Source organism: Arvicola amphibius, chromosome 9 (genome assembly GCF_903992535.2).
Source record: "Arvicola amphibius chromosome 9, mArvAmp1.2, whole genome shotgun sequence".
In the NCBI taxonomy this organism is placed as follows: domain Eukaryota; kingdom Metazoa; phylum Chordata; class Mammalia; order Rodentia; family Cricetidae; genus Arvicola; species Arvicola amphibius.
The window spans coordinates 39,874,862-40,007,013 of record NC_052055.2 but is presented as its reverse complement, the minus strand read 5'-3'; the positions used below and the strand labels follow the sequence as shown (position 1 = coordinate 40,007,013).

Below are 132,152 nucleotides of genomic sequence, written 5' to 3'. Positions count from 1 at the left end.
CATTCCCTGAGAGCAGGGTCCATATGATCTCTAGGTGAGTCTTCCCAGCATCAGCAGGATCAACTCACCCTTGTGTCTTCTAGAAAGTGACCCCTGGACAGTTATAGTGGTGAAGATGATGATGGGGATGAAGATGATGTTGAGGATGGTGGTGGTGACAGCAGAAAAGATGGAGTTCTTGAGAAGTAGTCAGCCTTCCAGGGGGACAGGGTCACCAGAGAGACCAATGACATCAAAGTGAATGTCTGTGCTGTGATGTGTCATTGTTGGGTCCTTGGATATAGAGAGTCAAGGCAGATTTACATAAGATGTCAAACGAAGTTTTGTTTGGGGTCAACATGTTTGTGACAGGAGACTCAGTCTGTGACCCTCAGCTTCCTCTCATACTGTGGGGAGGTGTGATGGCCAAGATAGTGTCTAGATAACCTGGATTTTGTCCTCTTGTCTTCTATAATTTGTGTTCAATAAATATTAACTGTGGTCTAGAAAATGGAATATATACCAGTCAATTATAACAGAAGAAGGTGGCATGGGACCAAAAACAAACGCGGTCATGCTAAATCAGACTGATCTGAGGTAGAAAGATATGGGCAAACACCAGGCTGAGGAAGGTAGGAAGGCTGGTGGGCTGCCACAGCTCTCAGAGGGAGGAGTGCTGAGCAGGATAATGCTGACATTCATCACAGTCAGAATGTGTCTGCTCTAGTCTCAGCTAACACCACAGATGTCAGGCTTGGTTCCTGCACTGAGAGCACTTGAGACCCCTAACAAAGAACTACAGTCCACGGCAACGGCAGGGGCCCATGCAGGGAGAGCAGGTTGGGGTTTCTTGTGGCAGCTCTTGATGGTTGGACTCAAAAAGCTGAAGTCAGGCCAAGCTGGACCCCTGCACTGACACATTGAGCCTGTGTAATGTTGGCTCACTGGCTCCTCTAGACACGGGTCTCCTCACTTCCCTTCACCACAGGACAACAATGTCTTGGTGTTTGAAGTGTCATGACTCATCTCAGGGTCTCAAGGATGAGAATCACATTTTCAAAACCCTTGAGAGCTCAAGGATTTCACTTCTTCTGGGGAAACAGATGGGTTCAGAATGGGCTGTCGGTGTGGCATGAAATTGCCTTCTCTGTGCTCGTGGTCCCGGGAGGTTTGTCTGTTTTAGTTCCTCATATGATTATACCAGTCATGATGTCCCTGTTCATATGGAAGATTCCTGTCTCCTTTAAGATCTCTACAGAAAGGGAGGCCACTTGAAAGGTCGATGCTCTCTGATACAGGTAACCACATGCCTGGTCCAGCTGGTCTGAGCCAACCCCTTCTCTAGAGTTCTGAATAAGGTAGGGTAACCTTGGTGGCCTGGCTCCTTTGTGCTGACCCCCCCCCCCCGTGTACATGGTAAGGTTAATATTTATACAGCATTTAATATTTAATATTTAATACTTATACAGATATTTAATATTTATACAGATCACATTTCCATTGGCTGATGTTTCCTCTAGACAACTCTGAGCTGGCAAATATTTGCAAGACTGTCTTGTGATCTCACTGTTCATGTGAACAGTTCCCTGGAAGATCTTCAGGATCTCCAGGTGGGATGAGATCTGCTTGTGTTGTTGGTGTTAGAGGTGGCAGGATAGGGTTGTCTTGACCCCTGACTTTAGAGTCAGTAGCCCCATCCTGACTGTTAAAAGTCTATGAATGTTCCAACTCATTCCCCACCATGTTTGGCCTGTGGCTCAGGGGATATTTACATGGTCCTGACTTTCACTGTGGTTTCCTCTACTAAGCTAAAGTCACGCTGATGAAAAAGGAAGAATCAAGAGTAAGAAGAGCCTTATCTGGAGAGCTCAGCACAGCTGGGGAAAGAGGTTCCCTGCCTCAACTTCCAGGAGCAGGACAGGGCAGACACCACCAGAGATCTCTGAAAGCATCTACCCAGGGGACAGTCATTCAAGAAGGCAAGAAGGACTAGGTCCAAGGCAGGTTCAGAACTGACCAAGAGAGCCTTCCTCCATCTCAGCACCAAGGATACAGGGTGTTGTGCATGCTTGGGAAGTGGGCATGTCCACAGCCCTGTAGGATCCTGGAAGACCGAGACCCACTGTGCAGATGCTGTTAGGCAAGTGTGGAGTCACCCAAGACTCCATCTCATTATACCATCTGCCCGTTCTCCCAGATCTGTTTGGCACATGGTCCTCATGTCTAAGGGTCTGAAGGGGGCCATGGGAGCATACACCAGGTGACAATTAGTGTTCAGTAGGTCAGCTTACCAGATGAATGACTCTGATGGGGAGTCCCACCTGGGAAGGCCATGAGTCACTGAATGTAAGTGACCAGTTGCTTCTGTCTGTAATTTCTCTCTTGTGCCACTTCATTTCTTCCCTAAGAACTGCATTCCTTCCCTGAGAACTGGATGGGTGTTTTCCCACTGCTTGTGTGTTTCTCTCAAGGATATATTCCATATATTGGGCACATGTACAGCTGTGGATGGTCAGGATGATGATTTCTGCTTAACCTAAGATGATTTTTGATAAATAAAAATAATGCTAAGATATTTTACATTGTTCAGACTGACATAGGATAGTAACTGTATTTTCAATCACAAGAACAGCTAATTTTAGACTTCAGAACAAATTCAAAGCAACTGGTTGCCCCTGGCGATGAATACACAAAAAGGAATTCCCAGCTGTTTATTACTGATCCAAGGTCAGACTTAAAGCAGATTTGGTAGACAATAGTAATTGACCTTATGGACATACCCCTACCACTCAAGGTTCAGCTAACTGCTTATTGTTTAAGTACTGAATTTCAATGACATTTACTTTCTGGAAACCTTCACCAACATAGAGCCATGTACATAGCCATGTGTTCCACACTGGAGAGTTAATGTTACATCCTAGCCAAAGAGAAACTCTGTGACTTATCTTGTGTTATGAGAATGAGTCAGGCCCTGGAAAGGTAACATAATTTTCCAGAGTTTGGATGTAGAAGAGGCTGTGTGGAGCTACATAGAGAGCTGTGGAAAACGATGTAGAAGAGCAAGAGAGATTTTCAGAGAGGATTTTTTTCAAGAGAAGTAAAAGAGAAAGATACCATCAGAAAGCATGTTTCTCCTTATTATCCCCCCTCAGATAGATAAGAATTTTTCCTAAGACATCACTAAATTCATGTCTGTTTTTGCATACTCTGGTTCTGACTGGAGGCCGGCTCCCCCAGGTAGCAATAGGGGTCCTACAGTCTGTGAGGCAGGAAGAAAGAGGAAGGGACAGCCGGCCATCCTGACTCACCTATGTCTTTAACAAGAGCAGCCAGAATTCCTTTAGCAGGCTTCCCTTCATTTCTGCCCATGTCACACAGTCACTGTAAGTTTTAACACGCCCCACAACTAGAGCCATGGATGTCCAGTGTCCAACAGGAGAGGCAGGCAAGGGGAGGAGAGCAGAGGAGTGGCTTCTGGACAGGTGGATGCGCATCAGGGTCCTCGGGAGCCACTGGGCTGCTGCGAGGAGGTCAGTGAGCAGCCAGTGAGGAAAGGAACCTTTGGGAGCCATGGTTTCCTTTGACAGGCTTCACTGGGATTAAAAGGATGTCTCACCACCACCCAGCGCCTGATTTTTTTGTGAGTGTGGTACTATTATATCACTAGGGTTCACCTGTGACTTTACACCTAGCAGCTCTGTTTTGGGGACTTGTTCCGCCTGTCTGGGTGTTCACACATCTAGAATGGTGATCCCTTCTTGAACGATTTCTCCGATAATCAGTGCCCATCTCTATCCTTTCGCAGTTGTTACTGTCTGAAGTTTTTCCTGAGAGACACTAGAACAGCTGCTAGCTAATTCCATTTGCCTGGATGTCTGTCTTCCCTCTTTTGACTCTCACGGGGCATCTGGCTTTGACCACCATCACCCCTGTGTTCTCCAAGGCAACAAGCAGCGTTCTGTGTAGGTCTGTTTTTAAACCAACCTGCTTGTCTGTGTCTTTTGATTGGGTAATTGAGACTGTTTGTATTCAGGGATATTAATTACTGAAAGTATGAATTCTTATCATTTTGCTGAGTTAGTAATGTTGATATTTTCCTAGTCCTCATCTACTTAATAATTGCTCTAGTGTGATTTATTCTCTCTGGTAGACTCTTGGATATATTGACCTTCCTCCTCACTCTGAAAGATTCCTTCCAAGATCCACGACAAACCTGGCTGTAATCATGAATTCTCTTAGCCTGCCCTAATCATGATATGTTTCCATTTTTCTTTCCATCACGGCGGTAATTTGTCTGGGTATAGTAGAGTGGGTGAACAGCAATGGTCTCTCAGCGCTTGAAATCCATTGTTCCAAGTCCTTCTGGCTTTTCAACTTTTTCTGTTGAGAAATCATTGCCAGTCTGATGGACCTATCTTTATACATGACTCACTGTTTCTCTCTTGCAGCCTCTCATACACTCTCTGCCTTATATGTTTAGTGTTTTAACTCTAAGGATGTGGGGAATTTCAATTCTAGCCCTGTTGGATGGTCCATATGTCTCTAGTACCCATCTAGATGGGCACCTCTCTCCTCAGAGAGAGGGCAGAGCACTCACGTTGTGAACACGCATCACCCTTGTCCAGTGCATAGCACCACAAAAGAAATGAAAGGAAAAGAGAAAGGAAAGGCCAGCTGTCCTTCATGCTTCCCTTGAGCCCTCCCACACAATCAGCTACACAAAGAACCCCTTAGCATTGGCATCCTGTGGATGTGAGTCAGAAGGGAGTGTGGGTGGCCCCAGCCCTTCCCTCCTGATGGCCAGCTGAAGCCCAGGCTGGGAGCCTCCCTTCCCTAGCTGTGCACAAGCTCTTTAGAGGAAGAAAGAGAGGCTCTCAGCAAGTCTTGATTCCCAGTGTCTGTGGGAAATCTTCCTAGGGAAAGGAGACAGAGGCTCAGGACAGCATAAACCTAAGAATTTTTATCAGCTGTCAGGGTCACACTCAAGCCCATGTACACTGGACAGGGGGTCTCCTGCCTACCTCAGCCCCTCCCTTCACTCTATTCTCTCCATTAGACCCCCACCTCCAAGCAGTCTCCAGAACCCCAGGCCTGTGCTGAGTCTCTCCTTCACCGGAAATGTCACCCAGTCTCACGTGGTGCCAGGACCAACCAGGACTGCCTCATTCCATGTGCCCAGACTGCTGTTCTCTGGACTCTGGAGACATTCACTGGACACAGAGCCACTAGCTTCCGAGGAATCAACCCATTCCAGGAAAAAGTGTGAATTAAAACATGCCCTCCATGCCCCACATGGTGCCCTGTCCACACAAACACAGGACAGCCTGTCTTCCTTCTCCACCCCTCACAGGCTGTGCAGAGGCTGGGGAGGCCCAGGGGAGGCAGGCCTGTCTCCCACCTGCTCAGCCTGCTTCACAGACTCCTAAACAAGACTCAGATTCCCACAGAGCCTTGCACAGATGCACGCTAAGAGACACAGTGAGAGGCACAGCTCCTGGGCACCTTGCATCTCACCAGTTAATATTCATCCCATCTGGTATTGGCAGCAATAACCACTCTGGGAAAACCTCAGGGTGTCAAGGACTCATGAACTGCAGTCTGTACAGTGGGGACCCTCAAGAGCCACCTTCCCCTGGGAGACTGCTGGCCAGGTCTTAGGCAGACTGGCCCTTCAGCAGAGCCCTGGGGCCATGGTAATCTCATCTGAGGGTTTTTAAATTTTGTTATGCTTATGATGGAGGGAGAGAGGGACAACCAGAGCCCAGCACGGCTGCATGTCTACCTGGTGTCCTGGACTAATGTCTGACTTTGGTCATCTTTCTCTTCAAGATCTGCTGTGAGGATGATCAGGTAGGGGAGCTTAAGAGATCCCCAACTTGCTACAAAATCTTCCCATAGTTGAGCCGGAAGGGAACACAGCTGTCCTTCCCGTGTGCATCAGCTCTCTAGCTGCATATCAGGACCCCAACAAGCAGCTGCCTGCTGGTTCAACACAGCAATCGAAAGTGAAAGTCCCACCTTCCCCAGCAAGGTCAGGCCCACACAATAGAATGGCCTCTTGTGGGGAAGCACCCACAATCCCAACGTCCCTGTTTACCCAGGGAAAGGAACAACCTACTGCACATCCCAAGTCCCTCTCAGACCATGACACTTTGCTAGGGAGTTCTCTGTGGACTTCAGGAAGACCTGCCATCAGAGACCTTAATGCAGTGGGAAGTAGTTCCGCTATGGCTTTGGGAGGCAGAGAGTGAACACCAGCACCACCTAGTGGAGCCCAAAGGGGTCAGCAGCCAAGGCACAGGGACTTTGTGGTCACCACTGCACATACCACAGCCTGGAGAGGACAAATGAATGAGACAAGGTGGAGACTGCACTGGCTGCCTCAGAACAGAGGCCACCTCCCTTTCTCCAGGTTCCATGAAGGGAACAGGTATTGTCCAACTGAGCATGTGACACGGGACTTCTGGAATCACACAAAGGCATCGACACAGACAAACCTGCCAGGACTGCAAAGCACAGGGAAGGAAACTGGACCCCATGCTGACGTCCCTGGGTGACTCTGTGGGACTGGAAGGGTCCTGACACTCAGCCTGTCTTCCACACTCATCCTCACGACAACACTAACTGTCTTTGCTCACATAGAGCATCTGGCTTGAATAATGTGGGAACTTAATGACAAATTAGAGCCAAGTATAAGACGATAGAATTGAACCCACGACCATAGTATTTCCTGATGGAGCACAGATAACTCTGCCCTCTGTGTGATGCACACAGTGCTCACAATAGTCAGGAGCTTCAGACACATTTGCTGAGTGGACCCAGTAGCTTGTGATCCCGGTTAAACAGAGTTAGAAACTGACTCAGAGGCTGGCATTCTCCGATAAGACTCTCCTGAGTACTGAGGGAGCTGCCAGTGAGTGGTAGAGAGAGGATGAATCCTCAAGTTCAGAAGATTCCCACACAGATGGAGAAGAGGGGTGGGGGTCAGGGACCGGGATGGGGATCCACCACAGCAGGCAGCTCCTCATCATGGGCCACCACACTACTCAGTCACCAAGGAGGGTCACTGTCGTTGCCACAGCATGGCCTTGAAATCTGTCACACTTAACTTTGGTAACCAGGGGGAAGGCTTGCCCTGCTTCCTGCTTCTTGCAGCCTGGCGTTTGCCCGTCACCTCCTAATAACGTGGTGGTCAAGGCCACCCTCTCTCTGCATATTTTTTGGTCCCACACCACCTTCTCCAGCAGCAAGTGTTTTATTTCATTTTCCCAGTCAGTGGCTGTGTATTGAACCTGAGTCTATGGAACAGAAGACAGAGCCAGTTGACCTGAGACATCATCTTGGCCAGTTCTGCTGCAGAGAACCATTTCTTTAATATAACTGCGCAGGGTCTTTTTAACGCATTATATTACACTTGTTTACATGTGGGTATGTATAACACATTATATTACGTGTGTGTGTGTGTGTGTGTGTGTGTGTGTGTGTGTGTGTAGGAAGGAACACACGTGGAGATGCTGAGACAACTCTAGTCAGGTCCTCCTGCCACCATGAGATTTCCAGAAATCTAACTCAGGTTCTTAAGCCCAGCAGTGATGGAGGAGGGTCTTCTGTTTTGTGTTGATTTCATTGGTTAAATAAAGAGACTGCCTTGGCCTTTGATAGGACAGCAGCTTAGATAGGCGGAGTAGACAGAACAGGATGTTGGGAGAAAGAAGCAGAGTCAGGCAGATGCCATGGAGCCAGCCGGCAGGTCAGACATGCTAAATCTTTCCTGGTAAGCCACGACCTCGTGGTGATATACAGATTATTAGAAATGGGTTAGTCAAGATGTGAGAGTTAGCCAAGAAGAGGCTAGATATAATGGGCCAGGCAGAGTTGAAATGAATACAGTTTCCGTGTAATTATTTCAGGTGTAAACTAGCCAGGGAGCCGGGATCCCGGCAGGAACATAGCCCTCTGCTCCTTTTGCAACAGAGTGGTGATTATGATGTATATATATGAATAATTTGCATTGGTATGGATTTTAAGGTCAATTTTGTTATATGTATATGTATTTCTGCTCTTGATTAAGGTATTGTGATTGTGTAGTTTATTTTAAAATATAATGTTTAATTAGGAAATATAGGTTGTTAATGGATAATCATTGATAATAGTCGTTTGTAGTCATGTTAGACTTTCTAGATGTGCATAGATATATTTCTAATAGGCATTCTTCATATCTTTCAAAGATTACAGAATATGGCATTTAATGTTTTAATAATTTAGGGCTTTTCGTGACAATGAGACATGTCTGCTCCTGGCAGCACCAATCCCATTAAACCTGGATACTTTTTAATTCGGCTCATTGTCATTTGGCTTGATTGGGATTTTTGCGTCGGTAGAGAGCTCATGTTAGGAAAATTCCTAACAATCACTACCAAAATATTTGTCCACTGGTGACTCTGAGAATGAGCACAGGAGTGTGGGATCAGAGCAAATACTCCGAACTCAGAGTGTTAGTGAGTTGTGGAATATTAGTTTAAGATGTGTTACATTTGTTTATGCTGGGGAACATTTAATGTTTAATGTTGCAAAGATGTGTTTCATTCTTTTATGTTGCATTTGTTTAACTCTGTGAAGCTGTGTTACTTTGCATGTCTAAAACACCTGATTGGTTTAATAAAGAGCTGAACAGCCAATAGCAAGGAAGGAGAAAGGATAGGCGGGGCTGGAAAGCAGAGAGAATAAATAGGAGGAGAAAGATATACAGAAAATAAAGAAAGGTAAATCCTAAAGGCAAAAGGTAGGTAGGATAATTTAGGTTAAGAAAAGCTGGCAAGAAACAAGGAAAGCCAAGGACGGACATTCATAAGAAAGGATAAACCTCCATGTGATTTATTTGGGAACTGATAGCAGGCCCCCCAAAAGAGTAAGAGAAAAAACTGCATTAGTGGGTTGTGAGGGATTCACCTTTCCTGAGAACCTCCCTTCTCCCTCGTCTACTGGGAAGTCATCTGCAGTCCATGAAGTATCCAGTCTGCCTGCAGGAATGCCTGTGCTTGCCTGGGGTGCTCAGCCATGAGACCACATGGGTTGAACATCCAGCATTTAAAAATCCTAAATCTGGAAGACTATCAAATGTGAAGGTATCTCAGCATTGATTTGATACTGCAGAGGTTAAGTTTCAAGCTGCCCTCACAGCAGGGGTTATAGGTCATGTACCATCTAAACCAGTTGTATAGAACTGTGCCATCTGCCTGTATAAGGGCTCAATACACCTTAGTGAGTTCCTAGGCTACACTTTGATCTCATTTGAAATTATGTCATTATATGTCTGCAAAAAAGAGGTAGAAACTTGGGTCATTTTTGACCCCCAGAGGCCCTGGAGAGGAAAGACATTGACCTTCTGGAGGGAGGAAGACCACAAGGTCTCCTTGTAAAGATGCCTGTGAGGACTGTGTCACTAGAATTGATCTGTTTTTGTCCCTGCTAGTGATGTGCTAGCCTTAATGCCAGGTCTCCCCAAGTGACCAGTTCTCTGTATGTATGCAATGTCAGTCCTTCTCTGTCACCTAGGGCAGCAGTCCTAAGACAGCGTGAGTCTGCTGCAGGATGGGTATTTTCCTACAGGGTGGGCTTTCTGCTCTGTTGCAGTCCCGGGATTTGCCACATTAAATGCAGGACCACACTGCAGCCAGAGAGGACAGCAAGAAACTTCCAGCTTGGGCCCTCCCAGGTTGTGCTCTGTGGATCTATTCATTGGTTGCTTTCAGTTTGTGCCCTTGCTCTGTAGTCAACTAGAACTATGTGGCAACCATCTTCCATGAGTGGGTCCTTCTGGAAAAACCTTAGCCCTGTGATTGGTTTAGAGAAGTCCATAGTTTGCACTTGGCACGTGTGCTCAATCGTTTTATGTCCACTTGATACAAGCTGGAAGTTTCTGAGAAGAAGAAACCACAACTGAGAAAAGACCTCTTAAGCTCAGGCCATCAGCAAGTGTGTAGTGTGTTTCCTTTCTATGTGGTTGATGCTGGAGGTCCAGGGCTGCCATAAGAAAGCTGGCAGAACAAGGCAAGGAGAACAAACCAGAAAGCAACAGTCCTTCATGGCTTCTGGGTCAGCTCCTGCCTCCAGGTTCTGCCCTGTTGAGTTCCTGCCCTGACTTCCTTCGAAGATGGACCATGATATAGAAGTGTAAGCGCAATAAACCCTCCCCTCACCAAACTGCTTTCGATCAGTGTTCATTGCAGCAATAGAAACCCTACTTAATGATGTCCGGGCCAGAGTTGCAACTGAGGGCCATGTTGGGGTCCATGGCCCTACTGAAGCCAGGGTCTGTGCTGATGTCCGATGCTCCTGTTACCATCGAGGGCCATGCAGACACCCAAGATCGAGGGCCATGTGGGTGTCTAGGGCCATGTTGCCACTGGGGCAGTGGTGATATCCAGATCCAGCTGCTGCTGAGGACCGTGTTAGGGTCTGTGGTCCTACCACCGCTGGGGTCTATGCTGAGGCCTTAGCTCTGCATTGCCACCAAAGGTCACAAAGAAGCCCATCCCTAGACTACTGTTCTGCCCTCCTGAACCTCCCCATCATCAGAAAGTACCGAGAGATGCATGAGAAATGTACCCATGACTGTGGAGAGTACCCAGTTTATCCCTTCTCCACAATTCAATGAAAAGCAATATTCCTCCTTTTGAGAGCAAGCAATCTGGTACCACAACAGTCAGAGCTGTGTCCCCTTTACTTGTGATTTCAAGCCCGACTGAAGCCTCGTCTCTATGTCCTTCTTTCTTGGTTCTATTTCTATCTCACCCACCCAGGCCAGCATTGCTGTTGGCACTATCAGCACCTGCCCAGGAGTCATCAGCAGGGTGGTACCTGGAAGGCATCGTGCCTGATGGGTAGTTTTATCTTGAGGGGCCACAAGCCAGAAAATGCTCTTACAATTTCAGGCACTGGGACTATGAGGCCCAGACCTTGTGTCTGACTGTGTCTCTCAGCTGTGCAGCTGGTGACTGAATGCACACAGTTAAGGACAGCTGGGACCCATCCAAACCTGGCCACAGGAAGATCGCTAGGTGAGTTGGAGATCATCTCCTTCACGTTTATCCTCTCAAGGGCTCTGGAGGAGGAGGGTTATGGCCCCATTTTATGGAAGAGCTCAGCAAGGTTAGACACAGACAATGGTGCAGGTCCAGACTCAGTAGCATGCATGACTGGACTTACAGTCAGAATGGAGTCTGTCTGTTTCTGCCTCCACCACCGCCCTCAGCCCAGGAGAGGGTATGGGATCCCTCAGATGAGATCACCACACTGGCTTGACCCTGACCCTGCTTGCAGGTCTGCCTGAGACATGATCAGGGGCCCTAGAAAGAAGGCAGCTATTGTCTGTGCTCAGTCATTTTTGGAGAGCTGCAAAACAGAAAATGGATGGAAGTTGGGATTGGGCCCAACCTAATATGTGGCATGGACACCCAAAACTGTTCTTGGGGTACTGCTTCTGCACCAATGGGAATAAGGATTTATTAAGGGATAGAGGATGACTAAGGGGTTCTGGCTCATGTGGTCTTTGTTGACTATGCTATGTCAGGCCCTGTGAAGAAACTGAGGCGTAGCAGATAGTGACCTGTCTAGGGTACATTAATGGAGGCTGAACAGGTGGGTGAGAGGCTACACTCCTTGTCGTCAGCTGCCCTTTGCCTAGCCTGTGGGGACAGAGGAGGAAGCCAAGGCTCTCCTGAGTGTGCAGGTGTGGACAGGATCCAGGAAAGGGACTGAGAGTGGGCTCAGTGCAGAATCCCCAGGACCATCCCACCCTGATAGACGGAGCTAGGATTGGCTGCCCTGCTGAACCCCATCAGGCTGCTCTCCACCTGTGGGTGCTGGGAGGCTGTGCAGTGGCACGGGAGACACTGGTTCCTCAGATGGCAAAAGTGTGGAGAGAAGGTGGAGGACCAGTGTGGTGAGAAGTCAGGGAAGGTTCTCCAGAGGGAGGTGCAGACTGGCCCCGCCATGTAGGCGAGGTGAAGACGGTCACAAATGGCACAGACTTTATAAGTCATTGAAAGAATACAGTGTGTTATCCTTCAGGAAGCCTTAGAGTAGCCAGGGTTCAGAATGTATGAGCCCCCGCCACCTCCAGCTGTCACTGCACATGCCCTCACTCTCCCTGCAGCTGTCACTGCACGTGCCCTCACTCTCCCTGCAGCTGTCACTGCATGCACCCTCACACTCCCTGCAGCTGTCACTGCATGCACCCTCACTCTCCCTGCAGCTGTCACCGCACGTGCCTTCACTCTCCCTGCAGCTGGGAGCTGATCACTGCTCCTCTGCTGCCTGACATGCAATCTGAGCACACTCCCTCACTTTCCCCATCTCTGAAGGGAATATGAGCACAAGAGAACGTGAAGTTGTGCACATGAACTGTTAGCTCGTCCACTTGTGACATTAGGGGTTGCACTCAGGGCCTCATTCACATTGAGGGGCTTTCCACCACAGAGCTGCAGCCCCAGACTCGGGACCGTTTGTTCTTTGAGCTATGGTCTCTATAAGAAGCCTCAGCTGGCCTCAAACTGTCAGCATCCACCCTCCCTCAGCCTCTCCAGTGCTGAGGTTACCTCATGCAGTCAGATCTGCTGTTTCAGGCTACTGTACACTAGTAGTCTAAGGAGAATGCCCACCCTCCCGTGTGGATGTGGGTTATCACACATTATTTATCAAACAATGAGCCTTAAGTTATTAAAAAGTTAAATGTTGACCCTGTGATCCAATTATTTTGTTTCTAGAAGTATTTAACAGGAAATAACCCCCAGTGCAGAAGATTTTTCAAGAGAATATTCATTTGCTGCTGTTCACAAGACGATTAAGAAACTAGGGCTGAACATTTGGGGAGGGAGCAGAGGGCTGGATGTGCCAGAGCAGGGACAGAGACAGGGTCTAACAGGACTCTAGCCCTGGTGGGATACAGATTCCTGCAGCACAAGGAAGGTGTGAACTTTAGGAGAACACTGTGGCACCCATGAATTTAACCCCTGTCACAGGGCACAGGCCCTGATGTGGGTGAGAAGCCCCTCACAGTCACACAGGGACAGGAGGAGGTGCTGCTGTGTGCCTTAGAGAGTGGAGAGTCATATCTAAAAGATAGGGTGCCATCAGGACATCTTGGAGTCAAGTTTCTGCCCTAGCATTACTGCGAAATTTGGGAGTTCAAAGTTACAACGTTCAAACTTACAACGGGACTCACAGGCGTCCTCATCTCATGGAGGATTTGGTTCCCTGATGAAGTGTGTATGAGGAGCCCTCTGCATCACAATATATATATATATATATATATATATATATATATATATATATATTTCATATTGTTTTCCTTCAAAGCTATGTCCCTAGCTGGCAACAATCTCCATGGACAATATAGGGCATGAGAGCTCTGATATGGCGAGGGTGAGGGGAGAGGGTAGATCAGATGACTGACATCTCTGTAAGCAGCAGTGCAGGGCCCACCAGAGGAGACACTCTGGCTGCCAGTTGTTTGGTCCTTTACCCCCACTCTGGTGGAAGCACTGGGCCTCTGTCCCCTCGACCTGACTTCCCTCAGCTGTCCCAATGGCACCTTACAGTTGTTTGTCTCCTCCCTCCAGCCTGGACACGTGAAGAGCTGTGAGGAGAACCTATCTGAAGTCCCATGGCTGGTGCTGAGGACCCAGACGCCCTCACAGCTCTGTCAGGTAGCTAAGTTCCACTCTCTGACTGCCTTCAGATCCCAAAGGTTCCAAAATAGGAGGAAATGCCACATCTTTTACTTGTCCAAATCAGGTGCTTATGGTCTTAGTGGTCCACCTATGTGTGGTGATTGTGTATATGAGTGTGCTGCCTGTTCTTACTAAAAGATATCCCCGGAGGCTCATGGATTTGAACACTTGGTCTCCAGCTGGCGTTGCCATTTGGGGAGGTTATGGAACTCACAGGCCATAGAGCTTTTCTGGAGAACATTCATCCCTGTGTGTGGATCTTTAGAGTTTATAGCTCAGCTGACTGCGGTATGCAAGCTTTAATCCCAGTACTAGGGAGTCCAAGGTAGGTGGGTCTCTGTGAGTTGATGCCAGATTGCTCTACACAGTGAGTCCCAGGCTGGCCAGTGCTACATAGTGAGACCCTGTCTCGAAAATAAAATAAAATATAGCTAAATAAAATAGAGTTCATAACCTTGCCCCTTCCAGTACATTCTATGATTCTTAGTGCAGTAGAGACGTGATCTCCCCATTTCCAGCACCTGCTTCTGTCCCTTCACCGCCACTCTGGACATCTAACCCTGTGGAGCTGGAGGCCAAATGGATCTTCATTAATGTGCTCCTGTGGTGGTGTTTATGATGACTGCAGAGAAGCCATTATCCAGCTGGTCTCACCGGAGAGTGGGTTCTTATGTGAAGAACCTGACTCTGTGTGTGTGTGTGTGTGTGTGTGTGTGTGTGGTAGAGAGAGTGTGTATGTGTGTGGAGTATATATAGTAAATATTGGCTGCGTATGCATAAAAAGAGAGTGGGAGACAGGAATATACATGCAAGGAATGAGAGAGACTTCTAACTATGGACTAGAAATGAACTGAATACTGTAAGCAGAGCCCCAGGGGTCCGTGTGGCAGGACCCTGGAAGGCAGTCCTGCTGAGAACAGTGCAGAAGGGTACAGACTGGCTCATGCAGTTTCAGAGAGACGCAAGGACTTTTTTGGCAACTGGGCTAGAGGTCGTGTTTTCTGTCCATATTCTGAGAACTTACAAAAGACTAAATTAAAAAGTAATGGACTAATTATTTGGTTGGGGAAAAGCTCAATAGAGCATAACACGGAGTCTCTAGAACGACTATTAATAGTGACTCTGTGCAGGTCTACAGTAAAATGGGGCAGTAGGAAATGACAATGTCTGACGCTTTGCACTGGAGACCAAAGGACACTAGGAATCTCAATGCCACAGAATGGCTGTGAGGGGTTGGGGACATAAACAGGAGGCTCCTGCTCTGCAGTGGACCAGTGGGAGGGGGCAGTGGTGACAGGACCCCAACCGGCTGAACTCCAGCTTGTAGCTTTCTTGCTCCTGGAAAGACATTGTTTTGATGAAAAAAAGCTGCAGTCTGGTGTGGTTTATTGTGACAAGGGTCCATCCCAAGGTGACAGTCAAACCTGGTGTGCTGTGTATGGACACTGTGTGTGGAGCCATGAGATGTGCAGGAGTTAAGTGCTCACGGATGCTTTCTCCATGGTGTCAGAGCGCCCCAAGTCAGGAAACAACCTGAGCCCTTCCCATATTCAGTAGACACTGATGTTGATTCCATATTGTTTACAATACTACTATTGACACAACGTGCAAATGGAGAACCCACGAGTGGCTTGAAAGTCGCATTTGAAGGCGCTGGTGCCACAGTGTTTGACCTGTCAGAGGCTCGTGGTAGATGTAACAAGGGACTTCAACAAAAGGTCTGTGAGTCCCCTCAGCCATAGAAGCCCATGTCCATGATGAACATATGGCAATTTGGTCCAAATAAGCACCCTCATCCTGGTGTGCAGAGGGAGCAGGGTCACTACATTTGCACATGGTGTCTGATCCGTATGTGTAGAGAAGGGTCCAAGTTAAGAAATAGATGGAGGGGGAGGTGGACACAGAGAGACACATGTGTACATATGATAGATAATAAAATGATGGGCAGATGATAGAGAGTGGACCTCTGGTATCTCACTGTCATAAGGACACCAGTCCCACTGTCTCCATATTCATGGCATAATTTTGTCATCATTACTTTACTTCCTTAAATGTTCAGTCTCCAAAAACAGTTGCTGGGCCAAGGGCTTTTACATATGGCTTTGAGAGACATAATTGAACCACCAACCCTGGAGACCCCATTAGGACCCATGGGCAAATGCTCAGGAACATGGCGTCTGGCCACCTCCTGCTTCTTGCCGTTTAACCTCTTCCATGCTGTCTTCTAACCTCATTCTTTTTCTTGGTAAATAGAGGCAGGACGCATTGTGAAAGAAGTCACTGATTTTCTCACAAAAGCACTCAGCAGAGAGGATCTGGAGCACCTGATAACTGAAGATGGAGCCTGGAAGGCGTTTGTGGAGGCAGCAGCGTTGTCAAGGTTACCTGCGTGGTGCACCCAGCACTGCCCACCACATCATGAGGATGAGGCTTTCCTGGGCAGGCATACCCACTCTAGGCAGTCCCAGGGGTGGGGATGTGGACATTTCTTCTCAGCAATCCAGGAGGAATGTTTCCACTATTTTATCCTTGGTGGACATCACCTCAGGTTGACTGAAGATGTTGCTCAAGGTGCCGGGACCGTTTCTGCCATCTACTAGTTCTGTGACCTTGGCAAGTTAGTTAGAACTTCCTGAGTGTCATCACCATGAGACTGCAGTGTGAGAAAATAAGATCATGTGTGTGCAGCTCTCCGCATGTGACCAGTACACAGTGGGTGCCCCTGAAAGTTATCACTGAGGGCTACTTTAGAAATGAGAAGAGACCAGGGCCAGGAGTCTCCTGTAGGACTGAGGAATCACGAACTTATTGTGAGACAAGTGAGAAAAATCTAGACATGATCAGCCATGTCCCCAGGTTCTGTCTCGGTCACTTTCCTCCCACCTGAGGAGCTGTGACAACAGCAGGGTCCTCTGTGAACTGAGGAGGCCGAGAGCCCACACAGAGCTGCACAGAGCTGGGTTGACCCTGACTGTCCCTACTGAGATCTGGAGCCCAGCTGTGTTCACTAGAAAGGGGAATTCAGGCTGATAGGACGTGGTGGTGACAGCCTGGGATGAGCAGCAGGTCAGGGACGGGAAATCAAGTGCTAGCACCTTCCCAAAGCCCAGAGAGACCATGACCAGGGTCTCAGCCAGGGTTCAGGAGAGACTGTGAGTGACCCTAGAATGGAGGTGTAGGTAGAAGATGAGGACGGCAGGGCTGGAAGGATGGAGGAATTGGAGGCACAGAGAAGAGGATGGTCAAGGTAAGAGAAGGGACATTTGTCCCCTCCTCTGGCTTCATCTTCATGGATGTGCAGACCTGTACCCAGGTGCGCCCTCCACACACTGTCTTTGCTTAAGAGTTCCCAGGTGTTCTTTGCGACTTGTTTCTGTTCTACATGGTGCTCCCTGAAAATGAGGAAGGACATGTGGCTAGAGATAGCTTCAAAATTCAGTGTGGTTGGAGGATGATTCATGTAAATCTTAGAATCTATGGGGACCCCTATGTCACCATAGTAGAGAAAAGTGCTTCTTTTATTTCCTTGTCCAAATTCAAGGGCTATCTGGCCTACTGCTTACTGCTCTCTAGGCTCCTTGCATCTTTGCACACGGTGTTGCTGTGTTCAAATGTGATGCTGATACCAGCTGTGGTGTCTGTTAGTCTGGTGACCTCTGTCTGCAGGACCCTGAACTAGACCTGCCAGGTGGTGAGTCAGGACTGAGTGAGGGGTGGGAGTCAGGGTGGAATCAGGGTTAGTGGCAACAGATCTGTCTCAGTCACCTGGAGCTTGCACTGATCTTGTGAGCTCCAACAAATGGAGGGAAAGGGCTTTGGGCATCTGAGGGTTTGTTTGAAGTTTAATTTTAAATTCTCAGAAATAGTTAAATGACAAAGTCTGAGAAAAGAGTACCAGTAAGTCTTCTATTTTGTTTTTGTTTTGTTTTGTTTTTCAAGACAGGGTTTCTCTGTAGCTTTGGAGCCTATCCTGGAGCTAGCTCTTGTAGATTAGGCTGGCCTCGAACTAAGAGATCCACCTCCCTCTGCCTCCCAAGTGCTGGGATTAAAGGTGTGTTTCACCACAGTCCGGTGAACCTTCTTTTTATATTTGACACCAGCTGTTGATGAAGGACTACTTTAAAGCAACCAGGATTGAGAATTTTTAAGAACAATCATAGAACTCACATATAAGACAGTTGCCACATAGTAACAGTAGACCAAGAAGCACAAAGGGTTAAAAATGAGCCAATGGAAACATCCACCAGATTGAAATGAGAGAGATTCAGGCTCCAAGTTTCTTCTCCTTAGGACATATTGTTGTCCTGCATTGAGTGAGTGACAAATTACATGACTACTGCACACCAGGAAATCACATGACTACTGCACACCAGGAAATCACATGACTACTGCACACCAGGAAATCGCATGACCTCTGCACAACAGGAAATCGCATGACCACTGCACACCAGGAAATCACATGACCACTGCACAACAGGAAATCACATGACCACTGCACACCAGGAAGCTCACCCTAGGAAAGAATCTTCATCCTGAAGCAGGTTCAAGAATCCAGGAGGACACTGCTCAGGACTGTTGTCCTAGGGGAACAGAGGTGGAGCCACTCTGTACACACAGGGAGCTGGGGACTTACAGACACCTGTCAGGAGGGCAGGACCACAGATCCCTCACAGGAACACTAACAACAGATCAATTCAGTGACACAGGCCTCATGGGAATCTTCCTAAAGTCAGTACTTTGGCCTCCAGGTCCACTGCAGGTCAGAAATGGCACCAAGGTTCCCACCACACCTCCTATCTTTCAGGTTGAGCATTTTTATGGGAAAATCTTGGGAACAGATCCTGCATTTCCCCACTTTGAGTTATTTGCAGATATTAGGTGAAGTTTCTTACACATAGGACCCGAACCTCCTCAAATGCTGACACTGTGTACAGGAGATGGGGGGGGTTATGCAAAGCTTCTAAAGCATTTGTGCTGTCACTGCGTACTGTCCCATGAGGACAGATGTGGAGCTTTGGACTGCTCAGGTTTGGAATCCTTTCAGATTGATGAATCCACTCTTGGCATGCACGGTTTATGTATGGTCCATTGCAGAGCTCCCCAGGCAAGCACAGGCATTCCTGCAGGCTGAGTTCTGCACGGGCTGAAGATGACTTCCCAGCTGCTGGTAGCGGAAAGGAGCCTCCTGGGAAATGTGAATCCTTCGCAGCACAGACAGTTCTCTGAGCTCTAATCCCACGTCCCTGTGCTCGTCTACAGGGCTCCCACAGATAGTGATGACATTAACGTTGAGTGGAGACAGTTCATCAAGCATCTTTTACTAAGGTGACTTCCCAACAGCTGAGGACAGAGAAGAGACTCTTGGGAAACACACAGTTGTCTGAGTTAAAGAGTATTTGCTCTAACCCCATGTCCCTGTGGTCATCTACGGGGTTCCCACAGGTAGTGATGACATTGGCCCTGAGTGGAGGGAGGCATCTTTTTTTTTTTTTTTTTTTTTTTTTGGTTTTTCGAGACAGGGTTTCTCTGTAGCTTTGAAGCCTATCCTGGAACTAGCTCTTGTAGACCAGGCTGGTCTCGAACTCACAGAGATCCACCTGCCTCTGCCTCCCGAGTGCTGGGATTAAAGGCGTGCGCCACCACCACCCAGCTGGAGGGAGGCATCTTATCAAGCGTCTCTCACTACGGTGTCTTGACTCTACACACAGACGCCTATGGTCGTGTATGAGGTACCAAATGTTCATGGCAGACCACAAAATTGGGTATCTGTAAAATTATTGCCCATTGGGTTTGTAGTATAGAAGTGAGGTTTGTACAAGCTTTTAGCTTCAAAAAATAACTGTTTTCTTCATGCACTTGACCTCTTTTCCGTCACAGCGAGCAGGAAGCTGCCCTGCGTAATGTTCTGGAGAAGCATTTAGCCCAGAAGCCCGCGGATGAAAATGATGAACCTCAAAAGAGGCAGCAGAAAGAGAATTTTCTGAAAGAATTTCCTGGGTTGAAAAAGAAACTTGAAGAACACATCAGGAAGCTCCGAGACCTGGCTGACCATCTTGACCAGGTGCACAGGGGATGCACCATCTCCAATGTGGTGTCCGGCTCCACGGGCATCGCCTCTGCACTCCTTTGTTTAGGCGTGGGATCCATTACAGGAGGGGCTAGTCTGCTGCTCTCAGCAGCTTCCTTGGGGCTGGCAGCCACTATAACCAGTCTCGCCACCACCGTTGTGGAAGAGTCAAGCCGCTTGTCAGATGAAAGTGAAGCCAGTCGCCTGGTTGGAGCCAGCATGAACATACTGAACAAGATTATGAAGATCCTGCCTATGATCACAGTCAAACTTGGTAATACAAGCTTGACTTTAGTCAGGACCTGGAAAACCTTCAAGGAGCAGATTGATGCCATCTGGACAGCCAAAGCCAGCTCTCACTTAGGAGTGAGGACCACAGGACGCATCCCTGACCAAGGCTCAAGGCACGTGGGGAAGACATTGCCCAGCCCTGCTCTCCCAGTGACCAGAGGAGCCAGGATTAGAACAGTAGGCTTTACCAGTATCATCCTTGCTTTGGATGTGTATCGCCTGGTGACTGACTCGATGGATTTGTACAATGGAACGCCAACACAGTCGGCTACAGCACTGCGGGACCTGGCTAACAAGCTGGAGGAGAAGCTGCAGAACTTTGAGCAGATCCACAAGGCTCTTCAGTCAGACCCGCCTCAGTGAACCCTCACACCGCAGTTAGCTTGAGGCATGCCGTTACAAGGGAAATAGCATGAGATCGAGTCTATGGAACTCAGTACTGAGACGTTTGTGTTTCTGTGGCCCAGCACAGCAAGGGCAATGCTGCTGGCTAGCGATTCATGGAGAAGAGAGGAACTGGAGTCTAAAAGAAGGGTGAGAGTGGCCTAAAGAGTGGGGAATGATACTGAGACACGGTGGGTGCGAACAGAGAAAGCTATGTAGGAACAAGCAATGAGAAAGCAGGAAACCTGAGGAGGGAGAAAGTCAGCGTGAGAGTTCTGGATATGGAGAAGCCACAACAGGTGACCACATTCCCTCTCCCGGAGAAGTATCCCTAAGACCTCTGGGCATCAGCAGGATCAACTCACCCTTGTGTCCTCCAGGCAGTGACCTCTGGATAGAGATAGTGATGGTGATGATGATGGGGATGAAGATGATGTTGAGGATGGTGGTGGTGACAGCAGAAAAGATGGAGTTCTTGAGAAGTAGTCAGCCCTCCAAGAGGACAGGGTCACCAGAGAGACCAACGACATCAAAGAGAATGTCTGTGTGTGTGATGTATCAGTGGTCGGTTCTGAGGGTAGATAGTCAAGGCAGATTTACATAAGAGGTCAAATAACTTATGATTTGGAGACAACACGTCTATGACAGGAGACTCAGCCTGTGACCCTCAGCTTCCTCTCTTACTGGAGGGAGGTGTGATGGCCAAGACAGTATCTCAGATGTTTATAGACTTGTGTTCAATAAATATTAACCTCCCAGTCTAGATAAATTGAGTATAGAGCAGTCAATTGCAACAGAAGAATGTGGCATGGGAGCAAAGAAAAGGGCAGGGTCAAGATAGCATACTGTTATTGTTGGTGGAGAGCTATGCTCACTGCCAAGCAGAGAGAAGATGGAAGCCTGGTGGGCTGCCACAGGGCTCAGAGGGAGGAGTTACGAATGGTAAGCAGGATACTGGTGACATTCATCAGAGTCAGAATGTGACTGCTCTGGCCTCAGCCAACAGCAATGATGCTAGGTATGTCTCTAACACTGACACCCTGCAGTCCTCGTGCAAAGCCCACATGCCACTGCAATGACAGGCCATGTAGGGGAGCAGGTTAGAGTTTCTCATGACCACTCTTGATGCTTAGATTCACATGGCTGTAGTCAGGCCAAGCTATTAACACATTGAGCCTGTCTAATGTTGGCCCATCAGTTTCTCTAGGCATTGGTCTCCTGATTTCCATTTGCCTTTGGGCAACAATCCCACGGCTCTGAAGTGTTGTGACTCAACTTAGGGACACTAGAATAAGAAACATATTCTCAGAACCTTTACAGGCTGAGGATTTCTCTTCTACTGATGATCTGGACTGGTTCAGAATGACTGTCAGCACGGCATGCAACTTCCTTTCCTATGCTTTGCAGTTCTTGGAGGTTTGTCTCTTGTGGTCCCTCAGATGTCCAGCTGATCTGAGCCATGCCCCTTCTCTAGGGTGTTGGCTATGATGGAGTGACCATGGTGGCCTGGCCCCCTTGTGCTGACACCTCCACCCTCCATATGGTAAAGCTAATAGTAACATGAAGCAGAATTAGAAGAGCGCCCATTGGATTGGGATCACAATCCCATCGGTTGACATTTCCTCTGGACCAGAGGCATTGGCAGAGTCTCCAACTCTGAAGAGGCAAATATTAGCATGACCTTCTTGGGGTATCACTGCTCAGGCTGAGCAATTCCCAAGAACTCTAGATGGCATGGGCTTTGTTTATGTCCCTGGAGTTAAAGATAGAGAGATGTGGGGGGTGTAGGATATCCCAAACCCTGCTGTAGAGTCTGTATCCCCATCCTGACTGATCAAGAGTTTATGAATGTTCCATCCCATTCCTCAGACTGATCAAGGGATCCCCATCATGGTTGGCCTGTGGCTCAGGGGACATTTACAAGGTCCTACATCTCATTGTGTTTTTCTGTCTCAAGCTAAAGCCATGCTGATGAAAGAGGAAGAATCAAGAGTAAGATTTTTTTTAATGGCAATAAACAGCTTTCTACCAAGGAGCATGCTCACACGAGTCTACTGTCAAAGGCTGCATCCGGGCTTCTCTCTTGGCTCAGGCTCTGAGTTGTGGCATGAAAGCTGACGGCTGATTCCTCACCCCAGTCTCCACATCTGCAAAATCATAGCACAGCCACATAGCACATGTGGTAATTACACACTAATCTGAAAACTGGGATAAGATTTGTATCAAAACTCCAAATGGTGAAATAAATGTGTTACAAACTGTAGTGTATGGGTCCTGAGTAGTCACCTGCTCTCCCTCCCTCAAGCTGTGAGGACATGGCCATCCAGCCACAGTGACATTTGTCTGCAATCAAATAGCCCCCAAAAGAACTGGCCCCTGGTGGCCAGTTCCTCTCAATCCCTTCTCCTGTGGCAAAGCAGAGATATCTCACAGCCTTCCAGCTGCAGGTCTCTGATAGAGCAGAAACCTTGCAGACTTCGATCCGCCCATCAAAGATGCCATGAGAGTAAGACCTGGTATAGTGGACCCTGCTATAGGGGATACTGGGAACTTCTGGGAGGAAGCAATACAGGAGGCTCTATGTAAATTACATATTCCAAGTGCCATGCTCACCAGCATCAGCAGACCACTGTCAGCACCATCCACTCCAGAACCCAGGACTGCATGAGGGATGAGGAGAGGCTGGAGAGCTAGGGGAGAGATGGGGCTGGTCAGAACCCAGGAGTTGTAGAGAGTGATCTCTAGAAGGTCCCTGATCCCAAAGTGGTAGATTGTATATCTTAAAAACCATGGAGTACATACAAACAACATGGGTGTATATAGAAGAATCTAGGAAGTCAGCCTGAGGTTGGTCCTGTGAGAGGGTGGACAAGGTGGGGCTCAGACCTGAGTCTGGGGTTTCACATGGATCTGAGCTGCTCAGATTAACTGTAAGACTGTTTGGCCAATGATTCAGACATATTTCTAGCTAGCTCTTGTATCTTAAATTAACCCATTTTTTATTCATCTGTGTATCACCATGAAGCTGTGGCTTACTGGTAAGGTTCTGGCATGGCATCTCTCTGTCTCCACCTACTCTCTCTATATATCTCTGTTCAGGTTTTCTGCCTGGCTATATTCTGCCCTGCCATAAGCCAAAGCAGCTTCTTATTAACCAATGATAATAAACCATATTCATAGCATACAGAGTGGAATCCCACATCATTTCCCCTTTTCTTTATAAATAACAAGGAAGGTCTTAACTTTAACAAAGTAAAATTACATATAATAAAACAATTATCAAGCAAGAATTACAATATTTCTTTGTGAGTCTAAAGGTTCATATCTAATTTATCTTTTATCATAACTAAGGAAAATTATAATGATCTAGTCTTCAACTCAGTCAAAGACCCCAGAAGGATATAATATTAAGTAAAAAGGAAGTGCATTGTAAGCAACTTTTAAAACTCTAGAATTCACAGAGACATCTCACTGCCTGAACAGACACCCAAAGTTCTTCTGTAACATTGGAGCACTCATCTTCAGCCTATAGGCCCATAGTATCTGGCAGATTTTCCATGAAGCAGGAAATTTGAAAGACTGTTTCACCTACATTGGCAGTCTGTCAGTCACTTTCTTTTGTGTACTGCAGAATATCTGGCAGACTTTTTCATGAAGAAGGAACCCTGAAGGACTGTCTCACCTTCTTTAGGCAAGTTCAGCAGTCATTTTTCTGTGAGTTCTGCATGGCCAGTTTATACAGCATACCACCAAGCAATCCAGACAAGAGCAGTTTCTTGCCCAAATGGCTAACCTGGTCACACTGAAGGCAAATTCCATAACAAGTTTCCTCAATACCCATAAACCTCTCTGAAGTAATTGATGCTGCCAGAAGCAGACATGTCTCACTGTTGAGAAAAGTCTAAGTTCTTAAAACATTTTAAATGCCATGTTCTGTAGGTCTTTGAAAAGTTTGAAGAATACCTATCCATCTGAAATATATCTCTGTACATCTAGAAAGCCTAACTAGCATGACTATAGTTTGACTCTTATAGATGACTATTAATCTGTATTTCTTAATTATACATTATACTTTTAAATGACTGCACAAACACAATACCTTAAACAAGAGCAGAAATATATATATACACAGTGTAACAAAATCAACCTTACATTTGTATCAATAGACAAAGATCCATACCAATACAAAGTATTCATTTCTGTATCATATCCCCCTTTAAATGAAAACAAACATTTATAAACAATAATTTTGGGAATTTTGGGTGTTGTTTTCTCCAAATTGCTTCCTGCTGTTTGTTGGATAAAGTATTTTTAGGGTTCAGAGAGACCTTTCAGAGGGTCTTGCTCCATCAAGTCACATTAGCCTAGAAGGAATCTGTAGGATCTCATCCTCTGTAGAAACTTAAGCAGAACTTCTTTTCCAAAGTAACATATCCTTATAATCAAATTTTGAAATCAAAATACCTTTAAAATATTTGTTAGTTTAGTTTAGCAGCCTGTACAATGAAATGTCTCCCTGTAGTTAGCTCATTCAAAGCCAGACATGGAAGAAGGAAGATGTGACCTGCCCCACTGAAAAAGGTACCAAGCCATGTGGCTAACATATACTAGAATAATGGGTTAATATAAGTTATAAGAGTTAATAAGGCCGGGCGGTGGTGGCACACGCCTTTAATCCCAGCACTCGGGAGGCAGAGGCAGGCGGATCTCTGTGAGTTCGAGACCAGCCTGGTCTACAAGAGCTAGTTCCAGGACAGGCTCCAAAGCCACAGAGAAACCCTGTCTCGAAAAACCAAAAAAAAAAAAAAAAGAGTTAATAAGAAGCCTTATTTAATGGGCCAATCAGTTTATGATTAATGTAGACCTCTGTGTGATTTCTTTGGGACTTAATGACTGCAGGAACCGGGCAGGACAGAAACCTCAGTCAACAATAAACCTTCATTGCTTGCTGCCCACTACAGAGAGAAGCTTCTCTGGCCAAGGGTGAGGCAATCACTGATCTATTAGTATAGATAGAAATATTCAGAAGACTGCTTGACAACATGTCCAATTCCAGCAAAGTCAACTGTAGTAGGTCCCCCCTTGTGTCTATGACATCCCAAGGCAAACACTTCCTTGCCGCTGTCTCGGTGGAGACCTCCAATTGCCGAGTCCCCCCCCCCCCCCCCGTGTCAGTGCTCTGTGCGCTATTACCCAATTACCGAGCTTCGGGCAAGGGACTGGAGGTTAGAAAACACAGACACACACAGACAGAGAGACAGCGACATGGGTCATCCTTGAATTCCCCAAGAATGCCCCCTTTATTGTGTTCAGGGGCAGATTATATAGATAGCCACGCCCCAGCCAAACCCACCAGAAACCACTCTCCTGCCATCAGGAACTCCTGAAGGTTTCGTGCTCAGAGCAGCTGTAGGCACTCAGATCAGGGGATTACAAGAAATTCAGGATCTGGGGTCTCACTGCTCCCAACACTCCCTGGCTCTTTAGCAGACTTATAGTTCTTGGCATGAGTTTCCACCTATGAAACAGGCCTTCCTCAAATCCATTGCTGGTTTCTCCCTTTAGCCACCGCTGCACCAATGTGTACACCCTCCCCTCCTCTGACTGCCACACTTCAGGTTCTTGACGCTGTTGCCTGGGAAGCTGCAGACGGTCCACCAGACCTGTGATTGGAGGGTGGGGGCTGTCAGTGTTCTGCTGCTATGAAGAGACACCTTGACCATGGCAACTCTTATAAAGAAAAGCATTTAATTGAGGCTTGTTTACAGTTTCAGAGGTTCGGTATGTTACTATCATGGTAGGGAGCATGACAGGGAGTAGGCAGACAGTGCTGGAGAAGGAGCTGAGACTTCTACATCTGGAATCGAATGTAGCAGGAAGAGAGAGCCACTGAGCCTCGAAGCCCACCCCAGTGACACACTACTTTCAACAAGACCACAATCCCAATGACACACCTCCTAATCCTTCTGAAGTAGTACAACTCCCTGATGACTATTCAAATGGCCTCTGCGGGCCATTCTTATTCAAACTACCACAGGGGCTATTCCAGTGAGACTGTCCAGTGGAGGCCACTGGCTCTTTATGTCTCTAAGATAATTTCTAAAACAAAATCAACAGCATCTATAAAGGCTCAGTGTCCTCAATGAGGCTCAAAGGGAAGGAACAAGGACGTTCATAACACAAGGAGTCACATCTGTGGCCTGGCCAGTGCCCAACAGTCATGTGTCTTGGGAAATAAAGGCAAGAACTCATTAACACCCTGAGTCTGAAGCAATATTCAAGTTGTCATTACAAAGCTGATCCTGTTAATTAGCAAAAATAATATAGACTTCGGCTCTTGGTATGTAACCATCAGCTCTCTTGGTACAAGCCAAGTGACCACCTCAGTATTGCATGAAGAAAACAGCAAGAAATGTGTTGGGGTGGCACCTAAGGTACCCTAAAGCAGCAGGAAGCTGGTGAAAAAACTTGGGAAATAAGGAGAAACCAAAACATGGAATCTAAGGCAGAGCACAGACACCCCATTACCACCTCCACCCCCTTTGGAGAAGGTCAGCTGCTGTCCCTGAGAATGTGTCCCAACACCACTGGGCATTTCCTCACTTGTTCTAGATTTGGGAGCCCATGTTGGAGCAGCCACTTACCCACTACAAATGGTTTAGGAGCCATGGGTACCAAAGTAGGGATGGGGAGGAAACATTTCATCTCTTTTTCTTCATGTCAGAAACATGGGCCCATCCTTCCCTCAGTGGCATTACGTGTTAGGGAAGTCACAGAGTGGGGATGGGGAGAGCAGAGCAGGGGTGAAGCAGCTCTGTCCTGTAAAGCAGACCCATCACACAGGGGCCCCAAGCAGCGGTGACAGGCAACTGTCAATCTTCAGTTTGCAAAACCTTGAGTTGAATGACTGAGCAGTGAGCACCTAGCTAAGACCATGAAGGCTGAGTTCAGATTTAAACACCTGGCTGTTGGTGTTTTCAGCCTTGCTCAGACGTGCTGGAGTTTTTACCCACACACAGGCTTTAGCAATCACTGGGAGAGCTGGGGAATGCCTGAAGGGGAGGACCCTGGAAAGTAGAGAGCATCTCCCACCCTCTCTACCTAAAGGGTTAGCTGCATTGTGTCCTGGATATCAGCGAAGAGTCTGGCTGGAGTCCAGCACTGCAGTGGGAGAAAGTCGGGGGGTTAGCAGCAAAGATATTAGGAGAAAGGAGGAGGCCAAAATGAGGTTAGAGTTAGAAAAGCCTTTTGTCCAATGTGAATGCTCTCTTGAATATCTCTACCACATAAAAGACCCTTTTTTGAGGTGGAGGGGGTGTGAGACAGGGTCTCGCTATGTAGCATTTTCTGTCTTGAAACTCATTATATGGACTACCGAAACAGATATCCATCCACCTGCCTCTGCCTCCAAAGTCCTTGGACTACAGACATGGGCTACTATGCCCGGCCCTAAGAAACTATACTCAAAGGAAGAGCATGCCTTTGTGACCACCAGGCCTCCGTCCTTCCCTGTTGTTACACACTGTGTGAAGATGCATTGCTATGACTGATGAAGTAAGAAACTAAATGGCCAGTAGCTAGAGAGGGCTCCGGGAAGAAGAGTCAGCAGTCAGACATAGCGGATGCAGGACAGACAGTACAAAGATGGGGCAACTGTAGCGTGGCGGTCGGGCGGCAGTGGGAAATAATCAAAACTAGCCTTGTCCCAAATAATCAGCTTTAATAAAGGAAGGAAGTGGGGTAAACTTACAGAGCCAGGGTTCCAGGGAAGAGCAGCGAACCAAGAGGAAGAAGAAGGGGCGGGCCTACCCCCAAACCCGGTTCTTTTAAAGGTATGTTTTGCCCCTGGGGCGGCCACGCCCCTCAGACAAGGGATTGGTCAGCCGCCCCAACAGGCAACGAACCACAAAGAAGAACATAGATTTAAAAATATGAGTTAATTTAAGAGCTCCACGTCATAATTTGTGAGCTGGCACCCCAAAGAAAAATATGACTATACCCCCCCCCCAAGCAACCTAGTGCTTCCAAAGAGGTTTCAGAACCAGGGAGAGAAGCTGTGCTTATCCACATAATAAGGCCCATGTCCCGCCAAGGATGGCTTGCCACCTAATGAACCTCAACCCCGGAAGTGACCGGGTGGGACACTACGGAAATGGCCAGAAGGTGATTCGGCACAGGTCAGCTGGGAGAAGCCAGCTTGGGTGCAGGGGAGTGACAGATTGGGATAAAAACACGACAAAGTTTTTGAGCCGGGCGGTGGTGGCGCACGCCTTTAATCCCAGCACTCGGGAGGCAGAGGCAGGTGGATCTCTGTGAGTTCGAGACCAGCCTGGTCTACAAGAGCTAGTTCCAGGACAGGCTCCAAAGCCACAGAGAAACCCTGTCTCGAAAAACAAAAAACAAAAAACAAAAAAAAACAAAAAAAAAACACGACAAAGTTTTTGAAAAGAAGAGATGCCTAAGTCCTGAACGCCATGTTAGAAGGGCTTGATTTCCTCTAACAAAACGCCTGTCTCTGCCCCCGAACACCTCCCCAGACTTCTGCACTACTTTGGGAGAGGGAGCCTGTTACTGAGTTGAGCCTGACTGCAAACTCTCATGGATCTTGATGAGCACCCCCAATTTCTCCTCCAGCTCCTGAGCCTGCTGCCTCAACTCCTTAGCCGACTGCGCCTTTGCCCCGTTGTGCAAACGCTTGGATTCTTTCACAAGGCCGATCACATCCCCAACGAGGGACACACCCGTGGCGGCTGCATTCATGACCCAGGCTCTTCTGCTCATGGCCAGGGCAGTGCCCCTAAAGGCGTTCTTCACCTGCTTTCCACTTTGGGCAGAGATGCTCCCCATGGTCAAGAGGCGCTTGGCACTGCTTGCTAAGGCAGGGTTGGCTTTGGTGAGCTTGATGGCGTAGATGCTCTGTTGAAGGCATCGCAGGACTCGGTAGCAGTTCTCGGATAACTCATAGACTCGGGGCCCTGAATGAACCACGGCCTCTGCAACCATCTTCACTTTGTCCATGCTGCTTGACACCAGGTGGCTGGCTCTCGTTTTGGCCGATGACTCACTTGTATAGTCCACAATACCAGTAGAGACACTAGTCACAGCCGCCGCTGCTCCCAGGCCCATCCCCGTTGCCAAGAGCATCAGACTGACCCCAGCTGTCACAGGTACCAGAGCGAGGCCAAGAAGGGTCAGAACTCCGGAGACAGTGCTGGTGGAGCCGGCCACCACCTTGGAGATGGTGCAGTCCCTGTGAACCTTGTCAACCTTATCTGCAAGGGCCTGGAGCTTCCTGATGTGTTCCTCGATTTCCAGTTTCACCTGAGGAAACGTTTCCACAAACTTCTCCGTGTCCTGCAGCTCACGCTGGAGCCTGTCTTGGTCTTCCTCGGCCATATTTGCTGTGAGGTCACTGAGAGCATCACGCAGTGCGTCTGCATCAGCTCTGTAACAGGCATCAAGAGAGAGTTTAGCTGTGGATTTAGGTCAAGGCTGGACTGCCGGTCTAATATGCATGGGGCCTGGGTTCCATGCCCAGTACTACAAATAAATAAATAAAACAAGCCAGGTGGTGCATGCCTTTAATCCCAGTTCTTGGGAGGCAGAGGCAAGTGGATCTCTGTGTCAAGGCCAGCCTGGTCTACAGAGCAAGTTCCAGGACAGACTCCAAAGCTGAAGAGAAACCTTGTCTCAAAAAAAAAAAATCATGTGGAATCCCTGATTCTGTGCCCTGGAATTCCATCTGGACTGTGTTTTCAGGTGTCCTGCTCCTGTACTAAGGCCATCCACCCAAAGGGGTCAGACTCTGGCCTCCAGGCAGGTCTGAGGATTCCTGCAAGGGAGTGCGGACTCCTTCAGATTGTGCTGCCAGGTTAGCTGTGTGATATTCCATCCCGCCCTGCCCCCACCTTGGCCCTTTTGTCTGGGCGGCATCCCTGGGCTGCCTGGAATCCCTGATCCTGTGCCCTGGAATTCCATCTGGACTGAACCTAAACCTGGCGATAGATGAAGAAAATGACTGAGCCCCACATTGGAGCACTGGACTGAGCTCCCAAGGTCCTGATGAGGAGCAGAAGGAGAGAGAACATGAGAAAGAAAGTCAGGAACGTGAGGGGTGTGTTCACTCATGGAGACAGTGGGACAGAACTAATGGGAGATCACCAACTCCAGTTGGAATGGGACTGATGGATCATGAGACCAAACCCGTCTCTCTGAATGTGGCCAACAGTGGGGGCTGACTGAGAAGCAAAGGACAATGGCGCTGGGCTCTGGTTCTTCTGCATGGACGGGCTCTGTGGGAGCCTTCTCAGCTTGGTCGATCACCTTCCTGGACCTGGGGGGAGTTGGGAGGACCTTGGTCTTAACATAGAGTAGGGAACCCTGATGGCTCCTTGGCCTGGAGAGGGAGGGAGGGGAGGTATGGGTGGAGGGGAGGGGAGGGAAGGGGAAGAAGGACGGGAGGGAAGGGGGAGGAGGAGGGGAGGGAAGGGGGAGGAGGAGGGGAGGATATGGAAATTTTTAAATATAAAAAAATAAACCATGAAAAAAATAATAAAATAAAATCATAAATAGACAGACAGACAACAGACAGACAGATAGTTTGTTATAGGCTCCATAACACATGACATGTGCAAATGACAGCATGCTTTCTGTGGCTCAGGAGGGATTTTACGGACATGCAGAATCTTTCTTTTGCTGGTGAACACTTGGTAATCGAAAATGGTCTTCATCAGTAGAGGATAATGAGCAAAGGCCATGTTAAGATGCTCTTCATGAGGTGCTGGAGAATCGGCTCTGCAGTTAAGACTGCTTGTTGAACTTGTATGGGGCTGGGATTTAGATCTCAACACTCACATTGAAAGGCCCTCAATAATCTGTAACTCCAAATCCAAGGCTCTGCTGACCTCTTGTGGCCTCCAGGGGAATGTGCATGTACACACGCATCTAAATAAAGAGTAAATAAATTGCCAGACATGGTGGCACATGACCTTAATCCCAACACTCAGGAGGTAGAGACGAGCAGATCTCTGAGTCTGAGGCCAGACTGGTCTACTGAATGAGTTCCAGGACAGCCAGAACTATATAAAGAGACCCTGTCTCAAAAATAAATAGATAATATAATATAAATTTTGTTGGTTTGTTTAAGATGCTCTTGTGGCTAAAGAGATGATATATAAATAGATAATATAATATAAATTTTGTTGGTTTGTTTAAGATGCTCTTGTGGCTAAAGAGATGACTGAGCAGCTAAGAGCACTGTCTGCTCTTCCAGGGTACCCAGGTTTGACTCCCAGCATCCACATGGGAGAGCACAACTGCCTGTTCTAAGGGTTCCAAGGCCCTCTTCTGGCCTCAGGGGGCACCAGGCACACACATATACATTCAGGCAAAGGGGTCTAGCACTGTATAAAACCAGGCATGATGTTACAAGTCAGTAGTATCAGTACTTGGGAGGTAGAGGCAAGATCAGAAGTTCAAGATCATCTTTGGTTATGTCTGAGTTCAAGGCCAATGTGAGCTAGACCTTTTCAAAGGAATGCTCTTGGTGTCATGTGTTTGATGAAGATGCTTCTTACTCAAGAGTAACACTGTGGTCATCAACACATGTCAGGGGTTGGGGAGAACTCTGCTGATGGACACAGGGAGGCAAGATTGGAACATAAGTCACCCTTAATTCATGGAGTCTTTGCTAGGGTGTTGTGAATTGCCTCCCTTCAACCCTCAGCCGCTGAGGCATAGCAGTAAGCTGGGTCATCTGGGTTATGTTCTGCCTGCCAGGACCGTCTGCATCTGGCTGGGACTTTAGCAGAAAGCTCATTCGAACTGAGTAACCCTGACTGACTATTCTAAGTGTGAATGGCTTCAAAATGATGCCACAGTGGAAAACCCCATAGTTGATCTCAGGGGACAGGTCACACTCAAACACAAGGGTGCTAACAAGAGCATAGGAAGTTAAGATGTTTGCTCGGTGTAAAAAATATAGAAGTGTGCTTCATGTTGAGACTTGGATCTCATTCCTACGATGGATCATAGCTGAAAATATTTTAAAATCAGGAAAATTCAAGATCCAAACCACTTCTGTTCCCAGGAACGCCCTGTATAGGGTGCTCAGTCTTAACCAGACAGTATGTGGTGGGGGCTTTAGTATCATTTCTGACCTCCAGGGAACTGGAGACTAAAGGCATTGACCTCCAGGAGAATGAAAGATCCCAGGTCAGCCTTGAAGATGGTGTACTGTCCAGCCTTTTGGTGGCTCTCAAGTTCCCTGAGGGACAATGGGACACCCACAGAGCCCAGTTCTGGGTACATCCATGAAGGTGTTCTGGAGACAATTAGCATGTGAACGAAGACACTGGGTGGTGAATGAGGCCACACCACCCAAAGGCAGGGAGAGAAACCAGAAAATGGGGGGAAGTGCCCAACCGCAGGTGACCTGGACAACTCAGCCTCAGCCACGAAGGCCTCCCAGGCTCCATCTTGAGTCAGCAGCAGCCGTAGATCTCCCCTCCCTGATGAGTGCTGAAGGTACTCAGTGGTTTCCTCGATGAAGTTTTTGCTCCCTAGTTGGAAAGGAAAGTGAGGTTGGAGGACAGAATGGAAGCGCCTGAGCGACGGTATCCACAGAGTCAGCTTCCCAGACTGTCCTGGTCCCACCCGAGGAGGCAGGACAGGGAGGAGGTGAGTCCTGCCTATACGCCCCAGGAAGGGATCTGGTGTTGGAAGACTTCCTGTAGTTCCCCCTTGGGTCTCCCCTTCTCTGTTCTCAACTTCTCTGCACTCAGGAATGGCGGTCTAGGCCACAGAAGAGGCCAGAGGAACACAAATACCTGGGGAGCCCTCGCAGGGTGGCGGGTCCATGGCGTCAACTGCAGGGTCTCAGATCCGAGCTGCGAGGAGAAAGCACAACCATGAGATGGAAGGGGAACAACTGCTGAGAAGGCAGGGAACTCGGGACTGGGTCCCTCAGGTCCCTCCATGGTGTCTGGCAAGGATCAGCCTTTACCCAAAGTGTTTCTCTTCCATGGACTCTGCAAGAAACCAGCCAGTCATATGGCTCTAACTGCCCACCCCTGCACCAGACAAGGCAAAAGCCTCCTGCTGAGGTAGGATCAGAGGATGAGGAACCTGGGGGAGGGAACTGCATTTGGACACAGAAGGCAAGAGGAGGGGGGATGCTCTGGCAGCTATCCAGGAGGAGGAGCGCATGTGTGAACTAATGGTTGAGACTGACGTTTACTGTCTGGAACACACGGGGATCCTTAGACATCTACTGCACACGTCCCATGAGATGAGGGGCACTGTGGCCCCATCGCAATGGAGAAGGAAGGCCACAAGGGTAGCTAACATCTCCAGTCTTCAAAACAGCGTTAGAGATAGCTCATGAACCCACACCGTTCTGAGCCATGCCCTACCCTCTGGCGACTAAGCTTGGGTCCCTTAACTATTCAGCAGAGTTCTCCTACCCATGTGCGGTATATTACAAACAGCTCCCCACTCACAGCGATGCCTGTGCCCTGCAGGGGGGGCAGATTCACCAGAGCCCCTGGGATCTCCCAAGGCCCATGCATTCCTCACTCCTCAGGATCCTGCATCCAGGCTGGCCCTAGACTCCTGCCACATTCTGTCTGTTTCTGTACCTGCTCTGGGCTGCCCAAACCCATCTGCCATCCTCCCTAATCATTGGACCTCATCATATCCAACCCTCTACGTGAACAATAGTACCAAGAACGTGCTCCTCGCATAGTGCTTTGCCACCATTTCAGAACATTTCCCTAAGATCTATCGAGGGGGCTGGCAAGATGGCACCGCAGACAAGGGCACTTGCAGCTAAGGCTGGTGAAGAGAGTTCAATCCCAGGTCCCACATACTGAAAAGAGGGAGCTGGCTCCCACAAGTTGTCCTCTGGCTTCCACACACATGTAAGTGTGTGTGTGTGTGTGTGTGTGTGTGTGTGTGTGTGTGTGTGTGTGTGTGTATGAACTTGAAAAATAAATCTAGGTTGGTGTGGTGGTGCACACCTTTAATCCCAGAGCAAATGCCAGGTCAGCAGGGCTACACAGTGAGACCCTAATTCTAAAAACAAAACCAAAAAAAACCCCACAAAAACTAAAAAACAAAAACAAAAAAAACTTAAAAAAAAAGTAAAAAGAAACTGACTTACTTCCTACGCAGAAACTAAACATTAAAAGTAGTTCCATTCCTCTGGGATGGCGTACTCAGTAAGACTCATTTCTTACGGTATTTTCCAGGCACACAGAGGCCTGGCAGAAACAGTGACAGGCCTGCAGATGTCCCCTGAGTAACCAGATGAGATGAAACGGCACCTTCCTTCACAGTATGACTGTCTCTTTGCTACCTTCATCCTCGGATTTGAACCTGCTCGGCTCGGCACACACATGGGGTGCACGGAGGCCCATTTGGCCCAGCACTCCATTACAAGGGTAACTTGCACAGGGTTCATTTAACCAAGACTTGCCTAGCTCCCCAACCTCTTCAGAGCTCAGTCAAGGGCAACTAGCAGACACCCCAGTTCGTGCAAGAAGCAACCAAATGAGGAGGCCCCAGAGTTCCCTGGAGTCTCTCAACCTGTTCTCTGGGGGTGGATTAATATTCTTTCCCTTCGTGACTAGATAAAGTTCTCTCTGCTCTGTTACTCTTTCTTGTGACTATTCGCTCCCCAACCAAGGCAGAGAAGCTGATACGCAACGAAAGCCCCCATTCTCCATCCTCTGGCCCCTTGGTAAAGCCCTGCACTGACCTGGTCGTGGACTGCAGCTGGGTGTTGACGTGGGCACAGTGGATCTCTTGAAGGGGCCTGTGGCTCAGTTCGGATGGCTGTTCAGGAAGGGCAGAGGCCACACTGGGGGAGTGGAGCCGGTGTCAGCCCTGCCCTGCTCCTGGCCAGCTGTGCGGCCCTGATAGGAGCCTTCTTTTCCCCCAGCTGCGGACTGAGCAGAGTTCAGCAACTCCTCCCCTGGCCAGGGAGCTTGGGGCATCCTCTCTGGGCATTGGGGCATCCTCCCTAGGCAGGGAAGGAAGGAGTGAAGACAGTTTGTTCCCTCTAAGGGGTCCTCAGTGACCTCAGGGCCAAGTTGAAGCCCTTTCCGTCAGCACACCAGTCCTCCAACCCGCTGCACCTCTCCCTCCTTCCTTCCCCACCATTCCCTGCTTCCACCATAGACCTTCAAGGCCATCCTGCCTCAGTGACCAGGACACTTCCACACCTCTGCTATGACTGACCCTCCCTGCAGCGCCCTTTCTCCTCCATAGTGAGACGCTTCCGTTCTGTTCTTCCTGCTCCCTCACTCTTCCACAGTCTCCATGGCACCTGACTCCCAACGCCTGCTGTCTCCTGCTCCCACTGTAGAGACTCCAAACCCATCCCGCTGATGGGCAGTGGCCTCCAGGGGTCAGCAGCACAGGTGCTCTGTCCATCAGCTGAAAACACAAGCTCTTGATGGGTAGAGTGGAGGCCATCACTGACCCTTTCACTCTGAGACTGAAGCACCAAGCATGACCATTAAAAGCCGCAATAGTGGCATAAACCTAGAATTCCAGCACTCGGGAAGCTAAGACAAAAAGACGATGAATTCAAAGCCAGACTAATGAGGCGCCCCAGGCCTGTCTAGGATTCCTGGGGAGATGCCGTCTCAAAAAAACAAGAAAGCAATCCAAGTTCTGAGTTAGCATGTGCCTCTTTACATTCGGTCTCTCTCTCCACACCCAGCAATGTTACGTTGACAGAGCCAAGATGGCTCTGTGGATAATGGTTGGCAATGTGCCCCTTCTCGGTCCCCACACCTGGTCTCCTTGCCTATCCAGATACCCCGGACAGCGCCAGCTTTCTGCCTCCATCACCCACAGATGCAGGGCTGTGTCCAGCTAACCAGTCTGGACCCCGTGGCAAATTACCTGGTGCTTCAGTTTCCCCCACAGGACCTGAACCAGAAGAGATGCTCAAAGGAGGACTGGATAAGAGCCCTCTGGGCCTCTTGTATCTCAGGATCCAGACTTTGTCCCCATCAGAGGAGCAGGGGCAGAGTCAAGATGCCAGCTGATATAGACAGGTATTCTAACATTGTAGCTCTTGAGAGCTCCCTTTCTGCTTGTGGTTATTTTGGGTCATTTCTTTTTTTCTGAATTTCCCTTCCATCAAGTCTTTACCAGGATTGACATTAATTCAGCAGCCAGATGAAACTACTGCAAGGTGCGGAACCAGGTAAATGTCTATATGAGCAGCAAGTCTGCATGATGGGGACCCTCTGACCGGAGTGTGGAATAGACCAGAACAGGTCTCTCAAGCAGTCTTAGGTGGAGTAGCCTGGACTGGGCGGCAGACTTACTTGGCGGGATAGGGCATAGATGCCGTGAACCCCAGAAACTCGCGGACACCTGAAGATCTACTACACAACAGCTCTACTGCTGCCATCCAAAGCAATCTCCCAGGATGTCTGCCCACAGCACAGGGCTTGGTATCTCAGCCCAAATCTTCGGCAATTACTGCCACCAGGATCCTAATGCAAATGAAACAACCCTAAAACTATGGCACAAGAACCGGGTGGTGATGGTGCACACCTTTAATCCCAGGACTCGGGAAGCCGTGGCAGGCAGATCTCTGTGAGTTCGAGACCAGCCTGGTCTACAAGAGCTAGTTCCAGGACCCCCAGAGCTACACAGTGAGACCCTATCTCAAAAAACAAAAGGAAGGAAGGAAGGAAGGAAGGAAGGAAGGAAGGAAGGAAGGAAGGAAGGAAGGAAGGAAGGAAGGAAGGAAGAAAGGAAGAAAGAAGAAAGGGAAAGGAAAAAGAAAGAAGAGAAAGAAAGGAAGGAAGGAGGGAGGGAGGGAGGGAGAGAGAGAGACAGACAGAGAGACAGAGAGAGAGAGAGAGAGAGAGAGAGAGAGAGAGAGAGAGAGAGAGAGAGAGAGAGAGAGAGAGAGAGAGAGAGAGAGAACCTGCAGAGCAAGTCAGGCAGAAAGCCAGCTCCACCTAGTGGACGGTACGGGAATCAGCAGTCAAATGAACCTGGCCACCATGGTTACCTTGATCCCAGCAAACACTGGCAAGGACAAGCTCATCACTACACTGGATACCCCAGAACAGGCAACCCTGGATGATGGCCTTGGAAAGGAAAGGGCAGTCATTGCTCCCAGCCACTGCAGCCTGACCACCAGTGTCGTTCAGAGAATTGTCCTGTCTTTGCTCGGAAGGGACATCCTATCTCCAAATGTGTAAGCTTCAAGGTTGAGAACTAACTATAAAGATGACAGGATCTAAACCATGCATGGTGGTTTGAAGAAAATGCCCCCAAAGGGAGTATCACTATTCGGAGGTGTGGCCTTTTTGGAGGAGGTATGGCTTTGTTGAAAGAAGTTTGTCACTTTGGAGGTGAGCATTGAGGTCTCCTATGCTTAAGCTACACCCACTGTTACAGTTGACTTCCTGTTGCCTGTGAATCAAGATGGAGAACTCTCAGCTTCTTCACCAGCACCATGTCTGCCGGCGTACCACCTTGTTTCCTGCCATGATGATAATGGACTAGACCTCTGAACTGTAAGCCAGCCCCAAGGGAATGCATTACTTTGTAAGAATTATCATGGTCATGTTCTCTTCGCAGCAGCAGAAACCCTGATGAAGACACCTGATTCCTATGGAATGCTGCCCTCTGCCCTCGGTTTGATGCATGTGTAACCATCAGGAGCAGCAGGCACATTTGCTGCATCAACACAGCAGCTCTGGGATTCTGATTTCAAACAGGATGAGTAATGAACCCAAGGGGCCAGAGTCCGCCTCGAGACTCTGCTGCAAGATATGCTGAAGATAGTGCTTTAACCAGAGAGGATGCAGCTTCAAGTTCAGCAGATTCCTGAATGGGGGGCAGGGGGGGTTGGGGAGAGGGAGCACTCCACTAGGTAGCTCTGCAGTATGTCCAGGGCTCCACCACGCTCCTCAGTCACCAAGGAACATTGGCTGATGTCACTGTCGTGCCTTGAAATATACAGCACCTGAACGGAGGCTGCAGTGGGATTCGGCAGCGCCTGTAAACTGCAAATTTAGGATTACTTGTGTGGGCCTTAGATCTAATGTCGAGTGTCCTTTTAAGAGACACAGAGGGGCTGGAGAGATAGTTCAGCAGTTAAGAGCATTGGCTGCTCTTCCAGAGGGCTGGAGTTCTATTCCCAGCAACCACATGGTGGCTCACAACCATTTACAGTGAGATCTGATGCCCTCTTCTGGCATGAAGTTGTACGTGCAGACAGAGCACACATACATAAAACAAAACTCATAGTGTTTTTAAAAAGAAAGAGCACAAGCTGGCAAGATGGCTCAGTGAGTAAAGGCACTTGCTGCCGATGAAGGCCTGAGTTTGATCCCTTGGACTCTACACCCTCTGAGTGTGCACGTGCGACACACACACAGTTTATTTTTTAAATTTTCAGGGGCTGGCGAGATGGCTCCACGGCTTACAGTACATGTCTTGCAGAGGCCCTGGCATTCAATTCCTAGTACCAACATGGTGGCTCACAACCACAGGACTCCAGTGTGTGAGTGTGTGGGGGGGTGAGATCTGATGCCCTCTTCTGACCACCACAGCACCAGGCATACAAGGGAAGCACAAGCATACAAGCAGACAATGATAAATACATATTAAAAATGTTCCAATCTTTAAAAAAAAAAAACTTTAAAGACAGAGGGAGGAGGCTGTGTTTAAACAAAACAGACAACGGAGGCCGCGACAAGCCATGGAGCACACAGACCCACCAGATTCTCCCTGGAGCTGACCGACCCCTGTGGTGACGAGTTGCAGGCAGGGCTGCTTTTCATCCCGCCCGGCTCCTGGCCACCAGCTAGCTTAGCCCCAGAAATAACAACACACAAATTGTATTCTTTTAAACACTGCCTGGCCCATAAGTTTCTGCCTCTTACTCACATCTTGACTAACCCATATCGAATAATCTGTGTAACACCACAAGTGGTGTCTTACCGGGAAAGATTCAGCAAGTCTGACCTGGTGGCTGGCTTCATCGCATCTCACTGAGGAGAGGCACGGCAGTCTGCCTAACTTAGGAGAGGCGTGGCATCTGACTGAGCCATCTACCTCACTTCCTTCTTCCTGTTCTGTCTACTCCACCCACCTAAGGGCTGGCCAAGGCAGTTTCTTTATTAAAACAGAAGACTCTCCCACATCAGACCCCTCAGCTTTGAACTTGACAGCAGCTCTCTGCTGTAAGCCATCTGGCATGTGGTGATGCTAGTTACCCTAGGAAAGAAAGAACCAGCATGGGCTGGCGTGTAGGTAGGGCTTTCTTCTCCTCTCATTTTACTTGGAAGTGGAAATGAAGCATCCACAGGGTTTGAGCAAGGATTCCCATCTCCATCGTCCAGACTGGAAAGATACCCCTGCAGGTCCACACCAGGCTGTCCAAGCTTGGCATGTACTTGAATCCCCTGGCGAGTTGGTAGCACCCTGAGTCCAGACTGAGGCAGCAGGTCTGCAGTGATAGTAAGAAAGTACACCATGACAGGGCTGCAGAGATGGCTCAGAGGTTAGGAGCACTGGCTGCTCTTTCAGAGGACCTGGGTTCAATTATCAGCACACATATGGTGCTCACGGCTGCCTTTAATTCCAGTTCCAGGAAATCTGGTACCCCTTTCTGACCTCCACGGGGACCAGGTACACACATGGAGGACACACATGCAGACAAAATAGTCATACTATAAAGACTTTTGAAAAAAGACCACCAACTCTGGCAGCTGGTATATTGGCCAAACTTGGGTTTCACACAGATGCTGGCTGTGGCCAGCTCTTGCCCAAAAGATTCCTTCACAAAACCTGACAAGAAAAATCAACACTCAACTCGAGTGGAGGTCAGACCTTGCTAACAACACAAGGACGTAGACTCCAAATCCCATGCTGCAAATCAACACAAATAACAAGGAAATGAGCTGTGAAGAGCCACACTTAGGAACGAGCAGGCAACTGCTAAAAACAGCAAAGGTGAACAGGGAACCCCCGTGTAAATCCGGCAGGATCCAGGCTGCTCTGGGGGCGTGGCCTCCTCTCCTCTTCCCCTTAGAAACTCGTCTGATGTCTTTCAAATCCACTCTCTATGTAGATTCCAGGTAGCATAGTCAAAGGATAATCATTTCCAGACTGCATGTAATAAATACTGAATGGTTGAAATCTACTCATGATAAACTGAATCAAATAAAGTCTCATTTTTCCTTGATTATTTAGCAGGTGATAAAAATTTTTCCTATAAAAAGTCATTAAAACTTTAACATAGCACATTGAGAAATACACTGTTTAGCTCTGTAGGTTCTTAGAGTGATATTATTTCTGAACTAACGTCAATTTGCAATATTTCCAGAATACACTCATAAATGACTTGCATTAAATTCAGTATTTTTATACCCAGTTATCCTTTCTATAATTTTAATTGAAATGTTCTTTTCTATAGTAAAATAATATAGGACCCAACAACCATATTATAAGCAAGTCATACACTTATCAAGATGGGAATTTTGTCCATCAAAACAAATATAGATAATACTAAAAAAAAAAAAAAGAAAGAAAGAAATTCGTCTGATGGAGTCTTGTCTCCCAAGCCTTCTGGTTTCTCTGTAGCACCATGTTGGTCTAGGACACATTCTGGACCCTTTCTTCCCTAACAGCTTTCTTTCCCGGAGCATGGGCTTCGGCCTGCACTGTCGATGTGGGGTGTTTGCCCTGCATACAGAGCCCCCTCCTTAGAGACTGTTGCCTCTAGACCTGCAACACCTCACTCCCAATGTGATAGCTCCCTCCTAGGAGAGAAAAGAGACCCAGCCAGCATGTGGAAGGAGAGTCAAACCTGAATGAGCCCTGGGCCCATGGCAGCTCAGCCTCTTCACCTGCATGGAGGGTGGCGCCTCTTAATTTCTCAGCTGTGAGCCCCTGGGGCTGCCTGAGATTTCTCAGAGCCCTCTCAGCCAAACCACAAAACCAAGTGCAGTCTCTCGGGACAGCCCTGCCGGGCCACCTTCTGCTTTGGACAGACACCCAGACACGGCAGAGTAGGACACGGTACTCTTTATTGTGACGCTCAGTGGGAACACCTGTAAACCAGCGTACTGTAGTGGCAGCTGCGACACATGCTAAGGCACTTTTATTATATAAAAAGGGGGTGCGAGTCCCACTCACTCCTTTGTGACAGCAACTGGGACCTGAACTCAGAGCTTTTCCGGCATATATAGCTTCATGATTTGACTTTCTTTAGTTTGGGGTTTTTTTTTCCCTTTAAAAAAAAAAAAAGCCTTCTTGCCATGAGGGAGTCTGAACGCAGCATTTACAAAACAGTGAGGCGCACAGGAAAACTCAGCAACCAGTGTAGACCGTTGTAGGACAGGCTACTACTCTCTTCTAAACACGGTTCCAGAGGAAAGGCAGTGAAAACACCCAGAACTACAGCACTTACTCCAAGAAAGGAAAAAAGAAAAACCTTTTTTTTTTTCTTCAAAAACATCCATGTAGAAGGCAGATCTGAAGCTACAGCATCGGCGGTGCAGCTCAGCCACCCTGGCCCCGTCCTAGGAGAGGCACAAGAGCGCACAGCGGGCCCCAGCTCTTGGATGTTCTGGCTGCCAGGCCTGCAAGTCCCTTAACCATTAAATATATTTGGTCCCCTAGAGTGCAGGAGAAGCCACCCGAAGGCTGCTGGCCCTTTCAGTGTGGCCCTGATGCCCTGTCTGGCTGCCCCGGTGCCAGGACAGTCTGCCCTCGGCAAGGGAGGGGAGGGGCATTGCACTTGAGACATTTTACAATCGGAAGGAGCAGAGAGGCCCCCCGTGCTACCGAGGAGGGAGTGGGGGAAATTCTCCGAGTGCCCCCTGTTCTGCACCCAGCACAGAGGTGGAAGCCCTGGACTGCTCCTTCTGGACCAGGAAGGGCCCAGGGAAGGGGGCCATCGGGCAGGTGTGAGGTCACCATGTGTGATTGCCAACAGCAGAGGGAGGAGTGGGGGGAGCTGGCAGCAAAGGTGGGGGAGGTGACAACACTTCTACAGGGCCTGAGCAGTAAAACCTTTATCTGAAGAAAAAATAGATTCATAGAAAACTCTTGTGCCCACTCCCATGGCTGCCCTCCTTGCCCACCACCTGTGCTTTCAGGCAAGTGGGACAAAACCTTGCTGGTCACCCAGCCTGGGCCAGCCTGGACTCTTTGGTATCAGATTCTTGAAGGGTAAGGAGGGCTGAAAGGGCGGCAGCAGAGGAAACCAATGCCCTCAGTAAGGCCTGGGAGGAGGGGGTCATGATCACAGCAGTCTCAAGGCAGGGGTGTGGAGGGCTGGGGAGGGGAGGCAGAGCCGTCTGTCTGTCATCTCAGGCAGCAGGAGATCCTATTCAGCTGGCTTGGCCTCAGCTCCGTCTGCTTTGCCATCAACCTCCTCGTCTGAGCAGTCGCCAGTGCCTTTCCGGACAAGTCGACGGGTCACAACAAACGGCAGGTCCCCACGCCTGTAGGAGGGGCAGAGGCAGTGTCAGCAGGGCCCAGCTAAGGAGGGATGGGCAGCACAGCAGGTAGATTTCAATGTGATCTTTAGAGGGGTGGTCAGGGACCACTCCTGCCAGGAGAAGTGAGTCAGTACTGGGCAGGCAGCACTCTCAGGGGAGCGGGTTACGGGAACAATCGCCAGCCTTTACCTGCCACAGAACAGTAGCAGAAGGCAGCTGTGCTCACACCTCAGGACAGGCAGGGTGAGTGGCAGAACACACACCTAAGACATGTGGGACCCCAGTTCCATCCCGGCACCACAAAACAAAAAGTGAACCGGGAAGCTCGGGAAAAAGTTGTTCACACCAGAGTCGGGGGCATCCTCTGATCACATTAGAAAATACAGGTGAAGTTCTTATTTTCAAGCTTAAAAAAAAAAATGCTCTCTGACTGGAAGAAGAACGGGGACTCTCAAGAGCTGCTGCAGTCAGCAAAGCTCTCACACTGACAGAAGCCTCGCTTTCCTCCATGCTGCATCGAGACGCCAGCAATCCCTCTTGGGCATCTCCTAGGAGTGCAGACTCCGGCCAGAGGCCTCCAGCAGCCAATTCAAAAAACCCCAGCATGGGAACACCCCCATTAGGCTTCAAGCTGAAGAAGATGGACTGTTCAAACAGGCTGGAAAAAGCCGGGTGGGGGTGGTGCACAGATTTAATCCCAACAGAGGCAGAGGCAGGTGGGTCTCTGAGTTTTAGGTCAGCCTGGTCTACAGAGAGAGTTCCAGGACAGCCAGAGCTGTTACAATATGAAACTTTATTTTTTTTTTTCTTTTTTTTTTTTTCTTTTTTTTTTTTTTTCGAGACAGGGTTTCTCTGTGGCTTTGGAGCCTGTCCTGGAACTAGCTCTTGTAGACCAGGCTGGTCTTAACTCACAGAGATCCGCCTGCCTCTGCCTCCCGAGTGCTGGGATTAAAGGCGTGCGCCACCACCGCCCGGCTGAAACTTTATTTTAAAAATAAAAAAAAAAAAGGTTGGGAATAAACTGCCAAGAATCTGCAGTTCATCCAAGAGCCTGGCTAAGCCCCAGAGGCAAGGAGCCCCCCTCCCGCCCCCCGACGGTCACACTAGGGTGGGTACCCTCTTCATCTGTCAGCATGCACCGCCATCTTGCACACTGGCTCTGGAAGATGGTGTGAAATGCTCTCAGAACCAACTCCCTTGAGAAGAGGAGTAAGATAGGAGACTGGCTCACCTCAATTTGTTCTTCAGGGAGCTGACTTCTCGGTTCATGGCATCAGCTGTCTCTGTGGCATCCTCCAGCTCACGCTGCAGCTTCCGGCGTGAGGCGTTGGCCCGCTGGGCCTCCTCTTCGGCTTCCTCGAGCTGCCGCTTAAGCTGCTTCAAGCGGGTGGACGCCTTGTCGGCCTGCAGAGACACGTGGTATGGTAAGGGGCACAGACAGGGCAGCCCACCCAGAACACGGCTCTGCCTGAGCACAAACCTGGTCCTTGAACTGCTCCGCATTCCTCCGCTCGTCCTCCACCTGCAGCAGCACATCCTTCAGCCTCTTCTCGGTCCGGCGCACCTGCTTGGAGGCTGCCTGGCGCTCCCTGGGTAGGACAGACATGGTGACTGAAGGGGGATCCTCTCTACCAGGTGACACAGCAACTGGAAACACTATTTCCTGGAGCCACATGGAGGTCTGGAGACCGAGGCCCTAGTCTTTTCTGGGCACCGAGTAGCTGCCATCTCAGGATGGGACCTGGGCTGACACAAGACGACCGAAGAAGCTAGTCTATGGAGAAGCTAAAGCCTGGGACCCAGAAGGATCCTCATTACCTCCAAGTCTCAGTTCTGAGCCCCAACACAGCTAGGCTGGGTCTCTCACTAGAAAAGCCCACAAAGTCCCCAGTTCTAGGTGTGGGATATGGGTTCCCATCCAAACTCCACATACTTCTCAGAACAAAGGAAGATGGCTTGTGGGGCCTGGAAGACAGAGCTCGTTCCTGACCTAACCTGCACTGACAGTAAGAACACCACTGTGCCCTCAGTCTGGGTGGGGCACCTACTTGGTCTCGTTGTCCAGCTGTTCCTCCAGCTGTGCAATCTTGGCCTCCAAGGCAGCAATGGAGGCCTTGTATTTGGACTTGACAGCACTCTCCATCTCCTGCAGCTTGGCCTTGAGCTCCTTGTTCTGGCGTTCCAGCTGCTGCCGTGCATTCTCGTTTTTCTGAGCATGGCTGCGCTCCAGGTTCAGGTCGGTGTTTATTTGGTCGATCTGCAAGAAGGGAATAAAGTGACCTCAAGGCTGGGTCCCACCTGCACGGACCCAGCAGGACCCGCTCCTCAGACACCAGGACCAACAAACATCCCAGCTCTCTCAGACAGGAATCTTCTGACAAACAGGACTCAGAAACTTCCTGAAACCTGGTCTTACAGCCACAGCCTGCACAGTCAGAGGCAGTGTGAGAACAGTGGGCACTCATCCTATTTCTGCCCACCACAGGGAGCTCAAATGAGGAGTCTGGACCCATAGTGCAGGGTCAGCTGCTATCCGAGCGCTCACCTGCAGGTTGGCCTTCTTCAGCCGGTCGTTGATCAGCTCCGTGTTGCCCTGTTCCTCCTCCAGCTCCTCCTCCAGCTGGGCAATTCGGGCCTCTAGTCGCCGCTTCTCCTCCAACGCCAGAGCCCTGGGGACCCAGAGAAGTGAGGACCTGCACAAGTGGGGAGGTCCTCCGGGCACCCCTCTGCTTCCTCCCTCTGCTCACCCTTTGCCACTGCTGTTGGCGATCTCGTCGGCCAGCTCATCCCGTTCCTGTTGGGCCTGGCGCTTAGCACGCTCAGCAGCTGCCAGTTCCTGCCACAAGGACCCAGAATGTGACCCACTGGGACCAACACAACCTCCAGTGCCAGCAGCCCACACAAGTCCTCTCTGTTCCTCCACAACACCCTTCCCCAGGAACTCTTCTAGCTCACAGGGTCAGTTCCACCCTGGGGCACCTTTAGGCGTGTGTTTATAAAGCCCCTGTGTCTAAGTACTTGGAGTCAAGCCAAGAGCCAGGCTATAAACAGGAACCACCAAGGCCTAACAGGGACAACTGTGTGAACAGATCAGCAGTGCTGGTCCCTCTGCGCATGGTCAGACCAGCTACTGAGAAGGTTTGTGGAGTAGGCTGAGTGAGTCCAGGACTCTGGGCCCACCAAGGGCAGCAGGTGGGCTATGGAAGCCTCCAGAGAACCAAGCACGACGGTGACAACAGAGGGAGTCATCCCACACCCATAAAAGAAGAGCCGTGCAGAGCAGAGCAACGGCACTTCGTGGGAGTCAACCAGATCTGGAAACACCACCCTCCACCACGGGCTTCATGTGTAACCAAACCGGCAGCCCAGGGGGCACTCAGGACCCTCCTTGTCAGGTGCAACTGCTGTAAGCTCATGATCAACACACTGGCTCATGAAATGGACTGGGGACTAAATGGTCACATTTTCATTAAGAGGAGGGGTCCACTACCCAGCTCTTGAGTGTTAAATCTCATCCTTTTCCCCTTTACAAATGTGCATGTACATGATGAACACACACATCACACCATGCCAAGGTGTGTGGTAAGGGGTAAGGCCTGGTGGGGACCCTTCTATTAACTCCCTCCAGGAGGCTCTTGGTTTCTTTCTGCCCTTCCCCTGGTGGCTGAGGCCTACTGACAGGAAAAGGCCCCAGGCTGACACTCGCTGAGCCCCCACCGCTGGCCCACCTCTTGCAGCTGGATCATCTCAGCCTCCATGCTCTTGAGCTTCTTCTCATTCTCCTTGGCCTGCGCCAGGATCTCCTCTCGGGAGGCACGCGTGTCGTCCAGCTCCCGCATGCAGTCCTTCATCTGGGCCTGTGCAGGAGAGGTTGTCATGTTCACCTACTTCTCACCTGCTCTGCCCTCTACAGGGGAGCCTTTAGGGACCACGTCCCCAAAAGGGAATTTCTCTGAGCCTGGCACCATGTTGACCAAGCTTTTTATAAACGGGCAGAAAAGTAAGCAAAGAAAAGTAGCTCTGCACCTGCCTCCTCCTCTAAGGACTTAGAAAGCTACTTACTTCTTATAACTTCCTGTTGACGCTGATGCCAGAGGCACCACCCAATGGCGGCCATGACACACAGTCAGTGGCTAGCTGAGCTCAGGGACAAGACAGTAAGCATGCTTCCTGCCAGACTATACAACTACAAGGCAGAAAACCCAGTCCCTTGTCACCCTCCTGCCGCCTGTTCCCAATCTGAAGATCCTCTGTAATAGCCCCTTTTCCTTCCGCAGATAAATCTCACAACAGCATTCTCAGAGGCAGAGTGTGACTCCTGTTAATACAAGCCGACGTTCTATGCCTCACAGACTTGCCATGTGATATTTAATCTTTCCTGCTGCTGACACACTAGGCATGAGGGGCACGCAGTAGCTGTTTTATTAACGTTAGTCTTTAATCACTGGTGAGTGAAAATTCCATGTATCTGCCCCAGGCTCTAAGCCACCTCTCAGAACCTGAACCGTCGGTACCTGGTTTCTTCTGGAAGCCTTCTTTTAAGTGGCCACCATCCCTGACTCTTCAGCATGTCCAACTTTTCTCCTTGGTTTAATGTACTCGGCCCCTCTTATTATTACCGTTTCCATTCTGAACCTGAGCCTCACCTGTGAGACAACCTAGGAGCTCCCACATACAGGCTCACAGTGGGACAGGCCCTGACTCCCTGCCTCTATAGGCCCCCGTGTGTGCTAACCCAGGCCTGCCTCACCTGGAGCTTCCGCAGCTGTTTGATGGCCTCCTCCCGGTTCTTATTGGCTGTGTCAATGTGCGCCTCCAGGTCCTTCAGATCCATCTCCAGCTTCTTGCGGGCCGCCATGGCCATAGAGCGCTGTTTCCTCTCGTCCTCCAGCTCTGCCTCCATCTCCCGTACCTGAGGAACGAACATCAGTGGCTCAGGAGGCAGGCCTCGTGCTTGAAGCTCACTGCAAGCACTGAGCTCAAATGAGCTCAGGCCAGCCTTCAAAGACCCCAGGGGGCCATGGGGGCCATCAAAGAACAAAGTAAGTCATTGAGTCCTGGGACAGAGGACTGGGAAATGAGGAAATAGGAGGGTAGCCCAGGAGCCCCTCCCAGGCCCAGAAGAAGAGAGCGCAGGAGGCAGTCAGTCCCTTGTGTCTTTTCCAGAGGTAGGGAGGTGACACACATACACACACACCTGTCTGACCAGCTGTTTCTTCTTCTCCTCATTCTGTTCATCCCGGCCTTGCAGATCCCGCTCAAACTGGGCCTTCATGGCCTGCAGGTTCACCTCCAGACGGAGCTTGGCATCTTCAGTGGCTTGAAGCTCATCCTCCAGCTCCTCTAGCTGGGTCTTCATCTCCTCTACCTGCTGCTCTAAGGCCCTCTTGGACTTCTCCAGCTCGTGGACCTAGCAGAGAGCCTGAGTTACTGAGAGGCACAGAAAGCAGCGAACCCTAACCTCAGACCACACCCATCAGGCTCTCCTGGGCCCAGGACCCAGGCCCAGCACTCACACTCTTGCCCACGTCGTCCTTGGAGCTCATGAGGTCCTCCATCTCGGTGCGGAACTGCTTGTTGAGCCGTTCCAGCTCTGCCTTCTGCTCCATGGCCTCCTCGAGGGCCCGGGCCAACGACAGTGCCTTTGTCTCCTTCTCACGGGCCTCGGCCTCAGCTTGGTCGCGTTCCTCTGCATACTTGGCAGAAATGGTCTTCTCCTCGGCTAGGAGCTGGGGGAAGAGGTCGTGCTATGAGGCTGAGGCTGCAGACTGTTGGGATCCCACAGCCAGACACACAACAAGCAGGCCCAAGGCTGCTGCCCAGGACTGTCCGGCTCCAGCAGTGTCCCGGCAGAATGAGAGCAAGGATTCCTCTAGCACACCAGATCTCTGCTTAGGTTTGTTGTTGTTGTGTCGGGTTTTTTTTTTATTTTTTAAAAAAGATGTATTACAAAAAAAAAAAAAAAAAAAAAAGATGTATTACTATATATACAGTATTCTGTCTGTACGTGTGCCTGCAGGTCAGAAGAGGCCAGATCTCATTATAGATGGTGGTGAGCCACCATGTATGTGGTTGCTGGGAATTGAACTCAAGACCTCTGGAAGAGCAGCCAGAGCCATCTCTCCAACCCTCTGCTTAGGTTTTTAAAGACTTATTTTTTCATCTGTCTGTGTGCACACATACAAGTACATGTACAGGTACCAGCAGAAGCCAGAAGAGTGTGCTGGACTCCGTAGAGCTATAGTTAAAGATGATTGTGAATTGGCTGGCATGGGTGCTAGGAATCAAACTTAGATCCTCTAGAAGAGCAGTAACTGCTCTTAACTGCTGACCATCTCTGCAAACCCTCTGCTTAAGTGTGATTTATGTTACCAGGTGCCCCTTGGAAGAGAGCCCAGAAACAAAATCACTACCCACCCTGAATGTGGCCAATCTTGGGTCTCAAAAAGAGCAGGATAACCGAATTCTTGAAAAGATGAGAGCCTGGCTTCTTAAAGTTTACATCCCATATGGGGCCCTTGTCCAAAGATGAGTGCAACCTCTGCCCCTGTTCTATGCTGACTCAACCTTGCTATCCCTCATCTTCCTGCCCTTTTGGCTCATTCTTCACCTGCTCCATGGGTTGGGGGAACTTTTCATACAGGGCCAGAGAGGTGGTAGGCCACACAGCCTCTTGTGGCAGCTCTGCCACTGTACACAGCTCTTATAGTAGCAGAGCTAGCAGCAGCATATAAATAGCTGTGGCTATGAATAGTGAAACTTTATCTAACATGAGGCTGGAAAGATGGCTCAGCAGGTAATGTCAAGCCTGATGACAGAAGACAGGCTTCCGCAGTTGTCCTCTACCTTGACACCTGCACTGTGGTACATGCACACACACAGCCACACCAAATAACTAAATGTATTTAAGAACAAAAGCAGAAAAAATAAAGGTTTTAAACATGATGGAGACAGGCTTTGTCTGTCCCTTGTTGACCCTGTGTTTTATTCCGTTATTTCATCTGGCCACAGTGTCTGCATCTCCATGGTGGAACAGACTGGCTAAAATCTAAATCCTAACTCCTCTTCTGGTTTCTGGTTACTCCCTGGGCTCCTCAGCAAGCTGCAGACTAGGCACCTGGACATGCCCACCCCACCGCCCTGCCCAGAGAGGACACAGAAGGTGGTGTGGAGACCACACCTGGTCAAACTTCTTCTGCTTCTTCTCCAGGTTGGAGACGCTCTGCCGCTGGTGGTCCAGGTCTACAAGCAGGTCGTCCAGCTCCTGCTGCAGCCGCGTCTTGGTCTTCTCCAGCTTATCGTAGGCAGCCACCTTCTCCTCATGCCGCTGGCTCATGCTTTCCAGGTCCTTCTGGAGCCTCCTCTTTGCCTCCTCTGCTGTCTCCAGGCACCCTACCCCGTCCTCCATCTTCTTTTTCATGTCGCTCATCTGCGGGACGAGAGGTTAAGCAAACACCCACATTGGCGCCTGGTCTGTACTCATCTTTTTCCAGGACTACTGGGGACAAGCCTGCTGCACCATGGGGGTCCCAGGGGTCCAACACAGTTTTTGACCCGCCTCAATCACTTCCCTCATCCCAGGTGGTAGAAGGTACCGCACCTGGGCATGGAGGTTGGCAATCTGCTTCTCCAGGTTGCGTTTAGCCTCCTCTTCCTCCTCCAGCTGCTCTCTGAAGGAGTTCTTCTCATCCTCCACCTGCTTGAGCTTGGTGCTCAGGCTCAGCTTCTGCCGGTTCTCCTCCTGCAGCAGCTCCTACTCAGAGGACAAAGGGGACGCTGAGGAGGTGCAGTGCCACGGCCTTGAGGACCCACAACCCAGATATAGGATGAGGAGTGCTCAGAGTGTCTGCAGACAAGACGCACGGGTGCGGCAGCTAGGGCTCTTGAGACTTTCAGGTCCCGACATTGTACTCACCTGTGTGTCCTGAAGCTGGGACTCCAGCGCAGAGAAGTCCTTCGTGAGCTTGCTAGACTTGCTGTCAGACTGGTTAAGGAGACCGGTCACGCTGTCCAGTTCCACCTGGGTAGGAAAGAGAAAGGCAAGGGTTGAGCGCCTGGGACTGTTCTGACAAAGCCGGTCTCCTCTTGAGTTGAACGAACCACGGGGACCTGGCTGAGCAGGTGGTATGAGGAAGCATGTTTCTGGGGCAGCAGGTGAGAAGGGCCCGGGCTCAGGGTACACAGAAGCCTCACCTGCAGCTTGGAGACTTTGTCAGCCAGCTCGGTGCGCACACGCTCTCCCTCGCTGAACTTGACCTGCAGCTCCTGCAGCTGGGCCTCCACCTTCTTGCGCTTGTGTTCTGAGTCGCCCTTGCCTTGCAGCAAGACCTTCACCTCATTGGCCAGCTCTCCTCGCTCATTCTCCAGGGTCTGTTTTGCCTTCTCAAGGGTGGCTTTTACCTGGTGGAGTAGACAAGGATGTAATGGGCATCCAGGGTCTGGTACGGGCCTGGTCTCTCTGACGTGGATAGAGCCAAGGACCGCTGCCTCTGTCTCAGGAGCCCTGGAGAAGGAAAGCCTCCTTTGCACCTGTTCTCAAATCCCTAAGGGTAGGTAAAAACACTGCCCAGCTCTCCTCTCCGAATGGAGGAACCATTCTACTATATGAAGTTTCGTGGGTCATCTGTAGAGATTTTAGCAACATTCGTAAAACAAAGAAAATTCTTCCTAAACTTGAAATCTAATGTTCAAAGCACTGATGTGATAGTATTTTAAGAACTATGAAGGTGTTAGGTGTGGGGTGCACACTTTCAATCCCAGTACTCAAGAAGCAGAGGCCGGTAGATCTCTATGAGTTCAAAGCCAGCCAGGTCCAGTCTTGAGTTCTAAGCTAGTCAAAGTTACATAAACAAAACCTGTCTCAAAAATACAAAACTAAAAATGTGCAGCTCATAAAACAGTTGCAAAACAACTCCATTCCACACAGCAGAGAGGGCTTGACATGGCCAAGGGTAACAGGACCCTGAGTCCAAAGCCATGCTGGGTAAAAACAGATCTCACAGTGACAGTGGAGGTGCAGCAAGGTATGTTTCTACATGTTTTATATTGTCACAAGGAAGAGACCTGGACTGCTGAAGCTGGAAGCCAAAAAGGCGGAACCTGTCCAGAAGGAGCCGTCAGCTATCAACTGCCTGGACGGACATCACCAGCGTTTCCTGTTGCTAGTATAAGAAGTGAGTATGAGTCCCCCTCAGGTTCAGGGTCAAGATCATGAGTGTTCCTTGAGCTTCTTGGTCTGGTAGGGTGTTACAGGTGAAAGCATGTCATCATCACAGAATCAACACTGAGCTTTATAGCATGGCCAGCCTCAGATAACAAGACAGACAGACAGACCGACCGACCGACAGACAGATCGACAGACAGACCGACCGACTGACCAGCCACCATCCTCCTTTACTGGCATGAAAACTAAGGCATGGAGGAACTTACTTGTCCAGGCCATTCTGATAAAGTCGGGACCCAGGCACAGGTCTGGGGCAGCCGACACCACACCTGCAAAACCCGTCAGGGCCCTCCCCAGACAGCGCCTGCCTTTCCCAGAGTTCCCATACCCTCTTAGTCTGTTCCAGCTGCTCGGCCAGCTCCTCCACAGCCTGGGAGTGCTTCTGCCTCATCTCCTGGATCTGGGCCTCATGGGTCTTGGCCTCATCCTCCAAGGTCTTCTTCAGGATGCTCACTTCCTGCTCGCGTTTTGACCTGGAAAGAAAACACACTTAGAGTGGGGGCCAAGCATCACAGGACACTGTTGTCCCTTGGCTCATCTCGACTGCAGAGGCCTAAAAGAGGCAGAGGCACTTCACAGAGCTTCTCTTCCTCTCTCCTAGTTTAAGACAGATTTTTATGCCATCCATGCTTAAACTTTCTGTGAAGCCAAGAATGACCCTGAACTCCTTACCCTTCTGGCTTCATCTCCCAAGTGCTGGATTACAAGTGAGCTGCACCACACCCAGACTCCCAGATTCTCTACCACTGGCCTCTGTTCTCAACCATTCATCCATCCTCAGGCCCAATCTAGCATGCACACTGCAGACACTCATGCCTTTTCAGCCCTAGTAGGGTCCACCCTGTCTCATCAGGTTCTTCAGCAGGGACTCTACTCAGTGAAGAAGCTGCTGAGGAACTGTCAATGTGCATGCTGCCCAGTCAGTTCATGCAAAGTCAGGCCACCATGTGTGTGCAGGACTGTGCCGTGTGTGCAATGTGTGTGCAGGGGACAGCACTTTGCCAGGTCTCCCTGCATCTCCCTGTCCAACCCGCCAAGTGGCACACCTCAGCTCCTGCTGAGCGGCCGTGGAATCCAGAGTGTCCTCCAGCTCTGTCTTCAGGGCCTCCAGCTCCTCTCCAAGATCCCGCTTCTGCTTCTCAGCTTTATTCCTGGAGGCTCGCTCAGACTCCAGGTCTTCCTGGAGCTCAGAAATCTGAGCTTCTAGTTCTCGAATCTTCTTCAGGGCCATATTCTTCTGGGCAGCTTCTTCTTCCACTCTGCCAAAGAGATCAGTGACATCAGCATGAGGCCACCTTAGGAAGGTGCAGCCAAAGCACCTTCTGGCAGTCACAATCACGGACCTCATGAGGGTCAACCTCAGCAAAGCTCAACCATCCAGGATGTTTAGGAACAATACCACATGGAGCCAGAAAGGTGGCTCAAGGACTGAGAAGAGCACTGGCTGTTCTTTCAGAGAACCTGAGTTCAACTTCCAGCACCCACATGGTAGCTCACGACTGCCTACAACTCCAGGTCCAGGAGCTGATGCCTTCTGCTGGGCCCCAAGTAGACACCACACACCCACACACACCCACACACACACACCCACACACACACACACACACACACACTTAAAATATATATATATGGAAAAATACCATTTAAGAACTGGACAGCAGAATTATTTCATTTTCTAAATTAAGATGACCTTAAATATATAACATTCAAATATTTACTGAAAAGATAAAAAGAAATAAAACATTATAGTTCACATTGACTATAAGTAAAAATTGTGGATGTGCTTTGAATTTACATGATTAAGAAGCATTAAGGTCACCAGCTGTGACTACTGTACAAGACAGTAGGGGAGAGAGGGAGGGAGGGAGGGAGGGAGGGAGGGAGGGAGGGAGGGAGGGAGGGAGGGATTGTACATGCGAGGGCAAGGCATTTATGAGAAATCTCAACCTTCTGCTCAATCTAGCCGTGAATCTAAAGCTGCTCTTAAAAAATAATAAATTTTAGGGGCTGGAGAGATGGCTCAGAGGTTAAGAGCATTGCCTGCTCTTCCAAAGGTCCTGAGTTCAATTCCCAGCAACCACATGGTGGCTCACAACAATCTGTAAAGGGGTCTGGTGCCCTCTTCTGGCCTCCAGGCATACATGCAGACAGAATATTGTATACATACTAAATAAATAAATATTTTTTTTAAAAGTACAAAAATTATTTTTAGTATATGCCTATAACCACAAAGTAAACAAGGAAAGAGGGGGCAAGAGACCAGAGAGGGGAAGGAAAGGGAGAGGAAACAGATGTGGGAGGAAGGGGCGGGGGGGGGGGGGGGACTACAGAGTGGGTTGTAGCTGACTTATTTGAGGATTAAACACCCTAGACCACACTGTAGATCAGAAGTATCTCACCATGGGCTCTTCTGCAGCAAGAGCAGAGAGCATGCTCATGATGCATTGCAGCACCAAGAACAGGGAAGGAAGCCACTGTACATGCAACACTGGCCAGTAGCTGGGCCTCACCTGGCCAAGGCAGCCTGCAATTCCTCTTCCTTCTTGGCCAGCTGCATCTTGAGCTCGGCGATCTGCGCCTGCAGCTCTGCGATCTGGTCGCTGAGGTCCGTGGAGTCTCCCTCCAGCTTGCGGCGGGTCTTCTCCAGTTCCTGCCGCTGCTTCTCCTCCCTGCGGAGGCGCTCTGACAGGGAGGGTAGGAGGAGAGACTGAGCCCTCAGGGGCCACAGGCTTCTTGCCTGCTCTGAATTACTTGTATAAAACCAAACACTGTGCACTTGTAAGACACACGGAAGGTTTAAAGGGACACCATGCACCTAACTCTGAGATGAGGAAATAGTTCCACAAGCTAATGAGGCCTTTGTGTCTCCAGAGCAACCCAGCACCTGGGATTCCTCTCCTTCTTTCTTCCCCTCAGAGCTGTCAAAGTCTGACAGCTTCTGAGACAGCCGAGCCCAACACATGCTCTATCAAGCTTCATGCTTATCACTCCTCACACAGACAGCCATCCAGCCATGCAGCGATGAGTCTGCAGCACAGACTCCCAAAAAAAAGCAGATACTGTCCCTAAAGCCTGAAGGCCTTGTCTTGAGGGAGTGGCCTAGCACTGAGCTGGGCCCAGCTTGTGTATGAGCTGTGCACAGCTAGGCAATCTGGGTGCACAGAACGCTCAAGCCCAGCGTGTCTCACCTTCCAGGTCAGTGATCATCGCCTCGTGCTTGTTCTTGAGCTTGGCCAGGCTCTTGGACTTCTCCTCCTCTTCCATGAGGTTGGTAGTGAATTCGGCTACTCTGTCTTCCAGCAGCTTTTTCTCCTGGAAATGGAAGAGGAGTACCAGAGCTCAGTGCCGGCTGAGGACACAAGCCTCAGCTCTTTCAAAGGAGGGCTAGACCAGGAATCTGTGAGTCAAGGGTAAACACTTGAACCTTAAAGACTTGGCCAAGTTCATAAGGATTTACTGGGTCTAAGAGGTAGCTGGCAGGTCACCTGAGACATCTGAGTAAATTCACATTCTTAGATACTAAAAACAGGCATCCAAGACTTTCCTGGGGTCAGGTTAAGAAAGGCTTCTGGGTATCAACTGATTTAGGTGAGGGACAAGTGGCCCCATCCATCCCTGCCACTATAAGAGGCTACCTGCCACCTGGTATTTCCTCAATCCCGAAAGTTTTGGGAATAAGAGCTTTACAAAGGAAAAATGGTCTGCCTCTCCCCCAGGCTCCTCACTCATGGAAAAAAAAAAAAAAAAAACCCTCTACACATGGAGCTGGCACTCAGAGACCTTGGGCACCCTGGGAGAAGCAACTAACTGCTGAGCAGAGCCACGGCGCTGCATTGAACAGGCAGGCAGGCACGGCCCTGCACTGCCCCGCTTTCCCCATGACTGCATGGAAGAACAGGCCCCACCTTCGCCAGTTTGCAGTTTTGGTCCTCCATGATGATCTGGTCCTCCTCCAGTTTCTTCAGCTTGGCCTCGGTGGTCACCTTCTCCAGCTGCAGCTTCTGCCGGGCACTTTCCTCCTCCTCCAGCTGCTCCTCGAGTTCCTACGGGAAGAGGACACATGAGACGGGCATGCAACGGACACACTTGGCCGGCACTCGCTCAGAGAACCTGCATGTGAACTGGGGCACAAGACTGACACAGCTTCACACTGCTCCCAGGGCTACCTGAGCCAGCATGTGAAAGAGGGCCATGCACTAAAGCTACCTACTTGAGGCTGGTGGAGCAGGGACCAAAGAGGAAAACTCAATGGAAAACTCAACATTCAACTGGGTAGAGCTCATAGAAATTTGAGAGCTGCATGTTATGAGCAGCCATCCCAAACAGCAAGCCTCTACAGAGATGCCCAAGTGGACAAAGAAGGCTGATGCGACAACTGAATCCACGTGTCTGTCGTGTGCCCCGCCCTGCGAAGCAGGTGCAGGTAGTACCTGGATGTTCTGCTGCATTTTCTTCTTCTCCGCCTGCAGATGCTGGCAGCGCTCTTCCTCCTCCTCTACCCTGGCCTCCAGGTCATGGCAGATCTCCTCCAGTTCTTGCTTCTTCGATGTCAGGCGGGCCCGGAGCTCCTCAGCCTCGGCACACAGCTCTGTTTCTGCCTGCAGCTGCTCCTGAAGCTGCAGCTTCTCTGCCATTAGCTGCAAAAAAACACAGGCAAAGGTTAAGTTCCCTGTGACCTCCTTGTGGTCCAAAAATGGGACATGTCTGCCAAGGCAGGCACTAAAGGCTTGGTTGCCCATTGAGGGCACTGTTAGGAGCCGCTGGGAACTTTAGGAGCTGGGATCTGAAGCAAAAAGATCACTGGAACACACCTTTGGAGGGAATATTAAGGCCTCAGCCCCTTTTTGTCCTCTGCTACCTTGGCACAGAGGACTGAGTAGCTCTGCTCTGCCACACTCCCTCTACCAGGACATTCTGCCTCAACAGGGGCCCAGAAACAACAGTCGGTAACCACAGGCTAAATCTCTCAATCCCCCTTTGAGGTTCGCTATCTTAGGTACATTTTCACAGTAAAAGAAAGCCGATGTGTAATCTTCAAGCAGCTCCAGGGTGGGTGCTTTTGCCTCAGGCCCCCGGCCTCCATGGACAAGAACAGTTTCCAACCAGAAGTGCTCAAGCTCCCACACAGCCCTAACATCCTCTACCCTGGGCCTTCCCTCGAGAGCTTCAGACGTCCACATAATAAGCCAAAGGGCTATATGTTAGGATGGGAGCTTAAACCTGCACTCCTGACTGCCCCACTCCACTGAGCAGCCTCCCTCCGGTACACGCGTCTGTACCAGGGTGGCATAAAGAGATGCTGAAGGCTGTTCTCCCACTGAACTATAAATGTTCTCAAAGGTGCAAACCAGCCTGCCTGCTGGTGACCGATAGGGGGCAGCACTGAGAGCAGCTGGGACTGATGGGTGGAGCCTCTGACACCTGCCTGAGACTGCAGAGTCTCCATCTCTGTCAGCCTGTTCTCAGCAGCCAGATGTTTCTCTCGCATCTTTGTCAGTTCCATCTCCTTGGCTAACAGCTCATCCTCATGCCGTATTGAGTTCAGCACGGGCTTGACCTGGGAGAGAAGACAGAGGCAGAGTTAAGGCCAGGTAGGGCTGCCCACCTCTGACAGCTCCCTCATCTCTGGAATACAGGCTCTAGAGATGAGAGCACCAGGTCTGCTCTCTGAGGAGGAGGTGCATGCAGGTACAACCTTCCTGGAAGTCAGTCTGGTGCAACACTCAACAGGCCTCTGACCCGCTTAATTACACTGCTGGGAAACCATCTCTACGTGTGCAGAAAGATGTTCATGACAGCACTGTTTATAGCGCCAAGACTTAGGAATGATACACAGAGCTAGCCTCTAAGGAATAATCCTAAAACCTGATGCTGATGGGAATTTTAATAGAAAGTGCAAAGTACAAGACTGTGGAAGAATGCACAGCTTACACAGCTGCATTTACTCCAAGTGAGAAAGGGAGAGTGTGAGTAAATACGGAAACATCAGCGCTGGTGCAGTGGGGAGGACCAATGAAGTTTTAGACTCTTCCTAACGCTTTTCGTACTTAACATTCTGCAGTTATTATGCATTATAAACTAAAGGAACCAGGGTCTCTATGTAGTGCTAGCGGTCCTGGAACTCACTATGTAGTCCAGGCTGGTCTTGAAATCATGGTGATCTGCCTGCCTCTGTCTCCTGAGGGCTGAGATTAAAGGCACATGCCACCATGCCCAGGTTTTAAATACTGGGGTATAAAGTAGAACTTCTGAGGGGTACCTCAGGAGGTAGAGTCTCTCAAATGGGGCCAGAGTGCTGGGCAGGGCCTTACCTACTAGAGCTGCTCTCTAAGTTGGCCCAGCCCAGGCACTGCCTTCCATAGCAAACAAGTGGTATGGTTGGCACACACTCTGGACAGCACCAGGTTAGGCTCTCACTGCTGGGCTCTGGGGAGCCGTAGGAAAGACTCATGCTGTGAGCAACAAGCCCCTACATGAGCAGAGGAGGCCATTCTCTTTGTGGAGCGCCAGGCCACAGCCTTCCAGCACCCACCTTGGTGAAGAGCCTCCACCACTGCCAGTTGCGCAGCCTGAGGTAGGCGGCGCAGTTCCTCTGGAGGACTTTCATGGCGGTCAGCTGCTGCTGCCTCTTGGCAAATGCCCTGCAGGGTGAAGGACACAGTTAGCAACTCAGAATGAGGGAAAGCAACAGCCCTGGCTCATGAGTTACCAAACACACGACTGGCAAGGGCTCAGGCCATTCAATCACTGCCCTCCACTGAGGCACTCACAAGCATAAAGGCCCAACCAAAACCAGTGGCAGATCCTAATCAGTACAAGGTCTAACTATGACCTTGGTCATGATTTCCAGCTATGCCCAGAAAACTAGGACTTGGGATATCTGCCTATGCTGCCTTCCTGTCTGAGCTGCTGGGGGTACACAGTATCAGCAGCTGACGTGCTACCAAAACAGGTAGTATGGTGTGGGCAAGGGGAGCTCCATTTCTGCCAACATCACAAACCCACACTCATGCTTGGGGCTCAGAACTCACACTGGCACATGCTGTCCTATGGCGGGGGAATCTGAACACACTGACTTTACATTCTGAGCTCAGGGTGCTTCCGTGGAGCATACAACTCCATAAGGACAGGCAAATATGGGCCCGGTGTCATGGTGCAAAGTGGGGATTACAATAAACAGACATTTGGGACAAATCAAAGCTCAGTTGCCTGACTTTCATATGTCCCTCTAAACTACTTTATAAAAAAGCCATTTCTACCACCGACATGAGAAATCCAGGAAGTGCCTAGGGCCCATCCCCAGACAGACCCAGAGGCCTTCAACTACAGCTGTCTAAGCTCTCCTCAGCAGGAGCACAGTGAGGGTCCCTGCAACTTACTTCCTGGCCAGATAGCCCCTGCAGCAGGCCTGGAAGCCAATGATGACGTCAGTGATCTTCAGGTCTCGCTCCTCCTCCAGATGGGCTAGCACACCAGCCCGGAAGAACACTTTGCTCTGGCCGATGCGGTACAGGTTGCTGTCAAGCTCCAAGGCTTTGATCTAGAAGAGAAGAGCAGATTGTATCACTCTGAACCCGCAGAGGAAAGGCGAGGACCCACCTCAGCCCAGACGTCCCAGCGGTCCTTAGAGGGTAGCTGCACCTCTTCTGTGAGCCTCCAGGACCTGAGAACACGGGACTCAGGGTCACTGAGAGGAGGAATAGCACAGAGCAAAGTGGCAAATCAGACCGTCAAACACAGGACTCCTCCGAGATCTCTTCTACCTGCTGCCTCTGCACCCTCCGGAGTCACACTCCACAAACGTTCAACCAGGACACTGCCCACTATGAAGCAGCTACAGCACATTGGCACTAAGATTAAAACAAGCGCCCTCCTGGGCCCGAGGACCCACACCACCTGGAGAGCCTGGGTTGTACCCTCTCTGAGGCCACTGCCCTCAACTGCAAAAGGGAGGGGTGCTGCAGCTTAAAAAGAAACGAGGGCACACAGCAAACACCAGTGCCTCCTTCCCAGCAGGGCTGTGGGCACTGCCAAGAGTGTCAGAAGCACTCCACACAGAGTGAAAGCACCAGTGGGTGCCAGTGCAGCAGGGCTCTCTTAGAAAGCCCACATGCTGTGGGTTCTCTGCTGTCAACTGGCTGGATTCGGAATCGCCCAGGAGACGCCTCTGGTGTCTGTGTGAGGACGCTTCTAGACTTTACCTGAGGATGGAGTAGGCAGGTGACACCGTCCTAAAGACTGGGGTCCTGACTGATTTAAAAGGGAGGAAGGAGGAAGCAGCTGAGTGCCATTCATGTCTCCTACCTGCAGATGCCATGGGACCAGCTGCCTTACTTTTGTCTTCCCAACAACCCCTCTTCTCCCCCATGATGGACTCTACCTGAGTCAAGACAAATGCTTTTCCCTAAAGTTGCCATTTGTCAAGTACATGGTCCCAGCCATGAGAAAAGTTACCCATACAGACAGCAACATGAACCACCAGCCTGTCTGTCTGGTCAGTGAGTACTCTACGTGGGTTCAGAGAGACCTCTGCTCCTATAAATAACCTTGCTAGTATGACAAGAAGTTCTGATAGAAAGACCAAAGACTAGGAGAGGAGGTGGGCCTGTTCCCTGCCTGTACCCAGATCTCTGGCCATGTGAAAAGACCTAGGAACAGCCATTACTCGTCTTCCCTGAAGAGTCAGGAAGGACTCTGGGCCCTGTAGGAACAGGCAGCCCACCTGGTGAGAAAATGGCCAAGGGTCCTTGGAAAGAGGTAATACAGACTCCAGGGGAGAAGACCACCTCCCCAACCCTGCCCTGCCCACTAAGGGCTGACAAACATCTGGACAGCAGGCAGTATCCCCCTGCCTCACTTCCTTCCCATCTCAATTTCCCCATCACTGAACAAATCTGTACATGGAAAATTTTTTTCTTCCAACGTCTCATTCTAGTAGCCCTGCCTCCGTGACTCTTGAGCCAGCAAGCAGTGACTGCTCACTGTGTAAGCCAGGCCGGGAATAAAAAGATGCATAAGAAACACAGGCAAGGGCCCAGGGTAAGATGAACCCCAAGTATGGCTACAGGACACTGGGAGCATTGGTCATTAAACCAAAACCCAGAGTGCACTGTACATCCAGCCAGGGCAGGACGGTGTACAGAGGAAAGTCCAGAGGCACAAATTCCAGATGCTGGGTCAGACCCAGGACCACTCAGTCCTGGCTGTGAGCTGCCATGAACCCACGGAGCAGAAGGCCAAAGAAAATGAAGCCAAGAAAGCAACAGGATATTCCCTGAATGGAACAGACCAACTCCTGTCAGAATCCTATCTCCTACAGCCTAGTCCTTGGCTGTGTGTTCTGATTCCAACACATCCCTGACCACTCAAGGCCTCTGAGGGCAGCCCGTCTCTCAAGGCACTTAGAAAACTCAGAGCCTGAGTACAGAGAACACGCAGCACAGATGCACACAGATCAAAATGATCGTCCCACAGGATGGACACACAAACAGCTGGGCCCCAACTGCCAAAGGGACCCACTCCAGGGAATTGCCGCAGGACTCACCATGAGGACACACGCCTGCTTCCCATCCATGAAGCCCTTCGGAATAGAGTTAGGAGTGAGGATCTCATACCTGAGGAAGGAGAGAAAAGTTGTTCCTTCTACCCATGGCTCCCCTCGGCATGGACTAGAGCTCAATCAAAAATTAAGGTCACCAGGTGGCGTAGCAGGAGTGCAGTACTCATTGAGCTCCCCAGTCGCACCCCACTCTTTGCCTAAATGGTCTAGGAAGGGTGAGTTTAGAAAGGACACTGGAGCGTTTCGGCCACCAGTAGAAGCTACGGGCAGTGCCTGCATCCTGCTTACTGCACAGAATCCTCACCTGGGACCCAGGGACAGCTGCGCTTATCATAGCCTCCCTGAACACTGCGAGTCAGCCCAAGAAATAAATGGCTGCTCGTGGGAACAATCTTCACTCAACAGTCGTTAGACACATAGCCCAAGTCACCAGAACAGCAAGATGCTGCTGCAGCACTTTACGCCCGCCTCCTCAAAGCCCCTTCAATGCCCTAGTGCCTGGCTGCATCTGTCGCTGCAGACACAGTGACATTCCTTCCAGTACTAAGATGGGGACACTCTTCTCACAGAAGTGGCTGTGCTGGATTGAGAGAGATGCCTCCTGTATTCTCGGCATTTGAATGCTAGGTCCCCAGCTGGTGGTCGTTCGGGAGGCTTAGGGAGTGTGCCTTTGGAGGTGACAGTGATGACTCAATCCTCTGAAACTATGAGCCCCAAATAACCCTCTCCCCATTTAAGCTGCCTTGTCCACAGTGCTTTATTAACAGGAAAGCCACCAAGACAATGGTGGAATCAGAACTAAAAAACATCTCCCCGCAAGGCACAGAGAACAATGCAGAAAGCTGGCCAGACCTTACTGTTCGTAGATGGTAACACAGCCCTAGCTAAAGGTTCCTTCAGGAAGCCGTCCACCCGCAGCTTACTCTACATGTAGCCTAGGCCAAGCAAAGGGCTCCGGCTGGCTCACCTCTGCCGGAACTCCTGGAAGACCACTCTGTTGGGAAAGCCCTGGCGGCAGATACGGATGCCCTCAAGGACACCATTGCAGCGCAGCTGGTCCAGCACCAAGTGTGGGTCCAGTTTGCCAGCCTGGTGAGGAAAGCACATGTAGATGGGCTCACTACTGTACCCAGGAGCCAATGAGAAAAGAGTAGGTGAGCCCCGCTGGTAAGGACACAGCTTTGTCCTGCCCCACCACACCAAGTATCCGCACCTTCTTCTCATGGTTGGGAATGATACAGCGGACAAAGTTGGGGTTGGTGTTCCTCAGCGTGGCCATGAGCTTGGCCAGCTGCTCCTTGTACAGCTGCCCAACAGTACGGAACATGCCCTTCCGTGTCTTGAAGGCACCGGGGAGTGCTGTCTCAGACATGCCAGCCACCTGGTCCAAGCCAATGATTCGATCCACTGCGAAGAACATAAAGCTTGTTGAGTGCCGGTGCCACACTGACAGATCAGAGGGCACAAGACAAGAGAGACAGGCATCGGGACAAAAAGGAGCCAGCGCCACACTGATGGATCAGAGGGCACAAGACAAGAGAGACAGGCATCGGGACAAAAAGGAGCCAGCGCCACACTGATGGATCAGAGGGCTCAAGACAAGAGAAGACAGACAGATGTCAAGACAAAAAGGATAGTCAGTATGGAGCTGCAGGGCCCTTCTGATCAGAGCTGAGAAGTGCAAAGGCCTCTGAGTAGGACAGGCCTGACCTGGGCAAGAGGTACCGGGGGACAACAGCAGAGTCCTGAGACAAATCTCTAGTACATCTCCAAGGCTGGCCTTATATGCTCATGTCCCCTGCCCTCTGCCAACTCTGGGAGAAATAATGAAGTTGGTAATGTGTTTGGAATAGAGAGAATTCCCTAAGGCTGGCTCTGGGGTTAAACCCCTGCTTAGCCCATGTGGGTTCCTGTGGTCCTAGCTGAAAAGTAAACAGTATCTTGACTTCACAGTAATCTTTGAATATAGGCACTGTGCTAGGAGCCACGCAGTGGGATCTCCAGATATGTTCTGCCACTGTAGGCAGGGCTTGGTGTTCTCGACATGCATGTGGTCCTCCCCAGCAGAGACCTCTAAAGCGAGGACGCTAAGGGCAGCACGCGGCATTAGAAAGTTCTGAAAAACAAACCGGTGCTGGCCAAAAGTCTTCCCAAGGTTCTCCTTGGAACATTTATCCGGTATCATACGATGCTTGGGTACTGCCCAGGGGCCTTCGTCCTCCAGACCAATCCAAAAAGACACAGCTCCCGCCCAGCAGCACTAAAGTGAGCTGCCTTCTCCAGGGTAACAACACAACCAAATGAACCAAAGCAGCAGCCATTGACATCAGTTTTGAGCAAGCGCTGCGTTAAACCTGAAGGTATCCATGGCTAGATGAGTTCTATGGCAAAGACTGGTTCGTTCCTACTCCTGTGTGACCAGATCTCTCTTATTTACATGAGGACAGTTTGAAAACAAACAAAAAACAAAAAAAAACGCCTGCTTCAAATGGAAGCCAGAGTAGAGCTGCAAGTCCTCTGACCTCACCCACCATGGTGCCGATTTTACTGGCCACCTAAGCCTGGGGGTAAGTGGCTGAAGAAAACACTTGAGTCCTAGAGAGGAAGATGAATGTGGCCCCATGGTGACTGGTCCTGGGTGTGTCCTACTGCTGGCCTACACAGCCAGTGTTCTCTAAGTAAGTGTTGAAGAATCACACAGCTGCCCTTCAGCTACAGACACACAGTGGCATGCACATCTGAACTTCATGCAGGACACACAGCTGTTCAAGCTGAAGACACAGCCTCTAGGGGGAGCTCTAACCAGGTCTTCATGATTTTGCCTACATGTAAAACTTCTAACAACCCAACAGTCCCTTAGAAACCTGGCATTTTACTGAGGCCTGTGCCAAGCATACTGAGGACAGGAGCCCAGGGCAGCACAGGGAACAGGCACAGCCAGGCAGGAGCCATGGGGTAAGGAAAATAAGACAGAAACGTGCACAGTCCTGGGTATGCCACACAAGAGACCCGACTCCGGGCAGCCAGTCACCTGATTCTAGGTGGAGAATGGGAAAGCGGCGATAGAAATAGGCTCTCTGAGTGTTCTGCATCTCTGCAACAGAGAGGTTAAAGCAAGACCCAGGCAGAGGAGAGGGAGAAAAGGAGAGACAGAAAAAGAACGGCTTCAAAGCAACCAGTCTACCGAGGAGGAAAGGCAGGAATGTAGAGACTGCAGACCTGTGAGGCAAGGGCTGAGGCCACCTGGAGGCTGGTCGCCTGTGGAAGGTGCCTGGCCAGACAGCCAGCAAAGGCCATAGCCTCCGAGGACATGGCGATGCCACTGTTCAGACAACCTTTCCCTTTTAGCTCAGGGAGGCCTTCCTTGTGAGAACCACAAAGGACAAGACACCTGGCTGGTGCCAGACCCTTCGTATGGTAGCTGGGTTCACCGCAGACGGGGAGGATGACGGGCCATGTGTGAGGCAGGGGTGGAGGGCAAAGGACGTACCATCCTTCCACAGCTCAGAGACGAACTTGTCTGAGGACTGGTGCAGCAGGGTGGCAATGTTGTCATTCAGAGGGTCCATGTTCTTCATCAGCCACTCATCAGCCTTATAATCCACCTGGAAGAGGCAGACTGGATCACGAGCTGCTCTGGGGATCATAACCAGTACCAGGGACACAGAGAGCCCTGTGTCAACACCTTCTGGCCTAGTACTGCCATCCCCAAGAAACAGGTGGCAAGCGACAGTATTGACAAGATGTTCTCTGCAGTGTTGCAAATAGAAGCCAACCATGAAAAATAACACAGGAAGCCAACAAGGACAGCTGAGAAAATGATGTCACAGCTATGCCACAAAATGCTATCTTCTTAAAAGTTGGAAGATCCTAAGCAAATGTCCATCACAGAACAAAACTCCATGCTAACTAATATTCTTTTGTCATGAGGCCAGTAACCTGCTTTTCCTTGTCTGCTCACAACACCCATGTCTTCTATAATTGTATGCACTGTTCTAACCTTTCACAAACAGAGTCTCCCTGACACGAGTCCTGCTTTCATTGCAGAAGGTCCCAGAACAATACAAGCAGAGCAGCAGGCATCTTGGCCTTCTGCTCTCTAGCCCACATGCAGCCGCTGCCAGTGAGGAACAGGATGGGCCTTCCTTTTTCCATGCTGCATCCATGCTGCAAGACGGCAATCCAAAGGCAGTGCTGAGCAGCCCCGCTGGACAGACATGGCACAGACATTTTATTGTTCAGACCCTAGATGACAGACAGGTAAGGGTATCCCTGCCTTCCATGTCCTACATCACAGGGTAATAGAAGCATCCTGTGAGCTACTGTGCTGGACCTGGGAATCACTGAAGGAAACACAAGGCGAGGAGGCCTCCCGTGGGTAGTGTGTAAATACTGCTTTGGGTTTTATTGTATTTTTCTGGGGAGTTTTAAGAGAGCTGCTTCACAGAAGGAGCCAGGCCACACAGGCCAGGAGAGCACGGGAAAGCCTTGAGGTCACCATTGAAGAGATGCCAACTCAGCCCAGACTGTATGCTCCAGTTAGTACTGGAGGCTCTGCAAAGAGCAGAGACTGCTGAGCAGAGAGCAGCTTCTCAGCTCACACCTTGGAGGCTCAGTCAGGCTGAAGCCCCAGGAACACACAGACTGGGATGAGTGCTAGCCAAGGGTCGAGCACAGCTCCACCACAGACCAGCTGTGCGGCCTCAGGACAATGGCTGCTAGCTACAGCAGGGACAACTCCCTTCCCCTCGTAATGGAACACAACCAGCAATGTCTGGAGACGGTGCAGAAGGGTACTACAGCCGGAAGTCTTGCAGGAGAAGCAAGGTATGAGGCGCGGGAAAAACAGCACTGCTCAACATTGAAACAAGTGCCAGTCAGTCTCCACAAGACAGACAACAGGGCTGCAGGAGTACCCTACAGTACTGACCCAGGCGAGCTCACTGCATCCCCGTCTGCTCCCAGCTCAGGAAATGGAAGCTCGGAGAGATTAAGCACCTTGTCCAAAGTCACTCGGCTCCTAACTCTCAGGGATCTCATTTCAGCTACAGATTACAGCCACAGTTCCTCCACCCCTAAAACACATCACACCACAGCCTTGACATGCCCCCCCAACACACACACACACACACACACACACACACATTCCACAAGCTTCCAACACCACCGCTAGGCCTGTGTGAAGGTGCTGTGAAGCCATGTGCAGGCTTACTACAGTTACCACCATATTGGCTCACATCCCCACCCCACCTCTGCCTGGCTTCTATGCCTACGGCACAAAGCGACTGACTCCTTCTCCAGGTGCCTCACCTTGCCAGCATAGTGGATGATACAGAAGTCAGCCTTGTCCTTCAGCTGCTTTGGCTTCTGGAACTTGGGGTGGGTACCCTGCTCCTGCACCACCTTCTCCACGAAGCTCTTGTCGGTGGCTTTGGGGAACCAGCACTCCTCATCTAGGAGGGCCAGGATGCCTGGGGGGCCCGCCTGGAGGAAGAGCAGCGGGGCACAGGTGAGCAGAGTGTAGAGCTACAAACACCCGGGGAGTCCAGGCTTCTCACACAGGGGGCATTCTCAGAAGGAAAAGAGCAGCATTAGAGAGAGTGCTTGAGTGAAGAGCTCTGTCTCCAGGTGCCTCGAGTCTGCGCTACAGCTGAGAGAGGATGCTGCAGCAAGTGAAGAGCTCTGTCTCCAGGTGCCTCGAGTCTGGGCTACAGCTGAGAGAGGATGCTGCAGCAGGTCTGTGGCAGCGGCAGTCACTAGCGAGCCCCACTGAGACTGACAAAATGCACAGCTCCACCACCACACATGCCCCAAGTGTCTGCTTCTGGGTTGCCCGGGAACTGCTATAGTTTACTAGGGGGCCCTCTGACTAAGCCCTGGCCCCTACATTGTGTCTACACAAACTGAGAAGAGACACCTAAGGCAGTTCTTGAAGAGGAGAGGGCCCAAGAGACGCAATCGCCTGCTAGACACTGAACTTTCTAAGAAGTCAAGAGCATCTTAGAGAATGTCTGACACTTTGGAGCCAGGTGGGTTCTTGACAACTGCAAATCCAAAGTAAGGAAAAACAAAACCTCAAAAAGTCAACATTACCAAACTACATATCCTGCTGCCGATAACACTGTTTTCAAAGTGAACAGACTTTCTCCTGGGCCTTCTGACTATCCAACTTTCTATGTGGCTCAATGTCCAGGACACCAAAACCTGATCATCCAACGACATCCAGGAAGTGGCCCAGAGATAGAAACAAGTCAGGCTTCGATGCAGCGCACAAACCCAAAAGCCCAACCAGGTGGCCCTAACTCCACCAGGCAAGAGCTATAAATATGACCTGCTTTAAAGAGGGGGTGGCTTCTTCTAGCCCCAGCCGTCTCAACAGTCAAGGCCATGGGTTCAATGCTGTAGGGCTGTGTTGGTCCCAAGAACATGAAATCTGGGTTTTGTGTGAAAGGCTGCACAGTTCTGTGCTGTAGCATGCTATTTCTCGAAGATAAACGGGTCTGAGGAAAATGGAAAGCATGGGCCAGTCACATCTCCATTCGACCAGGATGTCTTTGCTGAGGAGGGTCAAGGGCCCAGGCTGTGAGCTCTCTAAACAGCACTGACAGCAGGGAGAACTAGATCAGCTAGGGGCTGCAGATGCAGAGCAGGCACTGCAGAGAGGAGCAAGGAGCCAGACAGACCAGCTTGCTCTTACTGGCTTCTCAATGAGGTCAATGCAGGGCTGCAGGTCGAGGCCAAAGTCAATGAAGTTCCACTCGATGCCCTCGCGCTGGTACTCCTCCTGCTCCAGGATGAACATGGTGTGGTTGAACAGCTGCTGCAGCTTCTCGTTCGTGTAGTTGATGCACAGCTGCTCGAAGGAATTCAGCTGCAGGGAGATAGAGGCATCAGAGAGGTACAGGGCCACCGGGAAGGGGAGTGCAGGGAAGGGATGCTGTCAACCGTCCAATCACTGCCTGTAAGACAGCGTCAGGGGTCTGCCCTGCCTCATTCCGCAGTAGGAGGAGCCCTCGCACAGGCTGACAACGCCCTGCTCTGGATAAAGTTATGAGACACAGAGTGGCTTAGCAAGGAGAGGTGTGTTGTTGACTACGTTAATTAAAATACTAGGCTATGGAAATGTATCTGTGCTCCTCATGAACGAGAACCAGCTGTGGGCCCCATCTCCAGCACGCTGACAAACAGGTGAGTGGCAGCAGCAGATCTCTGCGACTCCGCTGTGACATGGAAACACCTGACATCTTCTGCTAGTAATACCACTGTGGCTGTGAGCTACAGTCAAGCCACAAGTGAAAAAATATAACACTTCACTGAGAAGTTAGTGAAAACTAAAGACCATGTTTCCCATATCTAAGTTCTTGGCTCCTCTGAGATCTACTGTGGGCAACAGATGCAGGATCTCAGCAGCTCTCCCTACTAGATCTCAAAGACTTCATGGACAGGAACCCCAAGTACAAACTTTGGCTGGGAGAATAAATAACCGGGCACCATCCCCCATGAAGTCTCTAAGAGTTTGGCCTGAAAGCCTGCCCCTCTAAAACTGCTAGCTGTCAATGGAAATACACCTGTGTTGTTTAAACATACACCAACAGTGTTCCTTTGCAGTGAAGATTACCACTGTGAGCAGCTACAAAACCATGACAAAAAAAAGACTCGGGACCCAAGAAGATGGCAACCGAGAAATCAACAGGACAGTCAGAGGGTGTGAAAGGGTGAGCTTACATCAAAGATCTCAAAGCCGGCAATGTCCAGGATCCCGATGAACGAGGCGCCCTGCCTCTTGGTTTTGTCCAGAGCTTTGTTGATGCGAAGCACCAGCCAGCGGAACATCCGCTCATAAGTAGCCTTGGCCAAAGCCTCAATGGCAAAGTCAGCCTAGGGACAATACCCGGGAGAAAGGAAGTCAGATACAAAGTCTGGAAGCCTCGTGCCTTTGCCCCAGGGACCTCACTATGAGGCTTTCCCCAGAGAAACAGTTTCAGAAGACGGAGAAAGCCTCCCAGATTCTCACTGTGGGGCTGTACAATGCCAACAGCTGAAACACCTCCATGCCCAGCTCACAGCATACCCAGATGTTTGCAAAGACCTTTGTTACTAGAACAAAGACATGAAATATTTACAAAAGTAGTAAGATCCCAAGACTTGCTTCAGAACACTGCAGGTGGGAGGAAGGGTGAAGACTGACCAGAACTGGCCATCTGCTAAAGCTGCCTCCTGACAGGCACAAAGGGGTCATTCCATTATTCTTCCCTTTTGCTTGTTTCAAAAGCTCCATAATAAAAAGCCAGAATTGAAACTAAGTTAAAAGAAAAGAGAATCTGCAGGAAGTAACAATCTTCATGGGTAAGACAATACTGTTACTTCTCCTGGCTTTGCCGGATTTTCTTAAGTGTTTGTGTAGCATTTTCTAATGGGGTGTGTGTGTGTGTGTCAAGGTTTCTCTTTAATTATTATGGACATAAACAGTTGAGGGCAATTACACACAATGGCTTTTGAAAACAATGTTCTTGTCTTTTCTACAATGGCCCTGTGCAAAAGTAGCCTAGCCACAGGCTCACAGCTATCATGTGGGATCTTTTAGGAAGAGCCTTGACGCCATCTTCCAAGTGTTGGTGCCGTAAAACTCCATGACCAGAGCCATTGAAAAAGTCGACAGAAAAGACAGAGGGCACCAGGCCCCGGAATGACAGGCACATTTGCCTGGCACAGACAGGAAAGCCCCTGCTTGTCTCTCAGCACATGGAACAAGGCAGCAGGTGGCAGAGAAACAACCATTTGGCCTGAGTTCCAAAGATGATGGGGCCGCTGCTGGAACCAGAAACCACAGCACACAAACAGTGAAGCCTCATTTTAAGCAGAGACAGGATGTGACATCATCCTGAACACCAAGCAGCCTCAAGGTTGCACTTCGCAAATGTGGACTTGACACGTCCCTTGGCCTCGGATGTTCTCCAGAGTGTCCCCCAGATCCTAGCAGTGCTAGGGTCTGAACAACAGCCCCTATTCAACTATCTTCACACAGTGGCAGCCCACAACAGGCCTTGCACTACACAGCTGCAAGAACATCGTCCCCGGAACTGTCATGTGACACACAGACACAATAACATACCTGTTCTTTAGTCTGTGCCTTCTGCACATAGTCTCTCCCCACCTTGATGCGCGGAGTGAGGATGCCTCTGGTGAAATCGGTCACATTGATCCCCAGGAGGTGGGACACCTTTTGAGCAGCTGACATTTTCAAAAAATAAGGAAAGTGGTGAGAAATGGTTTAATTAAACCCACGTGTAGCCTGTGAGCAAAGAAGAAAGGTGCAAAAGAGAATGTGCCATCACTGACTGGATCTAGCCTCAGTGCAGGCCTATGGACATGGTGCCTCGGGCCTCCAAACCAGTGAATCTAGGCTTTCACGTGTGCAGGCCCACCCACGGCACAGCAGTATGTAGTCCCACAGAAGTAACCAGACAAGCCACAAAATCCACGTTGAATGTTTTCAGAGACTGTAAGGAGTCCATGTTGTAAAACCCAGTCACTTAAACAGGAAACAATAGTAGCTAACCGAGGTGATTTACAAAGTGTAACACCCCAATCAGTTCAAGGGCAAGGCTCAGGTTACTTTGTCCCTCAAACAGAAACTGCATTCAGCAACCAGCGCAAGAGGTTTGTCTTCAGGAACAAGTGGGCAAAACTCAGGCCAGGAGAGAAGATCCCCTAGCTCACTACCACTTGCTGTGTATTTTACACAAGTACAAACGATACAACTAAAGGACAGATGACAGCAGAGTAGACTGTGCTGTAAGCTCACAGCCAGCCTGAGGAACACAGTAAAACCCAACTCAAGAAATTCCAAAAACCAGAGGGCTACCCACCCACAAACACAGACAAAGAGTGAGACTCTGGTGACTCTCTCCTAAGCATACCCACAGCTCAGTAGAGAGCCTGGTGTTACCTGTGTTGTCGGGCATGGAAGCCTGGTCAGTGTTCCGTTCCTTCTTGAAGACGATGTTGCCAAGCTGAAGAACTCCTGAGATGACCCGCAGCAAACCTGTGGTGTTTGGTAAAGATAGGTCAGAGAAGACAGAGGCTGGAGGAAGCCCCAGTGAAGGGTATAAAATCCACAAGAGAGCTTTGGCTAAGCAGGGGTACCGCACTTCCTGAGGTACCGGAAAACCAGGCCTTGTCTCCTGGTGTGTGGAAGCTACCTGCCTTGGGGGCTCACCACCACTCAAGACAGACTGTCTCTCCCAAACCTCAGCTTGACGAAACTATTCAGACACAAGGTCTGATAACATGTACAACCTTTCCAAACCTTACAGTAAGGACATGCTTCTGGCCCAAGACCCACTGCCTGCTTTTATAAACAATGTCTTCTTGGGACACAGTTACACCCATCTGTTTAAATCACGCCTGTGACTAAAGAGAGATGCTCTGGCCCGCCAGCCTTTTCCACACTTCGTAGAGCCAGAGCTCTGTGAATGCCTGGGGCATCACCAAGAGCAAACCCTTGAAACTCAAGCCTACTCCATAAAGACGCTGAGATCCCCAGCGCCAAAGCCAACAGGAAGTTATCCATGGGACCCACATCTGCCTCAAGGCCCCTAGGGGCAGGCTAACCAGTCACACCACCTCTACCACAGGAGGCCCCGCCCTTACCCATCTGCTCATCCTCTGGGATGCCCATAATCCTCATGGCCTCCATTGTCTCCTGGAACATGTCCTTGTCCTGCTGCCCGGGGATGGTGACATGCCCGTTGGACAGGAAGCGGTATTTGTTGTATGGCTCCAACAGGAGGTCAGCTGTGAAAAGAGGAAGAGAGGCATGGGTCAGTGAAGTCTGACACGATGCTGTGACCTCCAAGACTTGGGGCTGTCAAGGGCCTGGACACCCTCTTCTCTACTGACTCAGCGTGTGCAGCTAGGCAGCACAGAGCATCAAAGCTCTGAGACCAGACCTCTGCCTAGGACACACCCAAACACAGAAGCCCACCCCCACTTCTCCCCAGATCAAGTCAGTTCTGCTCCCACACCCCAGTGCCATGCCACCCGCCCCAGAGGGGCCCCGACGCACTCTTCAGGTGCTCCCCGGCCCCGGACAGCAGGTAGTAGAAGATGTGGAAGGTCCGTTCCTCCTTGGCTTGCCGGATGGCGCGAGATTTCTCCAAAAGATCTTAGAGCGTGTTAAAGAGCAACACACACTGGAGGGAAGGGAACTCTCTGACGTGCTCCCACCTCCATCGAAAAGAACTGCAAGTCACCAGAAAGGAAGAGAGGCAGAAAACAACAAAGCAGGGCAAAGCCAACTGCCTTCCTCCAGCCTTCAACCAGGCTGGGGAGCTGGGTCAGCTTACAGGACCCTGCTGATGAGTGACATCAGACTAGAGACTCCACAAAGGCCTCAGGATGATGCAAGGGGACAGAAAACAGCAGCCACCACATGGAACTGCTCTAGGATCCCACGAGTGCTTTTTCAGGAGCTCCTCCCAATCCAAGAAGAATCCATCCTGAGCTCTGTGCCACATTTCTAGTCAGTTCTTGATATTGTCCCAGTGCCACACAAGTGGCAACGCAATGAGCTCAAGAAGGGAAAGTGCTAAAACAGAGCAGCAGCCTGTCCTGAGGACCTCCCCCAGATCCATTAGCTCTTATTAAGCCAGCCACAAGGATACAGGTCTCAATGTTGGCACCCACGATGTAACCATTGACATCAAAGTTGATGCGAATGAATTTACCCTGAGGAGACAAATACAGAGGAGACAAATCTCAGAGATAGGGAGCAAGGGGCCCCACCTGACCCTGACCCTATACCCAGAAGGCTGAGAAAGGCCAAAAGCTCTGTGTTTAGAAGCTGAGCCAACATACAGGAGGCACTAGGTTACTTAATGTGCCCAGCCTGAGGTGAGGTCCTTACAGGAGAGAAGGCAGCAAGGAGAGACCTGTAATGGACAGTGTTCCCTTCCCATGTGACCTGACCCTGTGGCCACTGGTACGGCAGGGTACCAACAGACAACTCCTCACTTCCTCCCTGGTTTTTCCCATCTTCTGTGAAATAGGTTACAGCCACCATGGGGGGGGGGGGGATGCTGACAGAAACATGTGCATCAAAGAGGGGAGGAGGAAGCAACAAACTCAAATCCTCATTGTTTGGGGTAAAAGCACCCAGGTGGGAGGTCATGGTGTCAAAATGTCTGCAGGCTCCCTTATGTCCCAAGAGCCACAGCCACAGCCCCACCAGCCAGGACTCACGAATCGCGAGGAGTTGTCATTCTTCACGGTCTTGGCGTTTCCGAAGGCCTCCAGGATAGGGTTGGCCTGCAGCAGCTGCCGCTCCAGCTCACCCTGTGGAGGAAGCCAGTCTCGTGAAGGCCAGGCAGTTGTCTGGGCTACTAAGCCCAAAGTGCCAGAAACGGAGGCCTGCAGGGCCCCTGGTAGCTGCCACTCTAGCCTCCTCCTTCCCACTCGGCCTTTGGAAACAGACTGATCAGAAACTGACCTGTGAGGAAATCAGGAAGCTGCCAGTTCTGGGAATGACCCTAAGAGTGTCGAGGGTAAGGAGATTAAGAGATGGCATGGCACGAGCCTGTCTCCAGGACAGTCACCCTGTGTACACTGACCTTCTGCCCACTCCTTGTATCCAGTCCCCACACTTTCCCTTTACATACAAGGAAAGGAGTCAGATCCTCAAAAGACAAGTTACTGCAGCCAGAATGGAGTCAGCTGTACTGTCCCTACGGGCCCCTCCCTATCTCCAAACCTTCCCTGACATCAGTAAGGGTCTCCAGGTGGGATCCGCAAAGCCCACTTTAGAGCCCCAAATATTTAACAATAATTTTCACAAATCCTGGTGTTTGTTGGCTGGCAGAAGAAACCCTCATGCATCTCATCCCTGGACCTAGGGGGTTAGGTAGGCAGAGAGCTGCCCTCTTCCACAGGCGCAGGAGCAAACTTGGAGAAGGAAGGACATTCTGCTCAAGGTCATCCAGTCATGGGTCAGCAAAGCTGGTGGTCAAACTAAAGTCTTCGCCCTAACCGCTGTCAGCCACTTCGGCATCTCCTGCCCCTGCCCCTGCCCTACACGGGGGAATCTGCCCTGCGGGCCAAATCAGCTCTGCAAGCATCCATCAACCTCCTCAGCCAGCCAGCCAGCAGCAGCCGAGACTGGCCGAGGACACCGGGTCCTATTCTTCTTAACAGATCTCTAGAGGGTAAAGAGCGGCACTCCCACCAGGCAGGGTCGATGTTTATCAGAAGGGCTGGAGGGCAGCCAGGGCTTTACGGAAACAGCGGCCAGGCCACCCGAGAGTGAGGAAAGGCAGCCTGGCGGCAGGACAGCAGATCTCCCAGGAGAGTCAGTGATGCCACACCTGCCTGCCAGCACAACTGCCACAGACATGACCCATCTGCAGGGTGACAGCCTTCCAGCACACCTACCAGATACCACATGCATCAGCAAGATTCTGGAGTCTGCCAGAGCCCAGAAATGAACCAGGCTAAGCCTCCTCCGCCTCCTCCTCTTCCTCCCACCCACCTCATCCAAGGCTCCTCCCTTCAGTGGAAGCTTCCATGGCCCAGTCAGGTAAGTGGAGGAGAAGGTCAGCAAGGCCAGGTCAAAGGGCAAGGGTGATCATGTCCTCAGAGACAGCTCCACATGTGTACCTGGCACCAACAGTCACCCTCCCAGAAGGCACCAGGCTGCCTCCCAAAGGCCTCGAGTGGGCCTGCTAGTCAGCCCCCAAGCAACCCGCACAGCCAAACTTAGGCACTGCTCCCCACCCAGTGATGCTCCTAACAAAGCAGATGCCAGGCCGCCAGGATGGCTGAGCCACTCCTGTTCTCTCAGACAGTCTCTGCCCGCCTGACTCGAGGGCCAAACTCAAGCTTCTGTCTGGACCCACACACAGCTGCTGTGGAAAGTGGGCTCACTGGGCCAAGTGGGAGCAGTTACAGAACCCATTCCCTGCTGCCAGTGGTGATGGCTGACTGACAGAGTTTGCTTTATGGACATCTAATTGGGCACAGAAGAGACTGTGAAATTGGCACAATATGAAATGATGTGCTGGTGTATGGTCCTAAGCTTGGAATTACCAGTCCAGTTTCTGAAAAGCTTCCCCGGGTGGTATTTCAGTCAGGGGGCTCCAACTAGTACATTAAAAAACAGAGGGACAGGGTCATCCTCAGACTACAGAAGCCCACCCTGCCTTTCCTCTTAATCAAGCTCAGCTCTGAAAATGCACAAACCAAGCCAAGACCGCATATTCTGTCTGATGGGCTTGCTTGCGTGTGTATGTATGTTTTGGTTTTTGTTGTTTTTTGTTGTGTGGGGTTTTTTTGTTTTTGTTTTTGCAGTGGAGGGGGTGAGCCAGTCACTGCAGGTACAGAGTTCTCTCCCAGAGATGTCACGACAGGCCTCGCACTGAGAAACTAGCTGGGCAAGTGTGGAGAATCACAGCACAGCTTCAGGGACGATGAACAACTACACTGGTCAAGGGCCTTAGCTATGTCTGGACACCAGAGGCAGCAATCACTCAGGATGGAGGTGGGGCCAGCACACTGTGCTCTCCCCCTACTACGTCCCTAAGATTCCCCAATTATTTGTATGCCCGAGGCCTGTCTTTCCTCTAAAGATGGAACCCAGGCATGAGGTGCACGGGGCCCTTTTACTGCTCTCTAACTGGGGTCCTATCTCTTGTCCTCCAGGGCAGAGACCCCAGTGTCACCCTCCTAAGAATCAGTCACATACCAAGCATTCAATAAATAGCTGGGAAATAGATTTTACTCCAAATTCAGAGTCAAAAAACCTCAGCCAGAGACCTCCTAACCTCCCAGCTCAGTTTTTAAAATAGGCCTCCTATAAAGAATGGAAAATGGGGGGGGGGGGGGGGGGTTGGGGAAGAAACTTTATTAGTTTCTAAATATAATTCCTGACACCCTGTGGAAAAAGTTTCAGAAAGCTTGGCATGTGGAGAGTTGTTTCTGGTCTGATTCCAGAAGATGATACAAGGATGTTGTGTGGCTGCACCCCAGCTATGCATGCAGAGACACACCCCAACTTACTGGTGAACACAGTGCACAGGACCCCAGTAAGGTGAAGCCAGTGAGGGCAGTAGAGCACCCCCGATGGCCTTGGGGAGGCATCACTGGTACTTAGATTCCTCGGGGCAGCCAAAGTGTATGAGGAGAGTGGGGGGCTCCTCAGCCATGCTCAACACTAACCACTGCTTTCCCCAGGAAACTCCAATCTGGGACCTCCCAGTATCTCCCCCAGCTTGTGCCAGGAGACGAGGGGCCAGCCATCTGTAACTGGTGTGGACTACAGTGAGCATGTGGGGCTCTGGGAAGGCAGGTGCACACCCCACCGTGCCTGCACAGGCACTGCACGGGGCACAACTGGAATTCAGGCAGGTCTGGCGTTCTGAGAAAAGCCCGGTGATGAGGCTGACCCCAGTCGGGAACTGCCCTCTCAGAGTGCACCAGAGGCCTGTGTGCATCACACCCAGCCCTCCTCCCGAGACAACCAGTGAGCCGAGCCTCTAAGGAAAGTTCTAGCTGCAGAAAGTGACAATGTGTGACGTGAAAGCTGCTCAGAAGAATGTACAGAATCCAAGGACACACGATGGCAGAACACGCATTCCCGGTGCAGAACGTGCAGTAAAACGTGCATCTCACCTAGCCAGGACACTGCTGAGTTCCACCAAAATCCACCAAGGGAAGAGGGAGAAAAGGAAGTAAGATGACTTTCCAACTGTCCTTTCTTAGTGAGGGAGGACTGTCCACCCAGAGACATTATTCCCACAACAGAATAAGGATACAGGGATTTGAAGGCAGGTCAACCCAAGTCCTGGCCTCCATTAACTGGAGAACCTTATCTTGGACTGTCTCTTCCAGTCTCAGAGGTGGAGTGCATGCAGCAACCAGCTGCCACACCAAGGGTTCTGCTAAGTAGACCCTGGGGTGGGTCCAGTTTTCATAACAACTTGAAGAGTTTGGAGGACAAGAATGGAATGGACCTGCTACCACCCAAGCACTCCTGAGACCGCTAAGCTGCTGCCTGGGGAAAAAAGCTGGGCCTCTGCATCATGCCCAAGAGCACCCTCACTTAAAGTTGAGGCCTCCATTATAAGCCTTCCTCCTTTACCACCCTCTTGCCAAGGCCCAGCAAGTCACCAGGCACTCACCTGGTCCTTCTTGCTCTTGTGTGAGGATGCCACATGCGCCAGGTACTGGATGACTTTCTTGGTGTTCTCTGTCTTGCCTGCTCCAGACTCACCCCTGCCAAGAGAGTTGAGGGAGTCCTCAGTAAGATGCGCTATATCCTCAGCCTCCACCCCTTACAGCATGTCCTGCTGTCCACCATTCTGCCCTTCTGTGGGTACCCATGAGGAGCCAACAGGAAGAAAGGGGCACAGCAAACCAAATGTGAAGCTCTGCAGTTCTCTCTGTCTGCTTCCCATGGCCCACCAGAGGCCAGACAAAAGTCGATTCATAGCCACTGCCTACCCTGCTCACTTGGCAGCCTTCAGAGCTAAATGTTTGAGACATCGGGGGAGGCAGCTGCTGACCTAGGAGCCAAAGGCACTTATATGTGTTCCCCTGAAATAACCCTAGAAGGCGGTTTCCTTATTTAGATGGACAGTAGCCAGTATCAGCCTCCATCAGGTAAGGCACTCCCAGTGGGAAGGCATGTGCCATGCTGGAAGTCCTGGAAACGCCAGCTGGTGCCTTTTGCTGGAGCTTGTGGTGATCCTCTGCTGTCTGTCACCCACCCACCCACAAGTACCACTCCTTTAAGAAGAGCTGACGAAGGCCTTAGCTGTGACACAAAAGCTGACTGGGACCACTGGGCAAAAGACACATAGCCCTGAGTCCTGTCTTGGGGCAAAAGGAGGGACCTAAACTGGAGCCTATCAACCCCCTTCAACAGGATAAAAGTATTCTTTCCCCGAGAATAAGAGCAGGGGTGAGCTCAATCCCCAGCACCACAAATACAACTATCAGAGCGATAAACAACCCCCACACACACTCACACACACACTCATAAAACACTTACGTGCACAGAATGGACTGGTCTTCTCGGTCTGCAACAAAGAGGAGGACATCAGGTTACCTCAGGAAGAAGAAACCTGCCCCTTCCCACCTCCATGAAAAGTTGCCAAGACAAGGAATAAAGACTTAAATGCTGCTCTGGAAGGGACCCTTGTAGACCTCCAACCTGAGCTGCCTATGGGCATCCCTTAAGAGGAGCATCTATAGCATCAAAGTCCCAGAAAGCTGCCTGCCCCGAGTCCAGGCTGTATACACACTGCCCACTCTATCCCAAGAATATCAGAAAACAATGCCCATGCCAGACTCCCAACACTACCCATATTTAAGCAAGGAATACTGTTTAAGAAGCCAGAAATCAGAGCAGGCAACATGACAAGGCCTAGTTTGCAATGGGACAGTCCCGGTATGGGATGCTGCCTCACAGAGACAATGAATAGCCTTCTCTGAACCCCATGAACTCCTCCGTGTTGTGGGGCAGCCCATATGTAAAGGACACATGTGAACCCACCTGCATGGTACTTGGCCCATGCAGGACACACAGTAATGACAAGATCGAGGGACTCAGCAATCATGAACAGCTTCTGACAGTGTCTCTGAGGTCCTGCCCTCTACACCAGGGGCAGGAGCTTCCAACAGCCACCACTCAGCAAGGAGGGATGTGAATGTTCCTTTCACATGTGGGGACAACTGCACTCTATAAGCTAGGGGACAGTGCCCTGCGCTCTGAAAGCTAAGCTGGATGGTTGCATTCCAGGACGAGCTACCGCCCCAGGTGGGTGCTCAGTGTGCCACTTTAGACCCTATAGAGTCAGAGCGGTTGGACCCAGCACCGTGCTATTTGGTAACATCTGAACTACACTCGACTGTGGCTCTCCACAGCACAAGGTACACATACAACAGCTCTGGTGCTGACCCTGTGAGTACAAGGATCTCCTGAAGGGCCACTATCATCTCTATGATAGAGCGGCAGTGGCAGAGGGGGAAAGCGGGAGAGCCAATCAAGGGGCACTGGTGGCTACTGGTAGAACCAGCATTGCCAGACAGTAAATGCCAGCCATTCATGAAGGGCACTCCTGGCTCTCACTCTGCTAGGGCCCCATGTGACAAGGTGCTCAGAGAATGACTCATGGCTTTCTGTGTGTGGCCTCAGGTCATGGAATTAGCCATCTAACACCAGACTGGCCAGGCAGATGACCTGCCCTCCTGTAGGTGAGCTTTCTAGCTAGCCCAATCTCAACAGCATGTAGGGCTGAGTACACACTGCCATCCCCACTCTGTCAACTGGCTGAGCAGAAGGGAAGGCTGGACTCCAAGACAGGAAGCCAGAAAAAGGAAGCCTTACACCCCACAGGGGCAGCAGCTGTCCATGCCCTCAGCTGCAGACTTCACCCTACTCTCAAGCCAGGCACTTGGAGGTCGAGGCAGAACTGCTGAGCACTGAAGGCCAGGGTGAACTGTATAGTTGAGACAAACCAAAAGATGAGAAAAAAGAAATGCCTCAGAGTGGGAGTATGGGGGAGCCCCACGCTTCACACTCACACAAACACTATCTAACCTCCATGACAATCACTCAGCAAGAAGGCAAGAGGCAGGCACTCAACCTTCCCACACCTTGCCCTGTGTTTCCAAAAACATTCGTTCTTCAAAGCTGCCAGGCAATGACTGAGGCAGAGCAGAGCAGAGCCTTGATAAGACAGGCAGGGATACAGGAAAAAGCAGGAGGTGGCTGGGGCCAGGCTGGAAGAGAGCCATTTTCATTCCTTCCTCCCCAACAGCAGTTGCTTCCTCCATGAGATTGGAGCAAGCATTTCTGTCATCCCAGGCTCTGCCCTCCCCTAGCAGCTCCCTGTGGTTGGCCCCAGCTGTGGCCGCAGGCGGGCATGTTTAGTCACCCCTCCAGAGCAGGCAAGAATGTACCTGCGTGTGCTGGCGAAGCATGAGCAGAAAGGGCCTGGTGCTACCATAAAAGGAAACATTCCCCATTCCTTCAGAAGGAACTGTTTCCCAGGGCTGTCCAGGCCCAGTCCCTGGATGACTGGAATTCCTTCAACTGTGTGAGGAGGAGTCAGAGACTTCACTACTCAACAGGAAGTGGGGTGGCCAACACACATGCACATATGGGCACACATGCACAGACATATGAGCAGAACATGAGTGCGTGGAGGAGCACACGCTCAGATACTTGTGTGCAGAGATCCACTGAGTGCACAAAGCAGTACATACAGACACTTGTGTGTAAACAGATCCACAGCACATGTATGTACTTACGTACATACACAGAGGCCTGAAACACAGAAGGTTCAGCCTACCCGCCACCCTTGCCCTTTCTTCTCCACTTTCAGAGGCTGTTTCTGCCACCAAAGTCCAAGCACAGGTTCAAAGGAATCCCAACCTGCTTTGCCAGACTCTGCTGAACTACTGCTTTCAAAGAAGAGTCACCAAGAGGCCACCTCCTCCCTTCAGGTGAGGGCCCCCAACACTTAGCACGGCAGAGCCAACTGCTTAGAGTGACTCACACAGAGCCTCTTAAATCCTCAAAGTCCTTACAACACTTTCTGGAAGTTTTCAGTCCATCTCCTGACCTCTTGGGTAGCCAAAGGAAACCCTTCCCAGTCAGGTAAGGCAGGAGGTAGCTGGCGGTGTGACGGCCTGATCTGTCTAGCTTTTCTCAGTCATTTGTTTGAGATGTGCCCAAGCTCAGAGCATCCCTTACAGATAATGGCATCAATTCCCAGAAAGTAGCGGGATCTCAGCCTGAGCCGGTTCACCCTGCTGCCAACCACCCTGTGCTCTGGAAGGGACTCTCCCTGGTACTAGTGCCAGCAGCCCTGCCTCACTCACACTGTCGGTCTCAGTGTCTGAGGACAAGCAGAGGCCAGCTGAATGGTCGGAGTTTATCTGAAATGCCCTTTTGTCCGTCTTCTACCTTGGGGCTTGGGAGTTAACAGCCTCCAGCATAACCGTATTCAGAAGCACAGGCTCTGAACCACCCAGGACCCCATCTCATCCAGGGCCACACCGCAGAGGATGTGGGCTGAGGCTGCACTGAGTTTCAGCATGGTTGCTAGAACTCCAGCAGCTGCAGCCTTTCCTCGGTCAGAATCTTAACAAAGCACTGAGCAGGGCACAGTGGCTAGCAGAGGGCAGTCTGGCTACCGCTGCCCATACACCCAGAGCAGTTAGAAAGGAAGCCATTAGCTGTGCCCCTAGAGCCCTTGGCCCTGCCCTTGACATCTGGGAATGAATGCTCAAGGCCCACTCAGGATGCTGTCCTTAACCACCCCCACACTCTATCTCCAAGTCCCAGAGAGCCTTCTAGAACCACAAGAAAGGCTCTCATAAGTGAAATACTCAGCAGCCAGGCTCTTCCCACCCTGAGCTGACTTTAAACCCAGAAGCTGAGTCCACGGAATGGGGTCACAAGCTGATGTGGCCACCCTGAGTGGACAAGTTTCTAGCTAGCTCAGAAGAACACCTGAGGCCTGGCTGCAGGTGTTCCATCCCAGGCATTTAGATTCCTACACATAAGGGGTGGGGGTTGGGGGGAGAAGCAGTGCTATGGCTCACTTCCTCTGTGAGAGGAGCTATGACTGATTCTTGTCCATAAAAGGCTGTGAGGCTTCAGACTACTAGCACAGTGGTGACATCAGCCAGACAGGAAGTACAGGAGGAAGGGTGCAGGCTGCTACTAGAACTGACTCATGGCCAGGCTCAGAGAGTGTACCTCCCAGGAGGAACTGTCATAAGGCCATAGCTGGGTAAGTGCCCTGCCTGAGGAACCCCCACCTCCAGGTCTACTGGGTTCTCTGGGACTGAGAAGTGGATAGGGTCAAGGTAGGCCAATAGTGGATGGCAATAGAGTAGGCATGTGCCTCCCTGAGTCAGGACCATGACAACAGCCCGCTTCCAAATGTGCTCTGGAGAAATTACACAGCGGACCTGAGGGTGGCTTACTGTGTGTGGACTGTGTAGACAAGGTGACTTCTGCACTGGGTCACCCAAGGAAGACACTGAAACTCCAGAGTCAAGTCTCTGGATACTGTCTGGGTGTCAGGAAGTCAAAGCACAAAGGATTATGCAAAGCATATAAAATGTGGGTTCCAGTTCAAAGTTAGAAGTGGGAAGGCCTTAGTGTAGCTGACGATTTGACTCAATCAGGCCTTTGTCCCACTAAAAACCCTACAGGCTAGGTCTAACCTCTCAAGGCACAGAGGGCAGAGCCATGCAGAGAGCGAGCCACGCATGATGATAGCGAGCCTTCAAGCAGCTCCGATGTCATCTCCCCAGCCAGCCCAATCACAGCCTGGGTGACAAGCACTTGGGAAGCAGACGGAAAGGTGAGAATAAAGGGTGCAAAAACCGCTTCCTACTTATTACCAGAGGTTGCAGATAGGCTGAACAGAAGTCTTCTAGCCGTCTCTAGCAGGCAGCCCTTTAAGAAGGAAGCCCCTTACCAGGGGCCTGTAAGCACACAACGCGGTCCAGGACACACAGGCAGCTGCTCACTCAACAGCAATCCCTACTAGAGACAAATGGAGTTGGCCCCGTGACCTCTGCAAGACCTGGTAGAAGAAGCCTGGGCCCCAGGTGCAAAGGGCGGGCGTCAGGCAGCCCTCCCTGTAAGGCCCTGGATGATTGGAACAAAGCTCCAGGACTGACTCTAGACCTTCAATGGGCCAAAAGTGAGTGAGACCCCAGACCTTCTCTTGGCCAGATGCACCAGCAAACCCAGGAGCACAAATGAGCTATTTCCACTTCTCTGCTGGCAAGGCTGAGAGCAAATTTTTTGACTGGCCCCTCACCTGGCACAGGTGGCTCCAACAGGTTTGTCAGGTTGGAAATCCAAAACCACCTGAATGCCCACTGCCCACAGCAAATGCCTTTGGGAAACACCCCAGTCAGCTCTGCCTTGCTCAGTGGCTCCCTGCTGGATCCTGGACAGATGGTAAGGAGCCACAGTTGATGGCTCTGCAAAGCTGTGCTCTTGGGGAAGGAGAACAAAAGCAAAGTAGGACAGACAGGAGCCAGAGAGACACAGTCAAGCAGGCTCAGAGAGAGCTGATGTGCAAAGGACAAGCACTCAGACGGCCCTGGATAAGCTTAGGGAGAAGAGTAGGGAGAATGACAGTGGGAGTAGGGGTGCTCTGGAAGACGCCCTGACCTCTAGTAGCCTTGCCAGTCTAGTGAAGGGTATACTGGAGGCTGCCAGGAGGAGCATGCCACAGCCACAGGGGCACAGCTGCACACCCGCTCCCTTCAGCTTGGGCCTCAGCACTACTGTATTCTAGACCAGCTGAGGGTGGACAGACAAGACTAAGAGTGTGTGTGAGTGTGTGTGTGTGTGTGTGTGTGTGTGTATGCACAGACAAGACTATGAACGGGGTGTGTGTGTGTCTGTGTGTGTGTGTGTACAGACAAGACTATGAACGGGTGTGTGTGTGTGTCTGTGTGTGTGTACAGACAAGACTATGAACAGGTGTGTGGGTGTCTGTCTATCTGTCTGTCTGTCTCCCTGACCCTAAGCTATACTGTCTGAATGCTTAAAACATCTAGGGAGTCAATCCTGAGCCAATACCCCTAGGGTCAAGATCCCAGGACCTGCATGTGTGCAGGTTGCCCACTTGTTCACCTCTCTTTGGCTTCAGGGAATTATTTTTGTTCTCATCTCATAGCTTCACTCCAGAAAGCCAATGGGAAAGCAAAGTGTCTCTCTTCTCTCAACACAGCCCTGTCTAGTCCTGGCATACCAGAACACAGCCCCAGGACTTGGGAGAGCAGGACACACGCTGGTACGGCGACACTGACAGCAAACAAGCATGGTCCGCCCACTGGATTTCACAGGTAGACTTTTTAAAGGTAGGTTTTGCTTATATGTATGTCTCATGTGCCTGGTACCCTCTGAGGCCAAAGAGGGCAATAAACCCCATAAAACTGGAGTTGCTGACATTTGTGAGCCACCATGTGGATGCTGGGGGCTCAACCCTGGTCCTCTGGAAGAGCAGTCACTGCTCTTAACCACTGAACCATCTCTCCAGTCCCTACAGGTAGATTTATTTTGTTATTAAAAATTTCCACCTCCTCCCCTCCTCCCATATCCCTCCCACTTCCACCCCCCCAGGTAGATTTTTTTTATAGTTACCTTTTTTGAGGGGATGAGGGTGAATGGACTAACAAAATCATGGGGTCAAATTTCCAATTACTCTCAAAATAGCTTTGCTGGCCCAGGTCAAAGCATGAGGGAAGGGGACCACTGTTGAGTTGGATGGAAGCCGTAAAGCTGAGCTGTGAAAAAGGATCGCTACTGGGCTAGCGATTCAGCTCAGCAGGTTACCTGACTTGCAAGTCATCTACCACTGGGTTCAATCCCTAGCACGGAAAAGGAAAGAAACCAGCAAAAAGCTCTTTAAAAAGAGCCTAAACGTGAGGATGATGAGACTGACGAGATCATAAACGGTGGCTTGCTACAGGAACAGACCTGCTGTTCAGGGTCCAGACCTGTGGGAGAAGTAGGTAGGAAGCTCGTGTGTCTGTTTCTCTATTGGCCCACCAGCAATAGAGGACAGACAGAGGGATGGATGGGCAGATGGACGGACAGATATGCACACACAAAGCCTGAACAAAGTGACATCCTCCTAGAAGACCCACAGAGGCCATTATCAGCCCAAGGCCTTACTGCTACAAGACTGAAGGCCCACTGGAGATACAACAAAGTCAGTCTGAAGTCCCTCTGGAGATACAGAGAAGTCCGTCTAGGCCTGTGGCTCTGGGGATAGCACCTGCCCGTCTGCCAGTAGCGAGCAGGACTAGGCAATGGGAAGGTCCCATGAAGGCTGTGTTTCAGCCTCCTACTGCCCGTTCTCCAGGGACCTACTGCACAGGTCAGCACACCCTACAGCCACTCCTGGAATCCTGAAATTCTTTAGCCTGGCCATGTCAGCTGTGTCAAGTTGAAAGGCAGAGAAAAACAAACTCTATCATGGTGAATGGCTGTGCCATTGCCAGCAAGTGAAGAGGGAGAATCCTACTCTATCTGGGCCAAACTCCACATTCTTCCCAGAGATAGCTCTCAAGCCTTGTTTACAAAGCTTCTCACTACACCTAAGGCTGAGGGGCCAGCAAACGCTTAGCTTTAGCCTACAAAGTGCTAACTAGTTTTTAACCCCATGCCTACCCCAAAGTTCCAGGACACACTACCTCTGTGTGGGATCCTCCCTGATATTGAGGAGCTGGGGCATCTGGTACCTCTGGGTGCCAGTCAGTAATCCTCTAAGCAGGACCTGTGTCTGCATGAGTAGACAGTCTACAGTGTACAACACACAGGAAGCACGAGGCTGGCCCTGGGCAAGGACGATGTCATGCAGGCACAGGGCATGGCCCTCCTCAGGGAAGCCACACTGCCTCCTGAGGCACACGATGAGGTACAAAGCTGGCTCCACACCTCCCAGCAGACAGTGAGACCTTTATGTGAGAAGGCTGGCCAGGATCAGGCCTCCTGGTTGTCACATTCCTGCTTAAGTGGAGTCTGCGCTCTCTGTGGCTTCCCATTGCTCCAGTTCCAAAGCTGCCACTCAAGACCTAAAATACTCTCCTGGCCTCTGAGGAGCTGAGGACTTTTCATTCAACAGACCCTGGAACCAGCTGGGCAGATGGAAGAGAGGTGAAGGCAGGTCTCTCTCTCACCCCCACCTAACTATTAGGCTGGGAAGAATACCTCCAAGAACTAGTCAGAAGAGAAGAGGGGCCACAGTAGCCATAACCTCCTGCTCAGAGGCTCATGGATGACACATCAGCTAATGCATCTGAGCCCATCCCCTCACATGTGAGCCAGGGGGACCATGCTAGGATGGGAAGGGGACACACAAACCTCACTGTCACTGTCGACCCAGCAAGGTCAGTCAACCACCAAGAGAATGTGCACATCCACTGGGCACTGGAGCAATGTTCAGTGACCACCACTTGCAGGGCATCTTCCACAGAGAAGCCAAGGAGGGATGGAGAGGAGGTAGCACAGTGCAAGCCAACTCTGCTGGCTCCCAAGAGTGACCCAGACCTGGCATGGAGCTAATAAGCGTTGCTTCTTTTCTACCTACACTGGGAGATAACTGAGCTCAGGCCGACGTCTCTCACTAACCAGATGAACACTCACTTTTACCAACAAGAGCCCCAAAGAAAGCTGAAAGCATCCCTCCCCCAGCCCCAGGGATCTGCTGCCTGATTTCCACATGAAGCCCCTGTGCCTGTCCTGGGATGCATCTGCACCCAAGCTGGGGGCAGCAACACAGGTTCAAGTTCTCCTAAGGATGAAATGCCTCTTAATAGCCAAGAAGACAAAAAAAGTACAGAGAGCCAGAGTTAGAGTGTAGGACGACCACGCAAACACAACCTTAATTAAACCCAAGGCTGGAGATTAAGACAGCAAACAAAACTGTGCAGGCACGTCTGGGCTGTACCACAACCACTTATTATCATAGGCCGGCAGCTTTCCCATGGTCTCTACCTCCACAGTGCTGTTCCCTGCCACACCAGCCACAGCAGCCACAACTTCCGTGAACTCCAAGACACCTGACACCTGTTGACACTGCACCGGCACCAGGTATCGGCAGCAACAGCTTGCCTTTTCTGCATCTATAGCCCCGGATCGGTCAGCAAACATGTCTTTTCTATCCATCTGGACCGCCAGGGCCTCCACGAACAGGATAACCCTTTTGGTATCTTGGCGTTTTCTATCACCTGTTTGCATGGCCTAAGCTGGAGACCATAACTCCAGTGCCCTATCCTGTGCTCATAGCAGACAATACTAATCTATCCCAAACCCATAACAGTACAGGGTCCAGACAACTGCTGATTAACCAGAACTAACAATCAGAATAAAATATATCTGTAAAGCTTAGTCTAGGGGTTTTCAACTAGGAACAATTTCATCCATCAGAGAACATCTAATGGAAGTGGCTGGGAATATTTTTTGTCACAAATAGAGAATGAAAAGAGGCCAGGATACTATGCATCCTACAGTATCCCAAATGCCATATTTGAGAAAGCCTGGCTTAGTCTGGCAAACAGGTACCATCCAAATCAGGATAAAAATGAAAGAGCCACAGACAGTAACCAAGACTATATGGGCAAACCCAGCATAGAAGGATTCGAAGACAAGGACGGGCCCTGGGAGGGATCAAAAAGCCTGTCTCATAAAAGTTCCCAGACAAAGCCACCAACTACCCTATTTGGCAGAATAAACGCTAGTATGTCATAAGCCACAACCAACTCAGGAAGGAAATTTTTGTGTAGTTCTTGGGGGAGGGGAGGCAGAAGAGGAACCATCTGGCTATTCCTTTTAAGACATGAGGAAGGGACAAAGCAAACCTGCCCCCTCCCCCACTGGGTGGGCAGCAAGCCCAAGGCTTCACCCCAAAACAGAGAGTAACAAGCTCCAACAGCCTGAAGATCAAGGCTCCACCTACAAAACTTGGCTTAGGGTAAGAAGACGGGGTCCCTTTTAGAAACACTCTCTACTAGTGACCCGTGGTGTCACAGGCATGCTTGTGTGACTACCTTCCTTCACACCCCCAAGAAGGAGACATCTACTGCTAAAGGCTTTGTGGGCCCACTGTGTACAACAGCTCAGAATGGGCTTAGTAGGTTAGTTAGGGGCTAACGAGTTCCAGCAAGCCCTAAGCAAGAAGCCAAGTGGGTGCCTCTCGGGCTGAGGGTAGGAAAACATTGGTCCAAGCGATTGCACAGACCATTCCTGAAGCAGCACAGGGCTTGTAGGTCCCCACACTGACAATCATTCCCTCCAACTAATCTTGCTGTCATGGTCCAAGCCACCTCCTTCCCTACTGAGGCTGCTCTGAATTATCTTATCTCTTTCGCTTAACCATTTCCAGTCTGTGTGACTTTCAGAAATCCTTCCCCAAACTTGCTTCTTAGGCATAAATGAAAACTGGTTAACTATCTTGGAAAAGAGCCCTACGGGTTATCTGCTGAGAGTCTGAGAGTCCAGCTCCAATGACCGGCTGCTGGAGTTACTCTCCATGGCTCTCCCACGACGGCCTAGCAGGAGCAGCTGAGATCCTGGGGGAGAATGAGAACATGCCCTGCTCAGGAAGACCCCAAGTGCACTCCTCGCACTGCGTCACTGCAGAGCCAAGGGAAAGTGACTCATAACCCCCAGAGACAGAGACTCAGACTCCTCTGGAATCTCACAGAATGTTCTCCCACCAGACTGCTCTCGTTAGCACTTTCAAACAGACATCCTACTTTTAAAACCAAAGGGCTGGCTTCCACAAGGAATCCTGATAGATGTGAACATAAGCCAAAGGCTAGGCCAACTTGCACATCCTGCCTGATTAATAACCTGGCCGAGAAATACCTTGAGCACAGTGCCATTTTAAACTACTAAATCAGGGCAAAGCCGGTACAAGGGGCATCACCACCACTGCCCAGATGGACTGCGGTGCTTAAAGAACAAAGATGCGAAAGAAACCACTATCAAAACAAGATGGCCACACTGTTTGGGAGCTGGACCTGAGCAGGACTGCATATGCCAGGGACTTGGCAACATTCTAAGAATATGAGGGCAGCATGGGCCTAGGCTATTCTGAGGAGAAAATATAAAAGTTTGAAATGCCTGATTCCAGCAAAGCATTGCCAGGCTCTGGTGCAAAGCCTGGGGGAGCAGAGGGCTCCTGAAAGTAGCAGTCACTCACCAAGCACTGTGTGCAGGTGGAGCAAGTGTGGAGCCCTGAAGAAGAAAGGCCTGCTGGACAAATGTGGGGAGGGCGACCCGCCGGTTCTGTGTGTGTCCACCCTTAGATCTGCAGTCTAGAAAAGTGGTCAGCTGACAGGCAGAGGCTCTGACAGAATGGAGGTTAAGAGGACAACAGTACAGACAGGGAGCTGCAAAGCCAGACCTAAGGCCAGAGCAGTGAGGGTAGGAAGAAAATAGGATCAGAAACAGCAACACAAAGAACAACACCTACAGAGTATGCTGAAGTCAGGCATGGGGAAACGCAAGACAGGAAGATTCTGAGTTCAAGACCATTCTGTGCTACATAGTAAGGCACTGTCTCAGAACCCAAAGAACAAAATAAAAAAAAGTGTTGGCTGAGCTGGGGAAAGGGGTGAGGACAAGAAAGTGTGTGGTAAGACTAGGTTCCAGCATCTAGTAGCAGCATTGAGGTCGGCCTGGCTGGCGGCGATCAGGGACAGCACCAGTGCATAGCCAGGCACCGATGGCAGAAACCACTCCAGGGGCTGAATGGAAGGCCCAGGGCTGAGCATGAGCCAAAAAGGAATGCCCACAGGCAAAAGCAAGAGATCCACGGAGACAGCCAAGTAGATGGGGAAAAAGGAGTCTAAGGGAGCAGACCTGAAGGAAGGGTGGGGAGTGGGAGACTGCCCCACACCAGGAAGAGGGGAAGAAGTATGGAGGTAATGGGTGTGTTCAGAAGGGATGAATGAACAAACATCCTCCCAAAGCACTTTACTGTGACAGGACAGAGAACACAGGCAAGTGCAGGGGTGCAGCCACCAGCTGAAGCTTCACATCGGTTCTCTAAGGGGACTGCGCTCCGGTGTGTTGCCAGCTGTGTGCGAAGAGCACAAAGGGAAAACTCAGAGAAAATGAGGTACGGACCCGAAAACTGATGAGGGAAACTCTCCGAAGGATGAGTACGTGAGAGAACAGTCAGGAAGTGTAGTCTTTAAAGTTTCTAGAACAGTCTATCAACACATAAACATATTGTTTACATAGCCATGGGCCCTGGCCCTTATATGATGACACACCTCACCAGCCACTAGAGCAATGTGGAGAATCCCTAAAGGTCAGGCGAGGGCCTTAGTGCCCCAAGTACTCACCCTGCATCATGCTCCTATAGGCAGTATCTGTGATGGCGTAGATGTGGGGCGGCATCTCGTGCCTCTTCTTGCCCTTGTACATGTCCACGATCTCCTCTGAGTAGATGGGCAGGTTCTTATAAGGGTTGATGACCACACAGAACAGGCCTGAATAGGTCTAGAGAAAGCAACAGGAAGCCATGGTTTAGCAAGTCTGAGTCTCAACAGCACTCAACCTTTGTGTGGCTGAGTGTCCACTGTGCCTAAGGCCACGATTCAACCTAGGGCAAAAGTGCTCTTTGATGTCCCTGCTCCTGCTGTGGCTGCGGGTGTCGTAGTGCTCTCTCACAGGTGGCTTTGTATGCTGACAAGTGTGCACCAGACAAGGTCCATATCAAAACACACACAAGTCCAGTTACAAAACTCAGGCTCCAGTTAGGCATGGTGGCACCTTTAGTCACAGCACTCAAGAGGCAGAGGCAGGCAGATATTTGAGTTGAGGCCAGCCCAGTTCTACAGAGTTAGCTCCAGGACAGCAAGGGCTACATGGAGAAACACTGTCAAAAAAACAAGGAACCTCAGATCCTAGGAGAATGAGATGTGCCTGTCATTGTGAGAGATGTACAAAGATAAAGGATTCAGCTGTATCTCAGAAAACTGCAAAGTACACGTGATTCTCCATTGACAACACATGCACTCCACCCTGCAAACACTGGGAAAGCTCACCATAGAGCCTCGGGGGCTAAAAGTTAGCTCATGCCCTGAATTCCTCTGCAAATCTTTCAAAAACATAAAGGCCACTTTGATGACCTCGGAAAGCCTTCTCCAGGGGCAGAAACTCGAAGTGTCAATACCCTTAATGCCAGACATTTACAACATGGCATACCCAATGTTCCAGGTCTGCTTTGACCTTTAAAAGCAAAGCCCTGGAGTCAGATACCCTGAGTTCAAATCCTGACTGGGGTACGGTGGTGAGGTCTGTACCCTTCTTCCTCCACTTCCCAATATGCAGAAGAGCATGGGTGGAGGTTGGCACCTTACTGCATGTTGAGGAGTAGGAACACACTGCTGCTGAGGAGAGCTGCTTCCTACAGTGAGCTTACACAGCTCTTTCCTCCATCTTTCTGAAGGAAACGCCCACAATGCCTTGTGACCAACTCTAATTCCCTGATCCTTCCAAATAACCAGTACATGAGAACTGTCCTTGCCAAGGGCACCCAGGGATGCTCGGTTTGGGGACATGGCTGTCTTCAGACAGCAATAGCAATCTCAGTGCTATCTTTTTGAGAAAACAATCCCAAGTTGGAGGGAAGGAAGGCTGGGGAGCAAGGCTCAGCATCTCAGACTCCACACCAAAACTGCCTGTCTGCTAAGAGACAATCAACGGTCAAAAGGCATGAACTCAGGCCTCAAGAAAACTAAGGCCAACCTCCTTGGTCTGGAGGACCAATTCTCCAAATATCCTGTTTTCTTCAGCCATACTCCCCTCTTCCCCTCATCTTCCTGTACAATCCTATCCCTGATCCAGGAGCAGCCCATCTGGGGAACGGATCATGGTATGCATCCAGCCCCTTCCACCTGTGCTCTCTCTAGGACACAGCAAGGCTCAACCCAGAGGTTCACACAGAAGCCAGGCATGAAGACAGGGCTCTTCCCCAGCACTGACCAAAGGTTCTTCTTGGAACTTCAAACAAAAGCTAGGTTGAGGACAAAGCTCAAAGGACCCTACCACCCAGACACTGGTCAGCTGCTCTCCCAAGGGTCTGTACCCTAACCAAGTGCATTGCTCTGCAGTAGGGAAAGCAGCTGACCTGGATACTAATGAGACTTCCTTCTTCCCAAAGAGTTATGGAGTAGGATGGGGGAGGGGGGTTCTTCTGCCATGTGTTCTCCTTCCAACTACTCTATTTTCAAGGGACCAGGAAAGTCAAATCAAAGAAACCCAAATGTGGTGCTGGCTTGGGTGCTGCAAAAGGAAGAAGGGAGCAAGGTCATCTTGTGGTATCCTCTGTGTAGTTGTCAGATGGCATTAGGTGGGGACAAGATTGAAGGCCAGAAAATAGTGAGGTCATCCCAGGATCTCCAAACAATTGAACTTTGTTCTCAGCCTTAGAGAAAAAAAAACCTATACTCTAGGAAGTCCAGCCCAATAAAAGCCAAGGACACATGGTCCCACATATAGGGTGTGCCACAAAGCCAGATGTTTGAAACAGCTGGCAGAAACAGAAGGGGACAGAGGGTCATTAGGACTATTCTTTGGGACAGCTGGATGGGCAGATGATACTGCAGAGGCTCTAAAGGGCTCTGGGCTAACCCCGCAAGGACACTAGCCAGCTGAGCCCTGAGAAGGGGCACCCAGCTCAGGTGGGAGGAAGGAGCACATTAAAGGCTCATGGAGGCACAGACACTGAGCAAGTGGCTCTACTCCCACGCAGCCACACCAGGGAGCTGCTCCATTCACAGGCCACAGAGGCTCTTTGTGCCCCATCGCCCCCTGTCCCAGAGCCTCGCTTCCCTCAAAGCAAAAGACAGAGCAGCTGTGGTGCAGAATTGGCTGTGCCGCCCACAAAGCTGGGCAAATGCAGCATGAAGGTGCCTGGAGCCACAGTGTGGAACCCTACTGCACATATATAGGCTGTGAGGGAGGCTGCAGCCCTGCCAGGCAGCCACCAAAGGCTTTTAATTGCCCCACAGTTCTGCATCTGCTGGGATCTCACTAGCAGTCCTTAGTGATGCTACCTGGGGGATGGTCTGTGGCAGGACAGCAAAGAAACCAAACCAAGAACTAATGCCTGCCACCAGAGCTCTGGGGAAAAGCTTGGCTTCTACACCCACATCCACGTACAGAATGAAGCCCTGCATGTAACTCACAAGGGTGTAGTGACTTAACACTGAATGTACTTTGACAGCTAATATTGCATGCATGGGAAGACCACTTGCAGATAGAGGTAAAAGCAAGTGGCTAGCCTGTTTCTCACGGGCTCAGTTAAGTGGAGACACCAGTAAGAGGCTAAGTACAGGACTCTGACTTAAACAGTGGCAACCAGAGTCCAGACCTGGTGCAAGCCGAGAGCTACCTGCAACTTCTTACAGAAGATGCGAGGCTCTGCAGCACCATATGGCACGGTCAGTAAAGGCAGGCCAGCAGCACAGCAGTGAATGAGATATCAGAAGCAAATCCTGCTAAGAGCACCCTACTCCCAGACAAGGGGAAATGTGGCTCCCATGTTATCTGGGTGGACAGACAAGACTTTTTTCCTTCATTTTTCTGCAGACTCCCAATTTGAATTTCATGTTTAATGCTTCTGAGGGGCAAAATTTGAATTTGTATTATACATATTCTCACCAAAAACCTCAAGTTCCAGGATCAGAGATAAGATTCAATGGTTAGCAGAACTGGATGCTCTTCCTGATGACCTAAGTTTGATTCCCAGCACCCACATGGCAGCTCACAACCATCTATAACTGCAGTTCTCCAAAGATTTCCAATGCCCTCTTCTGGCCTCTATGGCATGCAGGCAAAATACCCACACACATAAAATAAATTTAAAAAAAAAAAGAAACATATTTTTTTCTCAGCCCTTGCCAGAACCTCACTGTGCATAAGATCGCATCTAAATCCCAGCCCATCTTCAGGTTTCGACTCTTCCCACCCTTCCATAAGGAAGATGAACTAAAGCTAAAGAATGCTTCTTCCAACCTGAGAATGTGCTTGCTGGTAGGCCCTGACTAATCAAACTGAGGACCGATGAGTGAGCATGAAACAGACTTGTCATGAAGAATTAACTTAGCATCAGCAAGGTGGTCTGGCCCACTTGGAACTTCTGTGTAATCCCAAGTGGCCAAAAACTCAATTTTTTAGCACCTGGGGTAGCAGCAATCCAGTGGGGTAGGAATCACCCTGTGGAAATGTGAAATCACTCTAGCATTGCATAGGAAGCTCAATGGCTGGGTGCTTGAGAGCACACAAGCCTGCTCCTCCCCAAATCAAAAGCAATCCTGGAGAATTGAGTCAGTCAGATGAAAGGGCTATAAAATCCCTGAGATCTCTCATTCCCTTGGGTTCTAAACTACGCCACTTGGCCTTGAGAGCAAGACCTGGGTGGCTGTAGAAGCACAATCAAACAAAGCTGTGTTAGGAAGAACAACCACATTATCACTTCCTCAAGCATCTGAACTGAAAAGAGGGATCTGGGCTTCTGGCCTCTCTGGCCTTGGCAGAAGCAAGGTGGCAAAAGGAATACCGTTTGGAGAGCGCCACAGAAGACGCATGGCTGCACTGCTGGGGTGGTTCTAAAGCCCATCACCTTCAGAAGCCCACCTTTGGCAAACACGAGAGAAAGTATAATCAGAGTGCCAAGGCTGAGACCAGCAAACAGAGCACCTGAGAACTGTCTGTGGCAGATTCAGATATGGATTACGTGATGGAGAAATGTCTAAGCCCTTCGCCTTGAGGATTTCAATGATCCATCATAAAGTTAGCATTCTGTTTTCAAAGGCTGTTTAAGAAAGAAGGTGAATCTGGGACTGGCACTAGAAGGAACCAGTAACCTCAGGGCCAATAAAGCTCAGACTATAACAGGGGCTGTGAAAATGTTCCTCTCTCAACACTGCCCACATGGTGATAAAGCCATCCATCTAAAAGGGTAGCCCCAATATCTTTGGTGTACTTAGGGCCTTTGCCCACACTGCTCTTAGGACTCTAACGCACTCTTTTGTAGGACCTGGTGTGGACCCAACACTAACAAAATGTTGATATGTCACCATTCCACTCTCAGCAGCTCAGCTCTGATCTATGTGTGACCCCTAGGAAAGAAGCTTTACCAACAGGATCCTAGAAAGAAAAAATGCCTGAAGTACCAAATGGGACTGAACCAAACTAGTGGCTATAGGGGTTGACTGGGTGGTCCAGGAAGAACAAGGGAGCTAGGAGACAGCAGCACTCCCGTTAGAAGGAATTCACTATGCTGGCCTGAACCCACATGTCTTCACAGAGATCTCAGGTTCGAGGCTAGCAGGTGGAGCATGTTCTTCCTACACGTGGCCAAAAACAGGGTAGACAGAAAACAGAAAGGGTGATGTCACAGGATGTACAGATGTGACAGCTGTGAGCATCTCACCTGGAGCGTCTTAAAGCCCTCTTCTCACCCAGCTAGCTGGAGCCCTGGCACCTGGGGATGAGGAGATCCCACCCATCTCAGAGCCACTTACGTAGATGAGCCCTGAGTAGTAACGCTCCTTGAGGTTGTGCAGCACCGAAGCTTCATTGAGGCACGTGAGCTCCGCCATGTCCTCCACCTTGGAGAACTTGGGTGGGTTCATCTTCTGGATGTCATCCTTGTTCACCTTCACCTTCTTCCCATTCTCCACGAGCTCCACAATGGCCTCCTCGCCCACCTCCTCCTTGAGGCTGGCTGGCTCAAAGCCATTCTTGTCAGAAGGCACCCATACCAACTTCTTGGCAGCCCAGTCGGCCTGGGCCAGCGGGTTATTGATGAAGTTTTTATCCACATAGAGGTACTTGTCTGCAGCCTGCTGGGCCATGGTGACTTACAGCCAGGACCTAAGAAAAGGCACAACGACAGAACATCAGCCACAGAAGACTTCTCCCTGCAAACGCTCATGCAGTGAAACTCTACATCATCAGATTGAGCAATTGCCCGAATTTTCTTACTCTACACTTCTGAGAGACAGCATGATTTGGCTAGGAAGTAGTGAGTAAGGGCATTATTACTCTATGATCAGCACACACATAATTCCACAGACAACGCTACCACAGGAAGGGATGAGTTAAGCATCTCCACAAAGACAGACTCAGCCACAGTCCACTGCTAAGGCACTGAACACTTCCAACAACACAGGTATCTAGTTAGCCAAGATGGCAACTCACTACAAATGCACAGTGACATTAGTGAGAACAGAAGCCGGCCCTGGGCTATTCCATGAAGTGAAAGGGAACAGGCATGCCTGGTGGGTCAGGAGGACACAAGCACTCGTGTGACTTGTTATTTTCAAAGCTTATTTGCAGAATAAAGATAGTCCTCACAGAACCAAAAATGGCTTGGGCGTATGTTATGACACCCCATCTGTAAGCACAGTCCTCTGAGAGTCAGGGGCTTGTGCAGAGAGGCTCCGAGGGCTCCAGGTCCTGGCCTTCCTGTGTTTAGCAAGGTGGTGGCTGGAGCCTACAGACTGGCTGGATCCCTGGGGGCTGTTGCTTTGACTGAACCAAAACCAGGATCTGAAAACTGGTGTATGGTACTGGGCCCAAAGCCTCCGAGGAAGCAACCAGAAATTGGAACACAAGTAAGGGACACAACAAAGCTCTGCTCTGTGAGATCAAATCTGGCCAGCCTACTCTGGAAAGCCACCGAGTTCCCAGATCTAAACCCAGAGTTGCTCAGCTTTCAAGTTCCCTGATTCCAATAGATATTTTGATGTCAAAGAGGCTGGAGGCTTTGGCTGCCCAGGCCTCCATCTCTGGCTTGTTAAATAGTTTCCAGACCTAGGCTCAGGGGTTCCCCGCTCACTCCACCAGGGGCTGGTTTCCTGGAAACCTGGTACTCCCAAACTCCCTCCCAAGAAGGAAGCAAGTTCAAGGAAGAAGTCCTGGCAGCCTCCGCAGCTCCCTCAGCTGGTGGCTTTCCTTATCTAAACCCAGCACCAGGAAACTCTGCAGTCCTTGTACCCAAGTAGCCCTCCGCACAAGGCGTCATCTACCTTGCAAGGACTACTAGAGAGGCCAGTGACAGCTGGTAGCAAGCAGAACAGAATCAGGCAGTTGCAAATTGCCTTCAGGCAGTTGCAAATTGCCTTCAGTCTTCACCTTTTCTGTGGAATGAGCACCAAAGTGCCAGCACTTGGTCCAGGCATTGCCAATTGAGACCAGGCCACTGGACAAACCTGTCTGCCACAGTAATCCCCAGTTGTCCTCTACCCCTCCAAAGGTAGCCTGACCAAGACTAACAGCCACCATGAACACAGAACCCAGGCTTTCGTCAGCTGCTGCTTCCCAACTTTGAACTCAAACTCAGAAAGGGTGTGACATCTCCATCATTGCGCTTCTCCAAAATCCTAAGTGTGTGGCAGTTTCACTAGATGTTCATAGTCTCAGCACTTGAGGGCCAGCTAAGGCAGGAGGATCATGAGGTAGAGGTCAGCCTGCTTTACACAGTGAAACCCATCTCATCCAGAGGAGATGCCTGAGGGTACACTTGAGGGTATGTACCACTGCCCTGCACAAGATCCCTACCCCAGGAGGTGGGACGGTTGTTAAGTATCTACCACCAATATCAAGCATGGGCTGGCTCCCTAGAAAGCAGCTTTTATTATCTCTAATTCATAGAGGAGAGAACAGGCTCAGAGACAGTGAGTCACTGCTCGGGATCCCCAGCTCAGCCATGCAGTGGGGTTCTAACCCACATCTGCCTTTGCCTCTGTGGCGGCAGTCGTAGACTTGTGCTGCAATGTCACAGTTCAGTGTGACCTGGGAGTGGGGGTGGGGCGGTGTATATGCCTAGTCTTAAAATATTTTTAATAAAAAATACCCATTTTCGCTGGGTGATGGCGCATGCCTTTAATCCCAAGCACTCAGGAGGCAGAGGCAGGTAGATCTCAGTGAGTTCGAGACCAGCCTGGACTACAAAGCAAGCTCCAGGACAGCCAGGACTGTTACACAGAGAAACCCTGTCTCAAAAAAAAAAAAAAAAAAAACAAAACAAAAAGTCTATTTTCCGGGAGCTGGAGAAATGGCCTAGCAGTCAAGCATGCTTGTTGCTCTTGCAGAGGATCCAGGTTTGTTTCCCAGAATGCACATGGTGGTTCACAACCATCTGCGTAACTCCAGATCCAGAGGATCTGATCCCCTCTTCTGACCTGTTGGAACGAACACACACACACACGCACACACGCACACGCGAAGGCAATACACTGATACACACAAAAATTTTTAAAGCCATTTTCTCTCATTTTACTGGTTGGTCCTCCCTATTTTGACTCATAGAAACACTTCTTAGACATTCACATTTACCTAACTTACTCCCTGCATCCATTTCCCTATGGGGTTGGTTCTGTGTTTATCCCAAAGCTTCAAGTGATGGAATAAATTTTAGCAGAGTTAGCTTGCTGAAGCTAAGATGGCTGGGACTCAAACCCAGGGCACTTCTTTGTGGGTCACGAATGACTGCATAGTGCTCCAAAGCTGGTTGTTTTGCTGGAGTGACATCGTTGAGGAGGGGTAGTCTGGACTTGGTTTGGTTTTCTCGTTTTTGTTATTGTTTTCCGTACTAAGAACTGAATTGAACCCAGGGCCTAGTGAGTACACCACCAGGGTAGCCCCAAGGCAGTTTTTCAATACCACTTTGAGGGGGTTCCCTTATTACCTGTAGGCCTCCTTGCAGTAAACTTGCAGCATGACATCTCTGCAGTGGAAGAGTGTAGAAACATGTCTGTGGCCCCAGGATGTTCAGTCTAACCATCTTCTAAGAGCGCTGTTGCCGTTAGGGCAGGAGTGTGTGTGTGTATATACGTGTGTGCATGTGTGCATTGGGGGGCACACACACTAGAACGTGACCCTGCCAACACTGCCGTCCCTGGCTCCTCCTCGGGGGCTGGCAGGCAGCACTGGAGGAGTTAAGGGACGCAGCAGTTCTGGCCCACTGGAGACTGGGTCGGGTCAGGCTGCTCTTCCCCAGCAGCTTCCTGCGGGTGCCCATCCAACTTCAGAAACCCAAGCTGTTGCCTTTTTAGGCCATAATCGAGTAGGACACACCAGACGCTAAATTAGGACTCTCAGGAAATGATGAAACTGAAAGCAGAGAGGTTGACCAAAAACCTCTTCTTTCAACCCAGAATGCAATTCCTTCACTATCCATCTCCCCAGCCTCCCCCTAAGCTTGCACTAGGTTGTCTCCCTCATCCCCTGCCTGCTTCTCTCTTTACTTGTTTGTGTTTATTCAGAGAGCGAATTGCTGGCCTAGTAAAGATGGAAATTATGCTGGTGGAGGCACTGTGAGCTTTTCCATTCCTAGACAACCAGACTCGTTTAACATCCTCCAAGGCCAGATTCCAGGCTGGCAGCCCTTAAGTTGTTACACTCATCATAAAGCCTCTGCTCTGCAGACTTGCTAATGAGCGCTCCATTTCCACTCCATCCTGGCAGTCATCTCATCGGGCTATTTCATCACATCATCTACGGGTGAAGGAGACAAGGCTCCGACAGGCCTCAAAAGTCAGGCTAGCGCAGACCTGTGTGCCCTCCAAGCACCGCCACCTCCCCTTGAACCAATGTGCCCTAGCCACAGAACTATGGGAAAGAAAGAAATAGAGAAGCCCCTGGTGAGGCAGACGTTAGGTGTCTCCTCAAAGCTGTGAGCCTGTTTCTTCTGTCCTCGTGTGTATAAGGATTCTGATAGAAAATGGAAACTTCCAGAACTAAAGTAAGGTGATAAGTATAGTTGGATTCAGCAGTCACTGATGGCCTAGAAGGTTGATTCCAGTCCCGACCTTGGCAGCTCCCACTCAGATTCTGCCTTATGGTTTGGACCCTAACGCCCCACCGCACTAGGCTCAGATGTCAATGGCTTGGCCCCATTGCAGAAATGCTCAGAGGTGGGGCTGTGGGGAAGTGACTGGATCATGAGGTCTCTTCAGTGGATTCATAATTTGATGGTCTTTTTTTTTTTTTTTTTTTTTTTGGTGTTTTGAGACAGGTTTCTCTGTAGCTTTGGAGCCTATCCTGGAACTAGCTCTTGTAGACCAGGCCTCGAACTCACAGAGATCTGCCTGCCTCTGCCTCCAAGTGTTGGGATTAAAGGCATATGCCACAACCGCCTAGCAATTTGCTGTCTTTATAGGGAGATGGTAGTAGCCATTCTCAGAGGTGGAACCCAGGGGACACAGACTCCATACGCTCCCACCTGTGACGATGCCCTGCTCACCACAGGTCCAGAAGACAGAGGGACAGCCCTGCATCTGCCAGCCAAGGCACTCTTTCTCCTTTAAAGCTAACTGGCACAGGCCACAGCTGAGTGGTACACACTGGAAGCCCCAGTCCAGCTTAATCCCAGGTGCTGGCTCCCTGCACCTTCACTCCCTGCCCCTAAGAACACAGGGGAGCATGCCCCCCCCCTTCACTGCTACTGGTTTAGAGGTCACTGAGCTCTATAAAAGGAAAGGCTGCAACTTCAAAGCCACGAGTTTTATTTATTCAATCACCAAATACATATTTGAGGATCTACACATAAGAAGTCACTGTGAAGACACAGAAGTCCTAGAGGTTTTGCTGTGCAGAGGGACATGGGGGCAGGCTGCACACACAGCTCCCTGAGGTATCGTGTGAACACAGAAGTGCGGACAGAGCAGACAGAAAGTTTTCTTCAATCTTGGTCATGTGTTCCCAAAACCCAAATGCAACAGGTGCCCACTAGACACTTGACGACTGAGGAAGGACTGCTTGCCATGTACCCCTGGACCCCGACAACACCTGATACCACTTCATGCTGCTCTCCCTATGCACAGGCTGTTCAATTCCACATATGTTCCTCAAATGCACACACACCACGGAACACTCGCTGTGGAGGGAAACATGTCCACGACCAGCTCCAACCACAGACTCAGTGAAGCAAGAGGCCAGAGGAGCAAGAGAAAGCGGGACTCAGTGGGAGCTCAGGGGCAAGCACAAAGGCTGTGAAGTCCTTGAAGCTGGGCAAAACCCTGACAGCTGATGGGGAAGGGATGGGTGGGAGAGAAGTGAAAGCTAACAGCGATTCATAAAAAGTGGGATGCTTGGTTAAGGCAGCAGTTTTCTGCCTCAGGGCTTTTCTAGGGCTGACCTGTACAAAATGCATTCCTGGTCTCTGCCAACTGATGTCAATAGCATCCTGTCCCCAGTATACCAAAAGCACCCCCCAGATATCACCAAAGATGGGAGAGTTAAAGGCAAGCTGCACCTCAACACAAGGAAAATCCTCCCTGGCTCCTCAAGTGTCTGACCAATCTCCTCTGTGACACAGGAGTCTGGCTAGACCTATGTTCAATCCCCAGTACACAAAAAGAAAAAGAAAAAAGAAGGACCAAACTTCACAAAACCGGGCTTGGTAGCACACACCTTTCATCCCAGCACCTGGGAGGCAAGAAGCAAGCAGATTTCTGAGAGTTCAAGGCCAGCCTGATCTACACAGCAAGTACCTGGCCAGTCAAGCGACAGAGTGAGACCCTGTCTACAAAAAAAAAGCAAACAAACAAAAATAAAACAAACAAAACACTTCACAGCTCTCTGCACAAAGAAATTACTTAAAATTATCCTCCAGTAGCCTATAATCCTAGAGTGCTCAGGAGTCTGAAGACCCTGTGTCCAAAGAAAGTAAAGTTCTGACGCTAATATGATTCTAGGACTCAAACAACGATGGGTATGGATGGCACTGTCACCATGAAAGGAATGTCCTTTTCATAACGGGCTATGATTGCAGGGATTCAGTTGACTGGACTTTAAAGCTCCGTGGCAGGGGGATGAGCATGGCTCGTCTAGTGCACAAAGCTACGTTTGCCTACAGTGTTACCCCACAAGTACTATTCTACATATGCTAATTTTAAAATAGCATACAAAAGACATGGTGCGCTCCCCTAGAGGACTCCCTCCAAATCTCCAACACAGGAGCTCAGACAGTGATCCATAAGCAAAGTTCACAGACATCAAATAGTCCAGGGAAGCAACAGAAAACAGGTAGTAATGGGGGGGAGGGGGGAGGGAGGGAGGGGGAGAGGGGGAAGGAGGGAGGGAGGGAGGGAGGGCAGGAATTGTTCCACATCAATGCCAGTTCACCCTGTCTGTAGAATTGCACATCAAATGCTATTTAGTGAGTGATACTGTGGAACAATCAGGATCAAGTCCCAGGGAGCCCATGGCTTCCTCTCTGCAGTTCGCAGTTCCCAGATGAGTACTTCCTTCCCACTCAGGCCTCTCTTCCACACTCCAATTCACCTAAGCACCTTCCAATGAGCTACCTCCACCTGGAGGAGCACCGTGCCTGAACCCTCCACCTCCCATGCCCTGAGACTCTGTGGATCTGGGTACCCAAGTTTACACACTGGAGAGTGTAAACTCCTCCCCTCGCCGCTTCTTACACATTCTCCTGTTTAATAGACATTACTGGTTAGGTTCCAACAGATTCCATAACTCCACACCTTTTTCAGAATAAGCCGAATCATCCCGGATGGGGAGTAGGCTGCCCTGCCCTTTCCCTCTCCACTTTCCATCCCAGCTCTTCATGCCAACTCTATGCTCATGGCCAATCGGACCAGGACCCCAAAGCTCCCAAGAGGCTGTTTTCTTTGCATCAGGAAGCCCTCAGATCTCAGCTCACATGTTCCTAAGGTAGCAAAGAGATGTCCTGTTTGATGTCCCTCCCCTCCATACCCTGGGTTAATTTCCACCACAGTGACCAACTGGTCAAACTGTAATGAGGACAGGAATTTTGTCTCAACCATCTCAATTCCAATGTTTAGCACAATGTGTGCCCAGGGCAGGCACACAGCTCCAGTTCTGTAAGTGAATAAATGAATGAGAAGTAGCTTAAAACTCACCCAAGCTTTACAAAAAGGGCCAGAGTAGAGAAGAGAGGACAGACACACACTGAAACAAGGAGTGAGGGGCCCACCTAGCTCATCTTTAGGAAAACTAAGTCATTCGTGAACTGTCATATACATATACAATAAGGGAAAGTATATTTGGGGCTTCAATGTACAAAGAAAAACAGTGTGGAGATAATTTATTGATACCCCTCAAAAGCTTTGCATAGGACAGAACTGTTTTCTAGAACCTTATGGCATCCCAACTTACCAAGGCAAATTAGGACCTACCAGACCAACATACCAAAAGGACACTGACAAGCACAGCTGGTGCTGCCTTTGGGTGCCCTAAGAGGCTGAAGGGCTAAGTCTTCACCTGTCAAGCGAGGGCTGTGGCCACCAACCTTACCCATTAGTCTTGGAACTCAGAAGGAGTGAGGGCATCTGCTCAAACACCAAGATAAATGGCTGGAGTACACCAAACATACAGAATGGGTATGGTGTGGGGGCCAAAAAGACGGGGGTTGGATTCCACAATTGTGTCCTCTGCTCACAACTCCTGTGACCTGAAAGCTACTAACATCTCAGACTGCTGGCTTTAGAAAGAAGGGGGGAGGGGCAACCTGTTAAAGGAGCTGCAGTTCATGCTCCCACAGACTCCTAATACTTCATCCTTCTCCTCTGTCCTGCTCCCAGAGTGGCTCCCCAACTTCCCTGCAAGTTCTGCCCTGTCCTCAGGGTAAGTGTGCACCACCACAGCCCCCTGCAGAGTTCTGAGGAAAAAGAAGGGAGCCTGCCTAATTCATCAGATTAGAGTTGGCACTCAGGAAGATGCTGTGGAGGAAAAGACTGCTCCAGGCTGATCTGGGAAACGCTGACAGGATGTGCGCAAGGGCTGTGTGCAAGGGCTGTGCCAGGCGAGCTGGACCTGAGCCTGGCCTGGCACTGACCACCTGTTTGTTACCAAACCCCAGGCCTCAGCTTTCACACTTGTCTGCCATTAAGCTCAGAGCAGACAAAGGGCCTGGCGTAAACAACAGCTATTTACAGGGAGGGGCCACAAGGGGCCACTCTGCCTCACAGCCAGCCTCACAGTGGCCTCTCGACGGCAGCCACAGACCTCAGGTTGTGAAGAGGTGGAGGCTGAGTACCCTCCCCCGGCCCCCACCTCAGGAATGTTGTTTGCTTACAGGAGAAGCTGGGACCTGTTTGTATTAGCAGTATTCCAACCCTGGCCCAAGCTGATGCTCAGCAGATAAGGAAACCAGAGCAGGGAAAAGACCCAGAGGAATTCAGCTCAAGGGCTGAGAGCCCAAAGCCTGCCCAAGCTACTGCCTTTTTCCTAAACTGAGACGTGTGGCCGGTGGCCGTTTTCACGGTACCTATGCCCAGCAAAGGGCACCAGCACATATCTCAAAATGTACATGGAAAAGTAAATACAGACAAGTTCTATTTTGTCAATTAAAAGAAAAATATTTTTTAAAAGGCCTGAGAATTAATTTTCTGTGTAGATTTCCATCCTGTGCATTAAAGGTGGGGGTGAATTCACAAAGTGCTGGAGGCGGTCACCAGGACCAGCTTAAGCAGGATCTTATCAGCCATTTAGGAATGTGGACTTTATTCTAGGAACAGAGAGGGAGGGGAGATGACACCATCACTCCGTATTTTAGAGTTCACCCTACATACTTCACTGAGGGGGTGGGTGGCCACACATGGGAAATCAGCAGTTGGAAAGTCCTGGACCTGGCAAAGAGGGTACTTCCAAGCTTAGGGGGCTAGCCCATCTTCCAGGACAGTCAGAGCAGGGTACTGGGGATCCAGCTCCCAGTGCAGGCAGAATTGGGACTCGGGAGGGCCCAGCCCCCAGTGCAGGCCCGGTAGAGGACTAAAACTAGGAGGGAACAAAGGCGGTCAGGTTTTACCTTCCAACACCCCCACCCTGTGCAACTCCTTGGAATCCCACAGTTATAGCCTCCCAGGTGACAAGCGGCCAACCCCAGGGCTCTATGTAGATGTTAGCAGAGAGGCAGGAACAGCCCCGATGTAGCATGTGTCACGGGAACTACATGATAATCTTACTTAGTCTCCTCCATTAAGATAGCTGTCTCAGGGTCTCAGCATGAGAACCATTTCTAAACGAATGAATGAATCAGATCTCTGTCAGGACAGAAAGCAATGAGCCACTCCTAGCAGCACAGCAGTCCACCCAAACAAAAAAAGGGACAAACTGCCCGACTAGGCCTCGAGTCCAACCCATCACCCAATACCTTCGACAATCTTTCTTCTCTCCATGCGAGACACAGCATCAGCACCAGCACCCGAGTGTCCCTCCTCACATCATACCCCCACGCAGAGCAGCTGTATGCCCCCTCCCGTTTCCTACTGGCTGAGTCTTTCAAGCCCAAGCATGGCCCTCACCCGGCAAGCAGCCCTTTCCTAACACTGTGGTATCACCATCCTCGCCCTCTTGTCCTAGGCCAGGCTCAGTCCTGCCCCAGCTCCGCGGCTCTGCTTATTTTCACGAGTGCAGAACTGTTTCCTCTGGTCCTCTTTACAGACAGGGTCCCCCAAGTCAATGCTGGGGGAAACACATGGGATCCTAGCAGCCCTCAGTGATCACTCCAAAGGCAACTCCCACTAAAGCCTCAAGTCTAAAGTCTCAGGACAAAGGGAGAGAGGAAGGGAGATAAGGAAAGGAGGATAGGAGAGGGGAAGGGGTGGGGGAGGAGAAAGGGGCTCCAACAACAGGTTAGGCAGCCTGGCCCAGAGGTAAGGCCAGACAGGCAGCAGGCGGGGCTCGAGCTCAGATAAGTCATTTACACTGGCCTCTGGCTCAGCTTTTAATTGGTTCAATATTTGCACAGTGAGATCACACAGAAGCCTCACCTGCACGTAATGAGCCTTCACCCAGTCCAGGAGCTGTAGGGAAGCAAGTTATTCCAGGAAGAGATACCGCCCTCCCAGCAGAGTGGGGCAGCTGGTCCCTCCTCTCACCCCTCCTGCTTGGACCCTCCCTCACCCTCAGGTTTGCTAGGCTGACAGAAAAACACTTGGGTTGCTTTCTCTGGGAGCTGTTCCCACGTGTACAGCAGCAGTGCCCTCATGCAGACAGCCTCTCCCAGTTCGGCTGCCCACTCACATATGGGGGCAACTTGGAGCCCTTCAGACAGTGGGGTTCCTTCCTTCCCCTTGGTTCTGCTGAGAGAGGCTTTTTCTCTCCTCAAGCATGTGAGCATGGTTTGCTGAAAACCAACACAGAAAAATAACTGTACTCGAAAATTTTAATTACAGGCCACTGTCTCAGTGGGAAAATGCAGAACGCTGGTCTCCAAGTCCACATCATGACTGCTGAGCAATGCAATCCAGGATCGGAAACAGGGTACCCTGGGCCTGGTGGCAGCTAAGGTTCAGGCCTTCAACATTTTCACCCTTCAGGAAGCGAGGCAGGTGGACCTGTGAATTTGAAGCTAACCGGGTCTCCACTGCAAGTTCCAAGCCAAGATCCTGTCTATAAATAAATAAATGATTTCTGAAGGTCACTCTATCCAGAACACAGCAGACCTTCAGTAAAATTATTTCCTCTTAGTGACAGTTAAATAAAATTTTTCTTTTTTTTTTTTAATCTTTTAACTTTATTTTGGAGTGGTGCTGAAAATTCTAACCAAGAGCCATATACACACTAGGTAAATTACTACGGAGCTACACCTCCAGCCCCTAAAAAAAAATTTTTTTAAACCTGAATTATAGCTGGGCGCACACCTTTAATCCCAGCACTCAGGAGGCAGAGGCAGGTGGATCTCTGTGAGTTCAAGGCCAGCCTGGTCTACAGAGCAAGTTCCAGGATAGGCTCCAAAGATACACAGAGAAACCATCTGGGGGTTGGGAGGCGGAGCTGGTTTATAGAGCCTCTTCCCCATAAGGCCTCCCTCTTCTATCCTGCAGGCCTTGGGACTCTGGTCACCACTAGGCCCTTGCTGGCCAGCACAGGTGGGAGTGTTAAATTAAATAATACCTAACCTGAACTGACCAAAAGTAGGGAGGGTCTAACCTTCCTTTCCTAAAGGTCAAAAGTCTAGGAATCAAGTTCAATGAAATCTCTGCCTCCCTCTCTCTCTCTCTCTCTCTCTCTCTCTCTCTCTCTCTCTCTCTCTCTCTCTCTCTCTCTCTCTCTCTCTCTCTCGCTTGCCTGTGGGAAGGTTGGGGTGGGAAGGAGGCAAGGTATCTATGGCATAGGTCAATGTCCAGCATCTTGCTCTGCCAGTCTCCACCTCATTTTCTGATAGTCTCTCACTGACCCCAGAGCTGGCAATGCCTAGCCCAGCAGGCTAGCAAGCCCTGAGATCTGCCCTGCATCTACCACACCTCACTGCCCAGATATCAGTGTGACTACATAACAAGCAAAGGCCAGACTGCACAGACAGACCTCTGGGACCACGGGATCACTGCCACCACATCCCCTCCACCTTCCTGTATGACACACACTAATCTTTGTTTCTAAGACACAAGTGACAGTTCCAACAGTCTCCCTCCCCCCAGAACTGACGCAGCAACTACTGGAGTGAACTGATCACGTACACCATCCTGAAAGGGAGGGAGACAGACTCTGGACCTCTGAGCAATACCTGCCACCCTGCAGTGACTAGAGAAGAGCAAAGGTAAGGAGAATGTGGCGGGTTTGGCTGGCATTACTGTCCTGCCCTTCCCCTTTAAGGTTTAACTCAGAACCACTGTAGAGAATACATGTAGAGAATACATGGCCTGCGCCCATGTTTGCTGGCGCCCCAGACAGACAGCCCCTCCCCCCACAGTGGCTCCTTCAGTCATCTGTGTGGCTCTGTCATGGCTGAACTCACAATGAGTCAGTCATAGAAGCGGCACACTTTAGGGGCTTGAAGTCACATCCTGCCTAACCCAACTCAGAATGATTTATTCCCCTCCAAGAATGTAGCTCTTTCCCAGAATTTTGTCAAGAGTTCTAGTCAGCATTTGGCCTTGAAAGGGGCTCGTTTACAGGCTGGTCTCCAGTAGCAGATCAGCTCGGACCTGCAGGAAGAAAGCTAAGTTCAGGATTGTGAGAAACCCCCAGAGTACCTCATCCAATGAGCTCCACCACAGGACACACACGCAAACGCCAACCAGCTTCAGGAAATGATGGCCATGTGCTGTGTGTGCGCTGATGTGTACTTTACTTCATTTCTAGAGACACTGGTATCATCCAGCTGACAGTTGGAAAACACCCACCGACTCAAACTGCATTGGGTAGAGGAGACCCACACAGGTCAAGCTACTTGCCCATTAATAAGTCCCACCTCCAGTTAGGCCACGCAGAACTCCAGTACGGAGGCAAAGGGGGGTCCAGCCTCCGGCAAGTCAGAAGACAACAGCGAACCAAAACCTGCTACTTGCCAGACATGTTTCTCACCATACTCCTGTGGCTTGATCTTGCCAATCTTGACCAAGCCAAGGTGGAAATCACGGTCCCTCCCTCTTAAAACAGGGGACTCAGGAAGCTCAGAGGCACCTGACTTGCCCTGATGGCATTCTTTAAGAATCAGGAAGGCAGCAGATAGGGGTATGGCATATATACCTGCAGTCCTGGATCTTGGGGGACAATAAGACTTAGGTTCAAGGCCATACCAAGACCTTTTCTTAACAAACAAGTGTTTAATCCCAGTACTCTGGAGGTAGAGGCAGGTGCATCTCCATGAATCTGAGACCAGCATGGTCTATAGGGCTAGTTCCAGGACAGCAAGGATGCCAGGACTACACAGAGAAACCCTATTTCGAAGGGAGGAAAAAAAATACAAGCAGGAACTGGAGAAACAGCTTAGGGATTAAGAATCCTTACTTATTCTTCCAGAGGTTCAAAGTTCAGTTCCCAATACTCATATACAGCAATGGCCTGCAACTCCAGCTCCAGAGACTCTGACACCCTCTTCTGAGGTGTTCAGGCTGCACTCCTGAGCCTCCTGCCTCCCAGGAAGAAGATCAAAGTAGGAACCACTGAGTGAAGACCAAACTATTTGCTTTACACAAAAGAAAACTAACAATTTCTAGAGCCTGGCGGTGGTGGCCCACGCCTTTAATCCCAGCACTCGGGAGGCAGAGGCAGGGGATCTCTGAGTTCGAGGCCAGCCTGGTCTACAAGAGCTAGTTCCAGGACAGGCTCTAAAAACTACAGGGAAACCCTGTCTCGAAAAATACCAAAAAAAAAAAAAAAGAAAATTAACAATTTCTAGTTACATGGTTACTCTTGTCTAAAGGCAGGCCAACCCCAGTTGCCCTTGGATAGGAAGCTTGGTTGGCAGGAATGACCCCAAACCATGTTCTTCACCAGAATCCTGACTGTCCAGAGAACTTTACCTTTGCCTGAGCCACACAATTAGGCTCCAAAGTGACCAAGGTTGGCCAAGGATCTTTATAAGAAAAGTAGGGGGCCTGCCCTAGGGACATTCAGGTCAGACATCCTGTTCTGGAGCAAGTCCTGTGCGCACAGCCCCCATACACATGTAGCCATAGATACATAAAAGACCCGCATGCAAGCCAAAGAGATGAGGGGAGTGGAAATGCCTGTCACTAAGCCTGGCACCTTGAGTTTGATAATCCAGGACACACACAGGAGACAACTCCCACAAGCTCACCTCCATACACACTTGCACACTCACACACATACACACACTAAAGATCTGGACACATACACAGGCATGTGTGTTAACAAATATGCACACACATAGACCTATATATATAAACAAATACATACACACAAAGATACATACCCAAAGACCTGGATACAAACATACATACAGAGACATGTACAAATACAAACATGTGCATATACAGATGTTTGCACACATATACACTCACAGACATGTATGTATGTATGTGGAAACATGTACTCACAAAACCCTGAATACAGACTCGTTCAGAGACATACACAAATCTGGATACACAAAGATATGCGTATATAAAGACATATGTATAGATCTGTGGGCATAGGTCTATGTTCACAGGCGTGCCCATAGGTATGTATGCAAAAACGTGTACACAGAGAAGAAAACAGAAGTATCCCAGAAGATGCTGGGATCAAAGCAGAAAGTGATGCTCCTGAGCTGGGCTCTCCTGGATGCTGTCTGGGTGAGGGGGTGTAAATAAACTATTTAATCACACAGAATCTCCCCTACAAAGCCCACCTCAAAAGATCACATGGCCATTAATTTCATCCTGCCTGCTTCCATCCAGAGAAACTGAACTTACACACAGCAGCCCTAGCAGGAAACTTCTGTTGGTATCCTTTTGCAAAAGACACAACTGGTACATGGCTTGCTACTGGTGTCTGCATCCTACAGTCTCACTCTGGACTCCAGAGTCCTATGTCCAACCCTTTGGCTCCCTACCTCCTGGGAGGCAATAAAGCTGTAGACTCTTCACAGCAGACACCAGATCAGGAAGAAAGTGTGCTGGTGACTCTGGTCTCCTTGCCCCAAAGCTGAAGCAACAGAATTGGTTCTCAGGCCTGACCCTGACCTTTCCTGTACCAGACTCCCCTGTCAATCCCTCTGAACTTGATTCCTTTGAGGTAAGATTGCTGGGAGGGGAAGAGAATCATCTCCTTACTGCAGCTCCTCCCAGCAGTCTCAAAGGGGCCACACTGGATATACAGAGTAAGCCTGGAATCGGCATGACTTTGAAACAAACCACGACCAATCCTGAACATCCCTGTCTGTCAGGGCACAACAAAGCAGCCTATAAAGCCAAGGCAAGCCTCTGAGTCCCACCCTAGCGGCCAGACAGCCTAGGCACCCAGACCTCTACTCAGGTCCACAACAGAGGACCACATTCTTCACATTCTTGCCTGAAGGCCAGAAGAAAAAGGGTGGGTGGGACTGGGGAGGGGAGGAGGAGACAGCTCGCTTGGGCAGCAGAGCACTGGTAGTGCAGGGGATGCCACGTGTGCCACAGTCAGGGATAATAAGGCTTTCCTTCTGAGCACTTCCTCCTCCTCACCCTGACAGGACTGTGGCAGCAGGCTGTGGGCAGAAGGCAGGCTGAGAACAGCACATTGGTGGGGCCGCCAGGAGGTATGCTGGAGAAGAGAAGCAAAGCTGGGTTCTCCTAAGAAAGCAGGCTAGGAATAGCTCCTCCCTCCTAACTCCCACATACCTGCCGACCACATCAGCCCCGGCCTGCCCATGCTCACCTGACGTGGGATCTTATACCTGGTACCAATAAGTCAGTAAGCAACTGGCACCCAAAGTCACTGGGGCAGAAAACCCATGTCACCACTGCCTATATAATGGTGGCATGAGAATGTGGGAGAGGCCATGAGAACAGAGGATCTTAGCTCTCTCATAGTCTAGCTATCATTTGATTCTTAGGTTCCTGGGAGTCTCAACATGCCCAGCTATAAAATAAGAACACTACTCCTGACAGCCTTCCGTGTAGGAGACTTCAGCCATAATAACCTTGATGTGACAGTTTCATGCAGCCATAATAAAAAGACTGTCATACAAAATAGACTTTTGTATGTGTTGTGATGTATGTGTCTCTGCGTGTACAGAAGCCAGAGGTCAATACTGGTGTCTTGTCTTCATCCACTACTCTCTACCTTACTTTATTTTATGTGTTTGTGTGTTTGCCTGCATGTATGTCTATGCGCCACCTGTGTATAGTACCCACAGAATCCATTAGAGGCTTCTGGACCCTCTGGAAGTGGAGTTACAGATAGGTGTTAGCTGCCATATGCCATCACCCACCCAAGGCCAAAGCTAAGGAAGGTGCTGAAATTAAACTTGTGTGCCTGGCCCAGTCAGGTATAAACATGTTCCCCTGATTCCCCAGTCCACCATGGGCCTTCAAAGGGACCCTTCACAAGGGTCTTAAGGTTCACCAAACCAACACAGGACTCAGGAGCCAGCACTTCCATGAGAAGTAGGAGAGGCACCCCAATCGGGCTAAGTACTCAGCAAAGCAGCTTTAATAGCAGCCACTCACCTCTGGCCAACCCCAGGGATGTAAAAGTTTATAGTTCTGAACCACTTTCCCGCTGACCTTGAGAGACGACACACTCGCACTAGACGGAAAGGCGGAACAGCCTAACCACTAAGGGCTTTGAAGTGGAAAGGGACACTGAGAACAGGATTGGGATGGGGGCTAGCTAGTGTACCCGCTGCTTGAAGTCAATCCTTCAGCTGCCTCAGAACACCAGGAAAAAGAGTGAGGTTTGAGGGGTGCAAGGGGGTAGTTGTTTGGTTTTGTTGGAGACAAAGTTTCAATATGTAGCCCGCCCAGTCTAACCTTCACTGAGCTCCTCTCTGTCCCGTTTACATGTGAGAACGTGAGTGTCAAAGCAGAGTAAGAAGTAGTAGGGGGTGAGTAGAGCTAACCTCAGCTCTGGGGAAAGCAGAGGCAGTGGCAGAAGCAAGTGGCTCTCTTATGAGTTCAAGATCACCCTGATCTACATAAGGATTTCCAGGCCAGTCAGGGCTATAAAGTGAGACCCTGTCTTTAAAAAAAAATTAAAAAATAAAAATAAAAAAAAACACCAGGATGTGCTCATCCCCTAGACCTGAAAAGGGTCACCAGAATGTCTGGACTGCACTGGGCTCCTCTGATCACTGAAGAAATATTTCAAGTTGTTATCCATGATGGAAACAGCACCTTGACAAAGATGATTAAGTCAAGCCATGGTTACTGGAATAGCCCCAAATCCAGTATGACTGGTGTCCCCCAAGAGACTAGGATACAGATATGCTGAAGACAAGCCATGTGAGGAGGACACAACAGGACACACGTAAGCCAGGATGCCAGTGGTCCCACCGTGACCTTGACTTCCAGCCTAGTAGCCAGTCCATAGCACTTCACTGCAGCTGTACCGGCAGCCTCCTGTGTACAGCACAGTCTGACAACAGTGAACCGGCTCCCGTGACTGCTGTCTGCCTCTATAGCCTGCACACTGCAGGGGCATCACAGGATTTACTCAATGGCACAGTCCCAGGACCCAGAACAGCCTCTAACGCACACCCAGCCTTCAGTTCAGAGCTAATAAACAAATGACCTGGATAAAAAAATGGGATCCAAATTCAGCTGCATCACCCAGCTCTATTACCACGTCCTCCACCCACTGTTCTAATCCTTACATTCCCTTCCCCCACCCCCAATATGACAGCTAGTAAATAATGCAAAATAGTATCAACTCAATGATAATCCTTGGCCTGCAATTACCAAACAGCAGTGTAAACAGGAAGTGAATAAAGATACAAGGGGGGACTGGAGAAATGGGTCAGCCATCAAGAGCACCTCCTGCTCTTGCAGAGGACCCAGATTCGGTTTCCAGCACCTACATGGTGGTCCATAACCATCCTTAACTTCACATTTAGGGAACCAATGCCCTCTTCTGGGCTTCCTGGGCAGCAAACATGCATACAGTACACATACTTACATGAAGGAAATACATATAAACTGCAGACATGCATGCAGTACACATACTTACATGAAGGCAATACATATAAACTGCAGACATGCATGCAGTACACATACTTACATGAAGGAAATACATATAAACTATTTTTTTCAAAGGCCCACAAAAGGTCTTCCCCTAACTAGGAATATTATTTATAATCCATCAGCTGCTGGACTCCTCCAATTACTTTTTATTTGTACCAACTTCAATCCATGTGTAAAAAGAAAGCTCGTTTAAGCCTTGGATTGTGCTGCTTTGAGTAAACTGGGATGGGGGAAGTGGGGAGATGGGGGGATTGTGAACAGTGACAAACCTCAAACCCAAGAGACCTGGACTGATGCAAACAAACTGCAGGGTGGGGGTGAGCAAAGACTGCAATGCCTGAGTCCTGCCAGCATTTCTGGGGCCACCCCAGCCTCCTTCGTTCCCCTAGCAGGGCAGGTGGCAACAAGCTCTGGCTCCTTCACAAGCAACAAATTACCTCTCCTGCTCTCTAAGAAGACCACACATTTCAGAAAGTCTTGAACTGGAGTGGGATCAGAGCAGAGGGGCAGAGAGAGCTAAGTAAAATGCCCTCCCTGATGAAGGCTGGCGCCCACCATCCCAAAGCCTGGCTGCCCTGCACAAGTACTTCCCCATCACAGATAAAACATCGGTTCAAAAACTACCACTAGGATTCTGAAACTTCCTTTTTACAACAAAGCCAAAGTGTTGCAACTTATTGCTGCAATTCTTACACCATCTCCGCAAGGTAGGAGCCTCAGCAGAGTCCTGGGCCCCTGGCAAAGTATCTAGAACTTCAGACCCTCCCCACACTCCTGGGTGGGGCCCCATCTCCTCTTCCTCCCTACCCTCAGTCTCCTTCCTACTCAGTATGGTCCTCAGCAGTGACTACCCAGTGAACAAGGCCCCACGGAGACATTTGGTTCTTCACCTCTTCCACATCGTTTTGCTGACCCAGGTCTTATAAACTGCGCAGTACACACAGGAGACAAGAGATGTGTACACAGGGCTAAGAGACAGAAGGTGGAAGACTTTCCTCCACAGAGCATGGAAAGGTCTCCCAGCTCTTGGCGCCAGCTCCCGAGCCTCCTGACAGCTCATGAATGACAAAGTGGTTTGACCAGCTTTCTATGAACCGGACTGGGCACCCAACAGCCCCATCTCTGCAAATCCCCATTTCTCAGTCACAATACCAGAAGGCATTGACCATGTTCCTAAGTCCAGAGACCAGCCCAGTGATCTCAGACACCAATATCTTGATGTGCAACCATCTCCTCGTTGAGTGAAAACAGTTTAAGAGTCAATAGAAACTATGTGCTTTCTGACAATAAGAATAAGAGTTCTACCCCTCAGTGGACAATAACATGATGACATTAAAATACCCCGTGTGGATAATGCTGCAACATTGGAAACTTGAGGTTTCAGCACTAAATGAGAAATCAGAGTATACAGTATCACTCTGCTTGGGATTTGATGAAGTGTATACAGGTGTGTACAGGTGTGCATGTATATGCACATGCAGGAAGCACAGAAACCCCAATGGTGGGGTAATTCTTATCAGCTCTGTTGTCATATTTGTGCTGTAAACAACAGGCCTAGTTTTCTCTTTTTAACTTTAATAGGACACTATTTCCAATAGCAATGGTTGTTTCTCAATAGTACAAGAAAAATCTCACCTCGAGTCCTTTGACTGGGTAAACCTGATGTCTGACCATGCAACCAGAGGACATGGGCAGCCTGCCCAGCACCCAGCCAGAGGCTAATGACCTGGGAGTGGGATGCAGCACTCTACTTCGCAGGAAATGGTGCAAGAAGGCAAGCCACCCAAGACAGGTGGCTATCTTGGGCTCTAAAAAGGCGAGGGCCTACAAGGAAAGGGAGCCTTTCACCAGGACCATGAGTCACAGGGCCTTCACCCACCTGAATCACTTCTGAACAAAGAGCTAGCAGAGTTGAAGTGCCTAAGAACACAGTCCCAACCCTGCTCCCTGGGCACATCATGCCCTGTCCTCTGATTCTGCCATCAGCTCAAGTGCCACCTCCTCTAGGCAACCCTCTCAGACTCCCCACCCACCCAGGGCTGCTCCCTGTATGAGCTGGAGACCCTTGGCTCCTACAAACCACATTTTCTGTACCTCCATCCTCCCTGCGCCTGGCCCTGGGGTCCCTCCAGCTTTGCATATGGGAAATCCACAGTTATCCAGTCTGGTTACTGAATAACAGTTGGACAGGTGGCCAGAAAAAGGAAGGAATGCAACAGTGTTCCATGCACAGGCATCAGCAAGAGCCCACCTGCTAAGACAGCAATGGGCTTCTGGCCATGGTCCCCAGTGGGCAACACTGGGTCCAACAGCCAACAGTTATCCTGGGCTTGACTCCATGCTAGCGGCCATAGTCCTCTTACCTGCCTGCATCCCTCCCCGAACTCCATACTCATGAAGAAAGTAGCTGCGATAAATACCATAGCACGGGAGACCTCAGTGAGTGGCCAAATGCAGTGGGGATGACTATGCTCTTTAATGAGCTCACAGCCAGAGAAAGAGAAAGTCGCAGGAACCAGTCCACCCTCTTTCTAAGCGAGGCTATGTATGCCCCCAGTGAAAGGTAAGGCCACAGGAGCTAAAGCGGCCCCCCTAGTTTGAATCTCTGTAAAGCAATTCCTCAGCTTCTACTTCCTAGGGGCAAGAGGAGAATTTATCAGCAGTTTGTTAAATACAGTGCTCAAGACAATCTAACCACTGTCACTAGCATAGCTGTGACTCAACTCGGATACCCAGATTCTTGAGCTGCTACTCTGTCCCCGTCTCTCCTCCTGTGCTGGCTAGTTTATGTTAGCCTGATACAAGCTACAGCTGTTCTGATAGAAACCTAAACTGAGAAAATGCCCCCCAACCCAGACTGGCCTGTAAGCAAGCCTGTGGGACATTTCCTTAATTAAAGACAGAGATAGATAGTTGATAGACAGACAGACAGACAGACAGACAGACAGACCGGAATAGTGCAACCCCCAGACAGGTGGGCTTGGGCTGTATAAGAAAGTGAGCTGACAGAGCCATGAGGAGACAGGCAGTAAGCAGCACTCCTCCATGCTTCAGTTCCTGCCTCCAGGTTCCTGCCCTGACTTCCCTTGATGATGGACTACAGATAGAAGCCTAATAAAAAAAAAAAAAAAGCCTTTCATCCCCAAGTTGCTCTTGGTCACGTTTCAACACAGCAGTAGAAACCCCTAAGACAGGCACCATGGAGACCTTAGTTCTGTTCAAGCAGTGAGGCCTGAAGTGAACCCAGGGCCAGGCCCTATGCTAAGGCAGGAACCAGAAAGGAAAAGGAAAAGGAAAAGGAAAGGGAAAGGGGGCAACCTTTAGTTTCCCCAGCCTCACAGTCCAGTGAGGTCTAAGATTCCTAACAGTCACCCCCACTCTGGCCTAGTTAGGTTAAGTCACCAAGTGTTCCGCTGCCCCGCTCTTCATGTTTATCACACAGGAAGCTGCCTTCTCCAGACCAGTGACTTCACATAAAACACAGGAAACACAGACACTCGACAGAAAGGGGCCTCTGCAGCTTTCTAAACCCTTTTTTTCTTAATGCTTACCCCGCTCAGATCAGAGTAACAAGTATGAGAGGGAGGATACACAAGGGGGCTGGCCTCAGAAGCCAACATCAAGCCCAGAGGCCTGCCAGCTGGCTCCTTCCCACATCAGTTAGCTACCACCACCCCTTGTTACCAAGGAGTAGTTTTGTGAAATAAATGTAATCTCTTTAACTTGAACGTGTATTTCCTGCCATATTGAGAGGCGATGCAGACGATAACGTAAGAGTAAGGAGGGAGGCAGACGGGACGAAGGTGAAGAATACCCCACCCATTTCAAAGCTGGCATGTCCATGTCTCAGGCAGGGAACTGAGGCAAGCAGCAGGAGATGTGGTTCTGAGTCCAGTCCAGGTCTGTCCAAGCCAAAAACCTTGGCTTTTTCCTTCAACAAAAAAATAGCTGATCCTGAGACTGAGTCAAAGTTACTAGAAATTCAGACTGGCTAGAGACAGTGAGTGCTAATGTGGCTTTCAGGATGGCATTTTTCTCTCTCTCTTTAAACTTTGGGAACCTTTTCAGCCCAAGAGCCCCACCCGACTGGAGAAAGTTCAAATAAATCCAACACCTCCCCCATTCTTTAACTTGCCGCCTCTCAATGGAAAAGATGTTTTAAGGGAGGGAAGGTTTTGAGGGAAGGCTAAGTAAGGGAGCCGGGTAAGCTGCCTGGCTCCCAGCCCACAAAAGCCAAGAAAGACGGTACCATTCAAAACCACTTTCTCCTGCCTGAGTGAAGCCAGGAGCAACTCTCGGCATGAACTCTGGGCAAAGTATTCAACATGGGAAGATAAGCAAGTATCTCTTTCAAAACTAGACCCAAAACACCTTCAACTCAAACATTCTACAAGGCTAAGCAAATTCAACAGATGGAGACTTTTTGTTTAGAGACAGGGTCTAGTAGTGCTGGATGGAAGGTCTGGAACTCAGAGATCTGCCTGCCTTTGCCTCTGCCTCCTCAGTGCTGAGACTGCAGGTGTGAGCCACCATGCTCAGCACTGACGCCAATGGCTTTTCTTTTCATCAGGATCATTTACATTTAGAATCAATATTCAGAGTTTGGGAAACAGATCTGGGGGAGAGGCTCAGTGGCAAAATAGCATCTAAGCATTCGGACTGATTAATTCCCAGCACTGCAGGGGAAAGAAAATTAAGAATAAAAAGAAAATCTAAGGGTCAAGTTTCAGAATTGTAAATGTCCTCTTGGTCAGTGACAGCCCTCGCAAAAGAAATAAATTTGCCTATGGCTACCTTAACACATAAACATTAGGAAGACAGGCATCTGGCCCAGTGGGACCATAGAGGCCTCCCTGGGAGACCCCCTTTTCCTTTGCAAAGCACCTAGAAATCCTGAGAGGTCACAAAGAAGTCACTTGGGACATGGACAGCCCAACCTGTCCTGCAGGGGGCCTCACCCTTCACCAGCGACTTCCTTCCAGAGAGCACTGCCAGCTCCTCAGCCAAAGGAGGGTCCTAGGCATTCACGACCACAATGAAGACAACTAGAGACCTCGGCAAAGGCCTCCTTCTCCAGCCACTTGCCCAATACTGAATCACCTTAGGCTTGGGAAACTGGTCAGAGTAGAATCTGACTAATTCCAGCACAACCATGCCTCGGGTCCTTTTTAAAGAGACTCACATCAGAACCAAGGAGCAGCTCCCTGTGCTGCAAGAGGAAACACCACACAGGCATGAGCCTTCAACCACCTGCCCATGTGGTGGCAGGCCTACTTTAGAGCCTGGCTCACTCTATGTGCTTCAGTGTGACTCATGCCACTCTCACTTTCCACCCTGTCTGCTCAGAGCCCTGGGAGCCTCTTCCTCAGGCTTCACTGGAAAGAGCAGGCTGGCAGCGCCTCCAGTACCCACACCATCCGAGGCTGGAGACAAAGGTCAGGGTCCCCCCAAGTCACCATGTCCCTTTGATTACACTGTTTCAAGAATTTGAGTTTTTCCACTGCTAATGCATCCAAAACCACAGATGAGATGTCTGAGCAGCAGCTGGGACGAAGCGAAAAGAGTGCTTTCGAACGCCAGGACCCCAAGTTACAAAAGAAGGGGAACACACACCTTTAAGCCCAGAACTCAGGAGGCAGAGGCAGGCGGATCTCTATGAATTCAAGGCCAGCCACCCAAAGCTACCCAGTGATAACTTGTCTCAACAACAACAAATTTACGCAAGCTTCTTGTTCTCATAGCCAAAAAAGGAATCACCCTACACTCCCCAGACTGGGGTGGGTGATGGGACGACAACCAGAACAGTGCATCTGTCGTTCTAGTGAGATTGAGGCAGGCTGAGGAACACAGGACTCAAAGTGTTCTGAGCCAGAAGAGCAAGTCGGTCCTTTTTAAGCCCTTTCCACCCCCACCAGGTGTGATGGCACAGGCCTGCAGTCAAGTATTCAAGTGGTCAGGGGTGGAAAGGCAGAGGCTAGCCTGAGCCTATACAGTGGGATCCTGTCTCAAAAAAAAAAAAAAAAAAAAAAAAACAGCAGAGAAGGGTGTCCAGAAATGAGGCACGGCATCTAGCTGTGCTTTTCAGTCCCCTCGGAGAGCCTGCCTGTGAGCACACAGAGATTAGCCTGTCTTTAAAGGGCTGCGAGGATTTCCGCTGTCCAGCTGTGCCATGATTAACATGGCCTTTCTAAAGGACAGTGAGCTTGTTTCCTGCCTTCTTCTCTGAGGACGCCACAAGAACTACCCTCAGACCTTTCCTCCTGCACAGCCAAGTTTATCTGCAGGGTAAATGCCTAGAACACAGTTAGAAGAGAATACGCTTTAACAGATACTGGCAAAACTACCTTCAAAAGAGAGTTGTGCCCAGCCCTGGAGCAGTGGCTCAGTGGTTAAGAGTGACTACAGTTTTGGCAGAGGACTGGAGTTTGGTTCTCAGTACCCACATCATGTGGCTCACGACCGACTGCTTGTTAACTCCAGCTAAAGGGGGAAATCCCACACCTCTGGCCTCTTCTGGCACCTGTACTCATAACACACACACACACTCGCACACTCACACATGTGCGCGGGCACACTCAAACATAAAACATTTTAAAAAAAAAAGGTGTGCAACAAACATCCCATCCATGAGCCCTCAAGTAGGGAAGCAGGTGTTTGGAAGGAAGTCCCTCACCTGGAGAGTCACCCAGGTACCCTGTATAGCAGACACACAAACTGATACAATCTTACAGGGAATGTGATCCTCTCTAAGGAGATCAAACCAACCTTCTCCCAGCACCATGGCTGGAAGCCAGGGCTCCAGACACAAGTCTGTCATCCTTCTTTCCACACTACCCTTGCCTACCGCCTAGAACATGGAAAACCATGTTTGAGAAGAAAAAAAAATAAAAAGCCACAGACAGTATGAGCAGCTTCTGCTTAGGCCCACACCTCAAATCAAGTCATTTAGCACACATTCCTAAGTAAGTGCACCCAAAAGCGTCTGCAGCCTTAAAGCCACTGTATTTTCACCATTTTGCCTCCCCTCCCCCAGCCAGGCAACCCTGAGTATCCCTAGAGGTAGGAAAAATATCTGAGTTTTAGAAACCAAGGAAAATGGTCTAGCCTCTACCCTCATAACCACCCAGTGAGAGGCAAGACTTGTAAAATCTACGACGAAAATAACAGAAAAGATGCACACAGCTACTAGATAGCAGGCCTTTTCCAGGGACTACTCCTAGTTCCTGCGTCCAGTTGTGCAGAGTAGAGCCGAGGAGGCCCATGCTCCAGCTGAGAAAACTGAGGGACTGAAATAAAGTGCGCACAATGTCACAAAGCTAGTGGGCAGGGCTAGGATTTGAACTCTGCCTATCACCACAGCCCATGTTCTTTCCCTGACCCACTCACTCTTCCCAACTTTAAAAATGGGATTCTGGGGCTGGAGAGATGGCTCAGTGTTTAAGAGCATTGCCTGCTTTTCCAAAGGTCCTGAGTTCAAATCCCAGCAACCACATGGTGGCTTACAACCATATGTAATGAGGTCTGGGGCCCTCTTCTGGCCTCTAGGCATTCATGAAGACAGAATATTGTATACATAATAAATAAATGAATATTTAAAAAAATAAATAAATAAAAATAAAAATGGGATTCTGAGGCCAACTCTGTGGACTGCAGGCCCTTGCCACAAGTCTGGGCTAGATCCCAAGGACCCACATGGTAGAAGAACCAACTCCCCTTAGTCAGTATCTCTTTCATTTACTCACTCAACTCACACACAAACTTTTCTTTATTAAAAATTTAATTTTTTTTAAACAGAAGTCTATGAGCCAGTTGCCTAGGCAACCAGTGCCCTGTTCTGCTGTCACCAAAGGCCCTGAGGCCAGGGGCTCAGGGCACCAAGGGTTAAAGCTAAGAGGCAGTGATTCTCTGGGGCAGCACAAAAGGAAAATCTACTTCCTGCCCCCGAGGGCGGAGATGCTGTTTTATGCTCAGTAAATTAGGACATTTGTTTAATTAAGGGAACACACAGATTTTGTTATTCTAAATATTTTTGGAACATGATGCTTGGAGGAAGCTGTCAAGGCAAGAATTTTTTTTGCCCATTGCTTTTAGCTTCCCTCCTCCCCCAGAGAAGGAAAACAACAGCTAACCCTTCCTCTCCTTTGAAAATACAGATGTCAAGCTGGTAGGGGCTGTCTTAAGTACTTTATTGAAGGATTAGTAAGAAGAGGAAGTGAGCAAAACTCCAGCCCTCTGCCTACCAATACCCTACCAACTCTGTGACAATGGTGCATTTTTTTGGTGTGCTTCTCTAAGAGCTAAGAGATCCTTGTTTTGTTGGTTTTTTTTTTTTCCTAGAGCAAGACCAGGCAAAAGGCAGGCTGTGATTAACATGCACCCTTCATTCCACAAGAGAGACGCTGCCCTATCTCCAAACCCTTTGGTTAAAAATTTCAAAACTTAAAAAAAAAAAATAAAACAAAATAAAAACCAGATAAACCAGAACCCTGCTCCTTTCTTTCCTCTCCCTTCTCATGCCCTTCAGAGCAGCAGCCCCACTGGTCCCTGCCTCTCAGCTTCCCTTTCCCCGAGGGGCAGCATAATGCCTCCCAACAGAACTTGCTAATGCAGGGGAACCCAGGTCTGTCCACCTGCCCTGCCAGGACCTGCTGAGTATAGAAGCAAAGCGCTGGAGTGTCACCCACACCGCCGCACACTGGCTCTGGAATTACACTGAGCAATCTCGATGCTTCTAATTACTCCCCAATTACCCATTAAATGACTCCCCACTTTCCTTCACCACGTGCTTGCCTCAGTTTGCCAAGCCTGAAATGTCTTCCTTCCTCATGGTGGCTTCCCTGTGTGCCCTGGACAGCAGTGCCCCCTTAACCTAGGAATTCCTTGAGTCCTTTGTCTGTGACTTGTTTGGGATACAGCACAAGCTGTCTTTGTATCGCACTGCGCCACAGTTGCTCCTTGAAGCCCTCGAATTTCCCCAGGACACAAATCTCTTCAGGAGGCCAACAAGCTCTCAAGGATAGCCAGAAGCCTCACAGTACCTTTCTGGAGTTCCTGTCATCTCCGCCGCACACTAGAGTCACCTACTGATTTGTCTCAGCTCTCCCCTAAGTGCCTGGGGGCAGGGGCCAAGTCTTACTCAACTCACACCCACTGCACCCCACCCCCACACACACCACCTGGCAAAGTCCCTGGCAGGAGAAGCCAGTTAAATATTTGCTCAATTACACATCTATAGACCCTTCCCCCACCATAGCAACCTTGTATATAAACTGACTGGTATTGAGTGATTGTCTAAACAGGCCTTTAAGCAGCTTGCCTCCTAAACTAAAAGGTAGGCAGGTGGGGATATCAGCCTGGCCTCTAGACACTGGAGTCAGAAATGGCTACAATGTTACTGTGAACAAGAAGGGGCTAGGATTCTTCCCCTTCAACAGTTACGTTTTTAAAAATTTTAATTTTTTTTGTTTCAAAAAGCTTTATTTTTAACTTGGTCCAAGACTTGGGAGGGGCCTAGCGGCTTAAGAAGTTCAGGCTTAAATTCATATGGAGGTGCTGAGGCTGGCTGGCACACAGCAGATGAGGGAGCCAATTAGGCGAAGAAACCTAGTCACGCTTGAGAGTGAGCCGCTTGCCTAGGGATGGCTTGTCCAGAGATGGCTGGGACACGCCAGTCCACATCGGCTAAAAATATGGAACGCTTAACAAATTTGAGTGTCATCCTTGCGCAGGGGCCATGAATGTGTGTATCATTCCAATTTTGGTATGGGTGCTGCCGAAGGGAGCAGGCAACAGTTACTTTGAAATCTGGCTAAATTCAGAAAACCAGAGATGGAGAAGTCACTGCCCAGATCTCCACTGCCCAGCCGAAGTAGCCTCCGGGTCTCCAAGACCTGGGACTTCCCAGAAACCTTTTTCCTAATGCCGCTGGGTGGGGCTTCAGGCACTCGCCCGGGCCCACCCTGCCCTCAATTTCACTACTGCCCGCAAGCAAGTCCAGGAGGGTTCAGACTCCTTTGCCTAGAAAAGATGAGGACCAGGAGGAGCGGGGTGCATTTTTGGCCTGGGCGTGGCTCTACAACAGGATGGGGTGAGGACCCTTGCACAGGGAAGTGGGGGATGTCTTCAAAACTCCGCCTCTAACCCTAACATAAAAGATGCAGTAGCCAGGCCTGGTCCTAAAGTCAGGGCCAGCTTCCAGATACTGGTCCGGGCGTGGCGTCCCAGGGTGCGGTGAAATCAGGTGCACGCCTGGGCGGTTCGACGGTTGCGGGCAGACCCAGGCCTTTTGCCCTCGGGCAATAGAAACCCAAGGTTAGATGAGGACGGACGGGGTCCTTCCGGCACCCTGGGCCCCGCGGCAGCCGGATCCCCTTTCCCACGCACCCAGCGCACCTCTCCCCGCCCCCTCCCAGCCTGAAGGCTGCCGGGCGAATGAGGAAGTCCGCTGCGGAGGGCGGAAACCGAGCCGGGCGCAATGTCTGCGGCGGGACGGACCGATCCTGACTCAGGACGCCCTGACAGCTGCCAAGCGGTCGCCGCCTGCCCGTTACCTCCCTTTGCAAAACTTACAGAAGAGCCACTGCCCCGAGCCCGCATCCTCATCCCCGTGGGCTCAGCTGGCGGCCCCGGGACTGCAGCGTCCCCGAAGGGGTTAAAAAGTTTGCCCGAGCCGGCAGTCGGGGAGGCGGGAGCGCACAGGCGACAGAAGCAGGCCGAGTTCCCAGTGCCCCGACCGGGAAGCTTCCCGACGGGGCGGGGACTATGTCTCCCGGCTCCCTAACCCCAAGGCCTCGCTGCCTAGCGCCCCTCGGGTGAAGATGCGGAGCCCGGACCCAGAGGTTCGCGCCCGACCGCTCCAGAGCCGGCCACGCGGAGGTCGAGAACCACAGGGCCGCCGGCTCCAAGCGCCCAGTGTATAGTCGCCGCGCGCTCGCGCGCTCGGCAGTCCCGGGGCGGGACACACCGGCAGGGCTCGCTCACCTGAGCCTGGGTCTGCCCGGGGAACAGGCGCTGGTTCTACCGAGAGGACTTTCTCGAGCGCTCGGGCGGCGCGGCGGGGTGGGGCGAAGGAGAGACTCGAGCTGCAGCAGGTCAGGTTCTTGAGCCTTCCGTGCCCTGCCCAGGAACCGCGGTGATCTGCGCGCCTCACCGCACCCAGCTCTGCTGAACGCCGCCCGCCCCGCCCTTCCAGAGGAGGGCGGGTCTGAAGCCTGCCGCCGGCTCGGGGGCGGAGCTCCCTGGAGAGCCCGCCCCCTCTCCACGCCGCCCAATCCAGCAGGAGTCTGGCCTAAACTGACAGATTTTCGGCCTATAAGCAGGCAAGGGACGGATGCCTGCGGGCTGGGATTCATCCTCCCCATCCGTCCCCACCTCCGCCCACTCCACCTTCCCCGCGCTTCCTAGGCGGGAGCCCCGCCTCGTGGGGCGGATCCAACGGCAGCCAGGTTACAGGACGAGGATTGACGTGAGCTACACCCAATCAGGAGTGGGCGGCTCCGGCGCGCTGGGCTCCCGGTCCCGGCTTTGGTGCGCAGCCTGGGCCGCGCCGAGGCCGGCGGGAGCTTGCTGGGAAGGTCTGAGGCTCTGACACTCCGCCCCGCGAGCCGTGTTTTCCTTTCGTCCTGTCCTACCAGGAGAACAGATATTAAGTACCATATATGGGAAAAGTGGTATTTTACATAATTATGATGGCTGTGGAGGCGGGCATGGCTTCAACCCTGCATTCCGTGTGGGCGTCCTGAGTTCGATTTTGGAGCCTCTGAACCTTTGCTTTGGCGGTTCCCTCTGCTTGGAATGCGATCTAAACCGCGCTTTACCACTGAGTAATTAAGTCGGACACATCCTCTGAGATATTTGTCGCTAAATTATTTTTAAGGGCTTACTGCATTTTTTTATTTTAGTTACTAACTACGAGAGAATATATTTTTCGCGCTTATTTAATCCATCAGGAATCTGTTCACACATTGTTTTCTGCCCTGATTTGTAGGTACCACTCTCACCATATCCGTTTTCGAGTTGTGTCCATTGATCTGTGCGGTCGATCCTGCAGTCAATGGGAATAGCTTTTAATCACTTTATGAGGGCAAATTTCTAGTCACTGCTCTTAACTGTTGGAATGTTCTTGCTAACACAGCTAAAAACAATCCTTCCAAATGAACTTCAGGGAAAACTTACTTTCTAAAGACGAAAGACAGCTTTAAAAAAAAAGATTTTGCAGCCCGGATGACAAATGATTATTACCTAAATACCTTAAATATCACTTCCTAGTTGATAAGCAAAATCCAAATGCTTCAAAAGAAAGACGGATGAAAACATCCAGGGGTTGTGGGTGGTAGATCAGAATTTAAGAGACTGAGGTGGGATGAGGATAATTCAAGACCACCTGGAACTACACAGACAAATGGTTCAAATATGTGAAATAAATAGCAAAGAATTGCTTTTAAAACTGACCATCAAGAGGCTGGGGATGTAGTTCAGCAGTAAAGAGTGTTTGTTTGTTTTTTTGTTTGTTTGTTTTAAGCGACAGTGTTTCTCTGTAGCTTTTGGAACCTGTCCTGGAACTAGTGGAACTAGCTCTTGTAGACCAGGCTGGCCTTGAACTCACAGAGATCCTCCTGCCTCTGCCTCCCGAGTGCTGGGATTAAAGGCAGGTGCCACCACTGCCCAGCTAGCAGTAGAGCATTTATCTGGCATGTGCAAGGCCTGGGTTCGATTAGTAAAAACATACACACACACACACACACACACAGTTTACTAAAGAAAGGACAGACTTTAAAAAGAACTCAGGAGGCTGAGGCAAGTGGATCTCTGTGAGTTCCAGGACAGCCAGGGCAATTACACAGAGAAACCCTGTATTGAAACACACAAAGAGGGAGGGAGGGAGGGAGGGAGGAAGGGAGGGACTTGAAAACAGTGAGGAAGCCTTACATGGTAGCACACACTTGTAATCACAGATCCCAGAGTCATTGCAAGGTTGAGGCCATTTTGGATACATATAGCATGACCTAGTCTCAAAAACCCTCCACCCCCAGAAAGTAAACTATAATACCATAGCAGCACACATACACCCCTGGGTGTCTGGCTATAATTAAAGTGGCCAGCATTATCCAGGATGGAAAGGAAATGGAACTCATCAATTGCTTGTAGAATCATGTGTTTCTACAACCACTTGGAGAAAGTATGTCAGCCAGGCATGGTGGCACACACCTGTAGTTTCAGCATTGGGGAGGTGGTAGCAGGAGGATCAAAATGTCAAAGCTACCCTTGGCTACATAGTAGGTTTGTGGCCAGTCTTGGCTACATGAATCCCTGATTCAAAAAAGAAAGAGAAAGCAAGCCAGTCCTTGGCTTTATTTACTGAAGCTTCATGTATACCTCAAGAGTTAGCAGTTCTACCCTAAGATTTATTCAACAACAACAAAATGACTATTTCCATCCATCAAAGGTTGTACAGAAACAGCCACAGGAGCTTAAAGCAGCCAAATAGGACAGCAAGATGGCTCAGCAGGTAAAGGTGCTTGCTGCCAAACTCAGGTTCCCCACAGGTTGTCCTCTGATGTACACAAAATAAATTTTTCAATGTTAAAAAAAAAGCCAGGTTTGGTGGTACATGCCTTTAATCCTAGTGCTTAGCATCTGGGAGGTAGCAGTAAGGTAGATCTCATGAGTTTCAGAACAGCCAGGGTTATGTAGTAAGACCCTGTTATCCCCCCACCAAAAAAAAAAGCACAGTAGGAAGAAAATCAATAAATATAAAAATGTGTGTTGCTCATGTCCATAATTCCAACACTCCTAACATTCAAAACGCTGCAGCAAACTGAACTGGAGGCCAACCTGGGCTACATAGTGAGCCCCTGACTTCAAAATTAATAATAATAATAATAATAATAATAATAAAGTGGATAAAATGGTCTACATTTGATTACTATGCAAGCATAAGAAGAGAGAGAGAGATCAACAGTCGCATGCCCCACCCCCTAAAGCTCTAGAAACTCTCTCCCAGGAACTGGGTTTCTTGCTTCCTCCCTAGCTGGTGACCTAGGTAGATGGACACTCTGCAGGATTGCGGGTTCAACTATGAAGGTTCCTTCTGAATGGTTTCATCCTGCTCTACCCACCCCCTCTACCAGAGGCGCACATTGACAGAATTTTTTACTGCGTGGCAGGCCCAATATCAAGCACCTTATTGAAGAATCTTATTTCATCTTCAGAATGATATTACCCTTATTTTGCAAATAAGGACAGTGAAACTTAGCAAAGCTAAGTGACCTGTCTACTAAGCAGTGGAGTTGGCGTTCAGACCAGGCAAGTGCAACCCAGCTGCCCAGGCCCTCAGCGCTGCACTGCCCACTGTGACCAACCAAAGCTCTTTTCTTTGCTTTCTGAGACTCCTTTCCTGGATTTCCAACCCACTCTGCCACCTGCAACTGTACCAATCACAGAGGTAACTGCCAAGTCCATGTTCCACCCAGGCTTCCAAATTAGCAATCTTTTCTCTTTTTTCTCAACGATTAAAAATTGTAAGAAACACTCTGAAAGGAACTAGGTCAGCCTGCCACAGAGATACTTGCACACCCATATTGACTATGGAGCCAGCCTGGATGCCCATCGCCAGGTAAACAACTGGAGCAAATGTGGTGCTGGACATACACAATGGCCATTAGACTTAAAGAAGAATAAAGCAAAACGATGCCATTCCCAGGGAGATGGATGGAGCTGCAGGGCATTGTGTGGCTGAGAAAGACAATACCATATGTTGTCTCTCATGTGCTGAATCTAAGTTTAAAAATATAATACTTGTAGCTAGAGATGGTGATGCAGTCATGACCATAATCCCTTTGGAGCAGAAACAGGAGAATTAGAAATTTAAAACCTAATTTTCTAATTTCAAACATAAAGGTAGGAAGGGGCTATGCTGAGCAAGGAAGAGGTATAAAAGATGGGGACAGAGGACAAGAAAGAGTAAGAGGGGAAGAAAGACACATATTGCATGTTTTCTCTTTTCATTATTGGTGTATGTGGTGTGTGCGTATCTGTGTGTGTCTGTATGTATTTGTATGTGTGTATCTGTATATCTGTGTTGTGTAACCATTAAATCCATTATTTTCTATGCTGACTAGAAAAATCAATAGAAATATAAATTATAAAAAATAAAAATTGTGTTATTTAGGTATGGTAGTGCACACCTTTAATCTGAGAACTCAGGAGGCACATGCAGGAGGATCTCTGTGAGTTCGTGGCCAGTCTGGTGTATATAGCAATCTCCAGGACAGTCAGCACTCCATAGAGACAGAAAATAAAGAAATAAATAAAATTGTGTTAAAATTTGCACAATAAAATTTAACATGCTAAAACGCATTTTTAAATTTTATTTTATTTTTATTTTATGTGTGTTGGTGTTTTGTCAGCATCTATGTGTTTAAACCACGTGTGTGCCTGGTATCCAGGGACAACAGAAGACCATCAGATTCCCTGGACCTGGAGTTTCAGGTGGTTGTGAGCCGTCATGTAGATGCTGGAAATTGAACCCAGGTCCTCTGGAAGAAAAGGCAGTGTTTTTTTAACTACCAAGCACCACAGTCTTAATCATGTTTAAATGTGTGGCTCAGTAGCACTGAATGTGTTTATTGTGCCACCCATCACTGTCATCCCTGACTCCGCCTCCCAGGACTGAATGAAACTTTGTGCTCCCTACACAGCCACGCCCATTCTCTACTCCCCAGCTCCTACAGCCACAGGCTTACCTTCTGACTCTGAGTTAAGGAGTGGACCACCATGCCTGACCCTTCATAAGTTGTTTTGTTTTATTTTTTGTTTGGTTGGTTTTTTCGAGACAGGGTTTCCCTGGCTGTCCTGGAACTCACTTTGTAGACCAGGGTGGCCTCGAACTCACAGAGATTTGCCTGTCTCTGCCTCCGAAGTGCTGGGATTAAAGGCATGCACCATCACCACCCGGCCCCTTCAAACTTTTTGAATCAGGTCTTCTGGGTGGGGTCTTTGAGTGACAGACTTCTCTTTCTGTATATTTATCCCTCATCATCTGTGTGATTTTCCTCTAGCCCGCGGGTTGTCTTTTTGTTTCCAGTGTCTTATAGGACCTGGATGTACTTTTAAAACAAAACAAAACAAACAAACAAACAAAAAACAAAACAAAAAACCAGGGCCCTGGGTTTTTAATCCCAGCACTGAGGAGGCAGATGGACCTTGTACCTTTGAGACCAGCCTGGTTTGCATAGTGAGTTCAAAGACAGGCAGGACTATGTAGAGAGACCCTATCTCAAAATACCAAAACAAACAAAACAAAAAGACTACTTTCCTTAAAGTTTTATTTATTTCTATTTTTTTAATTTATTTTGTTTTCTTTTCTTTTTCTGAGCATGATGTCTCATACCTTTAATTCTGGCACTTAGGAAGCCTAGACAGGCAGATCTCTGTGAGTTTGAGATTAGCCTGGTCTACATAGCCAGTTCCAGGGCTGCATAGTGAGAGTCTGTCTCAAAAAGGGAAGGATAGCCAGATAGACAATGCAGAGATTAAGATTAATCTGCTCTTACAGATGACCTGGGTTCTGTTCCCAACCCCTACATGTCTGCTCGAAGCCTGTAACTGCAGTGACAGGTGACCGAGTACCAGCTTCTGGCCTCCTCAGGTACCAAGCACAAACATGCCACACACACATATATGCAGGCTCTCACACATACATATAAAAATTAATTTTCTTTTTAAAAATTATTTTATTAGTTATTATTGTGTGTGTGACGTGTATGCATGCATGAGTGCAGGCATGACTGGCTTCACAAAACTCATTTGCTGCAGAAGATGACACAGTCCAATTCTAAGACCCTCTGTCCTGCCCAAGAGCCTATTTGGTGTCTTCAATGAATCTCAGACTCCTATAGTGTTGCCCAGGGCCCCCTACAAGTATCTGCAGCCTTTGAGCAAGCCACATCGCTCCTGCATGGCCGTCTGTCCAAGACAGTCACTGTACTATCAACCAGACAAACCACGTCTGTCTCACCGCTGCTTTCAGACTCTCCCTGAGGATTCTGACTCCTGGGCTCCTACCCATCTTTCAAATCCCCAACCCCTACTAGAAAGAGAGCTTTCCCTCTGCTTCACCTCTGACATATTTGTGTCATGTCTGGCAGGACTTCTCCTTTTCTCCTGTGTGTCTATTCTGGGCTGCCTGAGGAGGATCCATACTCTGCCTATATTAAACTATTCTGTGCCTCAGTGTTCACTGTTAAGATGGTGCTGGTGACCTTCCCTGCAAAATTGGGTCATTCTGACAATTGTGACTCACTATATATGTCAACCATTGGCAATGGGACCAGCGCAGATAACGCCAGTGTTTGCTAGGACAAGGAAGATATAAGGCTCCTGCCTTATTTCTTCCAATAGGTCATTTTCTAGTGTCTCAATGTGGTGCTGCCTAAGGACTTTTTGATTGGCCAGACCACACGGCAGGTGCTGGAGTCAATGACACAGAAGGGCATCTCTAAGAGTCTAAGAGTTTTATGCTTGCAACACTTGCAAAGGTGGCTCAGCCAGGGTGGAGAAGAGCATGCCAGTGAAGGGCTGAGGGGACTCATTCCAGGACACAGACACAGGCCAACAGGGAGGAGATGCAGTCCATGCAGAATGAGGGGGAAGTGTCATTCAGAAGGTGGCAGGGCCTAGAAAGGGCTAGAGCCTGTTGTGGAAAGTGAGGCCCTTGGACTGTGGGGTTGCAGCATCAGCCTCTCTTGTAGGGGCTTTGTAGAAACATGAAGTCCCAGGGCAGGGAAGTTGAGTGTGGCAACAGGGTTCAGTGAGCGCCCACAAAGCCCCAAATTTGAAACCCAGCAATAAATACATTAATAAAATTAAAGCCAAGGGCAAGAACTGAGATACTCTAAACCACTTAAGTCAAATCTGCTTGCTGGATCTAAGTCCTGATGACGTCTGAAAAGCAATCATCATTGGTGACTGAAACCTGTAATCCCAGCATTTAGGAGGCAGAGGCAAGAGGATTGCCACAAGTTTGAGGCTAGCCTGGGCAATATAGTAAGTCCCAGGCCAGTCAGGGCTACCTGGGAAGACCTTGTCTCAAAAGAAGACAAACAAAAAGCAATGGGTTTGCTGGGCAGTGGTGGCACACACCTTTAATCCCAGCACTTGGAAAACAGAGGCAGGTGGATCACTGTGAGTTTGAGGTTAACCTGATCTACAAAGCAAGATCCAGGACAGCCAGAGCTAAACAGTGAAACCCTGTCTTGGGAAATAAAAAAAAAACAAAACAAAGCAAAAACAATGCATTTAATCTGAGGAGATCCCACATTAGAGTCTCTACAGAGTTGGGGTGCAGCTCAGTGGTAGATCACTTGCTTAGCATGTACAGGCACATGCTAAACTCTAGGCAGGTGTAGTGGTACACGCTGTGATGCCAGCAGTCCTAAGGCTGAGGCAAGAGGATCACACATTGGGCTGGAGAAATGGT

General features: G+C 49.9%; 3 protein-coding genes and 1 non-coding gene across 4 annotated transcripts; 1 reads left to right on the top strand and 3 right to left on the bottom strand.

Moving 5' to 3' along the window:
* The first annotated feature begins 13,645 nt into the window (after positions 1 to 13,645).
* LOC119823637 (apolipoprotein L3-like) lies at positions 13,646 to 20,433 on the top strand. The gene is made up of 4 exons (XM_042055730.1): positions 13,646 to 13,688; positions 14,962 to 15,123; positions 15,966 to 16,092; positions 19,590 to 20,433. Exons 1-4 carry the CDS (start codon positions 13,646 to 13,648, stop codon positions 20,431 to 20,433), a joined length of 1,176 nt encoding a protein of 391 aa, XP_041911664.1.
* Positions 20,434 to 29,022: 8,589 nt separating this feature from the next.
* Positions 29,023 to 33,312, bottom strand: Apol2 (apolipoprotein L2). Its single transcript, XM_038341197.1, has 3 exons — positions 33,282 to 33,312; positions 32,888 to 33,014; positions 29,023 to 29,899 (listed from the first exon to the last, which is right to left on the bottom strand). The coding sequence occupies exons 1-3, from the start codon at positions 33,310 to 33,312 to the stop codon at positions 29,023 to 29,025; spliced, it is 1,035 nt and encodes a 344-aa protein (XP_038197125.1).
* An 8,199-nt stretch (positions 33,313 to 41,511) lies between these two features.
* Positions 41,512 to 124,858, bottom strand: Myh9 (myosin heavy chain 9). Its single transcript, XM_038342000.2, has 41 exons — positions 124,655 to 124,858; positions 95,816 to 96,167; positions 90,626 to 90,782; positions 78,774 to 78,801; positions 77,902 to 77,995; positions 73,973 to 74,065; positions 73,396 to 73,459; positions 72,798 to 72,896; positions 72,383 to 72,526; positions 71,679 to 71,774; positions 70,842 to 70,960; positions 69,455 to 69,607; positions 68,427 to 68,600; positions 67,040 to 67,213; positions 65,220 to 65,334; positions 62,943 to 63,136; positions 62,697 to 62,818; positions 61,715 to 61,784; positions 59,550 to 59,710; positions 58,703 to 58,811; positions 57,596 to 57,727; positions 56,601 to 56,807; positions 56,076 to 56,213; positions 55,359 to 55,482; positions 54,681 to 54,852; positions 53,217 to 53,429; positions 52,499 to 52,643; positions 51,141 to 51,347; positions 50,863 to 50,967; positions 50,548 to 50,700; positions 50,128 to 50,376; positions 48,464 to 48,676; positions 48,145 to 48,357; positions 47,698 to 47,859; positions 46,676 to 46,804; positions 45,695 to 45,783; positions 45,493 to 45,616; positions 44,996 to 45,204; positions 44,428 to 44,536; positions 44,179 to 44,351; positions 41,512 to 42,950 (listed from the first exon to the last, which is right to left on the bottom strand). Exons 2-41 carry the CDS (start codon positions 96,146 to 96,148, stop codon positions 42,833 to 42,835), a joined length of 5,883 nt encoding a protein of 1,960 aa, XP_038197928.1. The 5' UTR covers positions 96,149 to 96,167; positions 124,655 to 124,858; the 3' UTR covers positions 41,512 to 42,832.
* Positions 123,358 to 123,459, bottom strand: LOC119824080. The gene has a single exon (XR_005287022.1). It is a non-coding gene; the product is annotated as a U6 spliceosomal RNA (small nuclear RNA).
* Positions 124,859 to 132,152: the final 7,294 nt, after the last annotated feature.

What these genes read in the sequence shown, in the direction of transcription:
- LOC119823637 (XM_042055730.1), top strand. Translation starts at nt 13,646, where the DNA reads ATGGCTGGTGCTGAGGACCCAGACGCCCTCACAGCTCTGTCAG. An exon ending in CGCCCTCACAGCTCTGTCAG is followed by an intron (nt 13,689 to 14,961) that starts GTAGCTAAGTTC and finishes GGACATAAACAG; the next exon opens with GAGGCTCCTGCTCTGCAGTG. An exon ending in TGACAAGGGTCCATCCCAAG is followed by an intron (nt 15,124 to 15,965) that starts GTGACAGTCAAA and finishes CTTGGTAAATAG; the next exon opens with AGGCAGGACGCATTGTGAAA.
- Apol2 (XM_038341197.1), bottom strand. Translation starts at nt 33,312, where the DNA reads ATGGACCCGCCACCCTGCGAGGGCTCCCCAG. An exon ending in ACCCTGCGAGGGCTCCCCAG is followed by an intron (nt 33,015 to 33,281) that starts GTATTTGTGTTC and finishes CTTTCCAACTAG; the next exon opens with GGAGCAAAAACTTCATCGAG. An exon ending in GCTGAGGCTGAGTTGTCCAG is followed by an intron (nt 29,900 to 32,887) that starts GTCACCTGCGGT and finishes TGCCTGTTACAG; the next exon opens with AGCTGATGCAGACGCACTGC.
- Myh9 (XM_038342000.2), bottom strand. Translation starts at nt 96,148, where the DNA reads ATGGCCCAGCAGGCTGCAGACAAGTACCTCTATGTGGATAAAAACTTC. An exon ending in TTCCCAACCATGAGAAGAAG is followed by an intron (nt 62,819 to 62,942) that starts GTGCGGATACTT and finishes TTTCCTCACCAG; the next exon opens with GCTGGCAAACTGGACCCACA. An exon ending in TGGAGACTCTGCAGTCTCAG is followed by an intron (nt 56,808 to 57,595) that starts GCAGGTGTCAGA and finishes GTTTTTTTGCAG; the next exon opens with CTAATGGCAGAGAAGCTGCA.